The sequence below is a fragment of the Sciurus vulgaris genome, assembly GCF_902686455.1.
Source record: "Sciurus vulgaris genome assembly, chromosome: 14".
NCBI lineage: Eukaryota > Metazoa > Chordata > Mammalia > Rodentia > Sciuridae > Sciurus > Sciurus vulgaris.
Genome location: NC_136475.1, coordinates 85600462 through 85744640, shown reverse-complemented (window position 1 = coordinate 85744640; position 144179 = coordinate 85600462). Strand labels below are relative to the sequence as shown.

Genomic DNA, 144179 nt, shown 5'->3' with positions numbered 1-144179 from the left:
CCCCATCATAGTTCCTCATAGAAACCTCTGCATTGTGCGCAGCTGGGGGCAGATTGGGTGTCTGGGCAGCCTTTCTGTTCTTTCCAGATGGACTCCAAGCCCGCAGAGGAAGTATTCAGGAAGTTCCTCTCCAGAAGAACAGCAATAGAAGCAGAAATCTCCCCTCCTTATCGCCCGCAGTAGATTTGGGTGTGGGCTGGGCTGCTCCAGAAGAAGGCTCTCTTCTGTTTCCCCATCCCACCTTGCAGCTCTGGGTCCAACATTCGGAACAACAGAGGTGGGAGGTGAGGTTGGTCCAGTGGTTTCAAATCTTAATCCGTGAGCCCTGGCCCAATCCCAAGTGCTCTGTAGGGTACACCCAGCTCATTTCTACCAATATATTTTTCTTGATTGTCTGTACTCATCCCATTCTCCTCAAAAATACAATGTACCCTCACATAACTACCATGATAACAGACTGTCACTTCTGACCTCTCTACCTCAGGACACTTCTGCATCTTGATCTTATTCTGGAGCAAATAAATAACCTGCCATTGACAACATTTCTAAGAATCCTTACTTGGCATGTATCATTAGCTTTCCAATCAGGACATTTTCTCTTATTAGCATTCATCATTGTTATCAATCCATCCAGTAGCTCTTAGCCTTTTTGGAGTTGTGCAAAACCTTTAAGGTCTTATAATATCTATGGATCTCCTTATCAAGAAAAAAGACACCTTTTTTTGTGGTACATCTGAAGCCCATCCCTGACCTTTCTTAGACTAAGGACTCTGTTCCAAATAATGAGCTCCCTGGCATGGAAACCTCATCTGGTTTCCTGTATGGCTTCAGTGCATAGTGAGGTGTCTGATAAATTATGGATACAGTACTTAGGAAAGACACATTGAATGCCGAGTGAGTTAAATCTGGAAGCAAGACATTTCCAAGAGTAAAGTCAGCCTGGTGGTACCTGTGAAGAAGGTAGTACCCTTCTGCCCCAGTAAGAATGGCATTGGGTGACTATATACCTACATGAGCCCTGAGATTCTACTGAGAAAATAAGAAAAGGTAGGACACAAGAGGTTGACCAGACTGAAGAGGGAAATACCTTGGACGACATGTACTGGATCGGGTGCCAGGAAAGTAATCCTGAGGATTATAAATCTATAAGCCAGCAGCTCTCAAATTCAGCCTTCCCTGAACTCATGTAAAAAATCTGCCATAAAAGCAAATTTGGACCCCACTGCCTAGATTCCGATCCTGGAGGTCTTTGGTTCACACTTTGAGGAATATTGCTAAAGATTGGAGAGAGAAGTGAAGAAATGAAGGAAAAAAGAGAGAGAAAAGGAAAATAGTGGCATGCTTGGATACAGATCCATTAACCAGCATGGTCAGAATAACAAATCTTTTTCCTTTTCTCTCCTTCTTAACTCTAATCGTTTCTTCCTGCTTTTAATGTACTATGGCTGTATTTGACATGAAAATGTGAAGAACTCGTGATCGTTATTCAGAGTGATCACATACAAGCCTGTAGAGATTTTTATTTCTCTCTCATCTCGCCCCACCTCTCTTTTGTGGAATTACAGTGCTACTTCTGACAGAATCATTTCTCTTTGTATGTAAGAAGGGACACTTAACGGCTACCTTAGGTGGTAATGGAGGGGAGTATCGGCTAACAAGACTCTCCTCCGGCTCCCTCAGAAGGGGAAGTATGCAAACCCAGCAGAAGCCTTCTATGGTTGTTCCGAGCTCCATTTTTCTGGAATCAGATGAGCTGTGGGACCATCACCCAAGAACTTTGTGGAACCCATGTCTGGGCCCCACAGCCATGATTCCTGGCTTATGAGGTTTGGGGCAGTGAGCCCACAAATCGACCAAACCCAGGTAATTCTGATGGACCATTTGATTTGGAAACTGAGGAGGACTCTAGGACCTCCTCCTGAGGCCAAAATCCCCATCCTGGATCTGGGTGTGGATGCCTCTAGACTTTTCCCTACAATCCTATCTTCAGGCCCCATTCTGAGGCCACTGTTTTTAGGAAATCTTCCTGGAAACTGAAACTTATGTCTCCTTTCCCTCTCACAGCTCGTTTTCAGTGTCTTTACAATACTTTCTAGCATCATTTCTCTCTTCATATGACATTTATCTACCATCGCTGCAACAGAATTATAATGCCAGCCAGATATATGATCATTTTCCCATGGCCACACTTAAAAATATAAGTGAAATGGCACCAAATAATATCTTTGATTTAACATAACATATTCAAACTGTTATCTCAACATATAATGAATACAAAAGTCTTTAGTGAGATATTTTACATTTTATATTCCCATTAATTGGAAGTCAGTGTGTATTTTATACTTAGAGTGTATGTCAGCTTTGACTGGCTACATGTCAATGATTCAGTAGCCTTGTGTGGCAGTGGATGCCATCTTAGACAGCATAGTGCCTGTGTTTTTTGTTTTTGTTTTTGTTAATATTCTTTTTAGTTGTAGATGGACACGATACCTTTATTTATCTACTTTTATGTGATGCTTAGGATTGAACTTAGTGCCTCACATGCGATAGGTAAGTGCTCCACCCTTGAGCTACAAACCAGCTCCAAGTACTGGCTTTTTTGAAGGCAAGTCTGGGACTTCTGCCTCTGAGTTCTCAGATGGAACACAGTTTCTGGGTGCAGGATAGGTACTTAGAAATATCTTAGCCAATTCACATGCATATTTTTCCCAGAGAATGTTTTTTGTTTAGCTAGATGTTTTAAAGCATGATATCTTTGAAGATAAAAGTGGGCAATAGACACACCAGTTTTAAGGAAGGGGAAAGCCATCCAGAACAGGTTTCATTTGAGGAGAGTAAGGGTAGAAAGAAGTTGGGGCACAGGGTATCACAAGGAGCAGAAAAAGGCGACTGAGCCTGGAGGCAGATACCAATTATTTGCATCCTGCCCTGCAGATTGAACCATGTGGATGAGAGGCCATGGGGACTCTGAACCACATACTCAGCCTCCTTTTTCCGGTTACCTTGGGCTACCTGATGCCACCAAACTGACTGCCAAAGGATTTGATTTGGGTCACTGTGGTCACTGAAATCTCTAAAACACAACTGTAGCAAAAATGTGTTCTCAACACAGATTTCTTCTGAAAACAGGTTAAGCCAGCCCATGCTCTGGCCACAGGCTTCCTGAGAGAGTTCACTGGCTTACCTCAACTCAACTGTAATTGGTTCCATTAAGAATAAGGGCTGTCACTTTGGTCAATAAAGAACTGCCTTCAAGGCAGTGCCCACAGAGATGTGATCACAGCATTCCAGAAAGCAGGCACCTCCTGAGGAAGCCAAGTTCAAGTCCATTTATACGTCCTCTGAGGTCAAAGAATGAATGCACAGAGGTACAGACTGGAGTTGGAAGTCCCCAGCTGGTTATCACCAGCAATGTAATACTTTTCAACAAAACACCCAGCGACTACACTGTTGCCAGATGAGGCCCTGGGATGGTGGCAAGAATCCAGTCTTTGGAGAGGAATGCTGTTTTCCAAATGCCAGCCTACTCATTTATTTGAAACATTCATTATGTTAGAATTCTTAACTTGCATACATCTTCTTCTTTATTTATTTGGATTGCTATTTATTTTTGTTTTTTTTTTCACTTTTTAATATTTGTTCTAATTAGTTATACATGACAGTAGAATGCATTTTGACACATTGTACACAAATGGAGTATAAAACTTGCATCCTTCTTAAAGGGGTTTGTAGTGGTTTATGCAAAGCAGTGTGGCAAAGAGCTAAGGCCTGGGATCACTTGCATGTGACCTGGAGCAAGTTACTTCACCTCTTTAAGCCCCGGGTCCCTCAGCTGTGAGACTCGGGCAGGGACTGTCTCCACCCTCTGGGGTTGCCTGTTCATTAAACTGTGAGATCAAGTACTAATCAAAATGCATGGAAATTTTTCACAAAGGCTCATCACTCTGAAAATGATACCCAACACAAAACAGGATATTTAAAGCAGAAATGTGAGCATAAAAGAGTAGAAAAATAGACTTTCTCAAGCCAGTGGGTGTAGAGCTGGAGTCGAACAGCAGAGTCATGGGAGGAGGGCAGGTCCCTCAACAGCCCCTAGTTTATAGTGTGGGGGACTACCCCACAGCAGGAAAGTCGTGTTCTAGGCCATGAAGCATCAACTACAGGCACAATAGGAGCCACCAAGGAGCTGACTGGCCAGATTATGCCAGAAAGAACAGGCTAGGCCGTGGAATGCAACCATTCACCCCGGCAGAAAGCGTGCGCCAGCCAAGGCACTGCAAGGGACGAGCACCTGTCTTCCTGAGAGAGCACGAAGAGAAAGTTCAGAGGGAGGAAGGGCAGAGGCGCGGGAAAAGTAGGAAGTTTTAATGACAGGTAAAATGGGCAGTAAGAGCATCAAAGACAGGCCAGGACACAGTCCCCGTGGCAACCGCATTGGAAGACAGTGCTCAGATCCAAATGAAGCAAAAGCTTCTCTTGTGGGGAAGGACAGGGAGAGGAGAGGGGAATTTATCTCTGATCCCCTTGTCTGTCCCTTAGCACATCCCCACGGTCTGATCTCCAGCTCGGCCGAGAACACTTTTGCAGTCACGAGCACTGCTGTGAAGGATTAGAACGACTGTGCAGCCCCAAAGGCTCTCTGTTCCATGCTCAAGACAGCTGGGCAAAGGCTAGCACTTACCTTCTCTCTGCCTGGCTTTCTCCCTTACACCTGCCACGCCTGACCTTCCTTTAAGGAAAACTTAGGTTCTATCTTTAAACACTGTGAGCTAGGAGTGAGGAGGATATCATACACATACATGCTGGTCATCAGGGTAGGATTCCATTTCCCCTGTTTTCTGTTTGAATCCATCTCCTGACAACAGTTGTCCGACATCTGAAGGCAGCAACAGCTGCGGTGAGGAGCCTGCCATTCGAGTGTGGACACCACAGTCTCAGCCCCATGATGCAGCTGTTCTTTAAAGTAATGACTTGTCCCTCTGGCAGGTCTGGACAACAGAGACAGTCATTCATTATACTCTGAGTTTCAAGTTTTCCTGTAGGGGAAATTCCTATTCCTTTCCCCAGAGGTAGTCTTTTAATTCTGCCACTTACTGGTAGTTTTACCACAGGTAAACATTTAAAAAAAAAAAGAAAGAAAAGAAAGAAAGAAAGAAAGAAAGAAAGAAAGAAAGAAAGAAAGAAAGAAAGAAAGAAAGAAAGAAAGAAAGAAAAGAAAAGAAAACCTTTCACATGGTTTTTCTCAACTCTCCAATGGCATTACCCTCCTCATGAGTTGTGATACTCCAAAGACGTAATACACCTGCAAATCTTTTACAAATTGAAACACAATATTTCTGTGTAAGAATTATGAAGGTTCTAGATCCTAAGTTTAACAAATAAAATTACTGGAAAAAATATAGGACAATACAGTAAACGTCTGACCTGGATTGCACAGATAAGTGGTCACCGAGGACTGGAGGAAGCAGACAGGGATCCTGGACAAGAGGGTTGGTCCTGGCTTAGAAGGACTAGTAGAATCTGAGAGGTCAAAGGAGAGGGAGGGAGGGTAGAGTGAAGGGCACAGCCCAGTAAAAGGACAAAAAAAGAAATGTGGTCTCAAGACAGTGCAGAACCATCTGGTTACATAGAGTTGGAAAGGCAGGATGATCTAAACCATGCGCAGTCTTAAGTGACAGGCAGAGAAGTTATCAGGGGAGGTTTTACTTACTTTTTAAGGGAGATTACATGTATTTATTTTATGTGCCAAAGAGCTCTCTTATAGAACAAAACTTTCTCTGGCACATTTACCTCGTTGCCTAGTTGGGCAATGCTTGCTCATTTGGACTTGGTGAATTACCTAGTTGGGCAATGCTTGCTCATTTGGACTTGGTGAATTACGCATGGCCAAGATCTTACAAGTAGGAACTTCCACCTTCCTAGGAGTATCTAGATGTTCCATTTCACAGGCTGCCTTGAAAAAAGGAAGCAGGAGTCGTTGATGCAAAAAAGAAATCCCTGGGTCTAATGGGGAGAGCAGGTCCTGCCAGAAGACTCAGGGTAGAAGCAGGAATGGGGAAACTACTGAGCAAGAGGCCAGGGGAGGTTTTAGTAGCAAGAAAATGTCAAGGAGTTATAGAGTCTAGAGATCCTGTAGTCCTGCTCCCTGTGATCTTATCAATCTGACAAAGTGGCCCATGCTGGATGTGCTTTTGGCTAGGCTCAGTTGCTCTTGAATCCAGGAAGGTTGTCTACCTGTCCAAGTCGTTAGTTCCCAACTGTTTAGAAAAAAAGAGACTAGCAGGCCCCAGTCCAGACTTACCAATCCAGGAGAGGAGCCTGGGAATTCACCTTCTGAAAAGGTGCTCCCCCTCTCCCCTGGGATGCTGGACATCAGGGGAGTGTGGGCATGTTGTGAATGTGGCTTTTGTGACTGGTTGTGGGAGAGGCTCATCAGGCCTGTTGGAGGTGGAGCACAGTCACGGGCCTATAGAAGCTGAGCGCAGCCATTCTCCTGGGAGGGAAAAGACTGGAATCTTTTCTTGGTGGGAATAGTGTTTTCTCTTTCACCTTTTTTGTTGCCTCCTTTTGTTTCATCTCTACTCACCCAAACTGAGTATGGCCCTCCAACAAGGACTCAGTGAGGACTTCCATGTCCTGCCTGTCAATTTCCTATTATCATTTTGCCCTTCCTCCTTCCCTCTCTCCCTGTCTACCTACTTACCTACTTACTTACTCCCTCGCTCCCTTCTTCCCTTCCTCTCGTCCTCCTTTCCTTTTTTTGTTCTTTTAATTTTTAAATAAGTATGCTACCCAGATGCTTTGAGGACACCTGCGATTCCTGACTTTCACTTATACAGGGACCCACTCAGGCCAGCCTTGCCTAGACACTGCTTTTAATATTGTAATTTTAAAATTAACTTTTCTAAAGTTACATAATACAGATAACTATGAATAATACTAGCAACTTCCAACCGTTCAGTGCTTATGTCCTAAGCCAGTCAACCCACATTTTGTTCATGGATATTAATCTTCACAAGGACCCTGTGACATAGATAGTGGTATTATCCCCATATTACAAACAGAGAAACTGAGACATAGAGAGAGGTCCCCTGCTATGATCACATGGTTAAGTGGAGGCAGCAAGGTCTGAGCCTGGGAAGTCTGGCTCCAGAGTTAGGCTCCCCGCCATGACATTAGACTACCTCTCAAGACCAAAATAAGATGAATGAAGAAAAACTAACTTGCCATTTCTATTACTAGAAATAACCACTCTTACCATTTATTGGCTTTTCTATGAAAAAGAAAATTTAAATTGCATCAAAGTTTGTTTTATATATCCTGCTTAACAGCTCTAATTTGATATTATATTTCCTATATTAAATGTTCTTCATGAATATGATTTATTTATCAGCTGCATAATATTCCATCAAGTGAAGAGAGTATAATTTATGAAGTTACTTCTTTGTTATTAGATACATAAGTTGATTCCACTTTTTTATTCTCCTAACTATGGTGATTATTCTTGTCCATAAATATTTGACTGCAAATTTGTTTAATTCGATAGAATAAAGTCTTTTTGCCAAAAGTACTTTTAAGTCAAAAGTGTATTTTAGTGACTTCACAGTATTTTAAAACTCAAATCAGTTGATTCTTCCATAAGCAGTGTGTGGGAAGGACCAGTTCCTCAACCTTTTGCCAACTTTACCAATTTGAGAGGTGAAAAATGTCCTCTCCTTGTTATTTCCATTTACATGCCTTTGATTATCAGTGAGGTAGACGTTTTCTCTATGTTTATTAGTCACTCACATTTCTTCTTTAGTGAGTTATTTATTCATCCCGTTCAATTCCCCAATGGCAAGCTTGTGTTTTTCTTATCCGTGTGTATTGTATTCTGCACAGCAATAACCTATTGGCTATCATACTTGACTCTTTCATATGAAAATATTGAGGAATAGCTTTCCAGAGTGTTCTTTGCCTTGTATTTGCTTTGCAGAAATTCACTTGGAAATAACAGAAATCTGACTTTAAAATGGTCAAAAACAGAAGCCAAACTTTGTGAAAATAAACATGCTTATGGTGCAGCTATATCCTACTAAAACATTTTAATATTCATTTTAATAATGGGAGTTTTGGCATCACTAGAGAAGAACGAAGAAGTAACTGCACTTTTCTGTTCCACAGACAGACAAAAAAAGAGGGTAATCCTTGAAGAACAACCTCCCCACAAATTGCTTTCAACTTTTTGACATGGGTATTAAAATGCCACCCCAAATACCAGTGGTAATAAAGAATCTGACTTAAAAGGGGAAGTAGGTGTAAATGTAACACATGAGTTTTTTTTTTTTTTTTTATCTTGCCTGCCAGTTGCTGAAGAATCATTGGTGACTCACTCAAAGCTACTGCCCATCTCCAGTTGGTGGAAAACCTGGACTTTATGGGGTACGTGTTGACATTCTAAAATTTTTGAACAAGATGAGCTGCCACTTATTCCTTTGTAATAAAAATAACCAAAACATCCTTTCCTGATGCTCTCTGGGGAGAATTAGCTTCTGCTTCCTCTTTTTATTGCGCCTTCCTCTGCTCTGATGTTTCACCACCCCACGCCTTGCCTGCCCCTCTGCCGCCCTCCTGTCTTCCACATAAATTCTCACTATGGGCAGGTGAGATGACTGGATTTCTTTTTTCCCAAGTGAACACTTTTTTTAAAAAAAAAGTCTTCAATTCAGGTGCCAGTGACCCTGCAGGGACATGGCTACCTTGGACTTGATTCTTTTTAGAGAAAGTCACACTGACCTGGCCTCTGTCTAATTCAGTGGGCAAAAAAAATCTACACAGCACCCACGTGGAGGGCTGACGAGACTTGTTCTTGAGCACACATTGTGCACATGCTCACAAGAAAGGAAGTCTCTCAAACGGTCCAGAGGGAGGACCCCCTTTGCTAACAGGTAGAGGGAATTTTCAGGTATGCCCAGGGAAGCTCACAGCAGTTTTTCCTTTCTGTGCTAAAGAATTTCCACATTTTAGTGTATTTCTCTTCTGTCTCTTCTCTGTCCTATCCAAGTCTATCATTCCTTTGTTGTCTGCTGCTTGGCCCTGTCTATAGGCTTGGGACTCAGACTGTGAAAAATCATCTACTTCACCTACCATGAGACGCACTACAATTTATTTTTTAAAGAGAGGAAAACCAAAATATTACTCTTAACCTCTACGATGAGCCACAAACTCAAATCAGGAGAGCCAAACACTTTTGCTATTGCCTTGGTTTGTAGTGAGCATGTCGGCAGTGACAAAGTCAGGCTCTGAAGGCCCTCACGGCGGACGTGCTGAATCTCTCACAGCCTTGACAACTTGGGGGCTTGAGACCAGCAACCACACAGGGCAGTGCTGCTTTTATTTCTCTTTACCAGGTCAAGGACATGGGGAGGTTATCAAATCGCACTTAGCTGTTTTCTTCACACACACACACACACACACACACACACACACACACGCTACTATACTCCATTTGCCACAAATTGTCTATTTTTTGTTGGATGTTAGTTGGTACAAAGACTGCATGATGGAGGGAAAGAGTCCAGGTTTTTAACTTTTCTGGACTGTCTTAATAGTGGTTCCATCCTGTGGCTGGCAGGAAGGCCAGGAACCGGGCTGGCCTGTGGCTTCAGTGTGACTGTGGCTGGAGGAAGGAACCGTGGAAGAGGCAAAGGTGGGTGGGATGTGCAGTTCTCAGGGTGGGCAGGAACCCAAATGGCCAGACCAGCTTTGGAAATCAGGACACACAAGGCCAGGGGTCTGAGTGTCGTAGGGAGAGGCTCAGAGGGCAGGAACGGATGACGTGCCTGCAGGTGGCTATAGGTGTGTCAGTGGCACAGCGGTGGGGTGAGGCTGTGGCTTCGAGAGAACTTGTGCCCCATGACCTTGAGCACCATCCTCAGCCTTTGAGTTTTGCTTCCTCTTTTGTAGGACGAGGGCCAGGCCTACCGACAGCACCGTGAGGATGTTGCTAGGAGAGGGTGTGAGCAAGAAAGTCCCTTCTGTTGACCTCCCAGCACAGAGAAGGTGCTGTAAGTACCAAAAAGTGGAAAATGTTATTACAATGATTGACATTAGCACATCATGTGTTTGATTTATAAAACAATAAGATATTCTTTCTAAAAGTTCCAGTTATAGGGAAAAGCATAAACATCATCTTTATCTCCTGCTTGATAATATGTGAGCTCGAGGCTAGAGAAAACTCTAAAGTGGTGGTGATACAGGGCAGGAGACAGATGCCTTCTGTTCAGGAGCTGTAAACTCAGAAACTGTAAAGAAACTGCAAACCTTACAACAGGCAAGGGGCCTCCCAAGCCCTCTCTCACCTCTCTCTTCCCGAGGGAGCAATTCCCTCTTTGCACGCTGCAGCTCCCCGAGCCAGCAGTATCCCTGAGTCGAAATCATGCTCTTCCTCTGCCTCCTCTGGTCATGTGGAGTGACTCTTTGAGCTCCTCTAAGCCTCGGTTTTTCTCTTATTTAAAATAGGAACACAAAAAGATGTTTGCAAGATTTACATGGAGTGAGCCGTGTAAAGCACTCAGCACTGGATAAACCTATTACTATGGTATTAGTATTGCTCTCCTCACTGGGAGGATTGCGTATGTGGCCAAGGAAGCAGTGTCTCTAAGGCCACATGGGTACACACGCGGCACTCCCAGGGGTGCGAGAACAGGACCTGTCCACTGTCCAGGACAGAATGTAGTTGTGCGGGTGCCTGTCTTAGCCCACCATCTAATCTAGGAATGAGGACAGAAAGTACGAACCCACCACATAAGCGATCTTCAGGGGTTCCATTCCAAGACCCCATGGGATGAAATGAAGTTAAGTGAATGACAAAGGCCATGCAAGGTTGCTTCAGCACAAGCACTGATGTACCTCGACAGTCCACCAGGTGATAGAGAAGACTGCTAAGTGTCCAACAGGTGGGTCACATATACAGCATGGGTATGCTGGACAGTTATATCCCTGACAGGATGCAGTGGGACAGACTAGATTTCATCACACAACTCTATGTAGTGCATAATTTAAAACGTGTCTATTTCTAGAATTCTCCATTTAATATGTTAGACCATGATTCACCTAGGGTGACTAAAACCTCGGACAATGAAGCAGAGGATAAGGAGGGTACTACAGTACTTCATTTTAGGACCAGCAGTACCCAACACATGGCTAGTCTCTGGTGCCCTGTCTTCACTGGCTGCATGAATTAATAGGCCAATCCGTCTTCCAGACGAAGCTCGAGTTCCAGCCTCAACAGTTCAGCAGGGCTGTCAGGCTGATGCCACCAACTGTCTTCAGGAGGCAGCAGAGCTGGCTGTTAACAGCCTGAACTCCAGTCGCCTGGCAGGTTCTAAACCTGGGGCTACCAGTGTTTGGGTGTGGGACTTCAGGCAGGCTTTGTGACTTTTTTGGGCCTCGATTTCTTATTAGCAAAACAGGGCTGGTGGTGATAACATCACCTATAAATTATGACTTATTTCCCCTAATTACATAGGAAATTCTTTGAAGGTACAGAAGATTATTTTGCTAGGTCTTATCATGGTGCAAGGAGCTAAGAAGATGATTATCTATCTGGTCTATGGATTTCCTGAAGACAAAAGTTTTCAAATTTACTTTCTGTCCTCAGCATCCAGCACAGAACTTGGCACTTAAATAGATGCCCATATCCACATAAGTAGATCACTAAAACAGCGTGCAGTAAATGGAAACGTCACATGAATGGGACCAAATCCAAGTGCTATTGATTGAGAAGGGAGAAATTCTGAGGACTGAGGCAGGCAGGGAAAGCTTCTTGGAGGAGGTGGGATTTGAACCAAACCTTGCGTCCTGTGGCTGTCCTCAGTGATTTCAACACAGTAAACTGGGGAGGAGATACCAGTGTGTGGACAACGTAGATGTACCACATGTAGTATTTACCGCCAAATCCCACAAGGCAGGCTTTGAACAAGTGAACTGTCATCCATGTTGATTTGCCTGGTGCTATACAATAAGGCAGTGTGGCCAGGTTTGGAGTGGATAATTTCATTACTAATTATCAATTTCATTGAATTTTATTTTCATTAATCTCAAAAATGTTGAATCATATTTCTATAGCCCTTTACACCTCTCAAGGTCAAGTCTCAATTTTTATTTTTTATTTTTTTGTGAGGGGAGTACTGGGAGTTGAACCCAAGGATGCTCTACCACTGAACTACATTCCCAGCCCCTTTTATTTTTTATTTTGAGACAGGGTCTTGCTAAGTGTTGAGGCTGGTCTCAAATTTGCAGTCCTCCTACTTCAGCCTCCCTATTTGCTGGGACTACAAGTGTGCACCACTAAGCCAGGTTCAATTTTTAATTTTTTATAAATTCATACTAACATGATATGTAGGATGATACCGATTGTCACATGCGGATTTCTAAACAGAGGTGACTTGAGGTCAAGAGAAAATGGGAGTAATGTGTTTGTGGATGTGTATATTGTGACTCTAACTTCTTCTGACTCAAGGGACCAAGAACTTCCTCAACACAAAGTTGATATTTACAGCAACAGCAGTTACCACACTTAAAGCTGACAGTGTAAGTCTGGCGAAAGTACATATTCTAGGAGGGCAAGTACTGGGGAGACAGTCACACAGATGGGGCTGAAGCTAAGAGAGATTGGATTAATGTGTCCAAGGTCAAAGTTATTCAGCAGCAGATGTAGAGTTTGATGCAGGTTCATTCTGACTCCAAGTGTTACACTCCTGCCACCACTACTACTTTCTATCTGTTCACCAGTATTTGAACAGCCCCATCCTTTGTGGAGATTGTAGCCTGCCCTACACAAAGGTGATGGGTCAAGGAGGTGAGGAGGGCGGAAATAAACCAAGCTCAGCATTTTCTAATGTGCACAGAGGTTAATATGAAGGCCCAGGAGTCAAGAGCTGAGGTAACCGGTTGCTCTAGGTCACTGTTTGGAAAATTGGACCAGGAAATTTTTCAAGGTGTCTTGGGAGTAGGTGTCTCAGGGTTGGGGCCTCTATACAATCTGTTATAATTATAGTCATAATAGTTGATACATATTAGTTGAGTGAATGGCATTTAAATTAAATATTTATATATCCCAATAACTCGGTAATGTGGGAAACATATAGTTTGCTGAATATGAAAGCTTAGCACTTAATTTGTTAGTTTCAAAAGACAAAAGAGACAGTTCTGGAAGGCCAGCACTTTAGGATTTTCTATTTCCGTCTCTGGGGCAGCCTTTTGGTGCATCACGCAGCACTCCCTTCAGCTGACAGATGCTCTTTATAAAGAAGACAAAGCAGGTATTATTGTCTCCTTTTACAAATTAAATTATGCAGGTCCTGAGAGGGTGGGCCATTTGCCCTAAAGGACTGACCACTGGTTCATCTTTCCACTATACCACTCTCTCCAAAAGGGTCTATCAAGTCCAGCCTAGACTTATTCTTAATGGCGTCAGAAAAACCCTGGCTATTGTGTGCTGAACTCTAGGTCTTCCAATGCTTCTTTGTTCTTAATGAAGACAGAAAAACCCCAGCTATTGTGTGCCCAAGCCTAGGCCTGTCAGTGCCAATGGTATGACACGTTCCTTCACCTTTATTTTCCCAGGATTGAGGCAGAACACTTTTGGAAGACAAGTGGGATGAACGCAAGTCTGGATCTGCTTCACTTCTTACCAGAGAGAGAGTGCACATTGAGAAGCCTGTAAGCCAGGCAGTTGCCCTATTTTAAGAATGTTTTTGGGAGATGGGGGCCAGGGGCCAGGAGTGGTAGAGTCACAGTGCAGGAAGTTATTCTGGTCCTGGTGGTTTGACAATGAAGAGATGGTGTCAACAAGAACAAAACCTACACCTACTAAGTGTTCATAGTTTATCGAGGATTTGGCAGGTATTGTCTCATTTAGGAAGTAAAATCCCCCCAAAATAGAACTTTAAGAAGTTAGCAATTTCAGAAACAATCTGTAAAAACGGATAAAAGAATTTGTGGAGTCTGAGAATGGAGATAGTGTTCCAGGTAAACTCTAAGGTTTAGATTAGAAGAACCGAGAACCACTAGGGCAGTGACTACCCTGGCCACCTGACATCTACGGGGAATCCACTCTCGCTGAATCACATTCAGGTCACCTGCTTCTACCACACCAATTGAAAGAGAGAAAACGGATTTAAAATATGATGAGTTTTGGAGTCTTCCAGGGGAGTTTGGTCATACTACTTTCTAGTGACCCTGCCACTTCCTATCAGGTTGGAACTGAGTCTCAACCTCTGAAAGTCTCAGCATTTTCATTTGTGAAATACTGGGGTTTTATTATATGAATGTTAGTTATAATACACATGAAGTTGCTTAAATAGAGCACGTTGTAGGCTTCTTAGCAAGGGTTGAAGGAGAGAGCGGAGAAGGAAAAGGAGGAAGAATTATTTACTACATGTATTATATTTCATTAGTATTATTTTTCAAGTTCTGGTTTACTATCCTTTAGTAAATGGTAAAATTAAGAGCATTCTTCTACAAATTACCTGCTTGAGATTTTTCTTCCCTCAGCTTTGCTAATTAAAAAATACCATCAATGTTCTAATTAGTTCACTGACATGACTTTTAAATAATTATGAAGGAACCTCAGTAACTATGTTGAAGGGCCTGTTAATGTTAAAATGTAACTCTAATGTTAGTACTAATTGGTAGAAATAGCTGTATGGAGAGTAAGTTATGTTTGTTGGACAAATGGGGAATCTGAGCCTCCTCTTCGGAAATACAGGGTCTATCAGCACATATAGGAAGTGAAGCAAACTAGCAGGGCCATCCAACTTAACACATCCAGTGGCATTTGGAGCTGGGGTGGGGAAACAGGCTCCCTTGTTAATTTCACACTTCCCCATACATTTCAAAACCAAGGTGTGACTCCACAGCTGGATTTTAAAAAGATCTTATGGAGGCTCAATGCCAGGTATTCTTGCAAACTCCCTGGCTTTCAGGAGTTTTCTGTTTATTGGCATCTCTTTGCTATGGAGACTCCAAATCTGCTCAGGTAAAGCAGGGAGGGCTTGATACCTTCTTGAAGTATCTTTCCTTCTTGTTAAGTCTCTGGGTTTACTGGAGCTGTTGGCCTTTGCCATTGAGTGTAGACTATTCAAGACATGTCTATACTCTAAAACTTGGGAAAATCTGCCAGAGCATAAGGAAAGGAGGAAACTGGCGTCTGCTGTGGGCCTTCTGTGTGTGCCAACCTCTGGGCAGCCCCAGGAGTGAGGAGTTATTATTGTCTGCATTTGACATAGGAGAGAATCAAAGCTCAGAGGAGCTGCCTGTTCTGAGACCATGCCCCTTCTCCAGCAATTTATCCATCTGTTCCAAAATAGCCAGGTCTGGATGGATGGGCCCGGAGGCCCTCTCAGGCACTTTGCTCTTCTCTACCAGGACCTTCGGCCACCCTCCACCCCCGCCCCTTGCTGCAGATGCCCAGGTTTGTTTTCTTTGGCTCCCTCATTAATGAGTTCCACAGGACAATGCTAAGTCTAGTTATGTAGCCTTAATTGGTTTAGTTACAACAAGATAATTCCTTTTTTCTTCTCTTGGAGGCCTTTCTGTTTAAAGACATTTTAGCTAGAGGATGCTAATTATCAATGAGGAGAAAGTGACACCTGAAGAGTTCATTTTCCATCTTGGTCCTTGGTTTTTCCTTTGAACTCCCTCCACCCGGCCCTCTTTCCCACTTCATCACTTCTCCCCCACCACCATAAAAGAGGGCTCTTCTGTGGCGGGGCAGCAGAACTTGCTTTCTCACTAGCCAGGGAGTTGCTCCCTGCACAGCTGTCTCAGGGGCATGGACAACCTGCAGGAGACCTTCCTGAGCCTGGAGGATGGCCTGGGCTCCTCTGATAGCCCCAGCCTGCTGTCCTCCTGGGACTGGAAAAACAGGGCGAGGCCCTTTGAGCTGGGCCAGGCCTCCCCCTCCCAGAGCCTTTCTCCAGTTCCATCATCGGAGTCCTATTCTTCTTCTCCCTGTCCAGCTGGGGCTGGGCTCCCCTGTGGGCATGTTGGGGCCAGCAATGGGGGCGGCAACGGCTGTAGCAACCATGGGGCCGGTGGCCTAGTAGAGGTGGACTACAATATGTTAGCTTTCCAACCTGCCTACCTACAGGCTGCTGGTGGCCCCAAGGCCCAGAAGGGCCCCAAAGTCAAGATGTCTGTGCAGCGGAGACGGAAGGCCAGCGAGAGGGAGAAGCTCAGAATGAGGACCTTGGCTGATGCCCTGCACACCCTGCGGAAGTACCTGCCACCTGTCTACAGCCAGCGAGGCCAGCCCCTTACCAAGATCCAGACACTCAAGTACACCATCAAGTACATCAGCGAGCTCACGGACCTCCTCAGCAGCGGCAGGGAGCCCAGGCCCCAGAGCGTGTGAGCTCTGCTCCAGTCCCCTGGGTGGGAGTAGAACAGCTTTAAAAACCTGGAGTGTCTCCTGGGACAACAGCACAGAATTATTCGTGTGTAGTTAGTGTGGTAATCTTGTTTTCTGAGAAGTTCTGAGGGATTCTCTTCTGACTTGGAGCAGCCCAAACACCTACCTGCCAGACAACAGAGACTGTTGCTTCCAGTTTTTCCCACCATTTCTCTGGAGACTCATCCTTTGCAAAGAGACAGATTATTTTGTTCTTCTGTGTCTGTTCAAGGTATTATAAATGGTTACTACATTTTAAATGCATTTTTCTAATATAAAATAGTTACAATTAATCTTCTGCCATTTGGTGTTGGGAGCTTTCTTTCTGTTGTTAACTAAACTCATATTTTGTACAGGGTCCAGTGTGACAGCTGGATTCTTATTTAGAAAGTTTTGTGCCAAGTAGAGGTAAAGCTCTCCTGTTTCAGTGTGTGTGTGTGTGTGTGTGTGTGTGTGTGTGTGTGTTCGCCGGAAGTCATGCCTTTTCTTTTGATAGGATCATAATCACTTAAATGCTGAAAGAATTGCTGTGCTGTTGTGGTAAATAGGAAGTCACGGGCACATGGCCAAGTTAAGACAGAGTGAAGATCTTAGAGAGCAGAGCCTCCCGCCTTCAGGCAAGGAAAAGAGGGCTGTGCCTGCTGACACCTGTGTGCCAGAGGATGGGGGCACAGAAAGAAGGAGGACGCCAAGGAGGCCCAGCACCAAAAGTCCTGCAGCAGGACTCAGAGAGCAGGAGCTCGCTGTCTCAGGGCTGGTAAGAATATGACCCATGTATCCCTTCCCTTGCTTATTTCTCAAGGAAGAGATTGACTCGGATAAAAACAAAACAACCAAAAAACAAAAACAAAAAAACCCCTTTGAATTTCATAGGTAATAAGTGAAAAGGTCAGAACGGTAACTCCAGTCTCACTCCTCCAGAGGAAATTACTTCTCCATCCAGAGTCTCCTGCCTGCTTCCCCATGTACTCCCTCCACCCCACATGCGCCCCTGTTCAAATGCTCAAATGCTCACCTCCTTAAGGTGCGTGTCTGGGGAGGTGTCTGTAGCAGCCCAGTTGGGCCAATCTGAATGCACAGGACAATGAGAAGGGATTTAAGGAGATTCTCAAAAACCACTGGACTTTTGTAAGGCTGCCTTTTTCTTGCTGATTATTAACCAGCATAACTGTTCTCAGGTTCACAATTTCATATATAACACCCCCCACATTTTTTTTCTTGACTGATAAAAATATATATAAATAAATATGAGCATATATACACTTCAGAGTACTTTCAATTCTGCAAATTATTTCTTTTCTCAGCAATTTACAGTAAAAGCCCTTCCAAGTTAAGGCCAATCCATCTGTGACATAAGTACCATTGTTATATCTATTTTATATGTGAGGAAGTTGAAGCACAGCTTTTCCAGAATCCTACATGTGAAAAGCACAGTGGAAAGCAGGGGCTTCAACAGTGCTCCACAGCCCAGGTCCTGTAGGACTTCTCTAACAAAGCACCTATGGATGATATTGAAGTATTTTTCAGGTTTTTCATTGCCCAAATGCTGAAATGTATGTCATAGACAAATATCTTTATCCACTGGTATATTAATTACTCTGAAAAATTCCCAGATCAGAGTGTATGCACATTTAAAAATTTCAATAAATACCATTAGATCACATTCATAAAAGTTCGTGTTTATTTATTTATATTATACCCATTAATATCATGAGACAGACCATCTGTCCCACATTGCCACTAGATATTATCAATCTTAAGAACATTGTTGTGTTGATTTTTATTTTCCTACCTATTAGTTGAGATGGAGCCTCTCTTTAATTTTATGTGACTATTATTCATTTCGACTCCTCTTTTGTGATTTGGCAGTTTATGTTCTTTGCAGTTTTCCTACAGGATTCTCTCCTTGTCAATTTGGGAGGGTTCTTTATACAATATATGTGTTGAAGTACCTCCTTACAGTCTATCCTTTTATTATATTCTTTCTTCTGGTGTCGTACTTATGATGTAGTATCTTTTGCTCTTTAAAGTTTTTAAATTTTTTTATGATCAAATCTCCGTTTTGTTTTATAGCTTGTGTGGTTTTTCCCTTTGCTTCATTTTTCCTAGTTCCAAAGCTTTTCAAATGTTCCCCTGATTTTTTTCAAATATCTTTATAGCTTTATTATTTACATATAGGTCTTTAATATAGCTGTATATATTTTCTCTATAGTGGAAAGAATTTAACTTTATTTCTGACTAGTGTTTTTATAACTGAAGAATATTTTTTCTTGTCATCAGGAGCTGGTGGGGGGCATAGTTGTTAGCATGTTAACAAGTCATATTACTTATAAAAACTTCATCAGCTTTTCATATATTAGTTTTTGGTGTTTTGAAGAGGAAATTAGAAAACATTGGGCAATATCAAGACTTTCTCCAGAGGACCCTCCCTAAGCATGTATAAGTATGTGTACCCACATACACTTGCATGTGTATACTGTGCTTTTATGTGTTAGAGAAAGATGAGTAGGCAGGATGGTAATATGGGGGTGGGGAAGATTCAATTAGTCCAAAAATTAACTCACAGATAAAATGCTATTTTCTTTGCCATTTTCAAACAAGTGAGATCCAAATGCACTTGGCTTAGATTTTTCCACCTCAGTTTGAAGAATGGTTCATGAATAGCTTGGGAAGTTTTGCTTGTCCTAGGGACCAAGTACTGTTGGATGAGTTAGGAAGTACCTGTTCTCACTTTTTGAAAAATCCCTCAAAGCCACAGACTCACTGGTGGCTAGGCTTGCCCACAGAATTTCTATGAGGCCACTAGATGACAGGCATTTGGAAAACCAGGAGAAGGTGGCAGCTTTTGGAAAGAAACCTCTGCCCAGAACTCTGCTTCATAAATACCACTGAGTCCTCTCCAGATGCCTGCCTGCAGCCTGGCCTCTCCCCAGGACAGGCAGCTGAACAGAAGCATCTGACTCTTGCAGCAATGATCCCCAAAGAAGCTGCCTCCTGTGTAGGGAGGAGGGCTGGGCCAGGCCCTGATTCCTCTAGGGAGTGCTTGAAAGCATTTGGCTACCAGGGAGTGCTTAAACACATTTGGCTTGGGCAAAGCTCAAGAACAGGAATAAGTTATTCCTGGTGTTTGGATGGGGGGAGAATTGCAGAACCACAATTCATGTGCCTGCTGTGTTGTGGTCAGAATTTCCAATTGATTCTTTAATAACTCTCATAACATCCCTGAGAGATGAGAATTATCATTCCTATTTTAAGGATGCGGAAGCAGGTTTAGCACAGTTGAGCAATGTAAAGCCACACGGTTTGCTGGTGAGTTCTGCTCTCCAAAACTTGGATTCTTGGCCTGCACGTGCTGCCTGGTTCCCTCCAAGGACACTGCATTCCCTGGGCTTGGCCATGGGAGAGCGCTGTCAGCAAAGCTCACTCCTGAGGCTTCATGCCCTTCTCTCTGCCTCCTTTGCTCTGGGGCCCTCATTTCTTTCACCAACTGTAGCATTTCAGAAGGGCTATTCATCTCGTCCTGTAAATTATTTCCCTTTGAACTTCTGCTCCGCCCTAAATGTTTTCTCAGAAATTCCCTTTGCTTCCTCTGCTAGCACCTAGAGTCTTTCTTAATCTGCAGAGGAAATCTGACTTCTGTTCATCTGTGTTCAATAAAGTGTTCCACAATTCACACCGGGTTGAGGTTTCTTTGTTCTGCTTGTAGTTTCTGACACATGAGCTAATCAGGAGAGAGGCCAGGGCAGGAGGTGGGGGATCCTGGGCAACTTGACAAGTTGAAAGAGTTACTCTGATGTTAAAATATTAAAAAACAAAAACAAACAAACAAACAAAAACCCAGAAAGGGCTGAGGAAATAGCTCAGTGGTAGAGTACATGCTGATTTTAATCCCCAGCACGGCGAAAAAAGAAAGAAAAAACTACAAACAGCAAAAGAAAACATATGAAAATACTCTTGTGCTTTCAAGGTCCTATTACACAGGCTTAGTATGTTATGTGCCTAAGTTGAGGTATCATTTGATTCCTGACAATTTCTGTACATACTCCAGTTTTTGGGAGGGGTCCAGGCCCAGGCCTGGGCCCCAGTCTTGAGCTCTGTGGACAGTTTTGAAAGGAACCAGAGCCGGTCGCTCCCTCCTCTTCCAGCCCGGAACCTGAGAAGGCCTCTCTCCCAAGGAAATATTCAAGCTGCCTCTTAGAGATGCTCAGAAGGACTGGATCTCGATATTTTAGTCCCAGAAAGACCCTTGAACTCTGAACAAGAGTGCACACACGCTTCTGAGAAGATTCCAGGAAATGACAGTTTTTGTTTGTCTCTGGGATTTGGAAACTGTTGACCTCCACTCTATTTACCTATGCTCTTGTTGGCTTACGCTAGGAGATTGACCTTTCCCTTCACAAGGTCATGTTACCTTTCAGAAGATCACATAATTGGGGCAGAGCTAAAACCCCACCCAGAACTGCCTGACCCATTTCTTTAACAACACTAAGTCTATGTGGCTGAAATGCAGCAGAAAGCAAAACCATTGCAGATGTCTCTGTTTCAAGCCTCTCCCACGAGTTGGTGCTCTCACTTGAGGAAAATTTGTATTTGGTGTATTGACACCTTATTAGGATTTTATAAATGAGAGCATATTTTAAATTGTGATGCTCTTTATCCTCTTTCCCCATGAGGAGTGGTGCATGACTGTTCTTTCAGTCTTTTTAGTTATCTCTCCACACGGGGTGTGTATTTTTGTTGCTTTAGCAATTACAAAGCGTTTCGTATACATAATCCTATTTCACTCTTACCTAAACCTTATTATAGATGAGGCTGAACAGGGACTGCTAGGTTCATTTTCACAGATGAGGAAATTAATGCTTAGGATGATCAAATATCTTAACTGTTCATACATGACAGAGTAGGCATCAGAACTCATTTTTAAACTTATCTTTTTTTTTTTTTCCTGGCTAAACTAGGGTATTTCCTGAAGAAATCCAGTTGTGCTCTAAACTCTGCTCCCAAAGGCATCCTCAAAATGTGCTCCACGCTGCATTTCTTCAAGGTGGATTTTGCATGGAGCCTTTCTGAATTCTTGAATCTAATCTGTACGCACAGATAAAGCAATTAACATCTTCACATAGGGAGGGGTGGTAGCAATCCACCCTTAGGCCCTTCTGAAATTTTTATCTAATCAGTATGCACAGGTGTGCACCTTCATGTGAGGAAGGGAAATTTAAACCCTGAGAAGAATTTTATGCCTTTTTATAATCTAAGAATTATGAAAAATTCTTAGGGATCCTCATGCCACTTTTACTGAATTTCTAATTACTTCCTAGCAGAGAAAGCAATCATTTAAGTAATTTAAGTTCCAAGGATACCAACAAACGTCAAAAGGCCTGATAAGTTCCGCATGCTGTGAGTCAGGCAGTGGGTTGAGGATCCAATTACTGAAAAAAAGAGAGGAAGACTATCATGAGGGTAGGAGCTGCCAAAGGAGAAGAGATGGGCTGGGAGGAAGAGGAGAGTCAGATGTCAGCCTTGGCCTGGCCACTGGGCCCAGCACCGGCACTGGCCGTGCTACAGGATGGGGAGGCAGAGATGAGATGCTCACAGCCCAGTGAGTGAGACGGTCAGGAGAGAGAACAGGAGCCAGTGCTCCTTAGTGGATGCAGGAAGGACTCCACATAGAAGGAGGTTCGGGGAGTTGTCTTCTGGGCACTTGAGGAAGCTGAAGTACCCTCCAGTGAGAAAGCAACATATGCAAAAGCCTCAAGATCTGGAAAACCATCAGGGCTTAGGGTGATCACAGCGGGCTAGTATGGCTGAAGCAGAGTGAGTCTAGAGGAAGAAAAATGAGAAAGAAGGGACACGCAGGAGTGAAAGGCTAAAGGCTCAAATGTCCTTCAAATGGAGGGCCTGCTCACTCATGACCACAGAGAACTCCCCACCCACCACCCCAACACACATACCCACCTGGTTCTGGATCCCGGGCTCCATCAAAGCACATTGTTCAGGACATGGCATGAGTTCAATGAGCGATTGAAGTCGGAGCCCACGTAGCTCAGTTACTAAACACTTGAGTTTTTCTTGTTTTGCTTTCTATACTATAATCTTTTACATCTCTGTAAAAGGGAAACCCAGGCTTTAGTATTCTTTCTTTTTAAAATATTTTTTATGTTGTTAATGGATCTTTTATTTTATTATTTCAACGTGGTGCTGAGTATCACACCCAGGGCCTCACACATGCCAGGCAAGCACCCTACCACCAAGCCACAGCTCCAGCCCAGCGTTCTTTCTTAGAAGAGTTACTCCCCTCATGTCTGCTTTCACTGTACCTCACAGCATTTTCTCACATCTTTTTTTCCAAATTCTGCCAACAGTTCCTTCTCAGTTCTACCTGCATGATCCTTGTCATTCACTCCTGCCCTCTCTCCTTGGGTGAGTGCCTCTCCCCTTGGGTGAGTGCCTCTCCCCTCTGTTCTGCATCACACCTGGAGTTCAAGGCCATTCTTACTGCTGTAAGAAAATGCCCAAGCCTGGGTAATTTATAAATAATAGAAATCCATTTGGAACGTCTTGGAGTCTGGGAAGTTCAAGATCAAGGCACTGGCGTTCAGTGTCTGATGAGGACCTTGCTGCTTTCACATTGTGAAAAGTGAAGGATAAGAAGGGGGGAATCCTTTTATCAGCCACTAAATCCACGCATGAGATCCGAGCTCTCATGGCTTAATTATCTCCTATTTTAGTTAGGTTTTTTTTTTTTTTTTTTTTTTTTTTTTTTTTTTTTGCTGCTATGACCAAAAGGCCTGACTATAACAATTTTAGAGGAGGAAAAGTTTATTTGATGTTCACAGTTTCAGAGGTCTCAGGACATAGATGGTCAACTCCATTGCTTGTGCCTGAGGTGAGACAGAACATCATGGCAGGAAGGGTGTGCAGGAGGAAACCATCTCAGGACCTGATAATCAGAAAACAGAGAGCTCTCACTGACCAGGGACAAAATATATTCCCCAAAGACATGCCCCCAATGACCCGATTCCCCCCACCACACCCTACTGCCTACCCTTACCACCTATTTAATCCATTCAAGTGAATTAATGCACTGCTTAAGTTAAGGCTCTTATAATCCCACCATTTCACCTCTAAACTTTCTTTCATTGTCTCACATGTGAGTTTTGGGGCACTTCATACCTAAACTATAACATTTCCTAAATGCTCCACTTCTTTTTCAGAATTATTTTTACCTGTAGATGGACACAGTACCTATATTTTACTTTTTTATGTGGTGCTGAGGATCAAACCCAGTGCCTCACATGTGCTAGGCAAGTGCTCTACCACTGAGCCACCACCTCAGCCCTCTACCTCTTCATACCATCGCATTAGTGGTGAAGGTTCAACCTGTGAATTTTGTGGAACACATTTAGACCACAGTACCTACCCATCACTAGAGTCCTCTTCAAGGGAGCAAAGTGGGAGAAATTAAGCAGACAAGGCCAGAATCTTCTTTAGTTGACTAGGTGCATGCATGCAAAGCTTCCTCTTATCATGAGGAGCTCCTTGCTACCCCACCTGTGTTTGAGGGTCTCTGTCACTCTATAAACATTTATTCACTGCAGATTATCAACTACATATGGGTGGCTAGCTCAGTACTAGGATTTGGAGTGACAAAAGGGGAGAGGAGGACCAAAATACTGCAAATTTATACACAAGTAGCATTATTTTTTTTTAAAACCTATGTGATCTCATTTAACCCTCAAAATGACTTGTGAGGCTGCAGCCTTGTCTCTGTTCACAAAAGTTTAAAGGGAACTGGAGGAGATAAATCTACCTATAAATGATCATAGTATAGTCCAAAGGAACTTAAAAAAAATTAAAAGGTATCTATAACTGCAGTGGGAACAAGGGGTGGTTCTATGGTTCACTCTAAAATTCAGTTGAAACTTGTCCATGTGACAGCATTAAGGGGTGGGGCCGGCGGGAGATGACTAATGCACAAGGGCAGGGCTCTCATGGATAGGGCTAGTAACTTTGTGAAGAAGGTGCGAGGGAGCTGTTGGCCTCCTTTTTTGTTCCTTCCACCATGCGAGAACACAGAGTTTGTTCTCCTGGAGGATGCAACAGTCAAGGTGCCTTGAAAGCAGAGATAAGGCCTCACCAGACTTGGACTTTATTTGGATTTCTCCGCCTCTGTAACCATAAGCTTTAAATTTATGCTGTTTACAAATCACCCAGTGTAAGACATTTTTCTGCAGCAGCAGGGACAAATTGAAACATACAGAAAGGAATTCTAGTTCGTGTGGAACCTGGCTTTAGGTAACAGTTGGAATGGAGCTAGCTGGAACTTAGAGGAATAGGTGAGATCTTGATAGGGGAGAGGCATTTCAAGCAACAGAACAAGAACAAAGGGACAAAGTTGGGAATCAGCTGGAGACATGGTGCAGTGGGGGTGAGATACAGAGCAATGAGTTGGGTACTGCTTATAGAGGTCTGGAATGTCACAGTAACGGTTGGACTTAGCAGACATCTTTATTTAACTCATTCTGTGAGGTTACATGATGGGGATGCATTTATTTCCTGAAAATTCAGGAACTGATGGCATGTTTCTTAGCTTGTGCCTGTTTCCTAGGAGATGCGCAGAATTCCTGCCCTCTGAACTGTTTATGCTCTGGGGAAGGAGGAAATGCCTTCTGCAATTGGTTAGAGCAATATGGCTCAGTTGGCTAGGAACCTGTGGAGGGCCATTCTCTGGGGACTGAATGTGAAGGAGGCAGGGTTTAGGGTTACAAAAGGAGAGAGCTGAGGCTGGAGGGCTGGGAAGCCAGCAGGCAAGCAGAGCATTCCTGGGACTGGAGAGTAGGTGAATCAGAGGCCAGGAGAAGGGCCGAGAAGAGAAAGGTGAGTCCAGTTTTGAAAGCCGTGGAAAAGCTAGCGCAGGAGACACCATGTCCAAATTCTGATGGGTCCCAGAGCTTTGGTGTTCTGGAATGTTCACTGCAGTGCACAGGGGCCACGTCCCAACCTTTCCAGTAAGGCTGTGAGGTAGGCATCATCACACCCATTTTGCAGAAAAGAAAACAGGCTCAGAGGTGACCGGTTTCCTGGGGCTGTGGATAGTCAGGGTCAGTTAGATTACAGAGCTTCTTCATCAACCACAGTGTTCTTAAGTAAATAAAGAATCTGAAACTCCACATTAATGACCCCAGGTGATAAATGATTCCTTAGAAAGCTTCTGAGCATGGGTATTGTCGGTGATTAGCACTTAACAATGATAAACTCCGGGAGTTGGAGATGGACACATTTATTTCTCTATCCATAGTAAGGCAGTGTAAATGCTTCCCCCATCGTGATCGGCTTTTTCATTTGGGTGGAGACCTTTTTTAAAGATAATAGAGGTTTAAATATGGAAGTAACAGCAATTTATTTCAATCCAATAAACCGCTCCAATTACTTCCTGTGGTCTCTAGTCTTTGCAAAGGAGGCCCTTCCATGATCTCGCTGATAAGTGGATGATGACACATAATGGGGGGGTGGGAGGGGGGCAAGAATGGAGGAAGGAGGGACTGTATAGAGGGAAAAGAGGGGTGGGAGGGGTGGGGGGGAAGGAAAAAATAGCAATGAATCAAACTTCATTACGCTATGTAAGTATATGAGTACGCAAATGGTATGCTGTTACTCCATGTACAAACAGAAACAACATGTATCCCATTTGTTTACAATAAAAATAAATAAAAAAAAAAAAAAAAGGAGGCCCTTCCATTCTTTCCTACTCCGTGTTCCCTTGCCCACTCCTTGCCCGCGCAGGTGAGCATCGGGGGTGACCTAGGGCTGGTTTTTAACCTTGTGAACAGGCTGGAGGAACCCCAGGGCTCCCCAGGCGCATGAGCAAGGAGGAAGCTCCCTTACCCAGGGCTCTACTTAAAAGGCACAAAATGTGCCAGGGATACTCTAGAGCCTTGTTTTGTTTGTCTGTTGTGTATTTCACACACTGGGAAGTAACCAAGTTCTCACTTCTGAGTCCAAGTCTGGTCTAATAAACCCGAGGCGCCCTTAGCAACTGCGAGTGCGCGCGGTCGCTGCTCTGCCTGCCTACCCCGAACGGTCTTTGGGGACACAGGTTCCCGAAGCAGATGCTATTTCCATGCCCCTGCTCGTTCCGTTTGACAACACCCGCCACCAGGCAGATTCAGGCTTCGCTGTCCCTGGGATGCTCCCCGGGGCGAAGGGGCCGGGGACGCGGCAACCGGCTCAGCTCCGCTTCCGCACGGCCTCGAGCGCCCCCTGCAGGACTCCGCTCCAACTGCAGAGGACTCGCAACCCGGAGGCCGTGTCCCCGGAACCTGAGAACCAGTCACTTCTATGCTAGCAGGTAACCTTCTCCAGGTCGCTCAGAGCATGGCGGAAAGAAGAGATCTGAGAGCAGGGGCGGCACAGGATGCTCAAGCGCCTGGCGCTTCTGGGCTGCAGGGCTGGGACTGAGGTGCTCTGTACCCATCCCGTAATTTCGAGTTGGAGAATTGGATATATTGAGAAATTCGGGTGTCTTCGTGAAAAGGGTGGTTTTGGAGTTACTGAGCAGGGTCTCCAAAATCACAATGTTCATAAACTCCAGATAAGTGTCCCTTTCTGCAAAACAGAGCCCTCACAGGCCGGGTGTGAAGATTAAATGAGACAACGGAATTAAGCAGCTCTTGATGAAGTATATGACATTTCCTTCTCAAGTTAAGGAACCCTGGCAAACTATCTGATTTTTGCCTCAAAACAGTAAGCCAGCAAGCTTAGTCAAGGATGGTGAGCAGTACATGAATTTCTTTTCCTCACTGAGGAGTGCAGGGAAGCAGGAAGGAGAGAGGTGTTGGATTTCTTTCAGGCATTACATCTCCTAATTATTTCTAATTTTTTTACATTGGTGAGATTTATAATAAATTTGTTCTCTAATTACAGTTATGTATGGTTATCAGTTAAGCATAAAAACTAAAAACTGATAAAAAGCACTTATAACATTCAGTAATTTTTAAACTGTGAATTCTCAGTGATACTGTGGAGCCTTATGGAAGCGGTGAAACCATAAGTTTGCACAAGTACAGGTTTAGTGTTTAATTCTGCACAATCTTAGGACCTACCTGGGCATGTCCTGGGGACAGCCAAGCACCGAAACAGACATTAAAATTGGTCCTGGGCCAATAACATTTTTTGATTATTTAGTGGAAGCAGTTACAGCCTGGAGGGACTGCCTTAACTCAGGTCTCATGAGAATCTCAACACAAAGATCTACAGGAGGAGAAAAAATAAATACAAATAAAAACACACCACGAGCAAGAATCAACACATACAATCAACAAGGGAATTAGAAAATGGGATTAGATCATCCTAATCAGTAATTGAACAAACTATTCCACATTGTTAATTTTAAACCATAAAGAAGAAACATGTGATAAAAAAGAACAGATTTGAAAAATCTAAAACTTTTAAATGTGAAAAATATCGTCATGAAAAAAATTAAAAAGGCAACGAGTGGATTAACCCCTAGGTTGTTTACAACTGGAGAGAGAGCAACTGGATGACAGATAAGAGAAAATCACATAGAATAAGCACAAATGGAAATAGGGTGGAAAATAGGAGAAGAGATGAAGAGGCAGCGACAATGCAAGAGGAATGTCTAGCGATCTACCAGGACTTCCATAAAAAGACACTTGAGGAAAAAGGGTGCAGAGTTCAGATATAATGGTGGAGGGCATTCAGGATTGACAAAAAGGATAAAGTTTCAGATTTTGAAACACAGTAAGTTCTAAGCTAGATAAAAGAATCCATGCCTAGGCACATTCTAGAAAAATGTATAAAACATTAAGGAAGAAGGGTGATCTTAACAAGAAAGAGAAGACAACAGGAACAAGAAAATGACAGCAGTTCTCAATTGCTGCAAAGGAAGTCAAATCTGGCAGAAAATAATTATCAAGGCATCATTGGACAACCACAAAACTATCATTAAAGAATAAATATTTTTTAAGCAATTTTTTTTTTCAGATTACTAAATTAGCAATATTTTCAGGCCACCATTAACATCAGACTGTGATTAAGGGTCTCTCAGTGCATGGATTTCTACAGGACAGACTTCAGGAGAAGGAAAACAATGCCCAGATTGCTGAGAGGCAAGAAAGAATGGTGTCAGGAGTCTAGTGGACCCGTAAGTGAGTGTAGCCCACGTGGGGTGCACAGCACAGGACGAGCAGGAATGAGGTGGCGGCGGCAGCTGGAAGAAATGGGGAGGTTAGAGCCTTCAGGTTCCTGTGTCTTCAGCCTTAAAGTCACACTCACATCAGCAGTGTCAATACTGATGTAAAAGAATATCTCTTTGTGTAATAGTAGAGGGACCAGCAGAATAAAAAAGAAGGGAGAAGGGGAAGGAAAAGAAAGCATACAAAAACCAACGGTACAAAAATGGAGAGGAATGATTGCCAACAACCTCGGTAATAACAAATGTACACAGACGAACTTCTCCATTTACAGTGAACAAGTTCAGTACACCGCTCGTGACCATATCCCCAGTATCAGCACCTAAGTGCTATGAAGGTGACTTTATGTATCAGCTTGGCTGGGCCCTGGTGCCCAGATAAACGGCCAAACATTATTCAGGATGTTTCTGTGAAGGCCATTTTGGATGAAATTATCATATAAACATTGAAACTGGTAAACTTTGAGTAAAGCAGTTTGCCTTCTTTAACAAGCCTCATTCAATCCATTGAGGACCTGAATTGAAATAATCACTGGGAATCCTCAGTGTTTGCATAACTTAAAAGAGGACAAAAAGGCCTTCCACTGCTACAGAAGACCCTAAAGGGAGCTTTTATTCAAAGATCATGTTGGGAAGTGTGATGGTGGGTAGAGGCTACCCGCAAAAATGGGATTGGAGCTTCGAAACTTACTCTGCTGCTTTCTGGTGTTCTTCGTCTGATTAAGTCAACCAGTACTTCATTGACTCCAATGTCAATGGAGACACAGTGACGAGATCTGCCTTGTGATGGTAGATAAGTAATGTATAGAGTATTGTGAATGTTGCCTTTTACTTCATTATCACTGGGGCACTGGTAGGATAGAAGAGAAGATTGCTAGAAAAGAGGGTTCAGTTGAATGACTTGTCTCTCATATATATTCAGTTGAAGAATTTGTACTAAAATGTAAAAAAAAAACCCCAAAAACACAAAAGTCAAAACATTTTAGTTAACAGAGTATTCTGATACACGCAGCATCAGAAAGCATTATTGAAGGCATTATTTCTAAATTGAGTGCATCACATGCATTCGACTAAATGTCTAGCATATTGCTCTGAACTCCTTTTATGGTCTTACAATTCATTTTACATTTACTATAGAACTTGATGTAAGGAAATCCCACGAAACCACGCCGCACACGGGAAATCACATGAGGGAAGTTTTAAGCAAACAGTGTCTCCCTGCAGGGTAAGAGAGAAAATGAGAGGAAAAGAGAAAGGAAAGAGAAAGGGTGAGCGCTAGAGAGAGTGGAAAGCGAGGAGGAAAAGCAAGTGCGTAGGAGAGAGAAGCAAGAGAGGAAAGATGGCGGTTGAATTCCGCCGGGCTAACAGGGGACCAATAATGGAGAAGGATACTTGCAAGCTGACTGATGAACCAATAGCTAGCTAGGATGTTCACAGATTGACAAGTGGTTGGGAGGCGGGAAAATGGCTTTGCCGGAAAGGGCGGGGGAGCAGCTTTGTACATTACACTTGATATTTTGGGTTTCACACAAAACAGAAACTGGGATGAGTGGGATCAGCCTCAGCATGCTGGAAACTAAGGAGAGGCTGGATGTTATTACATTCGGTCCATGAATTGGAGTGAATAGCAGAACCAGGCTGAAGCATTTGTTGCAAAATAGCGAATTTTGGACAAACCGGTCACCAACAATTTCCTACTAACAATAGCTGATGGATGGACAGTGTCTAAGATATCACAAACTCATATTTCCATCTCCTGAGAATGGCCACAAGGATACTTGATTATGTGGCTATAACAAGACATCACAATTTGCAAGTAATGACCTGGACACCAAGCCGTACCAGATGTAATTTGAAGCAATGACCTGGACACCAAGTGTACCAGATGTAATTTGAAGCAATGCTGGCACACTTCCAGGCACAAACTGTAGCTACAGTAGTGGAGGCTGAGACTCCAGTAATAGCGGAAGCCTCGATTGAAGAATTGATTAAAGAATTTGACTTGGAGGGACAAACTGTTCAACTGATCTGTAAACAGCTCCCATGTACCAAGGAGAAACTGCACTGATTCTCAGAGGAGCAGGATGCTGATGCTGAAGGCGGGACAGGCGCTGCAGGACTGATCCCATCCCCACCCTTCCCCACTCATCTTCCTGCCTTGCCTACTGCAGATCCACTGGCTCCGTACAACACTGATCATGCTGGGCGTAGTCTTCCAGCCACCAGCTTGCTGCCTTCGGGTCAGCGCTCTCGCACGCAGGACTCTATCAAAGGCTTGCCTCATGGTCCTGCCTAAAATGCCCTACCACTCTCACCCGTATCAATTTTCATCCCTTTAGATGCTTCGTTTTGATTTACTACCGTGTGACATATTGAATCCTTTACTTTCTTCCAATTAAAATATGAGCCTCATGAGAAGAGGAACTTGTATCTTATTATTTATTGCTACATACCCCAAAGTCACAGTGTAAGGATATAAATGAGCAAATAAATTGAGCTAGGAGCAGGATACCTGGGTTTCAGCCTTCTTTACTGTGCTAACGTGGACAAGCCTGCCAATTATTTTTGCATTTCATTTTTCTCGTGTGTGAGTAGTTATGAAGATTGGTAGAAGAAAGACACTGTTATTTATGAACACTTTTATTTATGAATACCTACTATTTGGCATGCATTACTGCTAGTAATTTACATGTATTATCTAATTCCATATCAATCAGATAAATGGATACTAGTACTCCCATTTTACAGATTAAACAAATAACTCAATCAATAAATGGGCTAAGGAACTGAACAGACATTTCACAGAAGAAGATAAATAAATAAATATACAAAAAATGTTCAACATCTCTAGCAATTAAAGAAATGCAAATCAAAACTACTCTATGAGTTCATCTCACTCCAATCAGAATGGCAATTATCAGGAATACAAGCAACAATAAATGTTGGTGAGGATGTGGGGAAAAAGGTACACTCTTATATTACTGGTGGGAATGCAAAATGGTGCAACCGTTTTGGAAAGCAGTATGGAGATTCCTTAGAAAACTTGGAATGGAACCACCATTTGACCCAGCTATACCACTCCTTGGTTTATATCCAAAGGACTTAAAATCAGCATATTGCAGTGATGCAGTACATCAATGTTTATAGCAGCTCAGTCCACCATAGCCAAAATATGGAACCTACCTAGATGCCCTTAAACAAATGAATGGATAATGAAAATGTGGTATATATACACACACACACTTATACACCACACACACACACACACACACACACACATATATATATGATGGAATATTATTCAATTTTAAAGAATAATGAAATTATGGCATTTGCTGGTAAATGGATGGAATTAGAGAAAATCATTCTAAGTGAAATAAGCCAAACCCCCAAAATCAAAGACTGAATGTTTTCTCTAATTCACAGTAAGGGTTGGGTAGGGAAGAATAGAGTTACTTTATATTAGGTAGAGGGGAATGAAGGGAGGGGAAGAGGTATAGGGATAGGAATGACTGTAGAGTGAAATAGACATTATTACCTCATGTATATATATGACTGCATGATTAATGTGATCCTGCAATATGAATAGTCAGAAAAAATGAGAGATTACACTCCATTTATGTATGATCTATCAAAATGTATAGATGTATCCCACTATCATGTATAACAAACTAGAGCAAATAAAAAATTAAAAAATAGAAAAAGAAATCATGCTTGAAACAGTTTGTGACTCTTATCGAATTCAATGTTAAAGAAATATATGAAATAGATATTAAAGATGTAACTCATTTAGAGAAAATATATATTTTGTACAATGAAACTAGTAATGAAATTAATGAAGAACCTATAACAAATGATCCTATAATTTTCTACATAAAAATACTACAGTTTACCCTATGAATTCATGTACTCTGTATCTATTGACTTCACCAACAACAGATCAAAGGTATTAGGAAAATATAATTGTGTCTGTACTATACAGAATTTTTTCTTATCAGTTCCCAAACAATACTGCATAACACGTATATTTCATAGCATTTACATACCAAGTCACCTGGAGAAGATTTAAAGTACATGGGAGGATTGTAAAGGACTTGACTGTGGTGAATTTTGGTATCCATGGGGGGGCGTGTCTTGAAATCAGTCAGACAGATAACTGTGTAGTTAGGTCACTTTTTTCATTTTTATAACTCTTAGGTAGAGACAGGAATGAGTAAAACAAAAATAATTCATTTGGATGTATTAGCATTGACACTGATAACTTAAAAGTTCAGTTTTCACTTTTTATAGAACTCTCTGAAACCAGGGAGTAATAATTTTCTAAATATCTCAGATTTTCTGTAAGAGAAGGTTTTACACATTCACTTGATTTTTTTCTTTAAGCAAAAGAGAAATGAGGACCAATTATCACTACTATTTTGATAGTGTTTTGAAATTAATTTCTACTTTGTACTCTTGGTACACATATTAGCTAATTGGCCTCTGATAGTCAAAAATCTTCTGTTTATTAATGCAAGTTTTGGTCTATGTTTAAGAAACTAAGTGAAGAACTCTTTTGCCCAAGTCTTTTTGGCTGACTTAAATACATTTTTTTTTTAAGTACCAAAAATTTGGGAGAAAAAGTGGAGATCTTCTGATCCCAGTGTTAGACAACACCTTTACACCTGTAGCATGAGTTTGGTTATGATGCACTGAGAAAGTTATCATCTGAACTGCTTTCTAGAATAAGTAGGAATACTAATCAGACCTTAAAAGATAAATTTAGGAAATTAATGGATGACTGGAGTAGTCTTTTAGGTTATGTTAAGGATGGAAAGAAAAGGATAAAAACTGGTAGGCGTTGCAGCAGAGGCAAGATGACGGACAGCCAGGATGGAAGATAGACAGAGGTGGGAGGAAGCTAGGGTAGCTCTGTGTGAAAGGCCTTGGAGTTCAGATTGTTTTGCAGGAATCACCTGGGTATCTGGGTGGGCCTCTGTTTCCTCCTTGTATCAGCCTCCACCCTCCATTGCTCCTTCCCCTGCTGTATTTGTGGGGAACCACGTGACTCTTGAATCTGTGTGGGAGTTTGAAGTGCAGACTTGGCCCTAGTGATTTCTCAGGGATGGTGGGTGGTAAAGGCTGGACTAATCCCCAGGGGACTTTATCTTGAATCCTGGGACCAAGTCATTTCCCTTGAAGTCTTTAGCAATAAAGATGACCTCAAGCTGTGTAGGTTTTTGCCACAGTGTTGTCATTCTGAGAAAAAAGAAGAAGGGAGAACCAGTCTAGCCATTTCTCAGGCCAACTCTAACCCTGTAGTTCTCAATTTCCTGGATGGAGAACTTTTTTTTCCCTGATTATAACTGGGGATTTATTGATTGCCATCAAGAGCTTATGCCAGAGTAGTTTCCATATTGCACCATAGGCCGATCGGGTCAAATAGCCTCAAGTAGGTACTCACTGAACTCAACTCTGTCTCACTCACGTGTCAAACTACAGCTGCGTGCACCAGCAAAATCATCCAGTGCTGCTTGTAGAAAGTGTTGGATTTCACAGAAGAAAAAATGTTATGGTTTAGATATTTTGTGTTCCCCAAGAGCTCAGGTGTGAGACTATGCAAGGACATTCAGAGGTGAAATGATTGGGTTATGAGAGACTTAACTTAATCCCTTAGGAGATTAATTGACTGGTAACTGAAGGCAGGTAGGGTGTACCTAGAAGAGGCGGGCATTGGGGACATGCCTGTGGGGTACATATTTGTATCTGGTGAGTGGAGTCTCTCTCTGCTTCCTGATCATCATGTGAGCTGCTTCCCTCTGCCACACTCTTCTCCAGTGATAAACCACCTCACCTCGACTCCTGAGGAGTGGGGGCAGCTGACCGGCCTGAGACCTCCGAAACCATGAGCCCCCAAACAAATTTTCCTCCTCTAAAATTGTTCTTATCAAGTCTTTTAGTCACAGCTGTGAAAAAACTGACTATAACAAAAAGTAATGCTTGGAATCTGCCAAGAATTACAGGAGTTAGAATCCTCACAATTAGTTTTAAAGTGCTGTTTCTATGATAGCTGAGACATAGTGCCAAGTTGTTACCAAGTAGCTCCATTTTCACTTTCTATGCAAAATTTATATCTTAGAATTTTATGGAGAATAAAAGTCTGCTTCACGTTTGCAAACAGCACCTCTTCCCCCCTCATAATTTAAAAGCCACTTTGAATAAATAGTATTTTAATGACAGTTTGATGAAGAGATACCATAGCTTAAACAGTGTTCTATTTAAATATAAACATTTCTAACTCCCTCAAAGAAGTTATAATATGTACATATACATATATGTGTGTGTGTGTGTGTGTGTGTGTGTATATATATATATATATATATATGTTGGGGGCTGTGCCATGTTGATGGTGCCAGATCACATCGGCAGCGAGGAGGTTAATTGACATAAGCACACTCAGGTAATTTATCCTCCACGCACACAATGTATGCACATGTGTTCTCGAGCACTCCTAATTGTGCCTGCTCGGAGCGTCTTGCTAATCTTTGCGTAAGAGGCGTGGCCCTGCGCTCCGCCTCCTGGAGGTGATATAAGCGTAAGCAGAACGAGACAGCAAGGAAGCAGAAAAACACGCGCAGCAGCAGCCAGAAGAAAGGAAACACACGGCAGCAGCTAGTAGGGACACACAGAGCAGCAGCTAGAAAGAAACACGTGCGGCAGCAGGGAGTAGGGGCAGCGGCAGAAGGCAGATTGCAGAATGGAGAACTGAGACGCATCACTGGGGCACCTTAGGCAGACGTACCCTTAGTTCACAGGATGCAGGATGCACCAGTAAGAAGCAGCAGAACTTAAGTGAGGCGTAGCAAGTCTCTCTTCCTCTAAGCTCTAAGCAAAGCCTGTCCTTCTCTCAAAGTCTCTCTTAAGCAAAGTCTCTTTCTCTCTGATAAGCAAAGTCCCTCTCTCTCCTCTCAAAGCAAGTAAACCTCATTTCCTCTATCCTCCATAAACAAGCAAGAAAGCAGCGCACTAAAGAGAAAGATAGAAGTGCCTCAGTTTCCACTCCACCACCCATAAGACTTGTGCAAGTTGTTGCTGCAAGAGGTGACAAATATCCACGGATTTTGTACCGCAAAGAGCCAGCGACATATATATATATATATATATATATATATATATATATATATATATATATGCACACATATTTTCTACTTGCAGTATATACATATATTCTTTTAGAGGGCATTAAGTCAAGAAAGATAAATTTCTAGACAAATTCAGATTGCTTGCCAATTGGTGTTCCCATCAAAAATAGTCTGTTAATTTTGTGGGAGAGAACTCCCTATAAATGTTTTCCTTCATAACTCCTAAACTGCCATTTATTAGAAGAAAAAGTTCTTAGACTAATAATTTCACTCAGTTTTACTAGCAAGGTTATGGGGGCTGTGACCCAGCTTGCAGCAGGAGCTTGTCAGTCATGTTGATGGCATAGCCTGCCCTGTGGGCATCCCTCACCAGCATCACATGCTACATGCCTGGTGTGTGAAAGACATCTGGTAGATGGGGCAACCCGTGACGTGGCCTGAGTCAAGATCATGGGTGTGAGGATGCGTGGAATTTCTTCATAGTGAGTGCTTCTGCTTTACTCCTTCTGACCGTGTTATTCTATTGGGATCTTGAGCTCCCATCCTGGCTAGCAGAGAGATTCAGAAACTCAATGCAAGAATCTCACGGTTTTTTCTACCATGCGCTTACCTGAATGCTGGTACTCAGTTCATTGCTTATCCTGGTGCAGGTCATTGGGATTAATGGAAACCTTTCTTGACAGAGACAATTGGAAAGGTCTGTGCAACCTTGTTAATTGGTGAACACTTCAGGTTTCCTGGTCTTGCTCTACTAGATCTCCTCTTTACCTCAAATCAACATGGTGATTCTTTCATCCATATAGGGACTCAAGTGTCTAGAAACTATTATCTAGGGCTAATGAGCAACTGAGCTTCTGTAAATTGAATATGATAACTCCAGGATAGTTTGCATTTGTCTAAGAGAAGAGATGGCATAAGATACCTGGCACAGAGTTGGCATGCAGTGGAATCCACTGAGAGGTAGTAGCTATTTTTGATGTAGCAGAAGCTTGAGTTTAACCACCTAAATAAGAGTACAAATAAATGACTCACTCAGAGGTAGTTGCCATACTGCATAAATTACATAGCTTTTCGATGCTTATATTAGCCAAAGTATAGTTTCTGATTATTCATCAATTTAGCAGATTTTTAGCTAATTTGTAAAGAATTGAGTAAAAACATAAAACATTGTGCTTCTACTTCAGCTTTGTGGATTGGGAGCTGACTTCTGTCTTCCAGAAAGCTTTCCCTGTGGTCAGATATAATAGTGATTTTTTTTTTTAAGAGAATCAAGAGTAATAAAGCCACATGTTCAAGCCTTTCTCTGGTACCTGCAGAAGATCAGGCTTAAAGATAAGTGCCGTTAGCTCTGGAAGACCCTGCTTAGAATCCTGTCCTACCATATTCTGTATAAGATTTGTTTACTTAGCTTTGGGGCTCAGTTCCCTCATTTGTAAAATGGTGCTAACATACCTCATGGGGCTGCTGGGAGATTGGTGAGTTAATACCTGTGGAACCTGTGTGTGGAACACACTTTAAAGGCTCAATAAATGGCAGTTCTTATTGATGACCTCTATTTGTTGGGAGTAAGGGTCATATGGCAGCCCTATGAAGAGTTCCAGTGGGAACAGACAAGCCAAGAAGAGAGACGGGCCTATTGTTGAATTGTATCTAGGAAAAACGGATGGAGATTAGAAAAAAATATTCTAAGTAAATGCAGACACGAAGTTCTCCTCCTGACCCAAGTTCCTGAACGGCAGGTCCTATTGACCTTCACAGACTCCCTGAGCATTTCATCTTGGGCCTGACAAGTCTTCTGTTTATTGGAACACTTAAAATTCCTCTAATGCTAAAATGGACTACAGGAAGAATAGATGGACAATGGATATGGACATCAATATGGCAACATAGCAAGTTTCTGGATCTATGATATTGACCACTTTCGGTAGAGAAAGGAGGTATGTAGAAATAACTAGAGGCAAAGTAAGCCCAAACCACTTTCTAACAGAGCACCACAGGCCCTTCCTGACTGGATGAAGGGAAGGTCTTCGTCTTACCTCCATGTAGTTTATCTCACTGTCCCCCACACTGTGAGGTGTAGGGGCAGCTCACACTTTTCTGATAAGAAGCAACACTGGCTCTGGCAGGATCAGTAACGACATCAAGTTGCATGTTTATGATGAGTTGACCTCTCTCTGTGGAGAGAGAATTTGGACTGTGTCATAGCTACATACTGTTTTTCCTGTGAGGACGACAGATAATGCTGAAAGTCTTAACTGAATGAAATTGGATTAGCTTTGTCCTATGTTCCTGTGGTATACAGGTTGAGAAGCCTGTTATGGTTTGGATGTGAAGTGTCCCCCAAAACCTCCTGTACTAATGCAGAAATGTTCAGAGGTGAGAGGATTGGATTATGACAGCTGAAACCTAATCTGTCCATACTAGATGAATGGACTGGCTGGGTGGTAGCTGTAGGCAGGTGTGGCATAGCTGGAGAAGGTGGGTCACAGGGGGTGGGCCCTGGAAGGGTGTGTCTTCCTGCAGCCCTCTCCCCACACTCCCCCTAGGACCTCCTTCCTGGCTTCCCCGGGGGTAAGCAGCTTCCCTCTGCTGTGCCATTTGGCCATTATGTCTGCCTTGCCTTGGGCCCAGAGCAATGGAGTCAGCCATCTGTGGACTGAGAACACTGAGTCCATGATCCCCAAGTCCCCTTTTCCTCCTCTGTGTTGCTCCTGCCAGGTATTTTGTTCTCAACAAGGAAAAGCTGACTAACATACATCCCAAATCTGAAAATCCCAAATCCTACATGTTCCAAAATCTGAAACTCCTTGAGCACCACCATGACGCCGTTAGTGGAAAATTCCATTCCTGACCTAATGTAACCAGTGGCAATCAAAATGCAGGTTGACTAAAATGTTGTGTAAAATTACCTTCAGGCTATAAAGTCTATATGAAGCATGAATGAATTTTATATTTAGATGGGTCTCATTTCTAAGATATCTCATTACATATTTGCAAATATCCCCCAAATCCTAAAAACTCTGGAATTTGGTCTCAAGCATTTTGGATAAGGGGTGTTCAGCCTGTATGATCCATTCCCCACTTTCCCCACAGGAGGAGAAGCCTGGGAACACAAACTATTTGTCACTAAATCCCCAGCACCCAAGACCACACCCGAGGCACACACACAAAAACATCTGAGCACACAATCCAAACCAAACCAAGTCGCTCAACCAAGTGCTACATGCCTTCTGATGCTCTCTTCTGAACCCACACTCGGGCTCTCTGAGGGCTTAAAACTCTAATGAAGTCTTAGGGACTGTTGGAAGGAACTTGACCACCTCAGAAAATAAGTGCAATTAAATAACTTGGAAACCACTGGGGAGCTGCCAGACAGTAGATTCTTTACCATAAAACTAACTTTAGTCAAAAAAAGAAAAAAAAAAACAACTACAACAACAAACCGCCCAACCACTATTATCTACCACAGAGTCCGCTCTTCTGAACTCAATTGTGAGGAGCACCCCTCCCCCTGAAGCGAGTTGATTTTCCAAGCTGCAGGTGCGCCCGTGAGGATGCTCTGCAAGGAAACTGAACATCCCTCCTCAGCAGGCATGAGATTTAACTTGTGGCCAGGATCCCCTAGATAGGGTCTTTCTCTACCACTGAGAAGGTTGCTTCAGCTGAAGTCCTGATTCTAATAAAAGGACTCAGAAAAGCCAAAGTTAAGAATCCTAACATTCTACTCGAGCAGAGGAGATCCAAACCCCCAGGCACAGAACCCCACGCCTGCTTCTGAGGTAGTTGTGCACCAGTCAAGCCCCTCTCAGAGGGCATGGGCCACTCTCCCACACAGAGATGCAGGGGGTGTTTCTCCACACCCAGATTTCCACATTTCCCAATGGTCAGAAAGGAAGGAGTAGCCGCAATGGGCAGTCAGGGCTTCGTTGATCCCTTCCTTCCTGAGCCAACCAGACAGCTTCTTGACAAACCCTCTTCTCTGTTCACCTCCACGTGCTGCTCCACCAGCCCTGACTTGGTAGATGAGAAAACACCTGTGTAAAGACACAGGACTCAGATCTGCACAGGGTCCAAACCCACACGCTGACCCAGGGCCTGTATTCTCAGCCCCCTTTCTCTACTGTAGGCTATTTTTAACAAAGTGAAAATTTTGGTAGTTGATGTCATTGACCCTCATCTCCTTAAGCCTCCAGGAAGTACCTGTCACTCTGTAGGTGCTGAATTCATGGTTGTTAATGAAGAAGTTATTACTATGTGGGAGGGACTATGCTGGGTGCTTCACTAATATATTTCATCCACTCAAAAATCTCCCTGGCATGAGGTCCCCCACACTCTGGGTCACCCGAGGTCTGCATTAGCATGAAAGGAGGCATGCAGAAGGGAGGACGCACTCTGGGTGCCGCTTTCTGTAGTCCATCTTTGCCCAGGTGGACAAGAAAAACTATCACCTGCAGCCGGGGACTTTGGCTGCAAGCCAAAGCTCCTAGAAATAAGCTCATAAAAGACAGAGCAAACTCTACCATCAAGTCTACACATGAATAGCTTTCCTCCTCTCTGCTTGGAGAAGTATTAAGAGAAGTTCATCAAATAGCAAGAAAGCAAGAAAAAGATAGACAGAAACACACACACACACACACACACAGAGAGAGAGAGAGAGAGAGAGAGAGAGAGAGAGAAATACGGACAGAGAAAGACAAGTACTGCCTCATTGGCAGATACCTATCATCAAAAAGCCCAGAACCCTTGAGACTGTATTCTGCTAAGCTCCAGACGCCTAGCAAGAGCCATGCGCTCACCTCATAGTGAGATACAGAGCCAGGGAGCAGCAAAGAAGCCCTGTCCAGGCCCCTCGGCCTTTATCTCTACAGAAAAACTGCCTTCTGCTTGACCTATCAGCACAAAACTGGCTCAGGAGACTTTCAACCCCAGAAGAATCTATTCCATCTGCCTTTCCTCCTCCTCCCAGCAACAAGAGGACCCAGACAGGACCCAGGCAGGACAACTGCTCGCAGGGAGGCTCAATCTCTGCTAATGATCCTACTCCGAATGTTCCACAGACGTTCGAGTGGAAGCCAAAGAAGGATTGCCTGATAAGGAACAGGAGGCCTAGTTAAATTGGACTGTCAGATAACACTTGGAACATTGCAATATTTGGAATATTTGCAATGTTGGGAAATACATACTGAAAAAATATCCTTTATGTAGGATTCAAACTTAATTGCTTCAAAAGTTTGGTTTTGCTAAGCAAAAGAAAAATAAAATATATACCTATACATAAATACATATAAGATAATATATACATAATGTAATACACATAATACATATTTCCAATTAAAATATTTTGTTTGCATTGTTTTTCAGCTTTGCTAACTAGATAGATCACAGAGAAAGTCCTAGATATTTGGCCAAGATAAAATGAAATCAGACATGGAGTGAGTAAACCTGAATATATGTTTGGCCAGTGAGAGCTTCTCAACTTGTTAGAATGGGTATTTTTCCATAGCTGGAATGTGTCATTCATTTCAAGCCTTCTAATAAGGACTTGCTGTTTACTAGGGACTGTGCTAGAGATGGGGAATTGGGTGAATTGAACAGCCAACCTTTGCTGGCACGGCTGCAGGTTAATGTCTTCCAGCCCCAGTACCTCTAGCTCCCTGGCTGCCAGTGTGGAAAGTCTGCACTGATCAGAGGTCTTCCTTGACTTACTTGTGCTCAGCTGCACGCCCTGGTTAGGCACCTAGTGCTCGGAGGAGGCACTTTGAGCTGTTCATGACTGAGGAGCCCTTTACTACAGCCCTGCCTGAAAGCAAAAGCAAAGAGAAAGTGGAAAACAGGGACAGACCTCAGCAGATCAGGATGCTTTGTTAAGCAGCAGAGGGGCACATTTTCAAGAGAGAAAATGGCAACTGGTTACAATAGGGGTCTGAGTTTATAGGGTTTGGTTGGACTGAATCATAGCAGAATGTGTCCGTTGGGCAGTCAGGGGAACTGTGAAAGTCCAAGCCCATTGTTTTCCTTCTCTTCCTGGAACCTGCTGTCCTCCTTTTCTCCCAGAGGGTTGTTTTTCCATATCCTTCACTGCACATGACAAAGAGGGTGCAACTGGCCTCCAGGAGCTGTGTTACAGGCCTGGTCCTTAATTTGATGCCAGTGATGGATGAAATGCCAGAAGGTCTGCTCCTCCTTTGTCTTACTATGAGAGACTGTCTTCGGATCCACAGTCCACATGCAAAACCGCCTCTGTCTCTCCTGTGCTGAGTGCTCTCGATGTGTCTCCTCTGTGCTTCTGGGTTCTTTTAAGTACAAGAGCAAGCTGGACTAGGTGATCTCCAGGGCTGTGACAGCTGGACTCCTCCCTGAGTTTATATAAAAGGGTCTTTCTCCTATGAGGATCAGAGTCACTGACTGCAGCTTTGGCAGAGGCTGGAAAGTTGCTGGAGCAAGAGTGGGTGGAGTGGGAGGGAGCATACAGGGGTTCCTCTGTTTAAGACTTTGTGTCTGCACATCATAATATCTGTCATTACACATGCTAAAGGGTAAGTGCAAAGGAAATTCCCAGGATCTGGACCATCCTAAGCCAAATGAGGAGCAAACTGGGGACAGGAGAAAGCCAACCGAGGAGTAGACTCCTTAGAGAGCAATGTGAGTGCCCATTTGGAGGTAACTAGGGGAGAGCTGGAGCCATTCTATTGAATGAAGAAAGGCGATCAAAACTAACTTTAACTTCAGGACCTGACATCAGTCAATAGCACTGTCTCTAGGGGTGGAAAGAGACATTAATTTGTCAAGTCTTATGTCTCAGAGGTAAACAGGAATTTAGGGTCATTAAGGAGTGTGCTTGGTTATGCTGACATCACTATCCATGGCACTAGCTGTGGGACCTGGGGCCAGTTATTGAACCCTTGTGAACTGAGCTTCTTTACCTGTAACGTAGGCTGTTCCTGTGCCCAAGGTTCTTAGGTAAATGGCACCTGGCAAATTACGAGCAAAAACTCGTAATAGGGATATGCAAGAAACTCCTGCTTTCCTTCCATCTCCGACTCCTGCCTGGAAGATAAAAAAACATTCCTTAAAAACATTGTGTGTGTGTGTGTGTGTGTGTGTGTGTGTGTGTGTTGTGTTTGAGAGGAGGAAGCACTGTTTCGAATAATTTCCTATATTAAAAAATGCCCAAGGGTGGCAAATTAAATTGTCTGCATACTTACTGTGGTCATGGAATGCTTCCTGGAAGTAAATGCGACAGGATGTAATATGCTGATTTCTGTGTGTGGGATAATGATTTTCAATTTTGGATGCTGCAATTCCATGCAGATGCAATGGCAGAATATGGCCACATGGGGGAGCCTGTCACCCTCTAATGTTAAGCCAAGGCTGTCGAGTTGGTACAGAGCCTGCGCTCTGGGGAATTGGGTATAGATCTGGACCCTGGAAAGGCCTCTCCTGAACTAAACTGAGCTCCCCTTTAATATTAGCTGGCCCCACTTAGGGAAGGCAGAGTGATATGGTCGGATCTGAAGGAGGTCACGATCTCCTCCACTTAGAGGTGTGACTCCATGACGAGCCACAGGGTCTCTGACTTTCTTTCTTGGATTGCGTGGGTTTTTCCTTTGCTCCACATAGATTGCTAGAACAAGAGTGAAAAGGCAAATGCCCCAGCACAGGAAAGGTGCCCACCACAAACCCAGCAGCAGGAGGTTCAGGATTCCTTGAGTGGACACTGCTGAGCAGCGACCTCACAGACCTGCCCCGGAGCCAGCAAGAGGACTGGGAAGGGCTGGCAGAGGGGAGGTGCAGGGCACATTCTCTGCTCTCTGGTGTGAGGAGGAGGATGGCTTTTCCAAGTCCTTGACTAGTAGAGAGGACCCTTAGGCATGCAGGTTTGCCCCTAGAGAGCAAATGTCAGGAGAGGGGCCCTGATAGCAAGAGGAAGTGAGAGATCCCGGGGGAGAGAATAGCCCAGAATCTGGACCCAAATCTCCCCCTTCAGTCAAAGGCGCAGAGTGTGTTCCCAAGGCTTTGTCAGGTCCTCTGAGGTTTGCCATACCAGGAGCCTCTCACCCCTCAGCCCTATAAAACAACCTGCATCACCTGCATCAGAGAACTGTCACACAAGGGCATTGATGGCAGTTGGTGGTGACCAGAGAACAGCGACAGCTACCAGGACCACAGTAGTGGCCATTTCAGTAAAAAAGAAAAAAAACAAAACAAAACAAATAACAGACATTCTTATACACATTCCACAAATGCTTGCTCCCCCTGCCATCCTCCCTGCCCCAGTATACTAGAGGTCTTGATCCTGGAGGAGGAAAGGGCAGGAAGGAGTCACCCTGTGCACCCCAAGGTGCTGCAAAAGAGAAGCAGACCACACCTGCCTGCCAGTTTGAGCTTCCTTCTGCCACAGACTAGCCCGCAGCCAGGGAAGCGGAAGCTGTGAACAGCCACAGGACTTTTGACAGTATAAAATTTTATTTCAAACCAAACTGGACTTTGAACAAGCGAATCTTCTTGAGAAGTTGTACCAGGTACCAGGAAGGACAAAAAAAAAAAAAAAAAAGAACCATGTGAGAGGACATAGTTGAAGTCAGTGGTTGGAGGAAAAAGTACCATGTTCAGTGTATTTGAAGTTTTGTGGGCCACACATTTTTTGTTGTAAATGTCCCACTTTGCCTGTGCATCTTGTGGGACTGGATTGAACCCAGGTTACTCTACCACTAGGCTATACACCCCAAGCCATTTCTTTCTTTATTTTAGAGAGGGTCTTCTAGGTTGTCCCGTCTGGCCTCAAATTTATGATCCTCCTGCCTTAACCTCTCAACTCACTGGGATTATAGGCATGTGCCACTGTTCCTGGCTTTGCCTGTGCATCTTGGAAGAGACATAGGTCATGCAGAGGAGAGGCTGTGGCTGTGTTTCAAATAATTGAAGGACAGTGATATTTGAAGTTCATGTAATTTCTATGTGTGAGGAAGTAGTATTCTTCTTCTGATTTTTTCAACCATTCTTAGCTTGCAGCTGTAGTTTATAAATACCTGTCTTAAATTGTTCCCTTTAGGATTATGTTGGTCAATAAAGCCTTGGGTGTTCCCTGGGAAGAAGTGTCTCTTAAAATCCCCACCAGTGGGAAGGCAGAGTGTAAAGGCTATTATAGCTCTTGCAGACACCCACCTCCACACCTCCTGGGCTCTCTGAAAGCCAAAGGGGCCTGCTGTAGATGCCCTACCAGGGCTTTTTGACTCAGTTTTGCTCTTCCTCTTCTCTCTCTTGCTTGTGAAATTCTCAGAGGATAGCATTGCCTTAATGATGACTAACCATGGTGTCCCACAGAGATAGTGTGCAAATCCACACAAGTTTCATATGTCAGAGGGAGAATAGCCCAACTACATCAACCACCTTTTTACAGAAGAAAATGAGGAGCCCCAAGAGGCAAGGGATTAACCACAGACCAAGCAGCAGCCTGGGTGTGATTGTGGGAGCTGGCGGGCTTTTGTGAGCTCTCTGTGGCTCAGCCTCAGCTAGATGCTGTGGGGGCAGAGGAAAGGGTTTTCCGAGACCTATCCGCCAGGTGTAAATGAACTCTTCTTACAATCACGGTCCTCGAGGGGGATACAGCCAACTCTCCCTTCTCACACCTTGAGCAGACTCTGCAGGTTTTGTTTATTTACTTATTAAAATCAGTTCAGTCCAGTTCATAATGCTCACCTGAAATGTGAGTCAACCTTGGCCACTGCAAGTCCCTCCCATGCGTGGTCTGCCTTGTCCCTCTGCCTCTCTCTTCCTTCAGCTTCCCCTTCCCACTGCAGTTGGACTCCACTAGTGTGTGGGATCAGGGGTGGGGGCAGAAGGCAGTGGTGTGCTGCTTAAGGTTAACAACAAGGTTAACAACTGGCTCTCTGGGAAAAAAAAGTGCCTTGATTTGTAGCACTTTCAGATTTCTGTGTGGTAAATGACCCATCGTGACTATCCAAGTGGGGACTGGGGAGTCAGGAAGAGATGAGCAAAGAGCACACTCCTGCATGTTGGTGTGAGTTGGCGTGAGCTGATTGTGTACACTCTTCTCTGCTGTCACTGCTACTCTGGCTGGCACCAAAGGGCTCCTAGCGTCTCCTGGAATTTTAGGAAAAAGTTGGATTCCTTCAAGAGAGAGGAGAAATCTTTAATATATATACATATAATACATATATACACAAATATATACATATGTCTGTGTGTGTATGCACAGTTAAATGTTCTTTTTTAGTATAAATATGTCCCATTCTGCATTTGGAGAGTTTTTTGAAAGAATAATTGTCAAAGCAATGATTTAATGGAGCAATCAGAGATATCATATGAGTTTTAAAACTCACATATATCCCCACATGTATTGGAACACAAAAAATATGAAAAAATTAAAATATGTGTGAATTAAGAGACATTTAATGAGTGAATTAACAATGACTCCAAGTTTGAGATACCCTAATCTGTGTAGCAGAAGGTCACTGGTTTTCAGGTTTGAGTTGATTTTATCTTTTATTTAAATGTTTTTTATTGGTGCATTAGAGTTGGACATAATGTTAGGGTTTGTTGTTACATATTTAAACATGCCCACGACACAACAATCTAATTTGGTCTTAGTATTTTCAGGCTTGATTGTAGATGTATTGCTAGATAAATTGATGGCTCAGGAAGAAAAGGAAGGAAGGGCCTTTATTTCTTTCGGATGCTGCTGCTGCTGATGGTGATTTCTTCATTCTTGTCTTCTCCAGAGGGACAGTTCTGTTCTAGAAGTTGGCTGAGTGAATGCTTGGGAATATGAATGTTTGGTGGTACTTGTATATTTTATTTTATATAGAAAGAGGTGATGGACTGCTAGAAATAGTTCTCCGAGTGCTAGTCTGCTTCAAGGAGACAGGACTTGTACTTCCCTGACAAGTGAGAATTCTCCAGCCTCTCTGAGAAATAAGTGACAGATACTTCTCAGTCAGGAATGAGTTCTGATCTGTAAAGCACTCCTCCCCTCAATGAGCAAACAGGGATCACAAACTTAGAGAACCAGATAACTTAGGGAGGGTGTTCAGAAGACAGGTTGGAAAGGGAAAACTAGGATTGCAGATTTCTCCCAGCAAACACTGCTCAGGTGTCCACAGGCTGAGGTGCACGGATGGATGTGTGGAAACCTTAGTCTCTGGACTTGCTCTGGAGCGAGGTGAACAGAGGCCTGTGAGAAGCTGCCTGAACTCAGATGGAACTGCTAGGCAAGGATTCTCCCTTGACTGAGCTCATCAGACTTTCCACATGACATACTGATACCAGTTTCAAAGGCTTGGGAACTGAGTTCTATTAGGAGAAAGATGAGGAAAAGCATTGGTGGTATGTGGAGAATCTGTGACCCCTTCTAAAGGCAAAGTTCAATACCCCGTTCATGCTGGGGTGCTGTTAGGAATCAGCTAGGTTGTGACTTCCTGGTCAAGTTGAAGTTGGGTATTGTCTGCTGCTCTGGGTTTGGGCTCTAGTGAACCTTGGTTTTAGCATTTATTTTTAATTGGCACAGAGGCACAGAGATGTAGGTCTTCTGTCCAGACAGTCCCAGCCTGAGACCACTGGCACTGGTCATCTGAATGAGGGAGCCCAGACACAGCAGGAGGTCGGAGGCTAGACTCAGCCGGCACAAACAACGCTGCGCCTATGCCAAAACAAGGAAGAGAGAGAGCTTGGCAGAGAGCTCACGGGACTCTGATATGCTGGTAGCAACAGAAAAGAAGAGAAATAAGCCTTTCCAGTGTCTGATTTGCTCAAATTCCTGGTTGCAAGTAACTGAAAAATAGCTGACAAATTTAACCAAAGGGTAATTTCTTGGGCACTCACAGAATTCATGAGAGTCGAGACGATCACACTTGGGAATTGGCAAGACTCAAAGGCAGTCTGAAAGGCATGAAGCAAAGAGCAAAAACGTAGCAGCTATCTCAAACCTGTTGCCACAGACAGTCACCTCCACTCCGACAAGAGAGACTGCCACTGGCCCATCTTCCCCGTGTTCCATTACGAAGCCCCAGGAGAGAATGGCTGACTGGCCAAACACCATCCTCAAGCCTCACTTGCTTTTCCTGAGAAAAGGTAATTGCCTGGCATTCTCCAATAGCTACACACTGTTTTGTTGTTGTCGTTCTGACCAAGCTTGTAAATTCAATGAATATGGAAAATAAGTACTGCTCTTACTTAAAGCCTGAACTAAATAAAGGAGTTGACCAAAAACAGTCTGTGCATTTCAGTTTGGATTCTAGATGGAATAAACTTTTTCTACTCTGACAAGGAAGGGTTTGTATTTATGACATTGTTTGGTTTCAGAACTACCAAAGACTTTAACCTAAACATGGTCTCTGAATGGTAGCACATCGGAGAAAAGAAAAATCTTTTGGTCAAGAAGCCCTTCGGCCATGCCTTACGGACATTGAGTGAGTTGAAATTCCCTTTAGGATGAATCTGAGGCTCCCTTATGCTGTTGGGAGGGACCACACTGGCAGGCAACACGGTCTCCTTGGTGGCTGAGAACCTCTGTGTGTGCCCTTGTCCCGATTCCACAAGTGTCTGAGATAGAGCTGAATCTATGGATAGCCTTACAAACCAATTTTTGCTAAACAGAGTCAATCTTTTCAATTTCTGTTGTAGCTGGTCAATTGGCCTGACTCACTATTCAGTGAAAATTTCGCCCTGTGAACTTTTCAATGTAGAGACCTTGTGTGGGTAATATGTAGTGAGATCATATTTCAAAACACTGATCAGAGCTCCTCCCATGTTTTTTGGTACACAATCTTCCCCCTGTGAGAGGGAGACATTCTGTTGCCCCAGGGAGGTTGGGATTCCTGTAATAATGGGAATGCAAAGAGGAAGAAATGTCAGAGCTTTCACTTTTGACTTGCAAAGTAGGCTCTGGAAGCCCATAGCAATGACTTTGTAAGAAAGGGATTAATTATTAAAGAACAAGATTCTGGCACCAACAACAGATGGAAAAGAGAATGGTTGAGGAAGTGAGTTTTTCTACACAGAGCTTGCCTTGAGATGGTGGGCGGCCCCAGGGGATTTAGACCTGGAGGATTGGTGGAGGTTCTAGGAAGGGAAGGAAGATGGAATCGCAGGTAAGTTTGGTAGGATCCCAAAGCGAAGCACACAATTCCATTTTTATAACCATGTAGAGATATCTGCTTCCAGCATGCATTTGAGCTCAGAGTAGCTGAGTGAGCTGTTTGGAAGAAAGACACTAAGCAGAGCTAACTTACAGGGTGCCTCTGCAGTGCAGGGAAAGGGGCTGAGTTCCAGAACCTTGCAGAGGTACTTAAGAAGTGCCATAAGTGGGGTGATGGACCAAAAGAGGAGGGTCAGGTCTAAGAAGGGACAGAATGCCTTCAATAAGCAACTGAGGGCCCTGAGAACTTGTAGACATCAGTGATGAGTGACTGTGTAGGTCGAGAGACAAGCACCAGGAAGCCCATCCCAGCAGAGGCCAGGGTGGGCAGAGCCCCTCTGGAGACTTTACTCCATTTAACCCCCAGAGCTAGGGATCTACAGGGCTTTAGGGACATAGGGGGCAAAGGAAGATCCTGAGTTTATAATTTAACTCCAGAAAACATCAGATTTACCTGTCCATTATCAATATTCTTCTCTTTTTAGTTTCCTTATTTTAATTTTTATTGGTGCATTGTAATTACACATAATTGTGGAATTCGTTATTGCATATTCATACAATATGCAATATAATTTGGTCAATTTCCATCCCTACTACCTCTCCTTTTCCTTCCCTCCTCCCTGGCCCCATCACCAAGATTATTTTTCTGCTGCTATAAACCCAATAATAGAAAAATAAAGACAATTAACAATTCGCACACCCACATCTGTGTGTTCCTTTGAAATTCAAAACGATCTCAGTTCTTTGCACTGAGTCTGGGACTGAGTTAATGGGGAGAAGAAAACATTTGTTGAGCGAGGAAGGGAGGGAGGGCACATTGGGAGCCACACCGCCAGCCCTCTAGCCTGAGGGATCCTGCTTGTCATCTTCCGACAGACCTTGTCGATGCTGCCCTGGGATGGTTTACATATAATGAGAATTTAGCTGAACCAGACTATGCGCCTCAGTTCTTCATTGTGAGTGTGGAAGAGTATGCCTTGAAGTTTATTTAGGATTTATATTGATGATCTTCATTATCCAACTAGGAATTTGTTCTGTTTATGAGACATTCTTTTTTATATACAGAAAAGGAACATGGGTACAGAGAGCCAGGAAGGAAAGTGGAAGATAATTCACACTTATTATTCCCTGTGGAGTTTGGTCAGGCATGGAAGCCAGACAAACCTGTAACTTAGTATTAGCAAACCCTCATTTTATGATGGTTAAATTGTGGCTTTGGTTAGTTCACTTAGCACCCAGTAGACCCTCAGGCAGTAGTTGAATGAATTAGTGAATGAGAGCTGAGTCACCTGCACATGGCAGGACAGGCAGTAAATGATGGAGCCCAGAAACAGCTGTGGAGCCTGTGGATTTCCACCAGGCCCTAAAGGGCATGCTGTGGTTACAAGTTAGCTCCTCAGTGACTGTATTAGTCTGTTTGTGCTGTTGTAACAAAATATGTGAGACTGGGTAGCTCATAACTAATGAAAATTTATTTTTCACTGTTCTGGAGACTGGAAAGTCCAAGACAACAGTGACTATAGGTCTAGTCTCTGCTTCTCTATGTGCTCACAAGGTGGGAGAGCAGAAGGAACCCACTCCCCAAAGCCTTTTGTACAGACCCTAATTCCATGCTAGAGGGTGAAGCCTTCCTAATCACTGTCTGCCTCTTAATACTGTCACTACAGCCATGAACTTTCAACATGTAGATTTTTGGGGACATATTCAGACCATAGTCACAATCATTTATTTTATGAGAATCTTATTCTTAAGCACTCCATATGGAGGTGCCAATAATCAGTACATACCAATCTAGTGTTTATTTACACAGCCGGCAAAATTACTATCAAGTCCTCAAATTTATTTGAGTCCTGAGATTTTGAAGCATAGAGTCATGGATTTAGATTTGGCTTTTGTCTCATGTCAAACTTTTGTTTTCACACATTATCTTGGAAGGTCCCTCCTGTGCATTGGTGTCTGCTAAGTGCTGAGCTGTATGTAGCTGCAGGCTTCTCCATACTCTGCGTTTGTGAGATTTTTCTCTAGTGTGATTGCTCTGAGACTTCTTAAAAGATAAAGCCCACAAGCTTTGCCACAGCGGCTGCGCTCCCAGTTTTCGCTCCCCCAGAACCGTTCCAAGGTTGCTGTGGTGTGTCCTCTGCCTAAAGCTTTCCCACATCCCTTACATTCTTAGGATCTCTTCCCAGTATGGATTCTCTGATGTACTCTACACTCTGTGACTTCAGGTTTCACAACTGAAAGCAGGAGGAAAAAATGGAGGGGTCTGTGAGGTCTCAGGGAGACTTACAGGTAGATAAGAGGGTAGACAGGTGGACCACAGCTCCCGTGGCCTCTATCTTCTCGGTGAGTAGGTGAACAGGCCATCTGCTGTTAATGAGACCTGGGGATTGAATTGAGATGGAGACTTTACAAGATTTGGAGTGGAGATGACTTGGGAAGGATTGCATAGGAGATGTAGAATAAACGAGAAGTGAATAAAAAGTTTGTTGAGTAGTGGAGGGGGTTCCTGAATAATTTGGGAGGGGGATTACTCAGCTCAAAACATTCTGAGGGCAGAAGTTATTATTTCTCAGTCATCACTCCTTGCAAAACCACACACCCTCACATTCATTCCCAGTGTCAGGCTTTGGTGGCTTCTAGTGATCGTGAAGGCCCCAGATTGTCCAAGCACTACATTTTTCTGAGTTATTATTTTCAATAACTTTGAATACAGATTGGAAGTGGGCCCTGAATCATCAAAGGAGCAAATGCAAGAAAGCTTGATGTCCATCTCTAACTGTGGAGGTGGAGTCATGGAAAAGTGGGCAGGGGAAGATCCCCACCGGCACACAAGTTCTAGGGTCGGAAGGAAAATCCTGATACGTGGGAAATCGTGAGACCTCACCTTCCTGGAGGATGCTTCCTGAGAGTGAGGCAAGCTCCCACAGGCCCCTCTTCTCCCTCCAGGGCTGCTCCTCTAGGTGAGCCCATCAATCGATTCAGGCGCCATGTTCATGCTTTGATATCTTCTCGAGCTCAGCATCTGGCTCTGACCCCAGTCCCTCCAGAGCCTGATTGGGGTTGCCTGGTGGTGCACTGGGCTGAGGACTTGGGAAAATACAGAGCTGAAGAAGACAGCCTCCGTTCTCAAGAAGTGAGCATTCTATCAAATAAAAAAATTGAGAAAGAGATATGGGGAGCCAGCTCCTGAAAGATGTAAGGACAATAACAGAAGGTGATGCAAATTTAAAACACCACCTAACTACGTGTAGTACTTGGAGAAATTCAGTTTCCTCAGCCACAACTTTTGTGATGTCTATGTGTGGCATCCTGAGAGTATGTGATTAGTGTGTGCATGAGTATACAGATGGTTTTCAGCAATTTTTAAAATTATTTTTACAGACTGCATTTTGATTCATTGTACACAAATGGGGTACGACTTTTTGTTTCTATGGTTGTACACAATGTAGATTCATACCATTCATGTAATCATACACATACGTAGGGTAATGATGTCTGTCTCATTCCACCATCTTTCATACCCCTGCCGCCTCCCCTCTCATTTCCCTCTATGTAATCCAGATTTCCTCTATTCTTCTCTTAACCCCACCCCCTCAGGGAAAATATTTGGCCTTTGGTTTTTTGGGATTGGTTTATTTCACTTAGCATGATATTCTCCATCCATCCATTTACCTGCAAATGACATAATTTTAGTTGAATAATATTCCATTGTGTATATATACCACAATTTCTTTGTCGTTCATCTGTTGAAGGGCATCTAGGTTGGTTCCACAATCTAGCTATTGTGAATTGAGCTGCTATAAACATTGATGTGACTGTGTTACTGTAGTATGCTGATTTTAAGTCCTTTGGTTCTAAACTGAGGAGTGGGATAACTGGGTGAAAAGGTGGGTCCATTTCAAGTTTTCTGAGGAGTTCCACACTGCTTTTCAGAGTGGCTGCACCAATTTGCAACTCCACCAGCAATGTACAAATGTGCCTTTTTCCCCACATCCATGCCAACACCTAGTATTGCTTGTGTTCTTGATAATAGCCATTCTAATTAGAGTAATATGAACTCTTAGGGTGGCTTTAATTTGCATTTCTCTTAATTACTAGAGATGTTGAACACTTTTTCATATATTTTTTAATCACCTGTATATCTTCTGTAAAGTGTCTGTCCAGTTCCTTAGCCCATTTATTGATGGGGTATTTCGTATTTTTGGTGTAAAGTTTTGTAAGTCCTTTATAAATTTTGGAGATTAGTGCATGTTTCACAGCATTTTTTAAATTAATTTTTTATTTGTTCTAATTGGTTATACATGACAGTAGGACACATTTTGACACAGTGTATATAAATGGAGCACAACTTCTCATTCCTCTGGCTGTACATGGTGCTGAGTCACACCAGGAGTGTAATCATACATGTATGTAGGGTAATAATGCCTGTTTCGTTCTAAAAAATTTGGAATGCTTCACAAATTTGCATGTCATCTTTACACAGGGGTCATGCTAATCTCTGTATCGTTCCGATTTTAGTGTATGTGCTGCCGAAGCAAGACTTCAGCATGGTTTGCCTTAGAAGCTTTCAATTTCATGATGCAACCATATAATCATTCCATTTTTCACTTTCAGTACAGTAAGTAGTTAATAAATTACATGGATGTTCAACACTGTAGTATAAAACAGGCTTTGTGTTAGATGATTTTTAAGTAGGCTGGGCTAAATTACAATGTTCAGCAGGTTAGGTTTATTAAATGCATTTTCGACTTAAAGATGTTTTCAACTTAGGATGTTTTTTTGGGAATATAACCCCACTATAAGTTGAGAAGCACCTGCCTATGTGTGTTAATGCGGGTGCATGTGGGTCCAAGTCCTCAACAGTTGATTTAGTGTCCTAGAAATCTACCTGCGATTTCCAAAGAAGGTAGCATTTTCCAGACATATCAGTCTTAAAGTGGCCTGAGTCCATTCACTGGTTTGGATCTCACTAAGATAATTTTGAAAATCTCTGCAGTGCTCAGTGTAAGTGCAAAAGGACAGGAAGCAGACCTCGATGGATTCAGAGAAGCCTTTATTCCTTTGCGGACTCGGGCGCTGTTGGGGCCCATTTTCCGGATGGAAAAATGGCCGCCAGTCATAGCAGGGATTTTGGTTTTATAGGGTACAATGAGGATGATGTCATCATTGGAAGCTGTGCATGTGCAGTTTTGATCATCAGGGGCTAGTTGTACAGGTTAAAACCAGACCCCAGGGACAAATACTCAACTCTTGCCCATTGTCATTTAGGACTGATTTGCCATGGGGGAAGGTCAAGGTTTAAGGCCCAGCGTTGTTATCAGGAAAGAATGCTCTGGGAGAGGCTTAATGTTTGTCCAATTTTCTCCTCCCTCCTTCTGAGCCACACTGACCTTCCATGTTTCTTGGGGAGCTGTCTTATGGGAAAATTATTTTCCATAACCCTTCACTCAGTACCACCATGGCACTTGGCATTCCAGAAGTCAAAGGTTGGATCTTTGCGGAAAAGTCTCAGCCGATCCTTAGGAGCTAAATAAAGCAGGGGCTTTGTGTACTAGTTATTAATGTTGACTCTTTGTTATGTCAGTTGAGATTGGGATCGACTGCACTAATGCACACACAGGCTCCTCAGTGAGTGAGCTGCGTGTGTCTCTGGTACCAGAAGAGAGCAGCTGACAGTGTGCAGCCCTGCCACCACAGCTTCCTGAAGCGGGAGGGCTCGAATTCCATTCCGCTCACATTCTGACGTCCCTAGGGAGCACCCTTGTTTTCATGGCCCCAAGTGGAGGACTGGAATGCTAGTCACCTTTTCTACATTCTAGTCAGGAGGCTGGAAGAAGGAGGATGTGCGTGTGTGCTCTTTTTAAGGGGACAGGTCGGAAGCGTCACAGATTCGGGGCTTGCATCTCACTCTACAGGTTGGTGTGGCCACACAGTTGTTGGAGAGGCTCGGAGATGTAATGTGCCTAGACCGTGCAAATGACTGTCTAGTAAACACTGGAGCTCTGCTGCTAAGATAGATGGGATGAATGGGACTTGAGGGACAAGTGACATATGACGCAGTGCTGTATTTCTCCACTCTATCATCCTTAGGTCATTGTAGCACCCTGCCTGGAAGAGCAGCCCAGTGGTGCCAGCCCAGTGGATCAAGGACTCCTTCAGTGAGGAGCTCAGGTCTCCTCAGCTCCCTTCTTAGCTTAGTATCTGGCCTGTTAGTAAGTTCCATTCTACAGATGAGAAAACTGAGTCAAAGGAAGATTAGGATGCAGACTGATAATAGAATTGAGGGGAGAGTCAGTCAGGTATCTCTCAACCCCCTGCCAGTCATCAGTCCACTACTGCTTTGAACTCCAGAGACCTGGTATCTCTTTCTGGTTCCGGGGGGTTTGGGGAGGAAAGCGGTCATTTCACCACATGCCCATCTTTATGATCCTGGGAGTATGGTAATGTAGCCTGTCTGAGCAGTCTCCACTTAAATTATGAAAAGGAGAAATGGCTTTTCTCTCTTTTTTCCCCTTTGGCAAGAAAAATATAAAATTAGTTGGTCTGAGGTAGATCTTTTCAAAACAGCTTAAGAAAGCTCCTGGCTGCTTCCCAGTCAGGTTCCAGCTGTGTTCTCCTGGGGATGTCACCAATATCCTGCTTGTGACTCAGTTTGCGTTCCTGCCTTAGATGAGCTTCTGCCAGACCGAGGCACAGAGAAGTCGCTTCCTGTGCGCCTCTTGCTCACCACTCTTAAAGGGGGTTCCCTCCCCTGAACAGTAGGGATGCCCGAACACAGGTCATTGGACCTTGGACAGCAGTTTATTAGTAAGTATGTACTCACAGCCTGGGAGAGAGGATGCTGTGTGCTATGCAGGGCCACATGTGGTGGCAATCAGTGGTAGAATGAGTCAATACACACTGTGGGTATCAGGATTGGTAAATGACAAGAGGGCGGAGCACTCCCTGGTTCCCTTGGGAAGGTGTGACTGGTTTTCTGAGTAGTTTCGTGGGCTGGCAGGGAAGCAAAACCCATTTGTGTGAGGACTATTTGGGTTGCAGCTGGTCCAGCTGATAGGAAAGCTTGTGAGGTGGGGTGCCTTTCTGCTGGGGCTTGGGGATGTGGATTTGGCAAGAGCAGAGGAACTCACAGCTAGTCCTTTGAGGCCCTATGAGACTGAAAGGTGTTAACAGAGCACACACAACTTCAGACCTTACAATACAGTGTCATTGTCCCCATTTAATAAGGAGACTGAGCCAAGAGAAAGCTACAGTTACCCAGCTAGTATAATGCTGAGTTTGACACCCAAAATTGTTTCCCTTTCTCTATATCATCCAGGATCACATCATATCTTATTAGAACCCCTTTGATGGACATTGGGGGTGAGCATCTTGCAAACGAGGAAAGAGAGTCTGAGGGGGAAGGTTATCCTCAAAGTCACATCTAGGGGGACAGAGAGCCAAGCTGGAACTCAGGGTGTTGAGTCCAGTGCTCTTCGCCTGCTGGGACGCCTTCTTCTGGTGTTGGCCCTGATATCAGAGGAGGGGATCGCAGCCTGCAGGCCCCATGTCTCTGGGTTGGATAAAGTAGGACAGGCCCTTGGTGATGCAGATCAAAATATCAGTAAGGTTCTGTAGCTTTGAGGATTTCTTACTGTTAAGACAGGACAGTGGATTGGACTCTTTAGGCTAGCTTTTGGCCCTGGTGGCTTTTTGGAGAAATAAGGACTGAGACAATATTACAAATATCCAGTAGTCATATTAAAAATATTTAAAAACTGTGCTGAAAAGATTGTCAGTTCTAGCTCGTCCAAGCATTAACCTTTGTGTTGCCTGATGGTAGAAAAACCTGGATTGTTCTGGGAAAGGAGCTGGGAAAACTGGATGGGTAGGCAGGGAGTTTGGGAGCGTGGCTATTTACTAACCAACGTAGAAGCATTTCAGTATTTCCACATCAGCTTGTCTGTACCCTGTAACTAGTGAGCCAGCTGCCGGGTGTATTTTCCCCCTCAAATTCTCCTCAGGTCTGTAAGGTGACACGTATAAGGATGTGGTGGCGGCAATGTGGAGCACTGGGGGGATCCATCACTGGGGAATGGAGGGGTAGCTTCAGAACGATGCACAAAGTAATAAAGAAAACAGACCAGCTGCAAAGAGCAGTAAGGATGGAGCTAAAAACAACAAACATGTTAATGAGAATACAGAGACGTTTGAGATTAAAAGACAAATACCATTTATGTAAATTAAAAGTATATGCATTCAAAGTAGTCAGCGACATTTTGCAAGGACACCTGGAAACCAAAGGCTATCTTATCCAGATATGATGATGAGACGGAATTAAAGATCTTTCTGGAAGAGCGAAGTAGGCAGCGAGTGCCTTGCTGTCTACAGGCAGTAGCTGGCAGGCGATGGAGACGCCACTTGAGCACTTTGAGAACATTGACATCTCAATGCTGGCTCTCGTATTTCCTGCCTTTCCCTGGCTCTGGGTCACAATAGGCCTTCGGGTGAGTGTGAGTTTGGCTGAAGGAGGACCCTGCCCTAGAGGCATGGATTCTGGGAACACAAGGCCTTTTCTGAAGCCAAGGGGCTGGGACCCTGAGAAGGAGGGAGTGTCACAAGCCAGCACTGAGGCTGATGTCCACAGTCCCACAAGGTGGGGTTCTCCTGTGAGTGAGTGACAGAAAGCCTTGAATAACAGTGACTTAGATGATAAGTTTATGACCCTGGTATAAACAAAGAAATTCCAGGGACGTTAAGGTGACTCAGGCACCTTCTATCTACTGACTCTGCTATCCTTGTCTTGTGGCTTCTACTTGTAGGTCCAGATGTCCAGTCCAGATCCAACTGCTTTCTCTGTACTCCAGAGAGCATGAAGGCAGAGAGAGGAGGGGGTGCTCCTTCCTTCCTTTGGTGACATTTCCCAGAAGCCTAAGGCATCACTTCCACTAATGTCCCTTTGGAAAGACTCAGCCCTGAGCCCTCTCCTAGTTCATGGGAGGTTAGGTTATGTCGATTTTTATCCTGGGGAGCAACATGTCTAGGAGGATGGTCAACTCTCCTGGTTTGCCCCCAACTGAAGGTGTTCCTGATACACTGGATTTTCAGTTTTAAAACTGAAACAGTTCTAGACACTGGGAAGAGGTGGTCACTCTGGTACCCAGATAACAATTGGAGAAACTACTACTAAGTAGAAAAGACCATGAGGTTGTGTCCAGCAGCCTAACATGAAGATATCCTTTATTCTTGTAGTTAGAAATAAAGGCTAGATCTTCAAAGCAATACTTAACAAGAAGACTAAAGCAGGAGGCATCACAATACCAGACCTTAAACTATACTACAGAGCTATAGTAACAAAAATGGCATGGTATTGGCGGCAAAATAGGCAGGTAGATAAATGGTACAGAATAGAAGACATAGAGACAAGCCCACATAAATACAGTTATCTCATACTAGACAAAGATGCCCAAAACATAAAATGGAGAAAAGACAGCCTCTTCAACAAATGGTGCTGGGAGAACTGGAAATCCATATGCAGCAAAATGAAATTAAACCCCTATCTCTAACCCTGCACAAAACTCAACTCAAAATGGATCAAGGACCCAGGAATTAGACGAGAGATCCTGCACCAAACAGAAGAAAAAGTAGGCCCAAATCGTCATCATATCAGCTTAGGACCAGACTTCCTGAATAAGAATTCCAAAGTGCAAGAAATAAAATCAAGAATCAATAAAAGGGATGGATTCAAACTAAAAAGTTTTTTCCTCAGCAAAGGAAACAATCAATAACATGAAGAGAGAGCCTACAGAGTGGAAGAAAATCTTTACCACATGCACTTCAGATAGAGCACTAATCTCCAGAATTTATAAAGAACTCAAAAAATCTAACACCAAAAATACAAATAACCTAATAGTAAATGGGCTAAGGAACTGGACAGACACTTCACAGAAGAAGATATACAATCGATTAATAAATATATGAAAAAATATTCAACATTCTTAGTAATTAGAGAAATGCAAATCAAAACTACCCTAATTGGACCCTAAACTCCAATGAGAATGGCAATTATCAAGACTATAAGTAACAATAAATATTGGCAAGGATGTGGGGAAAAAGGCACACTCATACATTGCTGGTGGGATCACAAATTGGTGCAACCACTCTGGAAAGCAGTAAGGAGATTTCTTAGAGAACTTGGAATGGAACCACCATTTGACCCAGTTATCCCACTCCTTGGTTTATACCCTAAGGACTTCAAAATTGATATACTATAGTGATGCAGCCACATCAATGTTTACAGCAGCTCAATTCACAATAGCTAGATTGTGGAACCAACCTAGATGCCCTTCAATAGATGAATGGATAAAGAAGTTGTGGTATATATACACAATGGAATATGACTCAGCCTTAAAGAAAAATAAAATTACAGCATTTGCAGATAAATGGATGGAGTTGGAGAATATCATGCTAAGTAAGATAAGTCAATCCCCCCAAAACAAAGGTCAAATGTTTTCTCTGATAAGTGGATGTTGATATATAATGGGTTTAAGGGTGTAAGGGAAGAATGGAGGAACCTGGATTGGACAGAGGGGAGTAAGGGGAGGGGAGGGGGCAAGGGGCGGGAAAGATGGTGAAATGAGATGGACATCATTACCCTATATACCTGTATGGTTGCACAAATGGTGTGACGTTACATTGTGTACAACCAAAGAAAAGAAAAATTGTACTCTATTTGTGTACAATGAAACAAAATGCATTCTGCTGTCATGTATAACTAAATAGAACAAATTAAAAAAAAAGAAAGAAAGAAAGAAAGGCTAGGTCTTAAGTTCCCCTTCTGAGGGAAAACCACCAAGATGACATCTCTGGTCTTTGGTGCTCTTGGTTTGCTTTTTTGCATCTTCCCATGCAATTTCAGGAGCTTAGTTCATGGGTCCATCTGTCCATCCACCCATCCAATCATCTACCTTTCCATTCTTAAAGCATTTGCTGAATATCTATAGTGGATTCTGAAGATATTGAGATAAATAATACCACATAGCTCCTTCCCTCAAGAACCTCCCTCTTAATGCATGGGACTCAATTCAAATACTAGTACAGAAATACAACTGTATTTGGAGTTTTGTACAAAGTAAAATGGGAGGCAGTAGAAGAAGCAACTAAATCTGGTTTTCGAGTCACAGAAAGCCTTATAGGAGAGGTGACATTTGACTTGATATGGGAAGTGAAATAGGCCTTTTCCAGGTGCAGAATGGAAACATTCGTTAGAGAGCAGGACACAGAAAGGGCCAAGACTCAAATAGCATGCAATGAAAAGACAGGTCAGAGCTGTGAGGCTGAAATGTCATCGGGTTGCAGAGGGGAGGGAAAAGATGGGGTGAAAAAGGAAGAAGGAGTGTGAAGAGCTTGAAAAAGTCAAGCTGTGGCCAGATTGAGTCCTTTGACAGACCATTTCATAGCCTGACTTATTCAGACAGAGCCTTTACTAGGCCAACGTGTGATGAGTATCCACCAGAATGTAGTATGTATGCTCGAAGGCTTTGGAACAGGCACAGGTGGTGGGTGGAACTCACGTTGGGAAATCCCAGAGTGTCCTCCGAGAGCATCTCCAAGTACCAGAGGTAAACATTCTTTTGTGCCAGGAGATGTAGGCCATATTCTGTCACAGGGCTCTTCTTTCTTTAATAATTTATAAACTATCTCCTTTAATCTATAGAAATATAAAGCTTTTAGAGCTGGCAAGGACCTTAAAGATCGCATCATCCAAAACCCAAAGAGAGAGCCAAGGAGGAAATACCACTGAGCTCATCAGAGCAGAGGTGAACCTGAATTCAAACCTTTGGACTCTGAGACTATGAAGATTTAAAGGACATTTAATTACAAAAATACAAGAGGGCAGTTAAGGTAAGCCTATATAATTTCATGAAAGAAGCATGATCATTGTTGAAATAATCTGGAATAAGAGCATTCTAGCTAATTAAGAATTTAATGTAATTAATTTAATATGACTTCAGTTCTGAGCTTCCTGACATTCAAGCAGAGAGACTGATATGATGGTTTACATGTTTTCTTCACCTGGTAATACTTAGCCTAGAAATAAAGGACTGCAGAGCCCACTATGAGCAGATAGAAATGAGCAGGCCCTACAACACAGCCTTTGGTTATTCACGCACAGATGCTACAGGGTCCTGGAAATTCAGTCTTGCAGGAGTTCTCCAGCAAGTAAAAATCCCCTACATCAGGTGCTATGAAAGAAGGAAGCAGGACACTGAGGCAGTATGGAGAGGAGATCTGCAACCCATGGTGGGAGAGGGGACTTCCCCGAGGGTCCTAATCATCAATTGAATTATGTCAGTGTTCTGTTGAGCAAGAAAGGGGTTGGTGGTTGGGAATGGTACTGTAAGCAGGGGCAGGCTCAGTATAAATGCAGGGAAACCTGAAAAAATCTGTCAGTTTCAGGAATTGCAGGTTTTTCATGTGCTCAGATTGGCTGAAGTGACATTCGGTCTGCTGAGTGGGGAGGAATAAGTAAGAGGCAGATTGAACAAATATCAGCCATTATTACTAAAACCCCCTCACTATCAGCTTTCCTCCTGGAGGTGAGAGCTTCTTAATTTTCACCTGTAGATCTGTCCTGATTTAAGAAGAAAATCAATACTTCCCTTACCTTGTGTGTTGGGGGCAGGAGCAGTATCCAGTAGGTTCAGTAGGTTTTCTGTCATTTAGACTTTGGTGAGAATTAAAGGTCAAAGACCTGTTTGGGTGTAGAGAGAGCAGGAGTGAGTTCAGGGTAACTGGGTAAGAGAGAGACTGCCCAAAGCGGGCAGTGTCCAGAGCAAGGGAACACAGAGATCTGGAAGGCAGACTGGATGTCTTCCGCACGGGCTTCGGATATCCCCAGAGACTTTGACCGTTTGGAGTCCTCTTTGAAATCACAGAGGAGTGAGCACTACTGTCAGTGGTTGATCTGCAGTTGGCAAGTTAATGTGAGGCTCCCTGGATGCTTTCCCATGGGTGTGGTTAGTTAAGAGGGGAGGAGATATCATGTCATGTAGCCTGAGGACATTTTGATGGGGTAGGTAGAGAATCTGTGCGGGGAAGAAGGCAATTAAGTCAGAGAATGCATCCTGATGATAGGGACAGGTTGGGAGAAAAGCCTCTGTGTGTGTGTGTGTGTGTGTGTGTGTGTGTGTGTGTGTGTGTTGAAATAAATGAACCACTTTGCCTGCCTCAACTGTGGTCAAAGTTCAAGGGTAAACATTCTGGGAACAGATGGATTTTATGGTCCATACAACATATTTCTGTTTATTATTTCATTTGCTTCACGTGGTCATCCTGTGAGTGAGAGTGACCTTAACAGATGACAATAGAAGGACCGAAAGACTAGATGACTGCCCACATCCTTCAGCAGGCTGAGAACCAAGTCCGTCTGACTCAAATCTCTCCTCTGCACATGCGTTCTACTTGCCCACAGTGGAGGCTCACCCTTTCGCTTCCAGTTCCTGCAGATGCTACCAGCGCCTCCTGACCTCTACCAGTGCTTTCCCTCCTACTCACAGGCAGTGCTGCAGCCCCGACTCCTGACTGTCCTGCAGCGTAAGTGCCTCCTGCAGGGCCTAGAGATGCAGAACATGATTCTTTGCAAGCAAACAAGACTGGGCTTTTGGGATAATCTTGGTGATTTGGGAATGATTACATAGCTAACTGCTGGGAGAAACCTGGGAACATTCTTCTTAGGTGCTGATAAAATGTAAACATTTTAGGCATACACTTAGATCTTACGTTAAAGATGATGAATTGTGTGTAAAAATTACCTTTTTCAGCCTCTTGCAAACAGCAATGTAGACAAAAACTTTGGATCCTCCTTTACTGGAGAGGAGGTGGGCTTGGGGGAACCAAAGAACCACTGGATTAGGGACAGAGGAACCAAAACGTGGGCTCTGCAGCTCTCTTGCCTTTCATGAGCCAAAGGAAGATGCTGGAGACCAGTGGTCCCCAGTCCTTCAAGGGAAGACCTCTTATGCTTTGGTGGCTACCCTCTCCTCTGGGCCAATCCCCCCTGCAAGGTGCAGGCGTCTCTTTGAAGCCTACAAGATACTGTAAGCATTGCTCCCTTTTCCCTGACTGGGATTTGATTCCCTGACAGATACCACAGAGTACTTCCGTGAGCGCAAGAAAGTGTCTTTCACCTATTCCACAGATCCCTTGGAACCCATCCTTGAATATGTGCGGTCTTGCTAAGCGCTAGTCTGAGGTGGTAGTCAGCAGATGGTGGGTTGGGGCCACCAGGTTGAGGGCAGCTGGCAGAGCCAGTGATGTCGAGTGGGAACCCAGGGAACACTGGGCGCCTACAGTGTGGAACAGCTGACTCTGAGGAATTACTGCATGTCTGCACAATTTAAAAATCTGCAGTTTGGGGGCGGGAGGGGGAGCGCGGGGGTGGGTCCCCCGGCGTCCCGTTTCTCCTCCAGTCTGTTGGCTGAGCGTGCTTGATTGGTGCAGAGAGGCCAGGAATGCCTTTTGAACCACACGCTGGCCTTTCTGGGGTCCTGTTTGTTCCCCAATCTGGGCGGAAGGCATCTCTGACTCCCTCTTCCATTCGTCCTTCTGAAAGGTGACTCGATTGGTTCCCCCTCGGCATATGAGATTCATATGCTTGGTGCATATGTCCAGCCATCTCTTCTGACTTGGTAAGTCGAGGAATGGAACAAACCACCTTGTTCTGCGCTGTGCGTGAGTCTTCAAGCAGCGGGTGGTGGCAAGCGATGGCAGTACTGGGGCTGTTTCCTCTTTCGCACTTTGTTTTAAAAACAAGTTGGGGCCTCGCCACTTCCCAAGAAAATCCCGGCAAATTTGCGAAGAGTTGCTTGGGCCGCGACTTTTGAGAGGTGTTTTACTCTAGCCGCCGGAGGCGCGGGGGAGGTCATTTTCTTTCGCCGGGGTGAGGCTGGAGCCCGGGTGGGAGGCCCGGGGCGCACTCCTTGCGACCACCGGGACAGAGCAGGTTGCTCCAGGGGTGACTGCACGGGCCTGGGAGGGGTGGGGGGCGCTCGTCCTGCAAAGCGGTGTTTCCATTCATCCATCTGCCCTCCTGTCTCGGCATCTGACCCCCGCAGTCCGCAACCACCAGCGCTAGGGCGCCGTGCCCTCGGCCAGGGGAGCCCAGGCGAAGGGCTAGACGCGAGGCCGCGGGCGGAGTCCGGACCAACGGGGCGGTGACTGAGCGGCGGGCCCCGCCCGGCCCCGCCCGCCGCTCTCGGGCGCCTCTCTCAAGCCCGGCGGGACCAACCGACTGACCGACCGACGCGGGCCACCCCGCTCTCCTCGCCGCCAAGGCGGCGGGCGCGGGGCGGCTCGGAGAGGCCTGATCCCTGCAGCGCCGGCGAGCGGCGTCGCAGAGCGGAGCGAGCCAGACGCGCCAGGACTCCCGCAGGTACCTGCTTGCGTCCCCACCTCGCTGCACCCGCAGGGGACTTCTGCGTGAGACCCCTCAACTTTATCGCATCTTTCCCCACCTTTTGCTGCTCCAGGCCGCGGCGTTTGGCGTTGCGGGTGCAGGACTTCGCAGGTCGACTCCCGCAAGGGACTTTGCGTCCTGCTGGGCTCCTGGCTGGCGGCGCCCCCATCCTCCAGTCCCCGGAGCCTGCCGTCGCTGGAGTCCTAAGTCCCCGCCTGTTGCGCGAGCCGCAAGCCGCAGAAACGGTGTGTGGGTCCCTTTGAAAGCCGCGGGGAAGGTATCTAGGACCGGCTTTCGGGCTTGGGGTGGGTTGGGGAACGACTGGAGGCGGGAGAACAGAGGAGCCGCGGAAAGGCGGCACCTCGCGTAGGGGCATCCCCGGGGCGTTTCCTTAGTCGGGAAGCCCTTCCTTCCCTTGCTGGAGAGGAGGCGCTTTCCTGGCAAATGTAAGTGCTTCCCGGGCCGCCTGCTCCGCCTTCTTCCCTGTCATTTCTCCCCTCCCCTTTGCCCTGCAGCGGAGCAAGGTGCCCCGCGACAGTTGCAGGGAAGAGCGCACCCATGGCCCCTGTCCTGGTGCATCGTTGCGCGCAGGGACTGCCGGCGCGCTCTGGGTGGGGGCGGCTTGGGGCTTGCAGAGCCGGCGTGGAGTCGCCGGTAGTGTCTCAGCTCAGCTAAGAGTAATGGTGCGGGTCGGTGCCATGGGGTCAGGAACTCCTCCCCTCCGCGCCCCTCTAGATAACTGGCTGCCTGACCTCCGGGGGCGCATCAGCCAGCGAGAGAGCCAGACCTGCCGGCAGGGGCCGCGGCGAGCCGGGCTGAGCGCCTTTCGCATTGCAGAGCTTGTGCCCCGCTCCCGTCACCGTCCCCCTCCCGCCGCCCCGCGTCCCTTCTCGTCGGATTTGGGAACGAAGCATCTTTTGCCCTCTTGTTATCTTCTGCTGTCTGGGCTGGGGAGACAGAGCCGATAGTTTAACTCGGGTGGCCTCTTCCTCCGCCGGTGAGAATGACCCCGGGGGCGCTGGTTTGGTACCGAGGTGTTAAGAGCGGGACGGAGGTTTCTTGTAGCCCGCCTGGAGAGTATTCGTGGTTCTCCCAAGGTTTTTATCTTCACCTTACGCTCTGAAGAGAGAGGCAGGTGAGGGAAACCAGACCAGAAACCTTTCCCTTTGCTTTTCATATATTTGCTTAAGCGATTTGCATAACCATGCGTTTAGAACTGTGTAAGTTACTCCTAGATGCCCTCCTTCTTAGGCGACTTGCAAAGAACTGCCCACGCACACAGGAAACGAGTATTTGCCCGAGCACCTACCTCTTTGCTAAAGGTATGGGCCCTTGTGATTTATTCTCCCTATATAGCGAACTCTTTAGCAGGGTGGTGAACTCCTTGAGGACATTGATTCATTCACTGTGCGTTTATAACCAGCCCACCATCGGCTAGGCCCAGACCCGGTTTGCGCTATGGGGATGGACGGTGGAAGGTTTTCCGTTCCTTCTACTACTTTTCTTTCTCATCAGATTCCTTCTCACTCCTGTTCCATTATTGAGTTTGCCATTTCAGAACTAGATTGTCAGTATTGAGAGAGGAAGGAGAAGGTGATGATAAAGTGCCTAGGAACTCTGAGTCCAAAGCATGTTGTGAACATTCTAAGGAGTCTGGTGGGATCTGTTTTAACTGACTCTGTGTCTGAGTCATCATTATTGCCTAAATACAGCCATTGATGAATGCAGCCAAGAGGAACGTTTGCAGAAGCAGCAAGTCAGGAGGTCAGAAGCAGTCTTTGCTTTGTTACCTGTTAAATCCAATGCTCTGAAGTTTAGATTTGTTAGCGAAGTTCTAGCTAAGGTGGGTCTTGCTTCTCCTCCTCCTCCTCCTCCTCTTCTTTGGAAGGGGAAGAATGGGGATTCCAGTCTCCTCTTGCCTGTAATGAATTCACTGTAATCCTTCACAGATTCTGCATCCCTCTGTTCTTCCCCACATCTCAATCTGCCCCCTGCTTGGCATTTGGAGTTGGAATGTGTGTCAGCTTTGAGAAAGCACGCACCACAGGGCCCCCACCCCCTTCTTTTAAAATAGATAGCATTTACTGGCTGCATACTATATGTCTGATACTGTGCTAGAAATTTTTCCAGGCATTATCTCATTTAATCTTTGCAACAACCCCATGAGAAAGTGAGGCTTACATCCTTCACTGTAGTATGGATATGGGAGTTGCCAGCAGATGGAGCCTCTCAGGTGGGTCTGGGTTTAATAGGAGGTCAACAGCCTAGGGTGGGACTGAGGTCTCATAAGTAGGAAAGGATAGCTATCCAGGGTAAGTCCCTGCAGAAAGGAAAGTGGGTGTATTTATTGCCCCTTCTGATCAGGTGTCAGGATGGTCTACTCCTCCAGAGTGTCACTTTTGTGAAATACCCATAAGGAGATAACAGATATAAATAAGGAGAGAACAGCATAGGACCTGGGGACCTGAGTTCCAGTCTTGATTTCTAATTCTTTATGTCTCCTTAACTTGACATAGGTCACTTTGCTTCCCTGGGTCTTGTCTGTTTAACTGTAAGAATCTAGATCTCAAAGATTTATTGTTACCTTTTGCTTTTGCATTTATTAACTAATTTCATCCTGATGATAATACAGCAGATATTTCAGATGAGGAAAAAGACTGAAACTGAGCAATAATTGTGTAAGTCAACCCAGGTAGGAAAAGGTGAAGATGGGATTCTATCCCCAGCAGTGTGCCTGGAGGGCCACTGTGAGTTTGAACACTCTCTTGTTTATTCTGATAGCTCCAATCCTGCCTAAATCTTAGTAGGACCTCAGACTGAGTTTGTTGAGTGGTGATTGGTAGAGGTGGCCTGAAGTTTCTGGTTTTATATCTCAGCCTTAAAAGGAATCTTGAAGATTGCATTAGAAAATGGATCACTTTGTCTTTGCCAAAATAGTCTGCTTTCCAATTCAGTTCTTCCCATCTGGTTAGAAAGAAAGGAAGACAGAACCTAGAGCTCATAGGCTAGGAAACATTATGGTTATTTCCAGAAAACATGGTGAACAATAAGAGAAATTCAGAAAAATCACAGAACACTTTGCCTCAAATCCATCAAGTAAGTCAACCAGTGACCAGCGCACAAGTGTTTAGTGGGTGGGGACCACGTGCTTGGTACTATAGGGACTGAGGGAAGGTGGAATCTGAGATGTTGTCTCTGAACTTGAACTTACAGTGCACCTGAAAGACTCAAGATTAATAAGTATAAGACAATACAGATACTAATTATGTAACTCCAGGTAAAAATTGCAAAGACTCTGTCACATAAGAATAACTTATTGTAATTTGCAGGAACTTTTATGGCAGTTATTTTCACAGCAACTGAGCATGATAAACCTGTACCAAAGGTGAGGAAAATAAGGCAAGGTGAGCTTTGAACTGGGACTTAGCCAGGCATCTTCTAGACTCCAGCTGCAACATCTTTCTGCCTCACTTCTGTCTGGTCTGAAGGACAGAACAGGAGAGCATGAGATACGGAGTCCTTGGAGATGTCTGAGTTTGAAATTTATCCTTTAAGTTGTCTTTTGTTTGCAGATCTTGGCCACCTGGGGGCACTTAGTAGGGGCAGGGGAAGGAGAGTAAATAGGAGAGGAAGAAGAGAGTGTTTTGTTACTGTTTTACTTTTTCAGGGACCTGCGTCTATGTGAAGTGTGGGGGGAATATCCAATTATGATCATAGTAACAATGTTTAGAACTTGCAGAAAAAATGGAGAAGCTGATTTAGAATTTCCATCCCACTTCATCATTTCTATTGTTCATCTTTTGAAACTCTGTAGCATGTGTGCTTTATAAATGTAAACTCTTATTATAAACTAAAAAATTACTAGATTAGGTTTTTGGCAAAGGGGTTTCACACTAGAGTCCTGCAGAGCCTTAAATCATGATTTGCTTGGAGGTACTATCGCACAAGCGTCCAAAGATAAAGGTTTAGCTAGCAATGTTAAGGCAAAGCAATGAATGTTTATATCAGCTGCTTCAGTCTCCTTGCTAAAGTTCCAAATAAAGGAAATAGCCTCTAGTCAACTGAGTACCTACTAGATATTCATCAAAATGAACTTAACGATTACCTTAAGTGGTCATATATCTGTTGTCTTTACATATTTAAATATAGACATGCTTCATTCAGTAAGTGGTATGTACCATGTCAGGAGCTGGGCATACTGTGGTAAAGGAAACATGGGTAGGGTGTGTGTGTGGTGGAAGGAGACAGAAATTAAACAAATAAATGGAAAATTTGAGTGGTGGTAAGTGCTCAAAGGACTTCACGGAGTGACAAGAGTGGGAAGGGCACTAGTTTAGATGGGAGGGTCACAGAAGACCTTTCTGAAGAAGAGATTTTCATTCTGAGGGCTAAATAGTTTATTAAGTGAGGAGTAGGGGAAAGAATTCTAGGCTGAGGATTCTAAGGCAGGACTGAGCATTGACCATTAGGAGCACAGGTTTGGAGATGTTTGGGAGGAAGCTGGAGAATAGGGCAGAGGTCACATCATGTGGGCTAAGTTCCGGGTCTTATGGTTTATCTAGAGGGCTATGGGAAGAAATTAATGGGTTGGCCGCCGGGGAGTACCACAAGCCTATTTGCATTTGCAGTGGTCACCTCTTATGAGCAGTTTTGCTCTCCATGGTTTCAATTAACTCACAGTCAACTGCCATCCAAAAATATTAAGTGGAAATTTTGGACATAAACAATCCCTAAGTTTTGAGCTGCAGGCTTTCCTGAGTAATGTGGAATTGCATGCCATCCCGCTGCATCCCTCCGGGGACGGAATCATCCCTTTGTCCAGCGTGCCCATGTTTTACTTGTACCTTCCTCCTAGTCTGTTAGTGACTGTCTCACTTATCTATCAACTGTAAAGGTATTGTGGTGCTTGTGCTTAAGCGACCCTTATTTTCCTTGGTAATGATCCCATACTGCAAAAAGAATGATGTTGGCAATTTGGATCTGCCAAAGAGAAAACTGGAAAGCAGTTCCTTTAAGTGAAAAGGTGAATGCACAATAAGACATTGTGAGTGTGAGTGTGTGAGAACCACGTTAATGTAACTTTTATTATCTGTATTGTTATCATTGTTTTATTGGTTATTATTGTTAATATCTTATTGTGCCTCATTTAGAAATTAAACTATCATAGATATAGGGAAAAACGTAGTATATATGAGGGGATTGGGTACATTTGTGGATTCAGGCATCCACTGGGGACATATTTCCTGAGGACGAAGGGGATCACTTTATACAGGGTGGCCGGAAGACTGTGAGGAATAGAGTGAGAGGTGCTGGCATTTAGAAACCTAGTTTGGAGGTGGGACCTGAAGCCAGATTGGACTGAGTTGAAAGAGGAGTGGCAGGTGAGGAATGGGAGATGAGACATGGAGAGCTTAGTTATAAGGGAGCAGAGAGGCAGGGAGGTGTGGGAGCAGGTTTGTGTCTGTGTGACAGGTGACTCTGGCTGAGGTTAGGGAGCTGAGTTCCCCAGTAAATCCACACATACACATCTTTGCATGTAGATTTACATGATAGTAAACACTTCTAGAAGATTAATTTGAATCCTAGTTCTGACTTTGTCTCCAGTTGCTGGGTAACTTTGAGAATATTACTTGTTCTTTCCTATGCTGTTTATTTTTTCCTACAGCCTGGTGATTTTATGATTTAAAAATATATATATGTAATTTTACCATAAGTCTTTTTTAATGTCATAATTTATACATGTTAATTTGGATAGTTTATATAAATCGAATTAGGAGAACTCTCAGTGGGCACGGAGCAATATTTGTGATAGGATCCTAGGCATTTTCTTATTGATGATCATCAATAAACTGCTTTCAAATTGGCTTAAATGGAGAGACATTAGTTACAAATCTGGTGGTAAGGAGACACCAGCCCCTCTAATATAGATAGAGGGGAGACTTGATGGGGAGCCCTGGGTGTAGTTAGTTGTAAACCTCTTTTTATGTCCCAGTATACTTTCTTGCCTGATCTTTCTATCGCATGTGACACTTGCTCCTTACCCATGTCTATATTGTAAATACAAGGAAGAAAAGTACCTCTGTTCTCTTTTCTGAGAACCCCTAGGTATTCATTTATATTCTAGGGAAGGAAGGTGCCATAGAACTTATTCTACACAACAGTTAAGTCATTTGCTGCCTCAAGAAGACTTTTTAGGTTCTCCAGAGAAACAGAACCAATAAGGTGTATATATTTTTAAGAAAGATATTTATTATAGGGATTTGTCTCACATAATTAGGGAGGCTGGCAAGTCTGAAACCTGCAGGGTAGACTAGCAGGGTGCAGATCAAAGAGAGCCAGTACTCTGGTGCAAGGCTAGAGACAGACTGCTGTAGAAGTGGAAAGAGCTGATATTCCAGTGAAGTTCAAAGGCAGTCTTCTGGAGACTTCACTCCTATTTAGAGGAGGCCAGTCTTCTTTGTTTCATTGAAGTCTTCAGCTGATTTGATGAAGTCCACCCACATAGGGATAGCAATCCACTTTACTTAATGTCTACCAATTTATATGTTAAGCTCATCCAAAATGCCCCCATAGAAACCCAAAATGTTTGACTACGCATCTGGGCACCTAGTGGCCCAGCCAAACCATCACACCACATTTAGCAGGATATGCTGACCTAAAGGTCAAAAATGAATGTTACAGAGAGCCTGGTGGGCCTTAAAGAAAGAAAGAATACCCAGATGCTAATCTGGAGTTGTAGGGAGTGAGCATGAAACAGGGTCACTGGATTTAGAGTTACTTCAAGGATCTGTTAAGTCCTTGGCTGCCTCAAGAAGCCTTTTTTTTTTTTTTTTTTTTTTTTTTTTTTTGGTAATACTGACCTAAGTTCTGGTAAATATTTAGTGTGTTGAGATAAAAGAATACCAATAGACTAAATTTTAAGGCTTGAATATGCTTACTTTTAAAAAACTTTCCTCTGCTATGGGCCATTTGGTTTTCCTAAGACCTGATTGATGTGTGGAGGTGAACCCAAAAGCATTTCCTATGATTTACTTGAGGTTAAAAAAAAAAAATAAAATTGACCAAAAAGATGGGAGAACCTCGTGGTTAAAGACTGTGGTTTGTAAATTTGGGTTGAGAAGAGATGCCTGGTTTCTGGCAAGGGAATTTCACTGTTCTTGCCTTTGAGGTCAATAAATCATATGGTGTGGGCAGTGTTTTTCTTGTGGGTTTTTAAGATCCCCATTTTCTAAGTATGGTAGCCTCAGGAGGCCTCTGACATAAGACCCCCGCCCCCACTTCCTTTCCTTGGCAATTAGATGTTGTCTGGCTAAGATTCAGCCCTGAGTCTATGTTTCAGGGTTGAGCCTCCTTGGCAAAGCTTATCTCCTCTGGGTTAAAAGTATAAAAGGGAAGAGTCATGTGTGACAGTATCTATCTGTCTATCTATCTATCTATCTATCTATCTACCTACCTACCTACCTACCTACCTACCTATCCATTCATCCATCCATCTGTGTCTGTCCATTCATCTGTCCACCTGTCCATCTGTCCATTTATCTATCTTTGCCAAAGTGTGAAAAGGTACCAATGTCTCCATATCCTCTCATCATCTCCATAAATCCTAGAAAGCAGACTGACTTGGGATGGGAATAGGAGAATCACAGAAGTTCATACAGTGCCCTTTAATTGGGTTTCCCAGACTCTGGTAGTACTTGGAGTCTGTTTTCTCAAACATGCATCCCTATTTACTATGGGGCGAGGACTTTCTTGCAGCTTGGGAGAGGGAAAGTCTGCACCCACCTAGAGATGATGGCTAAAGCTGCCTTCTGAAGCCAGCCCTGAGCTGTCAGATGTTCCTGCTGGGCATGCTGGAGAATGTGGGGGCTCTTCTGAGGATCTCTGTTTCTTCCTTCCAGTTCTAGACTATCTTGGTCCTCTGTATATGGAGAACTTGGAAACTCAGAGAGAGGTGGGTGTATGTGGGAAATGGGTTGAAGAAAGGAGAGGTGTGAGAATTAATTTTAATAAGTCAAATTGAAAACTTCTTTGACTTGCATTGCCCAGGGATCTCATTATTTTATAATTTTTTTTCATATTCATGAAGTATAGAATTAGTCATAGCAGATAGTTCTGGGCAAAGCATTTAAAATATCCTCCCAGGATAGCTTCCAGGAATGGGATATGGATGTTTGTGAAGCATAAACACACTTTTTTCCTACCTTCCCAATAATGGACTACATAAGCCATCCTATTTATTTTATTATATCTTTAAAAAAGTACCCTCCCCTCCAAAATAGTCACTGCGAGAGCTTGCTGCAGCAAAAGACACTTGGCCCTCTGAGAGTTTCATTGTAAATTTGCTGAGGATTTATGGTATGGCAAAAGCACTCTGTTTTCTTCTAGCAGCAGGAAACACTTCTGAAATCCATTGGAAATGCCAGAACATGTCGGGTGCCCAGGCTGGGTACAGAGAAACAATAGCTTATGTTATACTTTGCAAGCGTCTCCCAAAATTTCATTCATTGAAATTTGGTTGCAATTTTGATGATATTAAGAGGGTAAGAAATCTGACCAAAATTCATGTATTGATGGTATTTGGATGTGGAGGCTTCGGGAGGTCATTTGGATTAGATGAGGCATGAGGATGGGACTCCCAGGATGGCATTAGTGACTGTGTGAGAAGAGGAAGAGGCCTGAGCTGGCACGCTTGTTCTGTCTCACCATGTGACGCCCTCCCCCATGTCCTCACGCAGCAGGAAGGCCCTCACAGATTCTGGAATCCTGCTTTGGATTTCCCAGTCTCCAGAACTGTGAGCTAAATAAGCTTCTATTCTTTATAAATAACCAGTCTCAGGTGTTTTGTTACAGAAGCAGAAAATAGACCATGACAGCTTAGTCATAGTTCTCATCACGGTGTCCTGGAGACCCCAGGAGAGCAATTCGGGGGGAAGGCACCTCTCAGGCAGCCCTTTCTACTCCACCTTGAGCAGGAAAACCCTTGTTTTGTAAGTGGAACATTCGTTTAGTCATATTTCCACCAGATAGCTCCCACTTGTCTACTGTGAATCAGACACTGATATCACTGTGTGTCAGAGATTTTGCTAAGAAATACGTTCTGCAAGTGCCAAGGAGAGGTCCCTATTTAGCACTAGATGTGTGTGTGTGTGTATGTGTGTGTGTGTGTATGTGTGTGTGTGTGTGTGTGTGTGTTGGTGAGAGATAGGGGTTCACTGAGAGTGTCCTGGGAGAGGTGACATTCGAGCTGATTTCTTGAAGACAAAACTTGAATTAACTGGAAAAGAAGGGCAAAGCAGATGCCCACCAGAGGGAACAGGCTCAGCGAGGTTTGGAAGGGAAAATGCACCGTGTGGTTGGGAAAGAGAGTCGATCAATGGGACTGAGGTGAGGAGCAGGTCATTGGATGCCGAGGACAGAGAGGAAGGAGGGAATTGCTCTTGCTTAATGTTCAAGGAGTTTAAAATCTGCCCTTGAGATGCTGGGGAGCTATTCTGACTTGTGGTTGAGAAAGTTCCATTGGCTGCCTGTGAAAGGGAATAGACGTTACTGAGAAGGGAGGCAAGCTGATGCCACCGGCTTAAGGGATAGTGTGATTTTGAGGGGCACAGGAGAGGGTCCTCTGCTCCTCAGTGTCTACTTCCCTCCCTCCTCCCTCCCTCCCTTCCTTCTTCTTGAATTGAACTTTAGGCCCCACATCTGTGTTTTCTTCCTGAAGTCCCCAAATTTTCTTGGGGTAATTGTCCCTGGCCCTATTTGAATACCGTCTTGGCAGGATGGAAGCTGCTAAGGATGTCCCTGGAGGTTCTGTCCCTTCTGCCAGCTTCGTCTTGTGCATTCCCCAATTCAGCCCTTGGGTGGACGGGTGGCATGGGCTTAGCCAATCATGAGCTTTGTCAATTAAGTGACTTCCAAATCCTTCAGAAGGGCCCTGGATCTTGCTTATTTCAGGTATGGATCTTTGGCCTCTCTTAGGTTCTAGGAGCGTCACATAGTCTTCTGAAAAAATTGCATTTTTTGTTAGCCACAGCCGTTGTTACCTGTGTTCAAAGAACCCTAGTAAATGTAGAAAATGTCTGGAGGCCTTAGTTCATACCAGAGTCTAAAGGCTAATCTCACAGTCTTTCCTCCTGGGCTCAAAGGGGGAACAGGGAGAAAGCAAGGGTATTATTCACAGAAATGGAGTCAGGGATGTCCTGAAAGGACAAGAGGGAAAATCCATCTCTGCTGACCAACTTTTGTTACTTCGCAGTATTACCGTAGGGTCCTGCTTCTGTGTCTACCTGGAGTGGGTTAAATTAGCATCAAATAAATGCAGGTGCTTTTTAGATACTTAGGATTCTAGTTCTTGTTCACTTAGGACTAGTCCTGACTAGTAAGACTATTGCAGTATTAGTGATAAAAATAGTTAAGTGTTGATGGAGCACTTACATAATGCACCAGACACTGTTAGAAATGTGATGTATATATTAACCCATTTAATATTCACAGACAGATGGAGATTCTTCACAACCTTTATGGACAAAAATTCTATTGTCATCTTTTCTTAAATTCAGTGGTTATTTTATTACATCTATCTATCTATCTATCTATCTATCTATCTATCTATCTATCTATCTATCATTTACCTGTTGTTCAATCAATGAACGGATGAGGAAACCTCAAGGAGGGCTTTTAATAACCTAACCAGGAAGTGGCGGATTGGCTGGGTACAGAGCCTATGCCTTTCTGATCTCTTTCTGACTGGGGAAGCTGTTTAGCTTCTGTGGCCTCAGTTTCTTTGTTTGCAGAATGGGATTAACAATTGCATTTATCCAGCACTGCACAGCATCAAGTAAAGCACCATATAAAGCCTTTCTAGAATAGACACTTTGGGACCGACACGATCCAATGCCAGAATGCACATATTTACAGAAGTGAGCTCAGGAAAAACCATGACTCTTCTGTCCGTCCCTAATGCTTTGCAGAGTCTGGTGGCTCCTCACAGAAAGGACAGAAGGTGATAAAAAGCCATTGGTGTTGTTGCCACATTCATTTAGGAGGATAAGGCTGAAGGAGAGTTTATTGTAGGGGCGTGAGCACGGCGTGTGAGAACAGACAGGTCTCAAACAACGAACAGAGCTTGAGTCCCCCACTCCAGCAAGGGCCTCAGGGGGCTCCAGCCTTGCCAACTCTGCTCCTACTCAATCATCTCAAACCTCACTTTTCTCATCCATCAGTGGTGAGTCATAAGGATGCCCGCCTCTCTGGGTTGATCTGGAGATTCAGGAAGATCATTCACTCATTCACACATTCATTATTTCTTGCTGAATATTAAGGACACAGAGATTAAAAGAACAAGGTGCGCTACCTCTTCACCACTTCCTGTGCAGTGTGGAGAAAACAAGGACATTGTTCTGCTGTAGCGGAGCCAGTTAAAGACTGGCAAGGCAGATACAGTGAGTGGGTCCCTGGGAGGGGGCCTGGGTTCAGGAACTGTTTCTAGAAAATGCATAGAGCTGAGTCTGAGGGCATTCTGAGCAGACAAAACACGTGCAGGGTCTTGGAACCATAGGGAATTCCATCTCTTGAGGAATCTCCAGTAAATTTTCTTAGTTCTAGAGTTTGAGTTGAGTTGTGGCAGGCAAACATAATGGATGAAGAATAATAGTAAGAGCTAACACTTAATTGATCAACTACTGTGTCAGTGGTTTAGATGTGGTGTCTCCCAAAAACTCACATGTGAGACATTACAAGAAGGTTTAGATGAGAAATGACTGGGTTGTAGCCTTACCCTAATCAGTCAATTATTAATTGAGTGGTAACTGGAGGCAGGTGGGGTGTGGTTGGAGGAAGTGGTTCATTAGGGGCATGACTATGGGGTATGTATTTTGTATCTGGAGAGTGGAGTCTCTTTCTGTTTCCTGATCACCATGTGAGCTGCTTCCCTCTGCCACACTCTTCTGCCATGATGTTCAGCCTCATCTGGAGCCCCTGGGGGATGGAGCTGGCCTTCTGTGGACTAGGACCTCTGAAACTGTGAGCCCTCACATAAGCTTTTCCTCCTGTACAATTGTTCTGGTCAGATCTTTTAGTCACAGCAGCAAAAAAGTTAACTAAAACACTAGCACAGTTAGTTTTATTTGTATCATCTCATTTTTAATCTTTATAACTACTTCAGGTGGTAGTTGGTATTCAGTATCCATGCTTTAAAGAGGAAACTGGGGGGCAGAGAACTTCAGCAACTTACCTAAGATCCCAGAGCCCATGAGAGGCAAAGCTGGAATGCTGACTCATGCACTCTCAGTCTAGAGTTTATACTGAAGGCCAAGGGAGCCATTGGCGGCCTTTTAGCTGCTGCATGTGCGATGTAGCATAATCCAACCTGCTTGGTATGAAGGAGAACTGGGGAGTAGGAAATGCAGACAGGCCTAAGCAAGGGAGACAGTCAGGAGTCTATTGTGAAGAATGGGTGCAAAAACACCTAGTGTCTGGACTGAAGTGGAGGAGGAGGGACAGAGAAAGGAAGTGATAGGAGAAACCTTGGGGATGTGTCTTTGCCCATCCTTGCTGCTGGCTGAGTGTCAGCCGGCCTGTGTGGGGAGGGGAAGGGAGGACTCTGAGATGATATCCAGGTGTCTGGCTTGAGAGGCAGGTGCAGTGGGAACAGAGGAGGAAGGGAAGGTTTGGGTATGTTTATTTTAAGGTCCCCGTGGGACGTTCAAATGGACGTGTCCAATAGGCCGTTTAGTTAGAGTCCAGAATGTAGGGGGGAGGTGTAGGTTGAAGATAGACACCTGGGCTCCATAATTAAATGGGGTTAGAAGACATGGACCAGGGAGAAGAGCAGAGGGACAAGCAGGAAACCTGAGATGGGGAAGGTGGGTAGCGAGCCCAGTGTGGAGGCCTGCAGGTTGCATCCAGGCTGTGGGTTTCTTCGGTTTGGCCTACAGTATTAAAACATGAAAAACAATAGTTGCCAGCGTTTAAAACCCTGGGGAAGTTCCCATAAAAATAAGATTTGTGGGTGATTGACAAACTGGGTGATCCCACCACCTGACACCATTGAGTGAGGGACCACAGTCTGCTGGCAGGTCCTTTCAGCCAGCTGGTGCTCCCCAGCTTGTGACAGTAGCAAGGTGTTTTCTTCCTTCTCTCATCTTAGGCACCTCTTTGGTCACTGAAGATATTTAATTTGTCGACTCAGATTTAAGGGTTGGGCAGGGGAAGTCGGGTTTCACAGGGAACTAAAAATGAGGGATCAGACCAGTGGGAGAAGCAAGAGTGAGTGATGGTCATGAATTGCAGGGGTGGGAGGTGGGGAGGCAAATGCCGTGGGTAGGAGGGCCAGACGCAGACTTGTGCCCACGAGGGTGCCCTTAGCAAAAGCCCCTGGTGGGGTGCCAGGAGAAACTCATTTCAAGAAGCTGTGCTGCACTGAAGAATTAGGGGTTGGGAGATTGTTTTCTGTTATTTTACAAAATGTGAGTGAGGAGCATATATAAATATACATATATATGTATACATACATGTATACGTGTATGTACATGTGTGTATGTGTACATAGCAGGATGTTTGTGACATGAAATAGTATTTATTTGTGTTTGACTTACATTTTATAAGAATGACAGAGTCCAGTCTTAGCTTTGGTTGGCAGATTATCCCCAAAGAAGAGGCTGTTGTTATTAAAACAAAACCCTTCAGGTTTTAGAATGAAGTGAACTACTTTTTATACATCACTGTGAAGACAGCCCTGCCGATTTTAAATGTGTTTGGCCAGTAAAGGTGACTTTACTGCAGCAAGCAGCAGTCCCTTAAATGGGAGTAATTTTGCATTTTGTGAACGGCAGGTGAAGCGGAGAGTGGCCAAGTGGTGATTTGTCACCTCATTTACTCATGAGTTCCTTTGCTCTCCCTGTCATTTGCCAGCTGGGGTTGGGGGACCACCTTGTTTCCAAGCACCACCTCTGTTGTGATCTGGCTTTTGCTGCCATCTAGGTCAGTGGGATTTTTTTGGTTTTAAACTATTTCCCCTATTTTTCCATTTTTCAGTTTACGATATACTTGGATCTAATAATGTGTGTGTGTGTGTGTGTGTGTGTGTGTGTGTGTGTGTGTGTTAGAACCATCCTGTCTTTGATACAAGCTCTCTTTGTTAAAGAAAAAAATACATATATCTCCCATCTGCTGGTGGTTGATAATTAAGCTACTTTTCTTGGGTGATCACAATTTGAAAAGCACATTTGTTATGATTTTTCTTTTCTCTCAATTATTGCAACGGGTCATAGAATTTTTAAAATTTAATGTGGATGGAAGGAGCCAGGAGCTGAGTGTTGTGACAAATGTCAATCAACTCATAATTAATCCAACAAATAGTATTTAAGTCTTACTGTGTGTCAGATGAGGTTCTAGGCACTTGGAATATAGTGATGTATAAAACCCCCAAATCCCTGCCTCGTGGAGTTCATGTAGGAGAGAGGAAACCAATAAATAGATAAAGAAATAAAAATATGTATTTCTATGTATTTAGGGGGTCATAAAGACTCAGGATTAAAAATCAAAAGGGAAGGGAACAGGAGTTTGGGGAGGTAGTGACATCTTAGGTAGGAAGTTCTCTTGGAGAGGATGTCTTTTAAGTAAACCTGGAGGAAGTGAGAAAGAGAGCCATACATACAGTCCCAGGGATAGAGCCATCAGGCAGAGGGACCAGCTGGAGCAGAGGCCCCCAGGCAGGGGTGTACCTCACTGGCATGATTGGGCCTGGAGGTCCTATGCCAGAAGAGAGAGGAGGGACCAGAGAAGCAAGAGCTGAGATCCCACTAGTGAAGTGGAGAGGGGAGCTTGCCTCTGAGATGGAAGTCACTGGAGAGTGACATGGTGTGACTTACATATTAGTAGAGCTCTTGCTGAGGGATTAACTACCCCTTTTGTGTCATGGACCCCTTTGGCAGTCTGAGGTGCCATTTTTCAGAATGGTGTTTTTAAATGCAAAAAATGAAAGCCACAGAATAGAAAGGAATCCGATTGTACTGAAATGCAATTGCCAAAGTAGTAAATCCAGTTTATGAATTAGCGGTATGCATGTTTCTTTATTAATTCATTAAGTAAGTTCTAGCAGTAGGTCAGTAGAGGAGGCTAGGGCAGGATCCCAGGCCCCTGGGGTTGCCCATTTGTCTGCCTGTTTCCTTCCTGGGACCAGTGGAATGGTGGGTCGGTCATTTGGGCCACTAGGGTGACACTAGAGCCCTCTCATCTCTCAGGGGTGATCTGGCTGGGGTCAGTGGCTGTGTGGTGTACACACATCTTTGCCCCCTTACTGTGAGTCCAAGGTCACACTGCTTAAAGTGGTGTGACTTTTGAAGATTGTGGCAATAAATGACAGGGTATAGAATTATCTCAAAACTTCTACTGCTGCGAACTTGTGGGTACTCATACTGCCCTGGACCAGGCCCACATTTTTAATGGCAGGAATGCTCAGTTTCAGTTGGAAATGGGTGAAAATGAAGATTTTTTTTCTCCCATGTAATTTCAAGGGCCTTATGGATTCTCTCTGCAGACCACACTGCTCTCTAAAGAGCAAATTCGGTGGGATCCCAAAGAGAAGTGGGTTACCTTAATGATATGGCCCATGTTTCTGTTCCTGTCTGCATTTTCCCTGAAACCACCATTCAGATCCTGGAATTCCTGGTGGACTGGTAGGCCCAAAGGTGGCTTCTAATGTTTCAGACGCCCTAGGGACAGAAGCAACTCAAGCGGCCTTTTTGTTTCTCTGGTTGCTTGTGGCTAAACATTTCCAGAGACTTGGGTTGTGGCACCTTGGTTCAGGCAGTCCGTGCCTGGCCACAGGCCATCAGCACGCCTCTCCCAGAAGTACCCCTCTTCCTGGCCCACAGAGGCGTGGACAGTACCGGCTGAGTTCTCTGTATTCGAAGAAGCAAGAATCTAGACGTCTTTAGGTCACAGGTCTTCATCGTTGCCAAACTCAGCTTCCTTCTGCTGCCTGTACATCCCACAGGCTTTCTGGTCCAGCATCTCTGCTTGTGTCCTTCCCCTCCTTGGAGGGCGCCTTCTTACGCTCACCTGTCCCCTTTACTTAATCACACCCAACCTGCCACCTGAGGATTAGCTCGGATGCTCCTTTTCACGAGGCTGCCGCTCCTATGCCTTTGTCCTGAGGGGCCCTTCATGGCCTCTGAACTGTGGCGGCTCCTCTTTTTCCTCCCTGTGGAACTGACACACGCCGCCTTGTATTGTGGTTATGTATTTACCTGTTTACCCTCCTGTCAGCTCTTCTGAGCTCCCATGAGTTCTGAGAGCAAGATCCATGTTGTCTTTTGGTCTCTGTCTTCCCAGAGTAGTGCCCACGGTAAAGCATCTCTGGGTGAATGAAAGAGAAAGGAGCTCATGATTTCTACACATGACCCAGGAGCACCTTGGCTAAGGATTCTACATCTGGCAAATCCGTAAGTTCACCTGATGTCTGTCATGCCCCACTCCCCTCCTGCTCAAATACTACCGACGCTACTTATGACCATTTATTTTTCTAAGTGTACTTAACTATTTCCTAGGTATTTTATGCCACCCACTCATTTGAAGAAACACAAGATGTTGAGAAAGTGCCACAAAAAAACCCCAAAAAACACCAAAATTCCATCATCCCGAGAGAATGCATCTATATGACTTTGTGATGTATATTCTTACAGATTTTTTTTCACTATAAAAAGTCAGGCACATTTGACAATAATAGGAGCATGCCATTCATTGCATCATAATTATTTTCGTTTTTGACTTGGCATATTGTGACTGTTTCTCCTGGTCTGCAGCACAGTGGATAAGAGAATGGCTTCAAAGCATTGTTCGGTTTCAGTTGACCCCAGAGAGTCAGTTAACATCTCTATTTTCCAGTTACTGCGTCTGTGAAGCGAGCGCAGTATAAACAGTACTTTGTAGAGTGTGCTGGGGATTACATGGGTTCAGAGCAGGGCTCCACTCAGTATCTGGGAGCAGGCGCTGTGCATCCTGCACCCCATTGCATGGCTGCCTCCTGCCTACTTAACCATTCCCCTTTTGATGGACGTTTAGGTTGCCTCTGACTTTTTACTCTTTTGAATAATGAATGATGCACTGAACGTCCTTGCACATACATCTTTGAACACTTGTCTGATTTGTCTCCTCAGGATACATTTGGAAAGGTGAAGCAGTGGGATTTCTTGATACACATTTCTGCAGTGTTCTGGGGTGGGGATGGGGCTTAGCTAGCAGTTGACACTACTGTTATTACTGCATGATACGGATTTCCCCTGCACCCTCCAAAGTGGCTGGCTTTTAGACCCTCTTTCTAGCAGTCCGTCAGTGTAGTTACTTAGTACATCCTCATGACCTTGGGGCTGAAGCGCAGGCCCCAAGTGTGCCCATTTGCCTGCCTATTTTCTATCTGTTCAACAGTTCCTCCCTGGGGCTGGTGGAATGGTAGCATTCATGTGGCTACTAGGGTGGCCCCAGAGCCCTGTCAGTACTCAGGCCAGTGACTGAGTGGGGGCACCCCTCCCCAGGGAAGCTTCTGCCCCGATTGTCTGTAGATTATCTTGGTGAGGTGACTCAGCAGGATGCCTGCTGCTACCCCACTGTCCCCCAGGGGAGGTTGTCTAGAAACACAGAACCCTGGGGAGGGTGGTGTTTAGTTACCCACGCTACAAGCCTTTGGGATTTCTGGAGATGGTATGGTAGTCACATGCTGAATAGTTGAGAGAAATATCATTTATATTAACCTTTCAAATGTAAGTTGGAGACTTCGCTCTAGAAAGCACTTACTATCTTTCTCACTGAAAATCAGAACCTCTATAAATTTATTTTTAATCCCTGAATATATTAGACTCTGAGAAGTTTTCAGTTTGTTCCCCATGGGTCCAATAAGAAAATCATGCTAATTTAAGGATATTAACTTAAGGTATTTCTTGAAATTTGATAGTTTTGAAAAAGTATGTAGTTCAGGGATATTCTTAGTAATCCACTGTCTGAATCTACTGGAAGGTGTTGCTTTAATCTGATTGCTTTGGATTATAGGATTTAAATATCAGTATAATTTTTCTAGCACAGTAAACCCAATTGTGGCAGTCTGACTGTGATATTTTAATATTATTTAAGCAAAACTCTGGATGACAAGTCTCATTAGCTAAGCAAGATAAAAGTAGGATGGAATCTCACCTTCTATTATTATTCTTCTAATTCCATTACTCTGAGGTTTTATTGAAAATTGGTCTGTGATTGATGAATAGTGGCAAGACTACCAAACTGACATGTATTTGCCTTTTCCCTGGAACATTAATGAGTTCCATGAGGCTGGAGCTCTGGCCGGGGGCTGGTGCATTCAGCAGGATCAGCACTATTGCAGAAGGCTGCAGCAGGCTGCAGAGCTGGAACTATTAGCGCATGTACACAGTAGATCATTCCAGGACTGAGAATGTTAGGAGACTTCAGGCAGCTCCTGCGAGAGAAAATCAGTAGTAGCCTTTACACTCAAGTCATGTGAAGCATGCTTTGAGTTTCTACAAAAAAGGTTAAACTTACTTTTTTTTTTTTTTTTTAATCTCTCCTCATTCTAAAAGTTTTAGTTGTCTGATACCATGGCATGAAATGTCATGACTGAATTCTAAAGGATCCTATATTGGGGGAACTTCCCCAACCCAAGTTGGCAGAGGTATTAATATAATCTGGTGTTCTGAGCTTTCTGACCTTCCAGCTCCCAAGAAGGCACCTGAAGTCCTCTTACTTCTTATAGAATGTTGATTCTCAACTGGGGATGATTTTGCTCCCAGAGAGATATTTGGCAATGTTTTTGGAGACATTTTTGGTGGTCATAACCTTGGCACATAGTGGGTTGAGGCTAGGGATGCTGCTAACCCTACTTTGCCTAGGACTGCCCCCACCGGAAAGAATCATCTGGCTCTGCAAGGTCAACCGTGCAGAGGTTAAGAAGCTCTGCCATAGATGTTGGCAAGAAGGTGTCCAGGAGGTTCTTAAAGGTGCCACTTGCCTGGTGACCTCATCATAGGTCAGGGTCAGCTCTCTAACAGGCATGGAATGTCAGAAACTCACTTTCAGGTCTCCCAGAGCTGACTGAACTCTAGGAGATTGACTTCCATCAAAACTCATAAGAAATTGTCTAAGTAAACATCTTCCCACCTTATGACGTCCCACTCATAGAACTAGTGGGCAGGGTGTTTGCTTATGTTGGTGATGTAGCTCACGTGCTCCTTGCTGGCGAGGTGCGTGGGGACTCACACCACCAGCAGGTGCCTCCTAAAGCCTGGAGTCAGAGCAAAAAGGAGGTGTTTGGGTATTTAAGGATAACTGAAATTGAAGTGTTGACCTTAAACTTCACACTTGAGATGACCCTCCATATCAGGGTGGGAGGTGTTGAATCTTCAGGATAAGATTTTCCTCCTTTATCCAGTGCTGGGATGGGTCTTGACAACCAATGTGTCTTTTTTCGCTTTCCTCCTGTTTCCACTCCTGCCTTTCATTATCCATATTAATGAATATTAATTTACACTTTGGTCTTATTGGCTTAGGGGAGAAGACTTTGTTCTTAGAACGTGTCAAGCACCCCTATATGAGAGGGATAATCAATATGAGGATAGATACTAGGACAGGTTTCCTACTGGAGGCTTTCTCTGTCTATTGGGTGGCACTGAGATGAAACAACTCAGAATATGTTGGGGGACATCATAGGATTCTGTGCAAGCACAGAGGACACAGGGCTATGCTGCAGTGTCACATGGAGTGTCTGCTTTGATCTGTCAGGCACGGATTTCCTAGTGTTTGGAGGACAACCTTATACCCGTGGGAACGGTGGAGGGAGTTCTTGTCACTCTTGGTGGCCGTCTGCTGTCCATTTGCTGTTCCCTGGGTACTGTTCCAAAATTGCACGTCAGGACTCTGGATGGCGAGAGAGTCCAGCATGCCACTTGGTCCTCACCTTTCTCCTCTCAGTAATGGAGGCAGTCACTTGGGACCTTTTTGAATGTAAGAGTCAGCCCACCAGGAAATGCAGGCAGGCTGGAGGGAAGGGCGCAGATGACGCAGAGTCACTGTGAAGAGAGTCTGCAGGAGGCAGCAGCCCTTGAGTGAGCTTCATGTGTCTTGCCAGGATCCTGCTGAATCACTCAGCAAAGTCAGAAACCTGTTAATGCTGAATCGCAACCATATTCCCTTCTTTTGAACAGGTCGACACTGATCAGCTTGGTAGAGACACAGAGAAATGGAAGCACTGTTGGTGGAATGGTCAAGCAGGGAGGGGGGCAGATGTCCCATGTACACACTTTCTTTCCCACCGCCTGCTGGTCGGGGTCATGTCTGCCCACCGTGGCCAGTTTTTCCCTGACCTTTCCCAGCAACTAAGATGGATCTTGATTTCCATGCTAATTGTAATCAGACAGACCCACCTGATTTTGAATCCTGGTCTAAACTCTTAGGTGTGGAAGTGGTTCCAGAGCCTCCAGTGGCCGAGGCTAGAGATGTGTGTGAAATGAGCGATGTACTTGGCATGTTGTGGGGACTGAGAAAAAGTCGCGTTCAGAACAGGAGTGCTCTTAGAGGGATGTGAACCGACATAAATTCACACACCTTTTCTGGAAATCCAGTTTTGTTTTTTGGTTTTAGATGGGAGTCACTATGAAAGGGAATGGGGTAAGGCATAGGAGTTCTGAGTTCTGTGGGGAGGAAGAGGAAAAGGGACAGTCTGGGATGTTGTTCATTCATCAGACCTTGACTGAAGGCACCCTAGGTACCAGTTTCTGTAAACGGGATACACTTGACTACCCTCACAGTCCATCCTCGGGCCAGCCCTGACCTTTCTGTGGTGAGCCAGAGCAATGAACTTCTAGCCAGTGCTGGGGGATTCTTGAAGTGCTAAATAGCCTAACTACTTTGCTGTTTTCTTCTTTTCAGTCATTAATACAGTGGTATCTCAGCCATTTGCAGTCAATTATTACTCAGATTAATCTTTACACGCTCTACAGCTGGAAAGGTATCTGAGGGAAAAGACCGTTTATGTGTACTATGAGTCCTATTCAAAAAGAGTGGCATTTCTGTGTTTCATTGGAATGCAGACACCCGAGGCTGACCCAGTGAGGTGTTGCTAGGAGGCCAGGAGGGGTAGAGGTGGAAAGTGGATTTTAGCTTCTGAATTGATCTGATGTACTCTTTTGGATATTGTTCTACCTCCTCTACCAAAATTTCCTTCTCTGGGGCTGGGACGATAACTCATAGAGTGCTTGCCTTGCAAGCATAAGGCCCTGGGTTTGATTCCCAGCACTGCAAAAAAAAAAAAAAAAAAAAAAATTCCTTCTCTGAGGTTCAGTTGGGTGGACCTGCATTTTGCTTCCGGATCTTTCCTCATTATGTCTCTGTTGGAGGTGAAATTTTTACTTCTGTGCAGAGCAGTAAAGTGCTGAGGGACTGCAGCAGCCCCTGCTGGGACCAACTTGGAAGCTGCTCATCTTGGCTCTGCCTCCACTGCCCCCACGTGGTTTGCAGTGTGGGCTCTTGTGGGGTTGGAGGCAGGCACTGCGATGTGGTTTGTGAGCTCTGTGCCTTAGAAAATGCCAGCAGACCCTAGATCATATGAATGTGTGCTTATTAACTGAGGTAGCCAGAGGCACTTCTTTCATGTCTTTTGCTCAGAATCTATTTTTTTCTCTCTCCCCTTTTGGACTTGGTGTTGATTGGAAAACATGAAAATCAATGGATGCTTAGATGCTAGTAAAAATCTATGGGAATACTTCAACATGAGGCAAGGCTTACCTGGTTGGGAACTGGAATGTTTTTCCTTTCTTTAATTATTCAGAGAGAGAAATGGAAATTTTTCTTCTTGTTTGTTCTGCCAAACTTAAAACACCCTCCCCTATACTGGTACACTTACCCCATTTGTTAACCAGAAGACTCTGGTAGCACTTGTGGTCATTTCTTATCTTTGAAATATAACAATGGGAAAATTAAGGAAAGTTAGTCTTTGAAATCTATTGATTTCAAATTATAGCAGCATAGTTAATTCTATTAGAGCAGTAACCCTGAGAATTTGGTCTCTGAAATGGATGAAAATGTGTTCATTTAGAAGTTTACACATATCTCCTGGGTGAATTGGTTAGAACGGCACTTCTAGAAGAAACGGTGCGGGAGGGGGGTGAAGTCCTCATTCTAGTGTCCGGTCCATCTTGGGTGCTGGTTGGCCTGTGGAAGTGGAGGGGGCTCAAGCATTTCACTCGTCAAGTCCTAAGAGTCTTTACACCTATCCACGTGTCCAGCTGGGTGACGGTTCCACCGGGAGAAAGACCACCCTCTCCCTGAGAGGTCAGTGAGACTCTGAAGTTTGAGTCTACTCCACGAAGTTCCCAGGATCAAAGGGCCTGGCTATGCTTCCTGCCTGGAATTACAACTTGGCCGATGATTTCTTCTGCAGGTGAGAGTGGCTTCCCAGCCGGTGCTTGGCTTATGCAACCAGAGAACAGGATTCTTCTCTTCTTTCTGGCTACTAAATGCCTATGTGCACCCCACCTTCCGAAGAGGAAAGAAGGGTGGCGCTTCTTGGATGACAATGGACGTTCCACTGTGCAGGATGAGGGCAGAGTGTGTGACATCGCCGCCACAGGGGTAAGTGTTGTCTTTCTGTGTCATTGTCTCTGACACCCATTATCAGAGCAAGAGGGGAGTGAACCTTACAGTGTCGTGGCAAAGGTGGGGGTTAGACACAGTGGGGCTGTTCTGGTTGGAAAATCCCACTGGATGGTTGGGATGAACAGCTGAAGGAGAAAGAGCATATTTCTGGAAGGACTGGGTGGGAGTCATGTTGAGTGGCACCACAGGCCACTTTTAGGAAGGTCTCTAGTACCCATTCGGTCCCCCTGCCTTTGTTTGTAGTTTATACACGTAGAAGTAACACTACAGTTACTTTGAAAAGATTCCATTGTGTTCATTTGAGTCAGTCTGGCTTAAAATGGGGGCTGCAGGTCATAGTGGGTGATTTATGGAAATAGCTGGTCAGAAGCACACTTTGTTTGAGACATATAATGTTTAAAACATGCTGGATCAATTCTAATTAAACTTGAGATATTCCACATAGAATTAGCCTTTCTACGCTCTCTAGGAACATGGAATGATATGTTCACACGGGACCTCTGTTCCCAAGAAAGACGGCAGCGCTGTGTAGTCTCTGCCTCTTAGACAAGTGTGGGTAGTCCACCCACCAGCCCCTGTATTTGCTCAACTTGTTTGGCCACTGGGGGCTCTGACTTTTGCCATGTCTGGATCTTTCTGCTAGCTCTTAGCTGGATTTTCCTGCTAGCTCTTGCTTTGGTCAATTCCTGCAGATTAAAGAAAGTATCATTCCCTAGACTGTGGGCAACAATTAGCATAAGGAACTGTAGTTGTAGAGAGGACAGTAGATGATCTCTTCTGAGAAGGAGCTCGGAGTTCAGAGTGAACAGCCATCAGAAGTGTGTAAGGAGGAGCACAGAGAGCATTGTAACACCTGTGATAAGTGCTAGTGTAAAGGGGTACCCAGGAGGCTGCCGGAGAGGCAGGTGAAGCAGGGTAGGCAGGAAAGGAGAGCTATTGATCTGGTACACGTGCGTCTGAATTCTCAACCTCCTTCCCTGAGCACCAGAGCTATACAGACAGACATCTGTATGTGTGTTACTGCACATACCGTGGCTCAGATGAAGTGCTGGGGACTCTACACAGGTTAGAGGCCTTTCTTGGAGAAAAGTCCACATTTCACTGGCCGATCAAAGCTGTGATCTGCCATGCTTTGCCTTTTACAAGTAGGACAGCTTTCTGGTTATTTGGCTTGCTAAGTCACTTGGCCTTCTGAGCAGTGTGAAGTACACAGATCCCTGGAGTTTCCAGAAAGGAGAAGTCACTAAATAGAGACCCAGTGGGAATAAATACAACTTTTAATAGGATGGTACCAGGTAGAGGGAGAAAGAGGATTCGTTTTGTTTAGCTCGCTGTTTAAAAGGTAAGTTCAAGTTATGATTGCTGCAAAGTAGGGTGACCTTGGGGATCCAGAGACTATGCCAATAGTGTGTTGTCAGCTGTGGCCCATGCTGGGGGAACATGCCAGATGGAGAACAGGCCTGGGAGGGAGTTTCCTTGCCTGATGACCACTGGGACTCACAGTTTATATCAGGGCCTCCTCTGTGGGCTGGGCTGAGCCACTTCAAAAACTCTTGGAGGGAAGAGCTTCACGGAGAACCTTGGGAGACCACGTGATGCCCAACCCTGGGCACAAAGACTCAAATTCAGAAGGTTCTTTGAAGTTACCTGTCTCCTACATTTTGGCTCTGGACACGTCTGTTTAGATGCCTCACAAACATTTATTTCTCTGAATAACACTATTCAGCTGCCATGAAATCACTGATTCAGGAGGTAGGAATTCAGGTGTCTCCATCCCCAGATCCACAGCCAGGGTGCCCAGTGCTACTGCATTTCGTTATGCTCTCTGCTCCTCCTGGCCTGTCACTGATTTCTGAATTTCTGTTCTTTATATGCTATTCAAACTGGGGCATGGGGTGCTTGCTGCAAAACCAGGCCATCCCTGGGGGAGTCTTCTGACGTGAGATTCTGAAGAGGAGATGCTTGTGTGACTCAGACTGACTTTAGACTTTCAGTTGAGACTTGCTTGGTTTTCTTTAGTATATTCTCACATGGTGTTGTTAGCCTGTTTTCTATTACTATAGCAAAATGCTTAAGGCTCCGTAGTTTGTAAACAAAAGAGGTTTATTTACATTAGTTTTGAAGCCAAAAGTTCAAACAGCATAGGGTTGGCCCTGGTGAGCAGCCTGCTGGCTACATCACACTATGGTGGATGCCATCATGGTAGTAGCCTGTGAAGGAGAGATCACATAGTGAGATCAGGAAGACAGAACAATGCCAGAGTCAGGCTTTCTCTTTACAACAAGTCGGTTTCATGAGAACCAACTCAGGGTCCCGCAAGAATGACCATAATCCCTCCCCAGGGCAGGGTCTGCAGTGACTCCCAACAGTTAGCACTAAGCCCCACCTCTTAAGGATCCCACTGCCCCTCAGCATTGGCACACTGGGGATCAAGTTTCTAACACTTGATCCCCTGGGGGACAAACCCTTCCAAAGCATAGCACATGGCTTGGTCAGGAATTAAAGTTAGCAAGGCCTACTTTAAAAAAAAAAATCAAAATAATTTTTTTTTTGCATTTAATATAAAGAAATGAAACTCTTGGAAGAATGTTCTAAAAAGATGGCAGTTAAATTAGTGCTGAAAACGACCTAGTTTTGCTTTGATGAAATGACTAATATAGATTTTTTTGAATAAGTGAAAGGAAAAAGGAATTTAGGTCTTTATTTTTTCTTATGGAATTGATTTTTAGGAATGCTTCTGTCCAGTAAGCAAAAGTGGCACGTATGATTATATTTTTGTACCTTTTCTGAACAAAGCAAACATTATCAAAGACAGTCATGCATGTGTGTACATATATATGTGTCAGCTTTGAAAAGGCACAGTGTCGGGAGTATTTTGAAGTGAATTTGAGAATATGAAGCAAAGCCAGCAGAAAGTGGACTAAGAAGAGAAAAATAAGGGGTTAATGTCTTTGGAAATATTTTATAGGATGACACTTGGATAGAATTAAATCAAAGTAGGTTTTTCTTTTTTAAGCTGCCAGTGAATATCTTGAATTTTTGACGTCTTTTTCTTTCTTTTCATCAAACAAACACCAAGAGACATAGGTGGTCAAATATTGTATATAGTGTTATCATCATGAGTGATTTGGTTGATGGTAGGCAGGTAGATCAATAGTGAGTCTAAGCTCTTCCTTTGGAAGAACATGAAAATAATGATGTGTCCTTCTATATTGTGGCTAAATGTCTTTGTACCCACAGACATGCCTAATTTGAGAAGCCATGGGTCCTCAGCATGCTAGTACCCACACACCTACAGAGGGGATAGCGTTCTTCATTGAGGATGACAGACAAGATATGCAAATTAACACATAAGCCAGTGTACTTCCTGCCACTTAAAAAAAATTAGATACTCTTATTTGGGGCCAAGTGGTAAGAATGTTCCTCATACAAGCTGGAATTATCCAATTATCCAATTATCAGAGTTGGCCAAACTCTGAGCCTCAGGTTTCTCCATTAGCAATATGGGGTCAATGATCTACTTCTCAGGGTGGGTTGGGTTACCTCCTCTTTTTGGCTCTTATGAATAATGTTATGAACATTAGGTTTATGCTTTTTGTTTAAACACATATTCATAAAGAAAATGATTCATTTATTCAGTTATGCTTACTCATTGCCTACAAGTGTCCAGGTATGGCCCCAGTTGCAGGGAATAAAAAGTTGAATAGTAGTGTAGATGAAAGTGTTTCCCATAGTGTGTGGCTTGAAAAAGGTGCTTAGTAAATTGTCCTTAAACCCTTTACAGTGGAGAATTTTAATGTGCACAGAAATAGAATAATACATTCAATTTCTGTGTACTCTTCAACCAGCTGCAGCAACAATTAATGTGTGGTTGTCTCGTGTGATCAGTGTTGTTGCTTTCTCCATGTATTATAAAAGTGATCCCAAACGCTGCATAATGTTTTGCATAAATGTTTTAGTATATTACAAAAAATAAGGACTCCTTTTTAAGAACATAATTGCAATACCATTAGGACACTGAAAAATTAATAACAATTCTTTTGTATTATGAAGTGTCTAGTTGGTGTTTGAATGTCCCTGACTTTTATATATATACTCGTGCATTTGGCTTATTAGAATCAGGATCCATACAAAGCTATACATTTGTTCTATTTAAGTGTCTCTTAAAAAGACTTGATCCATGTCATTCACCCTTAATGGTTTCCTACAGTCTGAATTTTGCTGATTGCATCCCTTTGGTGTCATTGAACAAGGTCCTCTGAAATCTCTTATTTCAGCTGGATATTATGTCAAAAGGTGTAATAAAATTCAGGTCTTTTGTTTTTGACTGCCATATTGCAGACTTGTATGTGTACTTCCACTGGGAAGCATAAAGTCTTGTCTCCTTTTGTTACATTGGGCATGCAGGAGGTCAGATATAAATCTGATTTGCCTGTTAGGAAATTACTCATTAGCTTTTAATTTGGGTTTTAGCAGCCATTGATGACCATTGCCTAGATCTATTATTTCATTATGAGTTTCAAAAGAGTGAGATTTTAATTCTATTATTACTTCATTTATTAGCTGAAACTTTTTTTAAAAAGTGATCATTTTATTGAGATATATTTCACATAACAATAAAATTGACCTTATAAAAATGTGTACTTTGGTGGTTCTTAGTATATTTGCAAGGTTGAGTAACCAGAATATTTTTGTCATTCCCAGAATAAGTATATATCCATTATGGATCCCCATTTTTCCTTCCCCAAGCCTCTAGTAATCACCAATCTGCATCCCATCTCTATGGGTTTGCTTATTGTGAATATTTCATATACAGTCATGTGATGCATAATGACATTTCAGTATTTGATGCACCTCATATCCCATCATGTCTATAGCTGTCTTACTTTGTCTAAGTCAACTCTATGATACTTGCCCAATGACAAAGTCACCTAATGACACATTTCTCAGAACTATCCCCATTGTTAAGCAACACATGACAGTAAATGGAATCATCTAACGTAGCCTTTATTTATCTAGCTTCTTTCATTAGCATAATGTTTTCAAGTTGATTCATGTTGATCCCTGTAGTATGTGTCAGAACTTCATTTCTTTTTTATGGCCAAATAATAGTCCACTGTATGGGTATACCACATTTTATGTACTAATTAATTGATGAATCTTTGGGTTATTTTCTCTTTTTGGCTATTATGAATAATGTTGTTATGAACATTAGTTTTGTGCATTTGTTTAAACACAGATTTTGAACTATCCTAGTAACTATCACAGATTTTCAACTATCTAGGAGTAGAATTGCTGGGTCACATCATAACCCTGTTTAAATTTTCCAGTAATAGGCCTAAACTCTTTTCCCATATGGCTACACCATTTTACACTACCACCAGTAACACAAAAAGATTGAAATTATTCACATTCTCATCAACACCTGCATTATAATATAATACTTGTATTGTCACTTTTTGACTGGCCATCACAGTGGTGTGACGTGGTGTCTCCCTGTGACTTTGATTGCATTTCTCCAATGACTAATGATGCTGAGCATCTTCTCTTGTACTTTTTGGCCATTTATGTACTTTCTGACAAGTTTTTATCATTTGCTTATTTTCAAGTAGGTTTTTTTCAATCCTTTGCTGTTGAACTCTTTATTACAGATATTAGAATTTCTTAGATACATTATTCGTAAGCATTTCTTCCCATTCGTTAGGTTTTTTTTTTTTTTTTTTTCATTTTCTTTGTGGGTGCCCTTGATTTGATAGTGTCCTTCAAAGCACGATTTAAATTTTTTTTGGTAGTTTTTTTAATTTATTTTATTTTTTTAATTGTAAACAAATGGGATACATGTTGTTTCTCTGTACATGGCGTAAAGACATACCATTTGTGTAATCATAAATTTACATAGGATAATGTTGTTTGATTCATTCTGTTATTTTTTTCCTTCCCCCCCCCACTCCTTCCACCCCTTTCTCCCCTCTATACAGTCCTTCCTTCCTCCATTCTTACCACCCTACTTATCCTTAACCCTAAACCTAATCCTAACGCTAACCCCTCCCACCCCCCATTATATGTCCTCATCTGCTTATCAGCGAGATCATTCGTCTTTTAGTTTTTTGAGATTGGCTTATCTCACTTAGCATGATATTCTCCAATTTCATCCATTTGCCTGCAAATGCCATAATTTTATCATTCTTCATGGCAGAGTAATATTCCATTGTATATATATGCCACAGTTTCTTTATCCATTCATCAACTGAAGGGCATCTAGGTTGGTTCCAGAATCTGGCTATGGTGAATTGAGCAGCTATGAACATTGATGTGGCTGTATCTCTGTAGTATGCTGATTTTAAGTCCTTTGGGTATAGGCCAAGGAGTGGGATAGCTGGGTCAATGGTGGTTCCATTCCAAGTTTTCTGAGGAATCTCCATACTGCTTTCCAGAGTGGCAGCACTAATTTGCAACCCCACCAGCAATGTATGAGTGTACCTTTTTCCCCACATCCTCACCAACACCTATTGTTGCTTGTGTTCTTGATAATTGCCATTCTAATTGGGGTGAGATGGAATCTTAGGGTAGTTTTGATTTGCATTTCTCTTATTACTAGAGATGTTGAACATTTTTTTCATATATCTGTTGATTGCTTGTACATACACTTCTGTGAAGTGTCTGTTCATTTCCTTAGCCCATTTGTTTATTGGGTTATTTGTATTCTTGGTGTAGAGTTTTTTGAGTTCTTTATAGATTCTGGAAATTAGCGCTCTATCTGAAGTATGAGTGGCAAAGATATTCTCCCACTCTGTAGGCTTTCTTTTTACATTGCTGATAGTTTCCTTTGCTGAGAGAAAGCTTTTTAGTTTGAATCTATCCCAGTTGTTGATTCTTGCTTTTATTTCTTGTGCTATGGGAGTTCTGTTAAGGAAGTCTGATCCTAAGCCAACAAGTTGAAGGTTTGGACCTACTTTTTCTTCTATAAGATGCAGGGTCTCTGGTCTGATTCCGAGGTCCTTGATCCATTGTGAGTTGAGTTTTGTGCAGGGTGAGAGATAGGGGTTTAGTTTCATTCTGTTGCATATGGATTTCCAGTTTTCCCAGCACCATTTGTTGAAGAGGCTATCTTTTCTCCATTGCATATTTTTGGCCCCTTTGTCTAGTATGAGAAAATTGTATTTATTTGGGTTTGTGTCCATGTCCTCTATTCTGTACCATTGATCTACCTGTCTATTTTGGTACCAATACCATGCTGTTTTTGTTACTATTACTTTGTAATAGAGTTGAAGATCTGGTATTGCGATACCCCCTGTTTTGCTCTTTCTACTGAGGATTGCTTTAGCTATTTTGGGTTTTTTATTCTTCCAGATGAATTTCATAATTGCTTGCTCTATTTCTGTAAGGTCCATCATTGGGATTTTAATTGGAATTGCATTGAATCTGTATAGCACTTTAGGTAGTATGGCCATTTTGACAATATTAATTCTGCCTATCCAAGAACATGGGAGATCTTTCCATCTTCTAAGGTTTTCTTTAATTTCTTTGTTTAGTGTTCTGTAGTTCTCATTGTAGAGGTCTTTCACCTCTTTTGTGAGATTGATTCCCAAGTATTTTATTTTTTTTTTCAATGCTATTGTGAATGGGGTAGTTTTCCTAGTTTCTCTTTCTGAAGATTCGTCACTTATGTATAAAAATGCATTGGATTTATGAGCATTGATCTTGTAACCTGCTATTTTACTGAATTCACTTATGAGTTCTAAGAGTTTTCTGGTGGAATTTCCAGGTTCCTCTAAATATATAATCATGTCATCAGCCAACAGGGATAGTTTGAGTTCTTCTTTTCCAATTTGTATCCCTTTAATTTCTTTGGTTTGTCTAATTGCTCTAGCTAGACTCTCAAGAACGATATTGAATAGAAGTGGTGAAAGAGGGCATCCCTGCCTTGTTCCAGTTTTTAGGGGGAATGCTTTCAGTTTTTCACCATTTAGAATGATATTGGCCATGGGCTTAGCATAGATGGCCTTTACAATGTTAAGGAATGTTCCCACTACCCCAATTTTTTCTAGTGTTTTGAGCATGAAGGGATGCTGTATTTTATTGAATGCTTTTTCTGCATCTGTTGAAATAATCATGTGATTCTTAACTTTAAGTCTATTAATATGGTGAATTACGTTTATTGATTTCCTGATGTTGAACCAACCTTGCATCCCTGGGATAAAACCCACTTGATCGTGGTGCACTATCTTTTTAATATGTTTTTGTATGCGATTTGCTAAAATTTTGTTGAGAATTTTTGCGTCGATGTTCATTAAGGATATTAGTCTGAAATTTTCTTTCCTTGATGTGTTTCTGTCTGGTTTGGGTATCAGGGTGATATTGGCTTCATAGAATGAGTTTGAGAGGGTTCCCTCCTCTTCTATTTCATGGACTACTTTGAGGAGTATTGGAATGAGCTCTTCTTTAAAGGTTTTGTAGAACTCGGCTGAGAACCCATCTGGTCCTGGACTTTTCTTTGTTGGTAGGCTTTTGATGACCTCTTCTATTTCATTGCTTGAAATTGACTTAAGTTGTGTATGTCCTCCTCGTTCAGTTTAGGTAATTCATATGTCTCTAGAAACTTGTTGATGTCTTCGAGGTTTTCTGTTTTGTTGGAGTATAGATTTTCAAAATAGCTTCTAATTATGTTTTGTATTTCACTCGTGTCTATTGTGATATTTCCTTGTTCATTCTGAATTTTAGTAATTTGAGTTTTCTCCCTCTTTCTCTTTGTTAGTGTGGCTAAGGGTTTATCAATTTTGTTTATTTTTTCAAAGAACCAACTATTTATTTTGTTAATTTTTCCGATTGTTTCTTTTGTTTCAATTTCGTTGATTTCGGCTCTGATTTTAACTATTTCCTGTCTTCTACTACTTTTGGTGTTGGTCTGCTCTTCTTTTTCTAGGGCTTTGAGCTGTAGTGTTAAGTCATTTATTTGTTGATTTCTACTTCTTTTGTTGAATGCGCCCTATGAAATAAATCTTCCTCTAAGTACTGCTTTCATAGTGTTCCAGAGATTTTGATATGATGTGTCTTTGTTCTCGTTTATTTCTAAGAATTTTTTTTTATTTTCCTCCTGATGTCTTCTGTTATCCATCATCATATAATAGTGTATTATTTAATCTCCAGGTATTGGAGAAGTTTCTGTTTTTTATTCTGTCATTTATTTCTAATTTCAATCCATTATGATCTGATAGAGTAAAAGGTAGTATCTCTATCTTCTTGTATTTGCTAACAGTAGCTTTGTGGCATAAAATATGGTCTATTTTAGAGAATGGTCCATGTGCTGCTGAGAAGAAAGTGTATTCGTTCTTTTTGGATGGTATATTCTATATATGTCCATTAAGTCTAAATTGTTGATTGTGTTATTGAGATGTTTTCTTTATTCAATTTTTGTTTGGAAGATCTATCCAGTGGTGAGAGAGGTGTGTTAAAATCACCTAGTATTATTGTGTTGTGGTCTATTTGATTTCTGGAATTGAGAAGGATTTGTTTGACGTAAATGAATGAGCCGATGTTCGGGGCATAGATATTTATGATTGTTATGTCTTGCTGATTTATGCTTCCCTTAAGCAGTATGTAATGTCCTTCTTTATTCCTTCTGACTAGTTTTGGCTTGAAGTCCACATTATCTGAAATGAGGATGGATACTCCAGCTTTTTTGCTGTGTCCGTGTGCATGGTATGTTTTTTCCCATCCTTTCACCTTTAGTCTATGGGTATCTCTTTCTATAAGTCTCTTGCAGGCAGCATATTGTTGGATTTTTCTTTTTAATCCAATCTGCCAGTCTATGTCTTTTGATTGATGAGTTCAGGCCATTAACATTCAGGATTATTATTGTGATATGATTTGTATTCCCAGTCATTTGACTCATTTTTGTTTTTTGACATGATTTGGTTTCTCCTTTATTTGGCTATTCCTTTAGGCTAGTTCCTCCCGTTGCTGATTTGCTTCCTTGTTTTTCATCTCTTCCTCATGGAATATTTTGCTGAGAATGTTCTGTAATGCCGGCGCTCTTTTTGTAAATTCCTTTAGCTTTTGTTTATCATGGAAGGATCTTATTTCATCATCAAATCTGAAAGTAAGTTTTGCTGGGTATAAGATTCTTGGTTGGCATCCGTTTTCTTTCAGGGCTTGGTAAATGTTGTTCCAGGCCCTTCTAGCTTTTAGGGTCTGGATTGAAAAATCTGCTGATATTCTTATTGGTTTCCCCCTGAATGTAATTTGATTCTTTTCTCTCATGGCCTTTAAAATTCTGTCTTTATTTTGTATGTTAGGTATTTTCACAATAATGTGCCTTGGTGTGGGTCTGTTATAATTTTGTATATTTGGAGTCCTATAAGCGTCTTGTACTTGGTTTTCCATTTCATTCTTCAGATTTGGGAAATTTTCTGATATTATTTCTTTGAATAGATTGTTCATTCCTTTGGTTTGTTTCTCTAAGCCTTCCTCAATCCCGAGAATTCTTAAATTTGGCCTTTTCATGATATCCCATAATTCCATCTTCTCTGTTTGGTCAACATTGTTTTCAAGATTAAATATTTTGTCTTCAATGTCTGAGGTTCTGTCTTCCAGGTGTTCTATCCTATTGTTTATGCTTTCTATGGAGTTTTTAAATTGGTTTATTGTTTCCTTCATTTCAAGGATTTCTGTTTATTTTTTTTTTTTCAGTATCTCTGACTCTTTATTGAAATGATCTCTTGCTTCCCATATTTGCTCTTTTAACTGTTGGTTGGTGTGATTATTTAATGCCTGCATTTGCTCTTTCATCCCCTCCTTCAATGCCTGCATTTGCTCTTTCATCTCCTCATTTGCTTCCCTGATTGTTTTAATTATGTACATTCTGAACTCCCTTTCTGACATTTCTTCTGCTGTTCTGTCTTTGGGTTTTATTGATAGAGTATCTAGGTTTGTTTGGGACATTTTCTTCTCTTGTTTTCTCATATTGGTCAGATGTCAGTGGGACTCTGAGATATTACAGATTTCCTCTATTGGCTATAGTGTCCCTGTAGATTTCCAGTATATCACCTCCCAGCCTTCTGTAGCCTGAAGTCTTAGAGGAACTTGATACTGCAGTGCTTCCAAAGAAAGCTGCCCCTAGCCTGCTACTGGTTCCAGGGCTTGGAGCTGGCTCTGTGTGGAAAGGCTCTCACTGGGCAGTCTGCTCCGAGAAGCTGGCCATGAAAAAAGCCTGCTGCCGGAGGGAGTAGGGCTGCTTGGGGAAGTCCCTGGCTGCCCTGACCTGGTCCCTGAAGCTGCTTGCGGGCCGGAGCTCACCGCTGGCTCCAGGACTTGGAGCTGATTCTGTGCAGAAAGGCTCTCACTGGGGGGCCTGCTCCGAGAAGCTGGAGAAGCTGGCCATGAGGGAGGAGCCCACCGCCCGGAGTGAGCAGGGCTACCTGGGGAAGACTGTAGCTGCCCTGCCCTGCTCTGATAAGCTGCCCCTATCCGGGCCTGCCGCCTGGGCCGAGCTTCACCCTGTGGGGGAGACTCACCCCCACACCCCGTGGCTCACCCCGTGGCTCTATTTTAGTCTGAGTCTCTCAATGCCTCCCCTTCTTGAATCCTGGGTTCTGGAACAACAGGAGATGCAGTCACCCTCTAGTCCACCATCTTGAATCGCCCGGTGGAAAGAGCCTCACAATTTAAATTTTGATGAAGTCAATTTATGTAATAAAAATGTATTACTTATAGTAGTTAGTGACTTCCTTGTACTCTGAATTGTTCCAATCTTCTGTCTTCCTATGCAGAGTGGCCCTGTCTTGATTACTGTAGTTATGTAATATATTTTGATGTCACAACATGGTAGTCCTTAAACCCTGTTCTGTTTTTTCAAATTTGTTTTGGCTATCTTGGATCATTAGATTTCCATATGAATTTTAGAATCAAATTGTCAATTTCTGAAAAAAAAAAAAAACAGCTGAGATTTTGATAGGGATTAGGTTGGATTTATAGATTAATTTGTGGAGTATTACCATTTTAATAATAGTAAATCTTCAATTCATAAACTTGGAATGTCTTTCCCTTTACTTATGTCTTCTTTAATTTCTTTCAGCAGCATTCTACAGTTTTCATTGTACAAGTTTGCACCACTTTTGTTACATTTATTCCTTTATTCCTGTGAGTTTTATGATTTTTGATGCTATTATAAATGTAATTGTTTTCTTTTTAAAATTTTTATATTTGTTCTTTTTTAGTTATACATGACAGTAGAATGTATTTTGGCATATCATACATACATGGCGTATAACTTCCCATTTTTGTGGTTGTACATGATGTGGTGTTACACTGGTCATGTATTCATATAAGAACACAGGAAAGTTATGTACAATTCATTCTATTGTCTTTCCTATTTTGAGGATTGGCTTATTTCACTTAGCATGATAGTTTCCTGTTTCATCCATTCATGGCAAAGGCCATAATTTTATGTTTTTTTTAAAAAAAAATTAAATATGTTCTAATTAGTTGTACATGACAGTACAATGCATTTATTCATTTGATAGATCATACATAAGTGAAGTATAACTTCTCATTTATTGTGGGATCACATTGGTCATGCAGTCATATATGTATCTGAGGTAATAATGTCTGTTTCACTCTACTAACATTCCTATCCCCATACCCCATTACCCTTCCTTTACTCCTCTCTACCTAATATAAAGTAACTCTATTCTTCCCTACCCCCCTCCCACACTTATTGTGAATTAGCATCCACATATCAGAGAAAACATTCGGCCTTTGGTTTTTTGAGGTTATTTTGCTTAGCATGATATTATTTAACTCCATCCACTTACCAGCAAATGCCATAATTTCATTCTTCTTTAAAGCTGGGTAATATTCCATCATATATATATACCACATGTTCTTTATCCATTCATTTGTTGAAGGGCTCCTAGGTTGGTTCCATAGCTTAGCTATTGTGAACTGAGTTACTGTAAACAGTGATGTGGTCGCATCACTGTAGTATGCTGATTTTAAGTCCTTTGGGTATAGACCGAGGGGTGGGATAGCGGGGTCAAATGGTGGCTCCCTTCCAATTTTCTAAGGAATCTCCATACTGCTTTCCAGACTGGCTGCACTGATTTGCAGTCCCACCAGCAATGTGTGAGTGTACCTTTTCCCCCACCTCCTCACCAACACTTATTATTGCTTGTATTCTTAATAATTGCCCTTCTGACTAGAGTGAGATGAAATCTTAGAGTAGTTTTGATTTGCATTTCTCTAATTGCTAGAGATGTTGAACATTTTTTCATATATTGATTGATCAATTGTACATCTTCTCTGCAAAGTGTCTGCTCAGTTCCTTAGCCCATTTATTGAGTAGGTTATTTGTTTTTTTGGTGTTAAGTTTTTTTTTTTTAGTTCTGTGTATGTCCTGGAAATTAGTGCTCTGTCTGATGTGCATGTGGTAAAGATTTTCTCCCATTTTCTGGTATATCAAGATAGTGCAGGCTCATGTTGTCCATTTTTGCCCCTGACTGGGGACTGGCCATTTCTCTAAGGATCATCACTTTTTTTAGTGAGAAATTATATTTAGATGTCAGTCTGATCTAACTCAGGATGCCCATTGCTTCTTGATTGCTATCTTCCATTTCGTTCTCCAAGGAATAGACTGATTTACATGCAGGAAGTTTGTTGATGGGTGTCCTGGAGATCAGTACTATGGAGAAGGAAAGGACATTGGACTGAACAAAATTGAGAAGCTGAACTGGGAGGAGGTTTCAACAAAGACATCAGCTGACTCTGGGAAAGCTCTGGAGCTGGGTGGCTCACCTCAAGAGGAGATGTGGGATCTATGGACAATCACTGGGTGTGGGCTGGCCTGAGGAATGAGAGTGACCTCCGACAAAACAGCTTTCTTTGGCTGAGGGTGATTCCCAAAGAGGGACTTGGCTGATAGCCTTTAGCTCTTCGCACTCCCTGCAGGTGTAAGAAAGAGTGCCTCAGTTCTAAAGGGGAGATGGGGTGATGCCCAAGCAGCCCCCACTGCCTGGTCATTTGTTCCAGGTCTTTTTAGTGGACAGAGCAAGGAAAAGGAAATAAAATTTTCCCTCACCAAAAAATAAACCATGAGTTCATAGTGACAGCTCCATTTAAATTCCAGATCAGTGGATTTTTACTTAATTAAGTTTTGTATTTGTGTTTCTTTTATTTTGTATTCAAAATCTCGGAGTGACTAATGATAGTAACATAACAGGTTATTTGCTTATCCTATGTGTGTGTATAAAGTTTCAGAATAATTATACCAATATGATTATTAAAATTATTTCAAGATTTCTATGATTTTTTTTTTTTTTGTGCTAGGGAATATACCAGTAAGGATGCACAGATTATTGTTTTAAAATGCCTTGAGATAGTTAATCCCTCTGAGTTTAAGTCACCAACTTGATATGTAGTAGGATTTACTTTTTTTAAGAAATGCCTGTTTCATTCGTATTTGTGTTTCGGAATTATGTGAAACATTTATGCGATTCAAGTTCAGCTTCCAACACTGTCCCTCATACCGTTTCCTTTCTCCCCATGTAAGGAAGCATTTTATTAGTTTCTGATTGATGTTTCCACTGCTTCCTTTTCTTCATATAAATGTGCACCCCCAACACACACGTGCATGGGTGTGAGTGTGTGTGGCCCCTTCTTAGGTGAATTGTAGCACGAATCGACACTTTTCTATAACTTGCTGTTTTCCTTCCACTTAACTAAAGCATCTTAGAAATCACTCAATTACATACATGGGGAGATAGACCATAGTTTTTTTTTTTGGCCAATCTTCTATTGATGGACATTTGGGTTGTTTCCAATTATGTGAGTGTTTTCAATTTGTGCCTATTTTGGGGAAAGATTCTAGAAGCGAGATTGCTGGGTTAAAGGGTAAATGCCTACACATTTTTTGCAAGATTTTTCCAAATTCCCCTCTGTAGGGGTTCCCTTTCATTTTGCATTCCCACCATGGTGGAGAGCACCTGCTTCTCCTCAGACTGATCAACAGAATATGTGGCCCTATTTTTGCTTTTTTTCCCCCCAATCCCCAATTTGAAACATTAGATGTCATGTTTCAGTACAGTCTTTTTTTTTTTTTTTTTTTTTTTGGTGTTGGGGATTGAATCCAGGGCCTTGTGGAGGCGAGGCAAGCACTCTACCAACTGAGCTGTATCCTCAGCCCTCAGTACAGTCCTAATGTGCATTTATCTTTTCATGCTTTTTTCCCCTGTGAACTGTCCATTCTTCTCCTCTCATTTTTCTGTATCTCTAGTACTCCTTTTCTTCTTTGTTTTAAAATTCTTTATATGTCAGGCATATTAAATTCTTCTCTGTGATACACAAAGCAAATATTTCTTTTCATATTCCTTTTTATGTTGCTATGGTATGTTTTATTTATACCAAAACAACAAAAATGAACCAAAACAAAAAAGTAAAAATACTATGTTATCAAATTTATTTTCTTTTCCTTATTGTTTTTCTATGTTTTTGAGTCAGAATAGTTTTTCCCATTCTGGTTTATAAATGACCTGATCCATGTTTTCATTTAGTAGAGGTATGGTTTACGATATGTCTATATCATCGATAGCTATATCTACCTCCCTATTAATATCTTCACACATGCATTATATATATAGCCATCCCTTGGTATCCATGGGGCATTGGTTTCAGAATCCCTGCAGATATCAAAACCCTCACTGGCTCAAGTCCCTTACATAAAGTGGTATAGTATTCACATAAAAACTATGCATATCCTCCCCAGAACTTTCAATCATCTCTACATTACTTACGATAACTAATACAATGTAAATGCTATGCAAATAGTTATTAGAATGTTTTATTTGGAAAATGATGACAAGAGAAAACAGTCTGTACATATTTGATATAGATGCAATTTTGTTTTAAAAATTTTTTGATCTGTGGTTGGTTGAATCCTTGAATGAGGAACTCGTGAATAAGGAGGGTGTTTTAGTCAGTTTTGTCACCACTGTGACCAAAAGACCTGACAGGAACAACCTAGAGGAGGAAGAGTTTATTTGGGGGCTCACAGTTTCAGAGGTCTAAGTCCAGAGATGGCCGATTCTGTTGCTCTGGGCCTAAGATGCAGCAGCATGTCATGGTGGAAGGGCATGGAGGAGAAAAGCAGCTCAGGACATGGCAAACAGGAAGCAGAGCAGTGCTCTGCTCACCAGAGACAAGTATGTACCCCAAAAACACAACCCCCAGTGACCTACCTCCTCCATCCACACCCCACCTGCCTACAGTTACCACCCAGTCAACCCTGTCAAGTGAATTAATGCCCTGATTAGGTTATAATAACCCGATCATTTCACCTCTAAGCATTTGGGAGACATCTCATATGTAAACCATAACAGAGGGCTGATTATATACATTTATACCTTTAGTAATTTATAGAAATATATAAAAATATAGAGGATGTGCCTTTGACTCAGTAGATAGTTCCTGAACGGAGTAAATAAGTACTGTTAAATAAGTGCTTTTCTAAATGTAAGAATCTTGGAAGCAATGATGGTCAGTATCTTACTTCCTTAGCGTGACCTCTAATGTGTGAGCTGTAGAACGGCAGCTATTGGGTCAGGCATGACACCCTGGCTTGGGCCTCTTCTTTCAACGCTTAACAGCTATACAATGCCCACTCATCTCTCTGGGTCCTGCTTCCTCACCTGCCAAGTCCCTAGCTGAGGAGCAAATGAATAAAGACCGTTCGTAACTGTGAAAGACCATCTGCATGTAGTGGAGCTCGCTGCAATTTGCAAAGGTGGGATCTCTGTCTTTCCTCCCCCAGTTGGCTGCTGAGAGCCAGACTCAGCCAAGGAAACTGACACCAACTTGGCTTCTCAGTTTGCCTTCAGAGCTGGAGCTTTGATTTGACCCAGAGAGAGATGCTTTCCCTTTTCTCTCTTCCGAAAGCCTCATAACAAGAGGACCCTGGTTTTATGATGTGTGTTGCTTTTATGACTAGACTTTGTAGAATGGATGGATCACATAATGGACTCTCCTTCACTCATGCGGAGTAAATAAAGTACAAAGAGGACAGAGCAGGAAGACTGATGTTATGGGTGATAACCATGAGCTTTAGAGAAGTGGTGTGGAGAGGTTGGGAAGGGGGTCACACACCCTCTGCTAAAGAGACTGACGTACGCTGCCTTTCTACTGTGGACATCCAGGACAGCCAAGCAGATGAAAAATAACCCACCAGAAGATAACTTCCATTAAAGTCTTAACATCCGCTTAGCTAAACCAGCTTCTTGGAACATTTTACTACCATATTTGCCATGAGTGTGAGCTGGCTTTCAGAGATCTGAAGTTACATAAATATTTGGACCAAGTCAGGAATTCTGATTAGGGCCTTTCAAAGAAGATATCTAATTAAAAATAGAAAGCAGAGGGGGAGAATTTGGGTTGTTTGATGAGGTCAGCAAATCTATTAAAAGGTACATCAAGCCATGTGATGGTCTCTGGTTTCATGGGACACATTCAGTGTTGGTGTCTTGGGAGCATGGATTCTTTGTGACTGTTAAGACGTCTTCCTGGGGTGGATTGCAGAAGCTGTATTTTAAGGCTTTGACCTCTGGTGTGATCACAGGAATCTGCCTCAGTGACAACCTTGGCTTTCCATAGCACAAGGGGAAGGAAATTCCTTTCTGACCTTCCTGCTTCCTTTTATGGTGTTACTCTCCACTTTAGCTGGTCTGTGTCCTTGTCCCTTCTCTCCAATCAATTGCCAAGTTTTTTCAACTCTGTGTTGTCGTTCTCTTGAACTTGTCTGTCTCTTGAGACGCACCTCCCTGTGTGGTCTGGGTCCTGGCCCAGTCGCCCATTCCATCACATCCTGGTGTCCTTGGCTCCAGTTTTTCCCTGGAGACCTCTACCCTGCTGTCTGTGTGGTCTTTATTGTTATTATTAAAGGGAAGAAGTTGACTTTGCTTACGGTTCTGGAGGCTGGGAAGTCCACAGCCAGGGCAGAAGAGTGAGCCTCAGTGGACTCTTTCTAAGTCACAGACACAAATACAGCCACACCTGATTGTTGAGTATGACCCTTTAGTGGTGCTGCTGACAGGGTGGGATTCAGATTCTTCAGACTGATGTGCCAGACCCTTCACCATCTGCCTTCTGCCCATTCTGACGCCCTCTGTTGGGACACCTTTTACCCTTCTGATTGGTCGACTCTGATGGAACCCTCAACACTCAGGCTGCCTGTAACCTCAGCCATGAAGTCTCTCCAGTCTGGAATCTCTGTTCTTTTCTCAGTAATTCCAAGAATGCTTGAGTCAGCTATGGTGTAGCCCTTCTGATACTGGATTACTGGATTATAATAAGGGATAAAATGGGACAGGGGAATCTATGTAGTGGAAGGAACATGGGCTTTAGAGTTAATTTGCCCTGGGCTTAAATCTTGAGTTTAACATTTACCTATTGTGTGATCTTGGACTCAGACTTGGACCCCAAATCTTGGACTCTGTGTAATCATTTTTTTTTTTTATACACTCCCTTACAGTGTTGGAAGGATTAAATGACACATGGAAGCTAGGCATCTAAGTACCTGGTGGGACTGAGCACAGATCAGTCCTATCTTTTTATGTGTACCATCTGCTCTGGGGAAGCATCAGTGTATTATTGAGTGATGGCCGAAACCTATTATTTTCTCTGGGAGAAATGGATCTGGTACATCCTGGTTAGTGTCAGAACTGAAAACAGGCTGTGCGTTCAGCCAATGTAGACTATCTGAGGGGAAGTAATCGTAGATTAGGGCTGTGTGGGAGACTCTGAAGGGAGGGAGGAGATGGGGGAAGAGTGTGTTTGTGTCAGAAAACTGATAGTGCAATTAAATTAAAGAGGTTTTTTAAGTCAGCTTCCTTCTATGCAGAGGTACCTGAAATACCATCCTATGAAGTGTAATGGTAGCTGCAAGATATAGGGTACTTAAAGATAGGGAGATAATTATATCCTCTTGATCATCCATCCCCAAACCTCAGGAATGGGCTCTCTTAAAGAAATGACGTGGGAGTGTAAAGGGAAATCTATACCCTTTCTAAGAGCTGAGCAAGCAGAGGCCTCCTGGGCGGGTTGGGGGCATGGTGTGGAGAAGAGCAGATGCTGTTACTGTGGGTGCATTGCTGAGCCCGGGGATGAGGAGGAATGAGCTTGTAAGTCTGGCAGCATGAGCAGGTCGGAACCATGGAGAGTCTCGGGTTGAGACCATGGAGAGGCTTAGACTGTGTAAGTGATCTAAAGTGCATTTCTTTGGTGTGTGTGTAGAGGGGACAAGAATAGGTGAAGTCTGAACGCTTAACAAATAGAAAAATAAGAATTAAAAATAGGAATTAAGCTTCATAAAATTATTTAGCATCTGGTGGTTCCATTCCTAGCTTTTTGAGGAATCTCCAAAGAGTGGTTGTGCTAATCTGCAGTCCTGCCAACAATGGATGAGTGTATCTTTTAAAGAAAATGTGATAAACACACACAGACACAAAATTGAGTTTTACTCATCCATAAAGAAGAATGAAATTATGATATTTGCTGGTGAATGGATGGAACTGGAGAGCATCATGTCAACAAAGTGAAATAAGCCAGACTCGGAAAGTCAAGGGTTGAATGTTTTCTCTCATATGCAGAAGCTACACCAAAAAAAAAAAAAAAAAAAAAAAAAAGTGGGGGTGGGGGGAATCTCATGAAAACAGAAGAGAGATCAAAGGAGCGGAGGAAGGGATTGAGGGGAAGGAGGAGGGATGGGAAAAGGGAGGAAGGATGGAATGAAATTGACCAGACTATTCTGTGTACATATGTGAATATACCAAGTGAATCTCACTTTTATGTATATATGTAAAGCCCTAATTTTTTTTTTAAAGCTATAAATAAATAGAAGGAAGACCAGTAGAGCAAAGAAAAGGAAATAGGGAGAGGGAGGAGGGGAGGGAAAGGGGAAGTACTAGGGGCTGAATTGGAACAAATTATATTTCATGCTTGTGTGATTATGTCAAAATAAACCCTAATAATTGCATATATGTATAATGCACTAATAAAATTTTTTTGTTGTAGCCTTTCCCCAGAAAACCAGACTTATAAATTCCAGTTTTGAGGAAAGAGAGTTTTGTCTCGATTTCCTTTTCATCAGAATGCGTAGTAGTGTATTCATTTTTCTGCATTTCCTGCTTTGCTTTGGTGCAGCCCCTCATCCTGGAAAGGGCAGATTGAAAATAAGCCCAGCAAGCCCCGGGGAACTCCATGCTAACGCCATCCTGTGTTCCTTCCAGGTGCAGCGTGATCTTCCTCGTCCCCCTTCCCAGCCAGCTCTCAACCTCCTGGATCCATAATGGTGTTTGGTGAGTTTTTCCATCGCCCTGGACAAGACGAGGAACTTGTCAACTTGAACGTGGGGGGCTTTAAGCAGTCTGTTGACCAGAGCACACTTCTGAGGTTCCCTCACACCAGACTGGGGAAGCTGCTCACCTGCCACTCAGAGGAGGCCATCCTGGAACTGTGTGATGATTACAGTGTGGCCGACAAAGAGTACTATTTTGACCGGAACCCCTCCTTGTTCAGATATGTCTTGAATTTTTACTACACGGGGAAGCTGCACGTCATGGAGGAGCTGTGTGTGTTCTCGTTCTGCCAGGAGATCGAGTACTGGGGCATCAACGAGCTCTTCATTGACTCCTGCTGCAGTGGTCGCTACCAGGAACGCAAGGAGGAAAACCATGAGAAGGACTGGGACCAGAAAAGCAACGATGTGAGCACCGACTCCTCGTTCGAAGAGTCCTCTCTGTTTGAGAAAGAGCTGGAGAAGTTTGACCAGCTGCGATTTGGTCAGCTCCGGAAGAAAATCTGGATTAGAATGGAAAACCCCGGGTACTGCCTGTCTGCCAAGCTGATCGCCGTCTCCTCTCTGAGTGTGGTGCTGGCCTCCATAGTGGCCATGTGTGTGCACAGCATGTCGGAGTTCCAGAATGAGGATGGGGAGGTGGACGACCCTGTGCTGGAAGGTGTGGAGATCGCCTGCATTGCTTGGTTCACTGGGGAGCTTGCCATTCGGCTGGTTGCTGCTCCCTGTCAAAAGAAATTCTGGAAGAACCCTCTGAACATAATTGATTTTGTCTCCATTATTCCTTTCTATGCCACGTTGGCGGTAGACACCAAGGAAGAAGAGAGCGAGGACATTGAGAACATGGGCAAGGTGGTCCAGATCCTTCGACTTATGAGGATTTTCCGAATTCTGAAGCTGGCCCGGCACTCAGTAGGACTTAGGTCTCTGGGGGCCACGCTGAGACACAGCTACCATGAAGTTGGGCTGCTGCTTCTCTTCCTATCTGTTGGTATTTCCATCTTCTCTGTGCTTATCTACTCTGTGGAGAAAGATGACCACACATCCAGCCTCACCAGCATCCCCATCTGCTGGTGGTGGGCCACCATCAGCATGACCACCGTGGGCTATGGAGACACCCATCCCGTCACCTTGGCTGGGAAGATAATCGCCAGCACATGCATCATCTGCGGCATATTGGTGGTGGCCCTTCCCATCACCATCATCTTCAACAAGTTTTCCAAGTACTACCAGAAGCAAAAGGACATCGATGTGGACCAGTGCAGTGAGGACCCACCCGAGAAGTGCCACGAGCTACCTTACTTCAACATTAGGGACATTTATGCACAGCGGGTGCACGCCTTCATTACTAGTCTCTCCTCCGTTGGCATTGTGGTGAGCGAGCCTGATTCCACAGATGCTTCGAGCATCGAAGACAATGAAGATGTTTATAACATCTCACCCTTGGAGAACTGCACAGCAAAATGAGCAGGGACGTTTGTGCCTGTATCTCGTGCCCCTTCCTGACATTAGGTTAACACAGCTTTATAAACCTCAATGGGTTTGTTAAATTCATTTAATTCTCAGGGCGTACCTTTTAGCCATAGTTGGACACTCATTGCTGAATTCTGAAATGATAGAATTATCTTTATTTTTCTCAGCGAGGTCAATGAAATGCCTCGTTCTGAAATTTATTTTTTACAAGAGAGAGTTGTGATATGGTTTTGGAAAAAAAAAAAGTAAATGATATTCTGTGGGAGTGTTGTTATGGCTTATGCATCATTCTGTATTTGTCATTTACTCACATTGAGCTAACTGTAAATTACTGACAAGTAGACTCAGAGGTCCAGCTGACTGAAGACTACATGCATGTAAGATCCACAAAATGAGACAATGCATGTAAATCCATGTTTATATCCTAGACATGGAGATTAGGAGCCTAATAAACTTCCTAATTCAGTACGGAGAATGTCTTGTTTGCATGTTTTTATGTTGAGTAAGTACATTTCAGTATGTCCAAAATTGGTTTGGAGGGGTAAAGCTTTTTTTTTGAATATCAAGACTGTTTATTTATGTTTTTTGATTTAAAAAAAATTTTTTTTAGATTTTGATAGATCTTTATTTCATTCATTTATTTATATGTGGTGCTGAGAATTGAACCCAGTGCCTCATGCATGCTAGGCAAGTGCTCTACCACTGAGCCACAACCCCAGCCATGTTTTTTGATTTTAAACACTCACTAATGATGTGATAGTTTTTGTTCAGATGACTCTTGGCAGGTAGAAGAACAGGTCCAAGATTAAGCTGTACTGTACACCAAGTAAACGTGCAGGTATTCAGGACACAGGAATACATTATATAACCTTACAGGTACATTTCCAGTATATATTTTGAATTTTACAGTAATGTCTGCTGCTAACATGAAACCTCATTTCCTGAAAATTCTGCAGAGAAGAGTAAACCTCCACACTCATAGGCAGAGACATTCAGTGAGTGGAAGGAAGGGGAAGTGTTATACACACACACAGATGTGATTCAGTATGGCCACAGGAGCAAAACCTGCATCGCTGAAAGGAGCTAGCCCAGCCAACCTGAGCTAGTGCTTTCAAATAGCCGCAGAGACAGCAATGGCTGCTTCTACCATAGTGAGCCCCTCACTGTGAAAGAAGAGACGCCTGGTAATTGCCAGAGCAGTGACAGAGCAATTCCATCCCATGTGGAATTTAGCTCAAGTCCTGATTCTGGAGGTGAACCGCTGACACCATTCTTTTCCTGAGTCCTTGGGAATGGAGGAGCCACATGGGCTCATTATCTGAATTTTACATGTGCAGGTGCACATTGCTGAGTAAAGGGTGTTGTCTGCAGGTTCTCGGTAACTTGCCAGCTCATCCCTCCTCTTCGTGGGTCTGTGCTGAGATGGATATAATGAAACAGTTCTTGGTCACTTTCAAAGCAGCAGTATTTTTTCATGCCATGTGTGTGTCATTCCCTTTCCATTAAAAAAATTCTTCTTTTCACCCGAAATGCCTTCTTGATAGTAACAGAAATGTAGTTTTTGAGGCCTAGCAGTAAAATATGAGATCCTGTTATTTTCAAGATTTCCTGATTAGTAGTGTAGTAACTGAAATGGCTTGCCTGGTAACAGCAGCAATATACTAATGATAATAATAGGCTATTCAAGCAAGTGCTTTATGGACCCATATAACCTCATTTATTCCTCGCAGCATCGCTAGCAGCAAGGGTTTATTACGGTCTTCATTTTGTGATGAGGAAACAGGTTGACAAGGAAAGCGGCTTGTGTAAGTTCATGCAGTGAATGATGGGGTGGGCCTCTGAAACCAGGGAGCCAGAGCCCAGAGCCCAGGCTCCGAACTGCTCCTGCTCTGTGTGTTAGGGAGCAGGTTCAAGCAAACAGCAGATTAAAGGCACAGGGCTGCTCTGGAGAGACCAGGAGCAGCAAGCACTGCCAGGGTTGGATTTTTCCAGTACGTGAATTAAAAGGGGGGAAATGCTGGCTTGTCTACCTTTCCTTTCCTGATCTAGGGACCAGACACATTTATTTACAGAGACAGAATTTTCCAGAATGCTGAACAGCTTGAGGGTCCTTTATTGAGGGTGTTGAGTGGGAAACCTGTGGTCCTATAAGAATTCAAGGATGTGTCTCAGCTGGCGGGCCCTGACTGGAGCCTCCACAGTTGGCCCTGTACAGCGGGTGTGTTTCTGCCTGTGCCATATTACTTCCTGGAGCAGCTTGCCAGGTGGCATGAATGGTGTAGGTGCTTCCCTCTGGGCTTGATCACCTTCTGTCTCTCTCGCAGCACCTCCTGCCTCTGCCCTTGCTGTCCTCTTCAGATGAACTCCGTGCTGACCCATGAGACTCTGGCAACACAAATCTGGAGAACTCCGGTTTATCTGGACCTCTCTTGACTTTTCCACAATCTACTCAGGCCTCCTTTCATTCATGCCCCTTGAGAGATGGTGGGTCCCTTCTGTTGAGAAGGACCAAATCAGTGACTCAATGCCGCCTTTGCAGGGATGCCGGTGAGGACTTGGGGCATCAAGCGTCAGGGGAGGAAGCCAAGCAACCTGAAGCAACGTCTGGCACTGCCCGTTTCTGCATAGATGGAGCCTGGGCATTGGGTTCATTTGACTAGGACCACATCAGGGAGATTTATCTTACAGTTCTTTCAAATTCTGTGTTCCTACCCTGCGACCTCTTTCTGTCCTTGTGGTTCCTGAGACTTGTTTTACCATTGTCAACAGTGGTCCTTCAGGTGGTTTAGAAGGTCATGGAATCAAGGACCCATCCCAAAGCGGCCTTTACCCCTGGAGATTGTTTGAGCTTTCTCTGGTTTCATTCATGTTTCCTGAGGGCTCAAGCAGGGTGGGTACTGGGAATAGAACGAGATCATTCTTGCCCTCAGGAAGTGTTCAGGCTAACAGGAAACAGATATGTCAACTGGTATGTGTGTGCAAGGTGGGGAGAGAGAGAGAGAGGTGTGTGGAGGAAGGCTTCCTGGAGGAAGTGACACCCCACAGGGGCACGGTGTCTGGAGCCTAGTGAGTTCACCTCATTGTCAGGGAGAAAGGCTTCACTGATCCTGGCAGGTGGCCACCTCCCCGTCAAATACACTGCTGATCTCTGCCTCTGTGGCATGTGGTGTCTCTTTTCTCTCTTTGGTGATCACCCTACTTTAGTGAAAGGATCCTCCACCTTTAGAAAGCCCATCCCCCTTTTGAGCTGTGGAGGTTTAGATGTGTGGATCCATAGTCTTGGTGACTCTGTTTGTTCTTCCTGTCCCCCCCACCATACTATTTGGTCTCTATAATGGTTAGGATCTAGAATGTCCCCCAGGTCTGATGTGTTCAGAAGTGGGACTTTGAGGAAGCCATTGAATCCTGAGAGCTTTGGTCTTACCAGTGGATTAACTCACTGATGACTGAATGAACTGCTGGGAGGGGGGACTGAGGGAGAGGAAGTGGTCACTGGAGGTGAGTGGGAAGGTTGATCTTCTCCTTGCCCCTTCCTCCCTCTCTCTCTGCTTCCTGGCTGCCATGAACTGAGTAGCTTCCCTCCACTACACCCTTCTGCCACGTTTCTGCCTTGGAGTCAGTCACTCACGGACTAAATCTCTGAAACTATGTGCCAAAGTAAAACCTGCCCCCTAAGATGTTTTCCTCAGGTATCTGTCTCAGCAACAAGAAGCTGACTAAGATTCAGTTGCTTCTGTACATGCCTGAGCTCTTCCCTGTGTGTTAATTTTGACCAAGTGGTACTTGCTCTTCTTCTTGTCTCAAGGATCTTGACGATTCTACACTGTGAGACCCTGTTCTGTTTTGTAGAGGGCAATTTACATTACTGAAGAAGCTTTTACTAACATTCAGAAATGGGTGTTTTGCCAGTATCTATCATTCTTGATCTAGACTAACAACAGTTTCAATGTAGTTGAATTTAAATGTTTGCCTACTGTTAGCAAAAAAGTGTTTCTCGAGTTCTTAGACAAACTTGTGAAGTCTGGTTTAAGGATGACATGCCCAGGGTGCCTGGGATGCAGTGTGCAGCTCCCTAGCTGTGTGAGCTGGAGGCCAGCAGCCCCTCTCTGAGCTTCTGTTCTCAGACTGAAGGTGAAGGAATAATTGTTGGTAATTTTCGTTGTTTCTGTAAATTGGCTAGTTCCCATCTAACTTTGCTTACATTGTAAATTTGTGTAGCAAAATCCAGTTTTAACCTGTTTAATTTTTCTTATACTTTCTGCCGATGGAGTCCCAGCCAATGATGTTTTATTTCTTTTCTGAGGCCTGGAGAGTTGGCTACCTTAAAACTCAAGGTTTTTGAAAACATTTGCAAAGGGTCCCTTTCTCTGGTGGCCAGGAGTGAAGGCCTCTTGAGCTTTAGTGGATGCAAATTTCAGTTTGCTTTAAAATCACCATTAACCTGTGGCCATTATCAGCATGTTACGTTGTCCTTCCCAGGAAGAGTGCCAAACCATTTAGGAACACTGGGGAAAGAGGGCTGAGCCAAGAGAGAAAAGGCAGGTAGGTCCTCGATGGCTGAGCGCTGCCCAAAACCATGGAATGCAGCAGCTCAGAGGGACCCCAGAGCTGATCTTGTTCCCTCCCCATTTTACAGATGAGAAAGCCATGAATTGCCCAAGACCGTGCAGCAACATAGGGATTAAATCCAGATTAGAACATGGCCACAGCTCCTGGTTCCCTCCCTCTCACATCCCTCCCTTGAACCTATCCTTGCTTCCTTTTTCCTGCCTTCCTTCCTTCTTTTATCAAAACTTTCAAGTGTATACGCAAGTGGCAAGAACATTATCATGTACCCCCATGTGCCCGTCAGACAGCTTCAGCAATTATCAGCTCACAAGAAGCTTATTTCATCACTCCCATGACTCACTTCCTTCCCTCTCCAGTTTATTTTGAAGCAAGTGTCATCATATCATTTGATCCATAAATATTTCAGTAAGCATCTTTAAAAGAGCAATCTTTCAGAACATGATTGCAGTGCCCTTAATAAAACAAAAACCAAATGAGATTTCCTCGTTCTATGGAATATCCGGTTTTAGAAGGTAGTACATAACCATTGCTTTCTAGTTATTTGCATTTGTGAGCACTTGGTTCAGGTAAGAATCTAGAAATCCCGGGTGAAGCAGCCACAGGAACACAGTGAGCCTCAAAAACATAATTGAAGTGGATTCTGCTTAGATCCTCAAGGTATCTGGGACAGATACCTATTTTCTCCATTTTAAATGACCTCCAGAGACTGAGAGAACAAATCCCATGGCTGCATTTAACCTAAATGCTGCTGAGGGTAGTTTCAAGTTCATTTGTCTTTGTTGCACACTCACTGACGGTGAAACTAATGACGAAGGGCCCCTGGAATTCTTCAAGTGTTCCTGAAGTCCTTCAGTTTCCATTTGGAACACTCTTCCCCTACCAAGAACCCAAGTTTCGTGGGGGGCGGTGATTGATGCACACCTGTAATCCCAGCAACTCTGGAGGCTGAGGCAGGAGGAATGAGAGTTCAAAACCAGCCTCAGCAATTTAGTGAGGCCCTAAGAAACTTAGAGAGACCCTGTCTCAAAGTAAAAAAATGAAAATGGGCTGGAGATGTGGTTAAGTGCTCTTGGGTTCAATCTCTGCTACCAAAAAGCAAAAAATAAAAACAAACAAAACGAAACAAAAACACCAACCCCCTGCCACCAAGTTTTAAAATCTTTGCTCACTTTATCATTTTCCAGGAAGGTGGCAGAAGAAAGAGAAAATATTTATTACGTTCACCCAATTCAATGAACATCCAAGTGAGATTAAGTATTTCTGTAGAGAGTTAAGCAACTTGCCCAAGAGCACTAGTTTCCTTTGGCTGCTATAACAAGTTTTCATACACGGTGACTTAAAATGGTGGGAATTTATTCTTTCCATGTGATGGGATCCAGGAGTTTGAACTTAATCTGAGGGGCTAAAATTAAGGCGGGCACAGGCTTATTCCTACTGAAGGCTCTGGGGAGAATCTGTCTCTTGTCTCTTCCAGGTTCCAATGGTTGAGGACATTCCTTGGCTGCTGGCCACATCATTCCAATCTCTGCCTCTGTGGTCACATGACCTTGACCCCTTTGTTGTCACATATGCCTCTGCCTCTCTTTTATAAGGACATTCAAGACCCATCTGCTCAAATTAGGCTGTTCTTCCCTCATCATGATCCTTAGTGATACCCAATGTAATTACATCTGTGAAGTTTCTTGTGATGTAAGGTAGCATTTATAGGTTCCAGGGATAAAGACCTGGATATCTTTGAAGGCTGTTATTTGGTCTTTTACATTGGTAGATGAGATAACCCCAACTGTGTGTTTTTGAGCTTCAATTTCAATGGTGTGATAACATAAATGTATCTTATAACCTGGGAACAAGGAACAGTGAATAAGAACTTGAGTTTTTGTGTCAGACAAATTTGAGTTCTAATCCTAGTTTGTCTTTGATCATAGGCAAGTTCTTTAACTTCTTTGAACCTCATTCTTCTGATCTGTTATTGGAGATAACACCACCTCTCTCACAGGAAAAGTGTAATAAATAAATGGACCGTTCTGTGTTCATACCTGGAACAGCGCTTGGTGTATAGTATGCACTTCATTATAGTCTTTGTCTTAATCACCTTTTTGTTGCCAAACTATCTGGCAAGAACCACTTAAAGGAGTGAAGATTTGTTTTTGTTCATGGTTTCAGAGTTCCCAGTTCATGGTCAGCTGAGTTCATTGCCCTGGGCCTGAAGTGAGGCAGAACATCAAGTTAGAGGGGAGTGGCAGAGGAAGCTACTCAGCTCCTGTCAGCTGGGCAGCTGAGAGGGAGAAGGGGTCAGAGAGAAGACGAAGTCCTTTCAGGGCATGCCCCCAGTGACCTGCTTCCTCCAAGAATGTCCCACTTCCCAGGAGTTCATTCAACTATCAGTGGATTAATCCTTCAAGTGAGTTAACTCACTGATGGGATCAGTCTTCATAATCCAATCATTGCCTAAAAGCCCCATCTCTGAATCTTGCTGCATTGAGGATCATGGGACATTCCAGATCCATATCACAACACTCTTCCATGTCATTATAAAACAAGGTTCCTTTTAGTTTATTTCAGATAGTACCCATGTAAAATCATATATTCTCTGTAAATTTGTAGTACATTAATGAAATCAAACAGTTTGATTGTGAAGACATTCGCAGTGTTAATAGGTAATTTATGAGGTATTGTGTGAAAGGGTTCACAGTATAATTTCAAATCAAGAAATAAAAATTTAAGGCTGGGGTGTAATTCAGTGGTAGAGTACTTGGTGAGCATGAACGAGACCCTGGGTTCAATCTGAAAAAAGAACAAAAAAAATGCAAAATTTTTTTTTCTTTTTTTTGTGCTGCTGGGGATTGAACCCACAGCCTTGTCCACAGCCTTATATTTGTGAGGCCAGCACACTACCAGCTGAGCTATAACCCCAGACCCCAAAAATGCAAATTTTAAATAGCAGAACCACAAAAACCATTGGAGAAACTTTGAAGTAGATTTGTAAGGATTTTTGGAAAACATAAAATGTCACTGAGATGCAGTGGATTTAGAGATGGGAAGGAGCCCTGGACCTGGGGCCAGGATCTCTTTGGTTTGCGCTTCCTCTCTCAGTGGGCTGAGGGTAGCCACTTCTCCTCTCTGACTTCCCCTTAATGTATGAAAGCAGGGACAGGGTCCCGGTTGGAAGGATGTCAAAGTGCTTGGAGTAGGTTCTGTAAACACAGCAGTCAGAAGCCACTGGTGACCCTTTCCCCTAGTAAGAAAGACAAAGTGGAGTAGCAACTATTCACGGGTCCTCAGTGGACTTTACTGCATTATTGAAAAGAAAAATCAATACAGAACATTTGGTTCCTGAAGCCTTGCTCAGCGTTTGAACGCAGCTTTCTTTCCAAAGGAAGCCTGCCAGCCCCTGGAGTGAACGTACATTTTATTGTGAAGTTCCACGGTGCTGTGGGCCAGATGTATAAAACTCACAGAGCTCCTTTTCCAGTAGCAATGATCTGATGAAATTGAGCCCTGTCTGCAACAGCCGAACCAGCTCCGCTCCCGTTGGAGTAGGGATCACGTGCTGCGGTATTTATAAACTGTAAAAGATGTTTGTCAGCATGCGCAGCACAGGCATTCATCCCTAAGTGCCAGCAAGAAATAGCCTCGCTGTTTCTGAAGAGCTAATGATGGATTCATAAATTCTGTCAGCAAATCTATTGCTGCGAGGGATTTGCCTTAGAGATGAGGATGACTCGGGCGTGTGCAGTTCTACTTGTGGCCCGAGCAGAGTGTAAGACCCCGGGTCAGACCCTTGGCCCGTCCTTCCCTGGGCCAACCCCAACAGATTCCAGAAGCAAAGCAAGAGTCCTGGTGCATGGAGCATGGTGCCTCAGGAAAATGAGTCTTGGGGGTGGGTGTGCTCAGAATCTCATCTCATCTCTCCCACCACCAAGAAAGAGAAGCTTTCTGAGCTGGTGCAGACACGTCCCAACCCACTGTCAGGGGGCCGCCGAGGTCAGGACTTCTGGAATCTTTTCCAGGCTCTCAGGGTGCGGTTGTGATGGGAATGGTTCCTATTTGTCTATACCCTTTGTTTGTTTTGGGGCCACCTTGACGTCCTAGCCCACCAGAGAAGTGCTGGAGGCCCCCTGGTGTTCACTGTTTTCCCAATGAGTCTGGGTGTGATCTGGCTTCTGACTCTCAGCTTTGACTTTTGTTCCTCATCTTTCCAAGGGTCTTGGAAAATCAACTCACTCCAGCTCTGCCTCATACCCTCAGTCTACATGTCTCCCCAGTTTAGGCCATCTTCTAGGTGAACTTGCCACATCCCTTCAAGTTCGTCCCTCAAGTCCCCTACCAGCTGGGGTTCAGCCCTGGGCTGGGAGTCCTGCAGAGAGAGACTTGGGTATTCCATTTAATCAGTAAACACGTGTTAAAGGCTACTATCTGCTATGTCCTGCTCTACTGTAATAAGCGCCGAGACAGTGGTGAAAAGAAGCTGACAATCTGACCGGATAGATATCCAGAGTTGTCACGCCAGAGTTGAGGAGGAAAGAGCGAGGTCAGCGGAAGTCAGATTGGTTCAGGGTCTGCCTTCACCACTTGCTTGCTCTGTGATCAAGGTCAGCTTGCTTAACCTTTCTGAAGTTTCCATGTTCTTAAATATACAAAGGAGGCTAATAAGTTCCATTTCACAAGGTTGAGACAATGCACGTTAAGGATACATAATAGATACTTGATAAATGTTACTTTCTTTATGCTTTGTTGACTAATATTGTACTCCAGACAAATACATAAACCGAACTTTATTCTTAACATCTGCTTATGGACTCTGAGTACTGTACACAGTAAATTAGGTGTTTCAGATTCATAATCCCTGTCTTTCCCCTTTACTCTTTGCTGATAAACTTGTGCTGCTTATCAATATGATATGATTTGAAGTTTCAATGCCTCTCTGAGGTCAAGAGCATCCTCTTCTACCTCTGATTGATTGCTGGTAGAGACTATGCATCTCTTTCCTCATGATTGTGTGCATCATGATTCAGGAGACCCCCGATCCTTGGGAGCTTCCATGAGCAGCTAAAGATCTGCAGACACTTGTGAATACATTATCACCTTATCAAACAATGAGGCACTCTAAAAACAACACTATTTTAGTCCATTTTTTTTGTTGTTGTTGCTGTGACCAAAAGATCTGACAAGAAAAATGTAGAGGAGGAAAAGCTTATTTGGGATTCACCGTTTGAGAGGTCTCAGTCCATAGATGGCTGACTCTACTCCTTTGGGTCTGAGATGAGACAGAACATCTTGGTGGAAGGGTTTGGAGGAGGAAAGCAGCTCAGGACATGGGACTAGGAAGCAGAGAGAGTTCCATTCACCAGGGACAAAATATAAACCCCAAAGGCATGTCTACAGTGACCTACCTCCTCCAGTCACACCCTATTTGCCTATAGTAATAGCCCAATTAATCTATATCAGTGGATTAGTCCATTGAATGTGTTAAGGCTGTCAGAACCCAGTCATTTCACTTCTGAACATTCTGGCATTGTCTCACACATGAGCTTTTGAGGGACACCTCATATCCAAACCATAATAAACACGGTTTCCAAATAACTGCCTCATGAACAGATGTTTGAGTGTTGACAATTGTCATGTAGTCCATGACACTTTGACAAGGTTTCCATTCCTCATTAAGCACTGGACTGCTACAATGCAGCTGTGCAGGACAAGCCTCCTTCATTTCTGTTTCAATCTACCACGGCACACTGTCCACAGTCAGCATATCTAATAGAGTCAAAGTCTACAAAGCAGTTTGGAGCCAATGAAATGTGCTGCACTTGGAATGACAGCCATACAATAATATTACATATGCTCGACATTGTTTTAAGTGCTTTGTTGAAATTACTTGCATAAAAATTATGACAATCCCACCAGGTGAGGTACTGGTATTATCCACATTTTGCCATTGAGAATACTTAGAGCCCAAAGTCATGCACTAGTAATTGGGGAGCTAGAACTTGAACCCAGGCAGTTTGGCCTTAGAGTTTATGCTCTCACCCACTACAATATACTGGCTCAATATTAATTTAAGTCACATGACTATGGTCATTTGTAAACTTAATTGAAAAAATTTCAGTTATCTCTAGAGGCTGCATTTTTAACATTTACTGTTATTTTGACCTCCCAATTTGATGCTGAGTGTTGGTTGCTCATTATTTCTTGACTATCACTGGCCTTGCAATGTGATGAGGATTTTCTTGGGTACAGGGGAGAAGGGTGGTGAATTATGGATCCTGATCTTGCCAAGAAATGCAAAGGGTCTGAAATTTTCCTTACTTGCTTGGGAACGAATTGATCATCCACAGATACATGGATGTTGGAAAAAGGCACACAATTCCCAGGTCAGAGGCAAAGGGCAGCTCTTCAGTCTGAGCAATTCCAGGAACCAAAATGTCAGCATTTGTGCTTCTTCCCTGAGTTCTAGTTTCTGCATGGTGAGGAAAAGTGGGTTTGAAGAGGATGCATGGCTGAGGGAACCCAAATATTTTATAACAGGCAGTAAGCATGTCTGCCCTTGGTCTTGAAGGAGACATTCTGGCCTATGCTCTGGAGAGAGACACTACTTCTATCCTCATAGGTTCTTTGTTCTGTAAACATCCTTGAAAATGTGGATGAGAATGAAAGCAATTCTTCATTCTCTTGTGTTTCTTCTCATCTTGTGAGCATCAAATGTCTCAGGTCAGGTCCTCCTATTTCTAAGAACCTAGAATTCCAATATAAATATGTGAATGATGGAATATGAAACATTTCAAGAGGTTTGTGTAATTTAGACTGCAAATATATAGGCCCTGTGGTGGAAAAAGTCATTGGGGCTGGGTTGAGCAGAAAAGTCTTCATAGAGATTTATCTACGTCAGAAGAAACTGGAGAGTGAAAAAACAGTGAACCTTTTAAATTTCCTCACAACTGAGGTCGTAATGTGGCTGAGTGCACAGACTTTGAACTTGGTGCAGACCTGGGTTCCTGCCACTCTGAGCTATTTACTAGTTATGTGTCCTTTGCAACTTCTTTTAACCTGGTTGCTTATTGATTTTTTTCCCTTTACTTTTTTGCAAGATGGGAATAATTATTGCCTGAAGATATAAAAATCAGAATTTTGGCCAATATAGTGAAAAATGGCAAGACCTTGGCCTTATCTATACTCTGAAAGCAGGATGGAGAGTTGAGAAACTGCGTTGGATTTTTCATCCTGTTGGGGGAAATTGGTGAGATGGCTACAATTTATCAAGTTCCTTGGAATACTTGTTGATTTCTCCATCTTTACCCACAAGACAAAGGCACATGATCTTCCTCCCCCAAGAAGTTTTCTTCACTTTCCCTATCAGTAAAGGGAGGATGATAAAACCCACCTGATGTAATGATCGTGAGGTTACATGAACTAACACGCAAGGAACACTGGATGCAGTACCTAGCAAACAGCAGGTACTCTGTGTACGCCATCGGCTCTTACTACAGAGACCAGGTGTGTTCATTTGCTTGTTTTTAACTAACTACCACTTTGCCTCATTCAAAAAAAAAATTAGAGGTGGCTTACAGAAAATTAAAAGAGATTAGTTAGTTCCCCAATCATGTTCCAACTCTAGCTATTCTTTGATCAGAATTCTAATGAATAGAGATCAGAGAAACAGGAAGAGTGACTTAGATGAGAAAAAGTAGCAAATGGAAAATAAATGGAAAAATTTGCAGAGCTAACCATTTAAAAGCATCTTTTTTAGTTACTTGATCTCTGGCTTGTTTTAGGGAGGTCTTAAGTAGTTTATGAAGATATGTATCCCTAACAATGCAAGATTAAAGTAACTAATATATGCATTTATGTCCTAAGTGCTTCTCCAAAAGAATTTTGTTAAACTTATAAATTTAAAACAAACAAATGTCAAGAAATTAATAGAAAAAAAAACTGAGTTCGCAAAAGGAAAATTAAATAGAGTGGGGCTCTACTTGTGTGCTCTCCTTGCACAGGAATGGCTGATTCCTGTCCTGACCCTCTGTCACAGGCATGAAATTAATGAGGGCAAACTTGAAACAGTCAATCCTGGTTTTCTGGCTTTGTGCTTTACTTTGGGTCAGATCCTCTTCTGCTTCTGACTGCCCTTTTGACGTTGACCCCTCTGTCTAGTTCTGCTCCTGCCTTCTGGTTTATGCATCACTGTTCTTCCATCCTGACCTCAGAAACACCTCTCAGGACTTTGGCTGAGGACCCCTCCAGCATTGTGTCTGGCTGCTCCAACTTGGGTTCATGGAACCCGAATCCCCAGCTGCACAGCCATGGTGGTCTCCTTTACACTAATGTCCATTTCACCACCTGCTGCCTTTCAGTATGAAGTCTGGACTCTGTCCTTAGCTCTCCTCGGACTGCATATTAGGCCCTGGGCTACTTGGTGCACATTTGGTGGTTTCACTAAGTCACCGGCTGGTTTGTCAATCTGCGAATGGGACATTGGGAGGCCTACTCAAGGGAAAGCACTTTATGAAACATTCTCAGTTTTCCGTTAAATAATAGTTAGATGTAGGAAGATTTCCTTCTTCATTGCAAAGCAACTACAGCCCAACAGCACAAGCAGCAGTGACAATGTTATCTTCCATTTTTGAGTACTTCTGTGCCAGGCATTGTGGTAGACATTTTATATTTTCAAAAATCCTGTGAGTAAAGGACAATTTTTAACATCATTCTATAGACACAGATTCACGTTCAGAAACTCAGATTAGGTGATTCTCCCCAGGTAAAATAAGCAGTAAAGTTTAAATGGGATTCACATCAATCTGCATGACTCTGAAGGCCATATTTCCACACTACCCGCCATTTTGGTTTACTTGGGGGGCATTCACAGTGAGATAGGAAGGGGCTGGATTCCCACCATGTCCTTTGAAGTCGTGTCCCCAATGTCCTAATATCTCCCCCGAACCCCTATCAGTTCCCAATAGCGCCAAGCTGGGGATGGAGACATTGACACAGATCCACCGAAAGCAGTCGGTAGTTCCCAAAACTCACTCTTCACCTGTGTCTGTCTGCCGTCCACACATGCAGCACTTATTCATTAAATACCTACTGACCATGCCCTGGTGCCAGGCACTCTGCTGGGTACTGGGAATGGCGTTTGCTTGTTTGCTGCCAGTCCTTCCACCTTCCTTCTGGCCTTCCACCTGTCCATCTGATATCCCCTTGCCTGTCAATCATTCCCCCTTTCTATTGCTAGTTCATTCCAACTCAGTCTACGAACAAAATCAAAAACAAAAACAAAAGAACGCCCAAATCATTTCCATCCCTCCCATCTCTTCTTTTTATCACCTTTTTTTTTTTTTTTTTTTTTTTTTTTTTTTTTTTGCGGTGCTGGGGATCAAACCCAGGGCCTTGTGCCTGCAAGGAAAGCACTCTACCGACTGAGCTATCTCCCCAGCCCTCTCCTTTGTTTTCTTCTGTTAAAACGAGCTTCCTAGGAATGGCCTACAGTTCCGGCTTCCTGTCGGCACCTTCACGTCCAATCCCACGTGTGGCTCCAGTCTCTCCCACTCCCGAACTGCACAGCCAGCTGCCCCAGTCACTCCGGGTAACCACTTCTGTGTTTACTGTCCCAGGCCTCTCAGCCACCTGGACAGTGCTGGTCCCTCTCTTCTCCTTTGAAGTCTTTTGAACATGCTTTCCATGCCTTCCTGAAGGACTGCCCTGTACCCTGTACGTGAATGTGGCCAGTCCTCACGCTCCCCTCTGCCCACTGCTCTTGTTTCCCTGGACGTTCTTGCCGGTGCAGTTGTACCCACATGTGTGGCTGTGGCTGACCTCTAAATTCCAGTCACGCCTTCCTTCCCTCCTTTTGTATTTCCCATGTCTTGTGCTAGTTAGTGGGAACACAAGTAGGCAACAAAGTCCCAGCCTCTGCTCTCATGAACTTTATTCTGGTGGGAAAGACTGAGAACTATAAAATAAAAAGAGACATTTTATTTATGAACAATATTGGTATGAGAACAATCAATAAGAATTCTTCCCATAGGAAATGAGATTCAAATTGAGACTGAAGGAAGAATGTGAGGTAAGGAGGCAAAGAATAGAGGATGGAAGTGTTCTCGGCAGAAGAAACAGCCTGTGCAAAGGCCCTGGGGAGAGGAAGCCTTTGCATTACTGGGAGAGGCTAGAGTGGCTGCCACAGGGAGCCGTGGGGCATTAGTGAGGCAGGAGGTGACAGGCAGGGCTTGCTGGGGCAGACAAGGGTTTTGGTCTTTATCCAATGAGTACCTGGGAAATTGCTTAAGGGTTTAAGTGGACAGGAGACATGATGAGATTTTAATTTTGTTTTAGAATGTGGAGAATGGAGAAGAGAAGAGGACCCAGATGTGTAGATGTGCATTTAGAGGCTCCAGGTGATGGTGGCTTGTTAGTACAGGTAAGAAAAGAGACTGTAGGTCGCTTTACAGAAAGTCTGTCGGTGTGCTTGAAATAACTCCATTTGCCTGTGTAAGGGGAGTGAGCTGAGTGTTCACACTTGAAGTCCAATTATATAAGCTCTGCTCCTTCCTGCAAAGAAGGGACTTTGTCACGTGGCTTCGGTCCCGAGGCAGCCTCTTTGCTGCATGTAAGGCTGTTTCTCTACTGTTCCTCCACCAGTGTTGAATCACAAGTCAGTGGACTGCAAAGTCATGAGGCTGAATTCACAGGCCAGCAGCCCCTGGATCTCCGTCTAGGGGTGCTCACAGTGCCCACTCCAGGGAGCCACGGTTGGCACTCAGAGAGCACCAGATCCTAGGGAGGTGTAGTCCCCCTCCCTCCCTCTTTGGCCTCTTAAGATGAGTAGTGAGGCTGTGGGTCATGTGCAGTGTGGGTCCCATAAGCCACTTGTAACTGCCATCAGAAGTGCTGCGTGCCCGTATGCGAGTGTTTTTACTCATTACACTTCACCACCAAAATGTGGCATGGAGCTGGAATCTGAGTGTGAGATGCATCTTGTGTCTTTCCTACATTGCTCCTCCGTCTCAGCTCTATGGCTAGCTGAGCCGCTCAGAAATCACTGGTTGGCTGAATGTGCAATCTCTTTCAGGAAGCCTTACTTTGCAAAGAAAACCACAGCAGAAGAAAATGAGCAGTGGACTTGGGGCTTGCTGGAGAAATCCTAATCTCATGTGAGGATTAGGAGGGCACTTTTCAGATGCAGGGCAGAGAAGGGAAGGGAATCAGAGGGAGTCTGGCAGTGAGGGCAGCACATGGAGTGTGAGAGGGGACCAGCTGCCTTGTGTTATCAGATTTGGAGGAAGAAAGGTATGATCAGAAAAGAGTTAAAGAAATCTTGCTGTGTATCCCGGGGGTGGGTAGTTCCTCTTCAAGTCCCTTCAAGCGCCTACTCATGTTCTGCATTGTCTTTCAAGGTCTTTGCAGTTAGATTTGTGTCTTTATGACATGGATGGAGAGGCCGAGGCATGCCTCCAGGAAGTCAGGCGTTTTGGTTTACAAACACATCCACGTGTTTGGACCGCCTCTCGGCTCTTTGGCTGGCTGGACCTTTTTGGCATGAGGTTTCCTGTGTGTGGCAGTTTAGAGGCAGATGCTTACACATGTCCATCAGTTCATCTGAGTCCCTCTAGATTTACTGGGGAAACTTCAGAACTGGAGGGCATCTTGGATATCATTTTGCAAGTGAGGAAACTGAGACTCGCCAAGGGCGATCGCACGCTCTCACTCAGCCCTCACATAAAAGCAAGAACTTGAACTTGATATTCTTAATTCCTAGGACAAAGAGCTCTTTCCTTTCTTGAGTCTTTTTTCCAGTTCTGCTCATGTCCTTAGGTTTAATAGCTTTAATGGACTTGAAAAAGAAACTCCCTTTGTCTGTTAAGATTCTTTTGATTGTAAACAACAAAAGCAGCTTCTAGTTAGTAAGTGACAAGCAGAATGCTGGGGAGACTCATGGGTGGAGGAGAGCAGAACCCCACGCTGTCGGAGGACAGGCCTGGCAGTCACTGGACAGTACAGTCTCTCTATGGTGTGCACACTGATCACCTCCAGCTGTGGGGTTTGGGGACCCATATGAATCACGTGGTTCTTTTAAAGAATTTTTCTCTTCTAAACTCTTCTCTTCTAAACTAGAGGCATCTTAAAGAATAAAAAATGCTACCATAATTCTTGTCTATTCCAAATAATCAGAACTTTGGCTGATGACAGATAGTTTTGACCACTATGTGGATTGGAGTTATTCAGTACTTTTATGAACTGCATGTTCAGTGGCTGGAGCCCTAACTCCCAAGCTGTGGTGTTCCGAGGCGGAGGCTTGAGAAGGAATTAGGGTTCGAGGAGGTCGTGAGGGTGGGGTCCTCATGGTGTGGTTAACGCCCTTGGAAGGAGAGACGTCAGGCAGCCCTTTCTCTCCCTCTCTGCCTTCGAGGCAGCAGCGAGAAGTCACCACCACCAGGAACTGGACTCCCCGGCATCTCCACCTGAGACTCTGGTCTTGGCAACTCTGAGGAATAAAGGTCTGACATTCGTCACGTGGAAGAGTCCCTCCCCATCACTGGTCGAATCACAATGCCAGTGATGCCAAGAGACTTAAGGAACCACAGTACTGGGCCCTTGTCTGGGTGCCCAGGGGAACTGCACGTTCTGAGATTGAGTTGTGGTCACTCCTTGCTGGCCAGCAGGGCCAGTTTACAGGGAGGGACTCCAGTGATTTCTCTGTCACTCTGGTTAGCCAGGCCAACATGTGTGATTGCCGCCTGCCCTGCCACCTCAGTACTGGGGAGGCTTGGCAGCTGGACCCTCCCTGGGGCTGCTGGCAGGGTGGGAAGCAGTGCAGGTCCAGGAGAGGCCCTTCCCTCTGTTATCTTGGCAGCGGCTGTGTCTCTGCTATTAGCCTGTCGCTTCTTGTCTATAGCCACCTTCTCCCCACTTAGTACATCTTGTTTATAATGTCATGCCCTTTACATCTTCATCATCAGGTCATTTTTTTTTCTGTTTCTATTTTTTTAAATTTATTTTTATTGTAAACAAATGGGATACATGTTGTTTCTCTGTAGATGGAGTAAACGCATACCATTAGTGTAATCATATATTTACATAGGATAATGTTGTTTGAATTATTCTGTTATTTTTTCCCTTCCCCCTACCCCTCCCACTCCTCTTTTTCCTCTATATAGTCCCTCCTTCCTCTATTCTTGCCCCCTCCCACCCCCCATTATGTGTCATCATCCACTTATCAGCGAGATCATTTGTCCTTTGGTTTTTTGAGATTGGCTTATCTCACTTAGCATGATATTCTCCAATTTCATCCATTTGCCTGCAAATGCCATAATTTTATTATTCTTTATGGCTGAGTAATATTCCATGGTGTGTGTGTGTGTGTGTGTGTGTGTGTGTGTATCATAGTATATATCATAGTTTCTTTATCCATTCATCAATTGAAGGACATCTAGGTTGGTTCCACAATCTGAACCAATGGTGAATTGAGCAGCTATGAACATTGATGTGGCTGTATCTCTGTAGTATTTTAAGTCCTTTGGGTATAGGCCAAGGAGTGGGATAGCTGGGTCAAATGGTGGGTCCATTCCAAGTTTTCTAAGGAATCTCCACACTGCTTTCCAGAGTGGCTGCCCTAATTTGCAACCCCACCTGCAATGTGTGAGTGTACCTTTTTCTCCACATCCTTGCCAACACCTATTGTTGCTTGTGTTCTTGAAAATCGCCATTCTAATTGGGGTGAGATGGAATCTTAGGGTAGTTTTGATTTGCATTTCTCTTATTACTAGAGATGTTGAACATTTTTTCACATATCTGTTGATTGCTTGTAGATCTTCTTCTGTGAAGTGTCTGCTCATTTCCTTAGCCCATTTGTTGATTGGATTATTTGTATTCTTGGTGTAGAGTGTTTTGGATCAGGTCATTTTTTTAAAAATCAAAAATAAAAACTAACTGGCAGCCACATCAATGTTTATAACAGCTCAATTCACAATAGCTACATTGTGGAAGAAAGAAAGAAAGAAAGAAAGAAAGAAAGAAAGAAAGAAAGGAAGGAAGGAAGGAAGGAAGGAAGGAAGGAAGGAAGGAAGGAAGGAAGGAAGGAAGGAAGGAAGAAAGAAAGAAAGAAAGAAAGAAAGAAAGAAAGAAAGGAAGGAGAGACAGACCAAGGAAGGAAAAGAGCCTGTTTTTAATAAGGGGACTCTGGATTTTTTCTCGGAAGGGCTTCCCCTCAGTTTCTCCTTCATTGCTTGGTTCTGGGAAGCAGAGGAATCAAACAGGAGCCTGAGGGTGGAAGGAGGAGGAAAAGCCCCAGAGTCTCCTAGAGGAAAACAGAGCCAAGACTTCACGGCAGAGGAGGCCCCAGGGTTTCTGGGGGGGTCTGGCAGGAGGAAAGGCAGACTGGCAGGCATGCAGCCCCTGGCTCCTTCAGATCCCCTTGAGCAGAGCAGCATGACAAGCTGTTAGAAACAGGGGCCCAGGAGTGTGCTTGGCTGGGTGCAGGTCAGCTTCTCATGCACAGGTGGAGGAAGAGGGGCCAGGAGAGGGGAGCAGAGCGCTGTGGCACCCGCAGGCATGGGTGAGTGGAAGGGAGAGCACGCGGTATGGGAGGACGTTTCTGGGGAGCTTTTTGGGTGCTGAGATGGGTTCAGACGCAAGGCTCATCTCCCCTTTCCATGACTTACCCTTTAATGCTGCTGCGAGTGGTCTACTTTTCCTGTGGCTGCCACTCTATGCAGACGCCGGGCCTTGCGGGGCTCCCCAGAATTTATTATATGCTTTGCTGAGATAACATGAGATGGAATTTCACCCAGTTTTCCCTCATAGACACACTGATATTCTTCTGGTTATAAAACATAACATTTCCTACTTTTTCTCTTTATGAGCAGTTAGCTTGAGGAATGTTTCTTTAGCACTTGGTCTGATATTTGAGGTCACCTCATCAAATCACTAGTAAAGAAACTGTTCTCACTGGCGGAGAAGCTGTGGAAGACTTAGGAGGAGGGTTCAGAGTGCAACCGGGGTGAGCCTGGGAGTTCCCACAGCATCTCTGCACCTCCTGTTGCCCTCCACACCACGCCCCATCTTTGTGCAGTGTCCCTGCAGAAGAGGCACCATGCACGGCCCGGCCCCTGCTCTTCAAAAAGACATACCTGCAGATCAGACATATTCACATATATTTACCTGCAGATATTTACATATCTGGATCCTACCATGAATTCCAGTTAATATTTCCTTTGAGATATAAGCTAGGTCCTTCACTGCTTCCGTTTCTAGCCGTCATTCTGAGCTATTTGTTTGATTTCAGGGCTGACTGGTATCCAGAAATGTTGTTTCCATTAAAGCAAGTAATTTCAAGCTTACAGCATTTAACAATTATTGAAGTCTTCCATTCAGAAAAATCTCCCTCAGACACGACTATTGGATTAGGAGAAGGCAGCTCTAGAAAAGCAACATCTATGGAGCTCCGTGATTGTGGGCATGGGGCATCTTACCGAAGAGCTTAGGCCAGCAGATAAATGCTTTCTTACCTGGTGTTTTACATCTGGCTTCAGTCTCCTCCTTCTGTTTGACATTAATACCTTCTTAGTTCCAGTTAGCAGCCTTGGTAGAATCATGGGATTACTTTGTTTTCTATTAGTGCCCAATAATACATAAAAAATTTTGCCATGTGGATTTCAGCCTTATTTCAGGTAGTCTATAAGGGGTGGTAAACTTTACTTTCATTATGCCATTATCCCTCACCCTTTTACTAGTTCTACCTGCTTAACTTAGAAGACTACAGGTCAATTATTTTTCATCCTTCATATCCCATCTTTGTTTCCTTATTTCTGCTATTTTTGAATCAATAACAATGAGCATCTTTTTTGTTATCGGAGGACGGCAAGCTTTGAGCAATATGTCTGGTGGCTTTTGTTTCTATGTGTGTTTTCCTTGTTTCAGTTCTTTGGTGGCAAAGACTATCTATCTCTCCTACTTCTTTTGCGAAATCCATTTATATGCTCTCTGCTGGGGCTAATGCTTCCACTTTTTGATTTCACAAGTGGGCAATGACCAAACCCGGAAGAGTCCTTTGCAAGACTTTTGCAGAAACAAACAGGAGAGAGGCAAAGGTCCTTCCCATCCTAGGATGATTAGTTGTAAAAATGATGTAAACTGAAGCTGCTGGTTGTCACCACGTGGGGAAAGCTTACCTGAGAATGTAGTGGGGAGAAAAAAAGCAGAGCTGAGAGACTTAAGAAAAGCAGATGTTCTTGAGGATGTCCTTGAACCTTTTCATCTTGACACAGGAAGTCTGCTCTCTCCCTTGCACTTCCAGCTACATTATGTGCTCTAGCTGGAGTTGCTTTCCTGCCATTTGCAGCTGAAAGTGTCCTAAGTAGTACAACTGTCAAGCATGTCATCCAAGGAAGACGTGTTAGTCAGCTTTTCATTGCTGTGACCAAAATACCTGACAGGGACAACTTAGTGGAGGAAAAGTTTATTCTGGCTCACAGTTTCAGAGGTTCAGTTTGCGGTGGGATGACTCCACTGCTTTGGGCCCAAGATAAGAGAGAATATCATGGTGGAAGGGCATGGTAGAGGAGTATTTCTCTGTTCATGGCAGTCAGGAAGCAGAGAAAGAGAGGGGAACAGGTCACAAGGAAGATGAACCCTGCCAGGGCATGCCCCTAGTGACCCACCTTCCACAACCATGCCTCACCTACCTTGAGTTGCTACCCTGTCAGTCCATTTAAACTAGGACAGCCTGATTAGATCACAACTCTCATAATCATTTCAAATTTGAATACTCCTGCATCAACACAGGAGCTATTGTGGGGGGTATCTCATATCCAAACCATAAGAGAAACCTTTCTACATTTGATGTGGTCACCCATGTAATTCACTTCTCTTGCATCCTTCCATATTAGCTGGTCCAGTGGTTTGCATGGAGTGGACAATGGCTGAGATATTCACCTTACATATAAGGGAGGAAGAAGGAGAATTTCAGTGAGTTGGTAAGGTCTACTGGATTGCCAGACAGGCTGTCTAGTTAAATTGGGATTTCAGGTAACTAAACAAGTTTTAGCATAAGTATGTTCCATTCAGCATGTGGTACATATTTATAACCCCCAAATTATTGTTTATCTGAGATTCAAATTTAAGCGTCCTGATTTTTTACCTGGAAAACTTATTCTCCTCAAAAACCTACATTGTAAGAATGCACTTGAAACATTATGAGGTTCCTTAAGTTAGGAGAGCATCTTATATAGTATCTTTCATACATACAATCTGAAATTCAAACTTAACTGGTATCCTGTGTTTTTGTTGGCTACTTTAATGGATACTTTAATCCTCTGCCAACCCCTGCAGATGACACCATGCCTAAATTCTCGTTTCCAAGAACTATCCTGCCTTCCTGCTCGTGGTCAAAGAAGAAATGTCTGGGTGCAAGCTGTTTCAAGCACCTCTCTCAGAGAGAGTGTTTGCAGGGGCAGGTGTTGCAGTTACTGAAGGACTCTTCCATGGCCGACAGGGAGAGGAAGGAAGCTCAGGAGAGTTGACATTTCCTGAGGGCCTCTTGTTAGACTTTGGAGAGAAGCTTCATATTCACTGATTCATTTAATCCTTGTGACTGTCATGAGAAAGACAGTCATTCTCCCTTTAAAAGTAAAGAATCTGAGACTCAGAGTGGTGAAGTGATTTGTCACAGACCACATATTGAGGAAGTAACTCCAGGTGTATCTGACCCTAAGCTCAAGCGCTCTCTCTCTCTCTCGCTATATATATATATATATATATCTTTATGCAGGTTCAGTTTCTTGGGGAGAAGGTAGTCCTGGTGTCTGCTACCAGAGAGGGCAATTCCAGGGCACTGAGACCCAGAACCAGCAGAGGGACAGTGGCTGCCCATGTCTACAGGAGCCTGTGATCTTCACTCTGCCCACACCTGGGCATGAGGCTGGATGAGGTGACACTCTGACCAAGTTTGTCTTCTGTGCCTTTCTTTGGGATGGCAATGAAAGCAAAGCAGATGGCCCTCAAACATGAAAAATGTTGCTATTCACTCATTATTGAGGAAATGGAAATTAAAACATAATATAATATTGTCTTTCACCCCTCAGATTAACAAAGATTTAAAAAGTCTCATGACACATCCTGTTAGCAAGTCTGTGGGGAATGGGTGTGTGCTGCTGGTAGGAAGCAAACTTATACAGCGCCTCTGGAGCAATACTTCCAGAACCATCCATGATGGACTTACCTTTTGACCCAATATACTCACTTTTGGAATATACCCTGAAGATAGACCTCAGAAATCTGAAAATACATGTGTACCAGTTTCTTCACAGAAGCATCACTTACAGTTGCAGAATGTTAGTTAGAATGTATTGTACCGATGTTCATTTCCTGAGTTCTTAATTTTATAATTTTATTAGTGTTACCTAAGAGGTTAACATTAAGGCAAGTTGGGGGAAGGATACCATACTGTACTCATAACTTCTCTGTAAGTTTAAGCTTAGGTCAAAATAAAAAGTTAAGACAATAAAAATAGCAACAGTAAAGCAGATTTGTCATTGCCTGACAGGGCGTGAAGTCAGGGCTGGGCCAGCAGTGAATGGCTGCATCTGCTAAGTCCCTCCTCTGGGGTCTGGTGCATCCTGGCATGGGGCTGACCACACACTGGAGCGTGGGGGTCTTGGACACAGGAAGAGAGAGTGGAAGGGGCAAATGGTCATCAGCCACATCTTTACACATCTTTAGTGAGTCTTTGAGGAGTGGTACTCTCCTTCTTAGGGACAAACCTTAGGGACACCAGATAGCTGGTATCTAAGGTTCGGATTAAGTCAGTGACAGATGTCCTTGGCAGCTGTCCTATTACCTGGAAGTCTCGTCTCACATGTGTGAGAGATTTCCTGCCCTTTTCCACATCACTGGTGATCTGTACTGTATATTCAAGTATCTTGAACTGTCACAGCCCCTCGCCATGTGGCATTGTTAGTCCTGTTCATACAAAAGCTGTGAAAGCTTTAGAATGAAGAATCAATTCTCTCTCCTAAATGACTTGCTCAAAAATGCAGGGCTCCTATTTTCAAAAGAGTATGAAGTTGAGAGATGACTCAGGGTGTTTTTGTCATGGTAACTTGCAGGTCACCTAACAGTTTTATCATTTCCAGTTTATGCTTTATAAGAAAACATAGATTAACTGCTTTTCATTTGTCATTCTGAATTATTCTGCCAGAGCTTGGCTTTGGGCTTCAGGGATATCTCGTGAAAATGTTCAGCCTCTGATGGTGTGGAGGTAGGATGCATTGATGAGTGTGTAGGGGATCTTTAACCATGGAGTGTCCTCAAATTCTGCTGTACACTGGGTTTCCAACTTCTTGAAGTCAACTCAGAGGCAGGCGGGCCCAGTCAGTGTGTTCTGCTTATGGTGAGGAGTGCATCCTCACAGAGCCCCCTCCCTTGGATACCTGCAAGAGTTAGGTACCATGTTCAGGCCCAGAGCTCATTTCTCACTCATGATCCTGAGAAGACTCAGAGACGTTAAATAACTTTCCCAAGGTCACAAGTCTAACAGACAGTCCCCTTTTACTATACACACCACCCAGCAGAAGAAAAGCACTTTGTCCAATTCTGCCACCCTGCTGAGGCCTGACTCTGCTGAGGCCTGACTCTGCTCATGTTTGGGGCTGAATATAACGCGGACCTTTCCTCCATTGCATACACCTTGTTGTCTGTGTCCTGAAATCTGAAGCTTCTTCCAGTGTTCCCATTCAAGCTTGCTAATGATTTCCTAAGCAGGTAAATCATTTTGGAAGAAGCCTCATCTGCTGATTCCTATAGGATTGGTCTATGCTGGGAGCCCCAGAGCAAAGCCAGCCTCTCCACCTTCTAACTTTAGAACCTCATGTCCTGACATGGCAGGAGAGAAAGCCAAATCTATCCTCCTTTCTTTCTGAGGGAAGGTTCCACTCGTGTTTTGAAAACAGCACCAGCTTGGAACCACACCAGACATGAATTCTGTCACCACTGCATTTTCTTGGATGAGAGAATTCATCTCTTCATATTTCATTTTTTTTTTTTGAGAGAAAGGAAAAAAGAAGATTTATTGCTTTGCTAGCAAAGGAGAAACCCAGGGGACTCCTGTCCTAAAGACTGATTCTGCCAACAGCAGGAACAGGGGGCTTTTAAAGAGTGACTCAAAAGCTACATTTTACATGTTCTCTTAGGATTTTCTTTCCTAGTAATATATCTTTTTAAATTTTTATTTTTACAGACTGCATTTTGATTCATTTGTACAAAATTTGTACAAATGGTGTACAAATTTTCATTTCTAAGTTGTACGTGATGTAGATTCATACCATTCATGTAATCATGCATGTACATAGGGTAACGATGTCTGTCTCAGCCCACCATCTCTCATACCCCTGCCCCCTCCCCCCTCACTTCCCTCTACATAATCTAAGGTTCCTCCATTCTTCTCTCACCCCTACCCCCCACCCCTATTATGTATCATCATCCACTTATTAGGGGAAACATTCTGCCTTTGGTTTTCATACTTCAATTTCTTGAAGAAAAATAATTCTTTCTTGTAGAATTTTTGTGAAAATTTAATGAAATATCAGGAAAAAATGCCCAGCACACAGTAGGCATTGAATAAAAGGTTATAATTATTTTGCTAAGCACAACTAATTCTTGATAGAGTGTTTTTCCACGTATTTCCTCTACAGTGCTCAGTCTATTTCTAATGAAAAGAACAAAGTTGCAAAGCATGCTTCCTCTTAAAATCACTTATTTCTAGAGGATAGAAATTCTACCAAGGAGGAAAATGGAAGCTATCCCAGGCCTTTGTGCAGATTTTATTTGTATGCAAAAGCAAGCAAGACTTCTTTGTTTGGAAGATGAATTTCATTCTAATGGTGCCAATGAATCTTTCAAAATTTCATAATTGCCATTCCTAGCATGCTCCAAACTGAAAGATAACAAAAGAATTTGGTGGCCAGTTCAGATGGGATTTAGAGATGGATGTGCATTTGAAAATTCTTCAGCTGCTCTGAGTCATCCCAGTCCACTGCAACCTGCACATGAGTTGTATGGTGGAGTCAGCAACACCAGCCCTGCCTGCCCAGCCAGTGGGGATGCAAGGTGGGGTAAGTCAGGCCCAGTGGGACACTGAGCTTGAGCACCTTGCCAACCTTCCTAGCTGGCCCTGCCTTTTGTTTTCTAATGCTATGGTTTGGACGATGCTATAGTGTGACCTCTAAGAGTTCATGTATGGGACACTTGGTTCCCAGTGTGGTGATGTTAAGAGCCATCATGACCAATATGTTAAGAGATGGGTCCTAATCAATAGTGGCTAGGTCATTGTGAGGTGCTGACTTCTGAAGGGATCAATGTAGTTCTTATGGCACCATGAACTAGTTCTTGGAAAGGGGTTGTTATAGAAAGAGCTCCCAGCCCCTCCCCCTGCTCTGGCTTGCTGTCTCACCACTTGATTGACATGTAATCACTCCCTCTCGCTGTCTACCTTGATGGGATGCAGCCAAGGGAGTCTTTCTAGAGCTGGTGTCATTTGTCACTGTCATGTTTGGATTTTCAGTCTCAAACTGTGAACTAAATAAACCTCTTTTTTTTATATGTTACCCAGCCTCAGGTATTTTATTATAATAACAACAACAATAAAAGGCTATTACATCTATATGTGCGAACATGTAAAGTATTTTGAGACTTGAAAAGCATTATTTACATTTATGGTCTCAAGTAATCCTCTCAAAATTACTTGAGAACAAATATGACCAAAGTTATTATCCCGTCTTGTAGGTGAAAAACAGGTTCCAGGAGATTGTGCTTGGCCAGCTGATGATGAATGTCTTATTCTAAGGGTTCAGCCTTCTTCATCGGACAGCAGAAGTCTCAGGGTGGGGTAGAATGCTGTGTGTCTTCTTCTTCCTCCCCCTTCTTCCCTCTCCTCCTGTTCTTTTCCCTCTTTATTAGCATCATCTGATAAAACAAATGTAAAATATGGTGGGCAGATTTTAATAATTCATTGGAAAATTTGGAAGACTAGCTTCAGGAAATGTCCTGGGAAATAGTAAAAAAAAAGTTGGAAAATAGGAAAGAAAAAATAGATTGCTAAGAGCCCCACTCTAGGGTCTTTGGCATCCAAAGTATAGGATTTCCAAAAAGAGAATAGAGGAGAAAATAGAGAGGAAGAAATTATGAAAGAAAAAGTTCAAGAAAATTGATTACAAATGAAGGATAAAACACATAATGCCCAGCCTGATGAACATAAAAAGATGCCTATTCAGAGCACTGGGAATAAAAGGAAGCATTCAATAAGTTCCCAATAAAGAAGAGAGCAGTTCACATAAAAAGGAACAAGAATAAAAACTCTTAATTTTTAAATAGTAATGGTAAACCAGAAGATTATGTGGTGGTAATTTCAAATTTTTGAGAAACATATTTTCTAGTTCATAATTTAATGATCAGCCAATATATCAATTAAGTATGAGGACATAATAAATATCATTTTAAACACAAAAGGACTTACTTCCTATGCATTATTTAATTAGGAAGCTACTAAAAGTTATGCCTCTGAAAGATGAGAGGGTAAACCTTAAGGGAAACAAGAACATGTGATTCAGGAACCAGGAGGCTGGGAGAGCGGAGAAGGGCCTTCCCAAAAGGCTGATGTAGGGGAATACCAGGACACAATCCAAGCAGCAGAAACACAGTCAGCCCTTGAAGGGAGAAGGAAGTAGGCATTCTGGAGGGAGACTCCCAAGGGCAGGTGTGGTGCACAGGTGTGCCTGTGTGTGCTGGTAAGATGACTGGGTGCATTTGGCATTGGGAGGAATATCATTGCATGCTTGGAACACCTGGGGAAAAATCATATGATGGTTTATTTTAAAAATTTAAAGTCATGATTATTTTCCAGGAAATATGTAAATTTATCTGAGAAAGGAAATGTGCACTCTGTGTCTCAGCTGTGAATAACTTTCCCATGATCCTAATAAAGTGAACACTAATTTAACTGAAAAAGAAAACAAACTAGGAAGGTGGGAAGTGTGTGTGTGTGTGTGTGTGTGTGCGCGCGCGTGCGCGCGCACGCACATCTAATTCTGGTTTAGGATAAATTTCCTTCTCCATGGTGCACAACCTCCCAGCTGTGGGATCAGGGCAGGAGGACACAGCAGGGGCCCCTCATCCTGCTTTATTTATCTCTATTGCACTTTTAATAATTTTAAACTGACCAGACATAAAGCAGAACTGAGGCTTGAGGTTCTGAAATGAAAAGACTGATGTTAACTCTGTAATATTGCCATTTAAAGATTGACAGATTCCCTCCTAATGATCCATATGAAGCTCCAATAGGACTTCTTTAGAGTGCCACGCTCTCTTCTAGGAGCAGAGACCAGAGATGAGATTTGGAAGGAAGAAGATGAGAGAAACCACTGATGAGTTCTCCCCAGGAAGCAGTCCCTGGCACAGCCCCACGTACCACGGAAACTTGAGGAGGTGTGGCTAGCCGTGTTCATCATGGATTTGTTCATTTAGGTACGACGACACTGCAAGGGGTTTATATATCCACGGTCTATTCATACCTAGTATATATTACATACATACATTTCGAGATTCATAATAGATCTCTGCTTTTCCTCCTAAGGATGATCCTGATTGGACACATACTATGGAATCAGCAGGTAGAGGTAGACCGTGCATTGGAAGGTTTTACTCTGCCCTGGGAATTGAGGCAGGGAGGAGCTCAGAGGCAGCATGGTGTTGACATTTGACGTTCTTGGAGCTTTCTGGGTAACTTCTTTGCCTCTGCTAATCCATTATTGAGTGTTACCTGGGGAACGCGGCTTCTTTAGAATCAATGTGTTTGCTCTCTTTCCAACTCTGTCTGACCTCTTCCTCATCCTTGCCCTTCCCTACCCCAGCATCCTCTTTTGGCCAGTAAGCTCCTATGGCCATTGCTCTTTGGAAGCCAGATGCCAGGGGTCCTGGATATACCCCGTGCCTGTGCAGAAGGTAGAGGGGTACTTTCACCCATGGGAATGCAGTTGTATCAGTACAGTCACTTTGGTTCTAAACAGACATCTTGTCCATTAAGAAAATCATATTTATTTTTGAGTGATTATTGCTAAGAGGGCTCAGGCATGTATTGTGTGACCGGTTAATTGAAAATTACTTCCTGTTCTCAGTTGGCTGCTTCTCGCCACAGACAAATGATGATGCATTTGACACACTTCTTGCTGTGGGTTTTGTGTCCCTGCTCAGCTCTAAATGTTCAAAGCAGCCTGTTCTCCACTCGGCATGCCCTGAAGTGAGCTTTTGAATGCAGTTTGCTTTGTTCCCTGTTAAAACTACCCAAGCTTTTCTAAGCGTTGAATAAAAGAATAGACATTAGTACGTCTGGGCTGCATCTGCCTGTTGGAGACAGTAGGATTAATTATCTGTATGCCTTTTGAGGAGTAGCCAGGATGAGCACGGCTCATTTTTCTGTTTCATCCAGAATTATCTTACAGAGGTTTATAAGGCCGTAAAGTCCCCCTTTCCCGTTCTTGATAGGAAACGAACTTTTATTTGCAAAAGTTCTTGGTACCGAGATATAGAGGACAAAAGGATCCTTAAAAGGGTAGCAGTGGATGAAGGACCTGAGCCTAGTTTCCCGATCAGTTATCTGATCCCCCTCGTGACAACAGTGTGCCCTGAGGCTTATGACGCTGATGTCATGTGGCTGGAGCTTACCAAACATTTTTCTAGTGTGTGAATCAAGCCTAGGTGAGTGGCATAGAGGAAACCATATCTGCACAGTTCCCTCCGTCTACAGAGCTGACAATTGGGCAGCAGAAGATCTGTGTTCATGCCCAAACTGTCACTATTCCAGTCTGGTGGCCTTATCTAGTTTCTCAGGATCTCAGTTCCTTTATCTGTAGAGAGTGGTGATTATGCTACCTCTTGCGAGTAGTAAATAAAATAACCTATAGCAAATTTTATAAATGTATTTTTTTTAGTCTTTAGCATATATGTATAAATGAAGATAACTTACTTCCTGTCTGTTATAATGAAAGTTTAATATTTTTATGTTTATCATCCAGTGCAAGAGATAAAGAATTAATGACATTTGAGCTTTTGGACCAGCGGAAATGAAGTGACTCTGTTTTCTCTGTCATATGAACACAGGGTGTTTTCCAGCTGGCAAAAATTTGATCGAAGTGGAAAAAGGTACAAGTCACTAAACATTTTAGGTTTTGTGGACACTGTCAGATTTCCCACAGCACTTCACTGCTGCCCTCTTCCTCACCCCCTTGGTCCCCCGCAGGAAGAGGTGACCACTCATTCCTTCTTTTGTTAGAGATTAAAGAACAATTGCGTCACAGCTTGATTTGAGTGGTATGGAAATGCCTGGGGACCATTTAAGTGGTAGAGGCGTACTTTTTATTCTGTCTCAATATAAAGGCAACAGTGAACTGGGTTCTCCAGTTCCAGCACCAGCAGTGCAGTGATGCCACATCTTGGGTCCTAGAGATGGACTGTGACAGGTTTGCTAATCAGCTCCACACACGGTTTCACATTCTGAACTTCAGAATGCTTCTTTCAAGACTTGTAGCTGCGAAATAGGATTCCCTTCTAAAATATGAAAATAAATACAGTTTCTTTCAAGAGGTGCCATCAAGTAGTTTAGACCTCGAGTTTATCTTACTTTTAAAGGTGATTTGTAAAGTACAGTGATTTCTCAAGTGCAGTTGCTTTCAGTATTCTAAACTCAGATGGATTTTCCTTAAAATGACAAATTCTCAACTTTCTTAAATGGGGCAGATATTTGAGATTGTAGCTATTCCCTGAAAACTCTTTAAGAATGAAAGTTGAATCACATACAACAGAGATGGACATATATGATGGAATATTACTCTGCTTAAAGAAGGATGAAATTCCGCCATTTGCTGATAGATGGATGGACTTAGGGAATATCATGCTAAGTGAAATAAGCCAAACCCAAAAAGCCAAAGGCTGAATGTTTTCTCTGATATGCAGAAGCTAATTTCACAATAAGGGGGGTTGTTGATAGGGGAAAACAGAATTTCTTTATATTAGGTAGAGGGGAGTAAAGGGAGGTGAAGGGTATAGGGTAAGGAAGGATAGTAGAGTGAAACAGACATTATTACTCACGTACATGTATGACTGCATGACCAATGTGATCCTACAATATGTATAACTGGAAAAATGACAGATTACACTCCATATATCTATGATCTATCAAAATGTATATGGGCATTCTACTGTCATGTACAACTAATTAGAACAAATAAAATAAGAAATATTTTAAAAAGCAAGCAAATATTATCAGCAGCTGGACAGGGATGAGAAAGGGAGGGTGTGAGCTTGGAGGTAAGGTCAGTGCTTTTCCTTGAGACCCCTTCCTGGACCCCAGAAGGAGCACCCCTTCCTGCTGCATGCCTGCCACAGCTTGTCCTCCTGAGTGCAGCGGTGCCCACTCCAACCTCGACCTTCCTCTCCCACTTCCTCTTCCTGCATCTTCCTTGCAAGTACCCTGTGGTGCTCCTGGCACCTGACTCACCGGTTCCTGAATTTGACACCTTCTTTCCTACCTCTGTGCCTTTCACGTGCTTTTTCTCTTCTCTGGAAAGTCTGACCTCCTTCTTTCTCCATCTTTCTATGCTCATCTTCAAGAATTAGCAAACTGCCATCTCTTCCATCAAAGCTTCTCTGGTTCCATTTCCAGTCACATCCAAAACATGTATAATATACTTCTGAAGGTAGATTCAAGTGTATTTCTGGTATAGATCCTCCACTTAGTGCTGAGGATGCTAGGCAAGGTACTTAATATGTGCTTCAATTTCCTTAGTTGTATATGGGGATAATAATACTAGTACCTATAAAATTATGGAGATAAAAGAGCTAGAAAGTTTGCTGTAAGAACATAGCAACTTAATAAGTTTTTTTTTTTTTTTTTTTTTTTTGTACCAGGAATTGAACCCGGGGGTGCTTAGCCACCAAGTCATATCTCCAGCCTTTTTTATTTTTTATTTATTTCAAAACAGGGTCTTGTTAAGTTGCTCAGGTCTAGCTAAGTTGCCAAGACTGGCAATCTTCCTGCCTCAGCCTCTCAAGCTGCTGGGATTACAGGCATGCACTACCATGCCCAGTCTCAATGTTTTAAAAAGTTTGGCTCTTATTTATTACCACTGTTACCATTATCATCATCATATTTATCTCCCATGCACTTTTACTTTATTTACTTGGTTATTATTTGCGTCAATCTGATCTCATCTTTTATACCTTTAATCTTCAAGCTAAGCACAATATTTGGCATAAACAGGGATCCAGTAAATATTTTTGCAAATTAATTATTGGCATCTATGCTTTTTTTCCCTTATCAGCTTATCAGTTCCTCGAAGTGTGTTTTCTGCTTTGTAGCAATCATCAGGGATGCTAGCCAGTGCTCTGTGCATAATCAATATTCAAATACGTCGTGAAGAAGCCAATGCATTAATGACTGTGTGTGGGAATGACTGTTCAAATGTTGGCTGACACAGAGCAGGGCAGACCACAGATGTAAAGAGAGCCCTGCTCCCAGCGTGGCATGGGGGCCAGCCGGTGGCCTGACGGCAAACACTTCTTCAGTCTGATGTTTTTTCGTCTCATAAACTTCTCTTGAAAGGAAAAGGCAAATGAGATGTAGTGTCGAAGATGAGGATCCATCTTCTAAACCTGACACCAGTGTGTGGAAATGGTAAGGGAAGGACGTGGGGGTGAGGGTTGTCCAAATGAGTTACTGCACTGGCTCATTCTGTCACTCCAAGAGAGAAGAATCTATGCTCCCTAGGACTGACAGTCTGCATTCCACAGAGTCAAGGATTTTCTGCAAACTATCTGATGCTGTCCTTGGAATGGTTGTTTCAACATGTTACATTCATTAGGTAACAAATAGTTTAAAGTCATAATTTTCTTCAACTAGTGACCAAACTGAATGGAGCACTTTAACCTCACTTCTGAAAGCAGGAAGTGAGTATCTCTATGCAAATATTTAAAGTGGGTAATTCCCAAGAGTGTGGTGTGCTTCTGATACATCTCTTACCATCTTCTATTAATGCCATTCTGAAATTTGGATTGATTGTTTAGTAACTCTTACTATTGAATACTATTCCTTTAAAGGGACACTTGTTAAGCTGTTTGAGCTCTGAATTTATGTTTTGTTTAAAGAGTGCCATATAAAGTTGAGATCAAGAGATTTTGCAGGAATGGTTTAAATGAAAATATGAGAAAGCTACTTGAGTTCAAATGGAACCTTTAAAGATTTTCCCAGGAAACTGAAACATACGAAAAGAAATGTGTCGGAGGGGAACCATTAGACATGGAATACAGGACTCGCTATTCTTTTTTCAATCTAAGATGCTGGAAATGAAAGATGATATAGGAAGATGAATGAGGAAAGGGTTTTGAAAATTTTTCATTAAGCAGTCAACTTACTGTCTGAAATGGCAAAGTAGAATGGATGCCTCTTGCAAAAGCCTCCAACAAGCCTGTCTGCCCAGGAGGACCCAGCGGGGCTTCCTGATGCCCTTCCTGGCACTTGACCTTCTCTTCTTGTGTGCCTGTTGCTGCCTTTAGAAGCTCCCATTGACCCAAGCTGAATGAAGAAGGCATCTTCTTTCTTTAACTCAGTCAGTCCCTATCTTCTGTTCCAGACCTGGCGTGTGGTAGAGTGAAGATTTGCCTGTAAGTGAAAAGATAATCATCATCCTCTACAGGAGTATTCATTGAGGACCCATAGTATCATGCCTGGCACTGATAAATGCTAGAATTTCAGGGATGGTATGGCTTGGTAGATGTTCATGAAGGTATTTCCTTTTCCTTCAAGGCATGCAACTAAACTTTATTTCAGATTGCAGTCAGGTGAAACCACATGACTGGGTTCTAGCTAATGGATTTGAGCAGAAGTAATGCAAACCACTTCCAGCCTTCACTGCTAATGTATCTTCATGATATTATCTTCTCTCCCTTGTTCACCATTGTCAGATAAAAGCAGAAAATCCAGGAGTTCTAGGTTGTAGAAGTTAGCACCATCACTAGATCAAAGAGTCTGGTCCTGAATTACCACATGCAGGAGAGTCATTCGAGTAACTCTCTGATCAGAAATTGCTGCATGGGACCTTGTGTGAGCAGGAAATGATTTCTAATATTGCTAAGCTGCTGAGATTTCAGGGTTTATTTGTTACTGAAGCAACTGTCTTACCTATTCTGACTAATAGAGATAAGGTGTACATAATCTCTTCAAGGAGTTGATGTTTTCATTGGAAGAGGCATGAGTACACAATATTACACACATGGTCAGTAGAGTGAATGAGATGTGTAAGAACCAATGAAGGTACAGCAGGGAGTTCAATGGGGTGATGATGATGACAGGGAAACTTTCTTGAGGAAATGGATCATTGTGTGTTTCTTGCAAGTGTGGGCTTGCTGGGGAGGGTGGTTGTGGGCAGGGAGAAAGAGAGGACTGGAAGCAGATCAGTGTTGGAGCAGAAAAGATGGGGTTGGTCATAGTGATGGATGGGGCTGGAGAAGGAGGTAGGCGTCAGCACACAGAGCATCTGGCACACTATACTGGGGCCCTAAGGTTTTGGAGACTGATCCTATTCAAGTGCTGAGCTGTGATGCTATAAGAAGGTGGTGTTCTTGTAAGTCAGCAGCTTCTTTCATTGGGTAAATCTAGCTATTAAAAAATTAAAGTCAGCTGAAGTGAACAGTGAGCTTAATGATGCAGATGATTCATATTCTGGCCCCAATTCCTTATTCAGAAAACTGTTCATTTGTTTGAGGGCCACACTTTAAGTAGCCTTGCTTGTGACAATTTTTTCAGCTTGCTGTGGTCAATAGTTGTGAGGGTATATATTTGGAGGCTAGGACACCATTTAAGGTAAATGGGGAAATAATTCTGATGGAAGATGATGAAGACCTAAACTGTAGAGCACAGTAGTGTTGAAAGAAACAGAATGGATTCCAGAAATATTAGTATAGGAGCAGGGCATGGAGGGAGGGAGAATTTTAAAAAAATGAGTCCTGTTTATTGACAGCAAAGTTAGGGAAACAAACGAGATCTCATCAGAAAGATCTGGCACTCTGGGGGAACGAGGGTCTTGCAAGCATAGAGGGAATGGAGGTTTTAGAAATATGAAGCCTATGAAATCTGCAGGAAGTTCAGCAAAATATCAATTAAAACACCTTAACTGGAATTCTTAATTAGGATGTCTTTGATGGATTTGGGGGCAGACAATTAGTAGGGGCAATGACAACATGGTAGTGGAATTTGAAGGGATTCCACTACCATTCAGTGAGCAGGGTGAGTTCCTTTTCTTTTTGAGTCCCAGTTCTACCTCTGTAAGATGAGAAATCAGACAAGGTATTCTCTAAGATGCTCTCGGCTCTTACAGTCTATAATTACAGACAGTATTTTGAGCACCTAATGTGTTGTAGGCACATAATTTTTCATAAAAATTCTGCAAGATATTGGCATCCTGCTTTTCCCGAGGCTGGGGCAATTTAAGAATCATGCTGGAGTTCACATAACCAATGAATTTCTGAGCTGAGAATTAAAAACTAGGTTTGTCTGACAACAAAACCAATGTTCTTTTCCTTATTCTGTGCTGTACAATGATTTCAAGGAGAGATAAGGCACCAGGCAGAATGTGAATTGGATTTTGGTAGTGATCATTTATAAGAGCCACCTTTACTATATTTTCATAGGCAATCTCCTTTAATAAAAGGCAGAATGTTCCTTTTGAGAAACATAAACAAAATTCAGTGTGAGGTCTTTGAACTA

The 144179-nt window shown here is 43.3% G+C and overlaps 2 protein-coding genes and 1 long non-coding RNA gene across 10 annotated transcripts; 2 read left to right on the top strand and 1 right to left on the bottom strand.

Moving 5' to 3' along the window:
• Positions 1–15817: 15817 nt before the first annotated feature.
• On the top strand, positions 15818–16617 carry MSGN1 (mesogenin 1; the record flags this gene model as incomplete). Its single annotated transcript, XM_079109813.1, has 1 exon — positions 15818–16617. The coding sequence occupies one exon, from the start codon at positions 15818–15820 to the stop codon at positions 16397–16399; it is 582 nt and encodes a 193-aa protein (XP_078965939.1). The 3' UTR covers positions 16400–16617.
• Positions 16618–49504: 32887 nt separating this feature from the next.
• Positions 49505–64546, bottom strand: LOC306644310. The gene is made up of 4 exons (XR_013759280.1): positions 64418–64546; positions 61561–61656; positions 51808–52065; positions 49505–51303 (listed from the first exon to the last, which is right to left on the bottom strand). It is a non-coding gene; the product is annotated as an uncharacterized lncRNA (long non-coding RNA).
• On the top strand, positions 62171–109288 carry KCNS3 (potassium voltage-gated channel modifier subfamily S member 3). Of its 8 annotated transcripts, XM_079111141.1 has the most exons (5): positions 65427–65494; positions 65611–65681; positions 80689–80798; positions 86795–86985; positions 107280–109288. In XM_079111141.1, the coding sequence occupies exon 5, from the start codon at positions 107339–107341 to the stop codon at positions 108812–108814; it is 1476 nt and encodes a 491-aa protein (XP_078967267.1). In that variant the 5' UTR covers positions 65427–65494; positions 65611–65681; positions 80689–80798; positions 86795–86985; positions 107280–107338; the 3' UTR covers positions 108815–109288. The 8 variants fall into 8 exon arrangements, with proteins under 8 accessions (XP_078967269.1, XP_078967264.1, XP_078967270.1 ...); XM_079111143.1 differs by lacking the exons at positions 65427–65494; positions 65611–65681 and adding an exon at positions 62171–63592; XM_079111138.1 differs by lacking the exons at positions 65427–65494; positions 65611–65681 and adding an exon at positions 63611–64335.
• The last annotated feature ends 34891 nt before the right edge of the window (positions 109289–144179 follow it).

Excerpts from the sequence above, each read along its gene's own strand:
- KCNS3 (XM_079111143.1), top strand. The coding sequence starts at position 107,339 with ATGGTGTTTGGTGAGTTTTTCCATCGCCCTGGACAAGACGAGGAACTT.